We start from the raw sequence: 144179 nt of genomic DNA on the forward strand, positions 1-144179 counted from the left end.
CTCTGAGCCATAATGGCCACCAGAGATGTAGAGATAGATTAGCTGGCAGTTAAAGCCTCTGTTTCACTGCATCACTGGGCGTTGTAAAAGGAGGTGGAGGATTCATAAGTGAAGAGAGCTCTGCCTTGCCCATTACAACATAAAGAGCTGCATACTGACACAGGAGGGGAGAAAGATAGTGGAGATACAGCATGAATCCTTTTGATTGCTTTTAAAACGAAATGTGTTTTTGACGAACATTTGCAAACCACTTTACCAACGCACAAAAGGTGTTTTGTCTTGAATTTACAGAGCATTTTAAACACTAAATTATGAATCTCCTCCAAACTGGTTGTTGTCAATATCCATACTTTTTTATTATAAATCCAGGTGACCGTTTTTTCAAAGTTCATTTAAAGTTCAAGTAAAGAGAGATGCGTTAATGGTGTTTGGTGAATTTCCTCAATGTCTTTTTCTACCACAAAGACAAGAATAAAACTTGCTCCCTATAATTCTGGACATCTTTAGAAAAAGCCTGGAGACACGAGCTAATGATTTTGTGGGTTTACTTGCAAGAAAGACCTCAGTCACCTAATGCAATCTCTTTATACAGTCACAGATATTACATAACCTTACATCATTCACTTATTGACTTCTTTGTTCTAGGAATACAAAGGGCGTTGTCACAATCCTATTTTCTGTCACAATCTTAGTTGTCTGTCTTGTCATGTCCTGTTGGAGTCAAAGACTGACAAAGACATTAGAGTCCTGTTGGAGTCACGAGGGAGGCAAAGAGGAGGCAAATCCTACTTTGATTGAGCTAAGTATCTCTAGTATTTTTATTTTATTTAGTTTTCTAGCCCCTGATGCTATAATCATGTATATTTTCTCCATTCCTGTTTATGTGTCTTCCCACAATTATCACTGGCCCCGTGTATCTCCTAATCAATATAACCGGCCTGCTCTCGTCTATCCCACATGCTCCACTGAGATCCAACCTTTAGTTTCAGGTGGCCTGTGGAACTGCCAGTCAGCTGTTCCTAAGGCTGACTTCATTTCTGGCTACGCTTCCCTGCAGTCTCTGGATTTCCTTGCTCTCACGGAGACCTGGATTACTGCATCCAACACATCCACCCCAGCAGCTCTCTTCACAGCATATTCCTTCTCCCACACACCCAGACCCTCTGGCAGAGGAGGTGGGACTGGTCTCCTGCTCTCTCCCAACTGGAGCTTTTCCCTCTTCAAGTTACCTAACTTCACTCCTGTAGTTCCAGTAATCCAAAATTCGGCTCACAGATAGCAAATAAGCTTGACTCGGACAAAATACGTCTCAGGATAGTTTGTTTTTTACTTACACAAAAAAGTATCAAATACAAACACATATTCTCTCAGCTCAAAAAACTATGTTGCTCGGTGCTTCTTTCTCCTTCTCACACCCCAATCACCAGCAGCTGCCGTTGGCTATAACGTCTCGTAATCACGTACAGCTGCGGTCGTCTATGCCGTCAATTTCACACGGCTGGTTCAAATAAATGATATGCTAGCACTAATAACAAAGGTTTATAATATTCAAATATACATTTTAACATATGGCTCCTACATTTTCGGCCCCTAATTGGCTAGGCGGGGAGCATACCAATTACTAAAAACAAACTTAAATCGGACCATATCATCTAAACATAATTAAGCAACTTTACGAACTTATATTCTTTTACTGGAAGTCCGTTTTTGTTTTCAATATACTTCAGTACAGTAGCACTGTCTGTCCAGAAGATAGATTGCTCCAGCTTAACCTGAAGCTCTCTTCTTAGCATCTTGTCGACCTTGACAGCGACGACTGCTGCTGTCAACTCCATTCTCCGGATGGTGATGTGTTTCAGTGGAGCGACTCTGGACTTACCGATCGGCAAGGAAACCTTTATTTTGCCTTGGTTGTTTGCACGATGTAGGTAGCTGTTCCATATGCATCCATGCTGGCATCGGAAAAGTGGTGGAACTGTGCCATCTTCATGGGTTCAACCTCTGTCGGTTTGACACATCTCTGCACATAAAACTTTGACAGCTGCTCAAGGTCGGCCAACCACTTCATCCATTTCTGGGCCTGCCCACTGTCTATCTTCTCATCCCAACCTCTCTTTTCCCTGCAAAGGTCTCTCAGAAGGAGCTTCGCTGGCAGTACCAATGGGGCCAGGAACCCGAGGGGGTCGTAGATGGAGCTAACGATGGACAGGATTCCTCGTCTTGTAGCTGGTTTGTCCTGTGGTTGCACTTTGAACCTGAAGGTGTCTGATTCAGTGCACCACTGAGTACCAAGGGCTCTTTCCATAGGAAGCTGCTTATGGTTCAGGTCAAGATCTTTGACTTCCGTTGTTCTGTCTTCTTTAGGGATGGACGACAGGACAGCCCTACTGTTGCTGACCCACTTTGTCAGCCTGAAGCCTCCACTGGCGCACAGATGTCTGAGGTCCCTGGCCAAAAAAACAGCATGATCTTCTGAATCCACAGACTTTAAACAGTCATCCACATAAAAGTTTCTGAGAACCGTTTCCACCACCTCGGGTGTTATTTTGCCTCCTCCATATTGTGCTGTTCTTCTTAGTGCATATGATGCACAGCTGGGAGACGATGTAGCTCCGAACAGGTGCACTGTCATTCGGTAGTCTTCCATCGGTTTATTCAGATCACCATCCTGCCACCATAGGAAACGCAGAAGATCAGCATCTTGGTCAGGGACTTTGACCTGGTAGAACATCGCCTCAATGTCGGCCATCAAAGCAATAGGCTCTTCTCTGAACCTCAGAAGGACACCAACAAGGGAGTTTGTGAGGTCAGGTCCTTGTAGCAGCTGATCGTTAAGTGAGGTTCCTTGATATGTAGAGGTGCAGTCGAACACTACTCTTATCTTGTTTTTCTTTGGGTGGTAGAGACCGTGATGAGGTATGTACCACACACGTCTATCTTCTCGGCTTAACTGTTCTATGGGAATTTTGACAGCGTGGCCTTTTCCAATTATACCCGTCATGAATTCCTTGTAATCTTTGTACAGGTCCGGGTTTTTGCTGAGCTTTCTTTGGAGACTTGTGGCACGTTGCTCTGCCATGCAGCGGTTGTCTGGCATTTTAGCTGTCTCGTTTCGCAGTGGTAAACCAATGCAGTAGTGCCCATCCCTTAACTCTGCAGATTTTACCACTGACCGCATGAACTGATGATCCTCCTGGGACATCTCTTCTTTGTCTTCACAGCTGAGTTCTGAGAAGTCTGTGTTATATTGCTTGATCAACAGTTCCTCTATGGTAGCTATTGTTACGTTCCCTATTGGGCTAGGGGAACCAAAGGGAAATAACACGACCAGAGTGGAATTGGTATAATTATAAGTGGTTTATTTCTTATAGCAGCGGGAAACAAAATGGCAGGCAAACAGCCTGAAACAAACAAAAGAGCCAAAACACCAGTTTAAATAACAAACAATAGAGGCCACAAAGGCGCAAGTTTAAATGGGCAACCAAACTAAGGGAGGACTCTAAAAGGTGAGTCTAAAGACATACAGGGAAAATAAATACTAATATACTAAATAAAGAACGAAACAAAACCTCACTTTAAAAGTGGTACAACTAACCAAAGAATCTATACAAAACACAGCTAAACTAAAGGCAACCGTCACAGAATCCTAAGCTACTCTACACTCTAACTAAGCTACTCTAGACACTACTAATCACACAAGTTTTACCCCAGAACAAAGAGCAAGTAGCGAGAGGCATCTGTCCACATACAGAGCCTCCAGAATGATGATTGTCCCCAAGCTTTGTAGTCATCTCCAACAGGTGTGCGCCAGCTGTGCGCTGCGATTGGAGTGCGTCGGGCCCGGCGTGCTCCAATCGCAATCTTCAGGGGCGGACCAGGAGATGGCCGCCAATGCCGGGAGGGCAACCGCACAGCTCATTTACATAGAACACACACAGCTGAAAACACTCAGACGACCAGGAAGGCAGCAGCCGTAACACTATGGAGATGTGGTTGGCTATAATGTGGCTCACAACTCCATCCGCTGCCTTGCTGCCATCATCTGTCTTCTTCGGCCCATTCACTACTGAAGGATTATTTGAATTATTTGAAGTATTAAAGTAACGTGGTATGACAGGAAAGTTAAATCTGGTATATTCCTTTTAATGCCACCTTATTTATATTCATGTGTGTTAAATTAGAAAGGACAAAGTATCTTTTCCCTCCCCCAATATATTGAGGTGAAGTCCTTGTGTATGGAGAGAGAGGTGAGAAGGGGACACCATATTTGGGAATAGTGCCAGACGCTGGAATGTTCCCCTCGTAAAAGAAGGGGGTGCTTACACAGGCTTGAAGCAGATGTGTGTGTGTGTGTTTTCATTGCAGTAAATAGATCTGCTACATGATTACTGGTCAACTATACCTCTGTTCTTATTCTTTCATGTGTGGGTACTAAATGGCTACAAACATTGTGGAGAAATTAGCTTAAACATCTTTTATTACTCTATATGAAATGGAAGCAGTGTTTATGACAGGGACGAGAGAGGTGGGGGAGGGACACATTCCGAAGAGGTTCAGCAGGTCAATTGTCAGGGGAATCGACTTGTTTTCAATAGAGGTGTGTGGTTAGTTACTTTGTGTTAATAATAGCAGTATGTGTAAAGGAAGCTAGAAATATACAATGTGAAACCTTTTATTTGAAGTAAAGATGTGAACAATAGCTCAAACAAATGGAGGGGCTATAGGTAAGCCTGTGAGAAGTTTGACTATTTGAAAAGCATCTCTAATACTGCTTAAGAGCATAGGTAATGTGTTCCTCGTTGTTATTGATATGAAAGTAATTAACATGTATTACGTATATTTAGCCAACTATAACAACTATATCTTAAAACATACTTTTAACTTGTGTGTGGCAGTCAGGAGGCGGGAAGATGGACTCAGGGACCAAGGGCCATAAAGGAGATGTGTGTGTGCTGGCTACAAGCTGCTGTGTCGCACTGATTGGGTGCGACAGGCCATGTGTTGGTCTCTGCCAATAAGATGACCTCTGGGGGAAAGCACGTACACCTCCTCCTCCTGTGTTTTAGTATGAAAGCCTGTGTTTTCCTTTGGTTCGCGCTCTTGTTTTTCACCGGCCGTTCCTGAGACCTGTCTCACACGTGGTAGAACCTGAGCCCGGAGTACTCTGCAGAGTGCTTCATGATTTCTTTGTATTTGTATCGTTACTGTATATCATTAAAGCAGGATTATTGTTTAACTTGTATTCTGGTGTTTCTTAATCCCTCCCTTTTCCCGAATTCACCTAGCTTGTCAAACGACACGCGGAGACGAGGTTGGTTTGCAACATCCTCCAAATCTCCAACACTACCCATCCAAGGGCAGTCTTAACTGCATAGGGCCCGTCTCCGATGCTGTTTATCACCTGCCATGGCTCCAAACGCTTTAGGGGTATTGGTTCCTATAAGCATGGTGACTTCTCCTTTTATCTTTGGGATTTTCACCTCCTTCAGATATGAACACTTCTTTAGGTCTTCCTGCAGGGGGATGTTTCCTTTCTTGACCGGTATATCTTTACATGTAAAGAACTTAGGGAGTTCAATGTACTTCCTTTCTTCAAGTCCACACACTTCCAGGTCCGCCAAGATATAACTTTGGGCTGGCTTCTCCTGACCCATAGTTCGGAGTAGGATCGTAGTTTTCTTGCCTTGAACGTTCAGCTGTGTCTTCAGTGATTCAGTGCAGAAAGTCGCCGTACTTCCTGGGTCCATGAAGGCATACGTCTCCACAACCTTCTCACTTTTACTGGACTTGACTTTTACCGGTACTATAGCCAGTACACGTTCACCGGCCCCAGTGTATCCACATGTTTCCTGCGTCAGTGACACGAGACCATTTGAGATGTTCTCATCTGGCTTTCTAAATGTAGCACTGTCCTTCTCAACATGCAAAATTCCTGGGTGTCTTAGGGAACAGACTTGACAGGTCATCCTTTTATTGCTGTTTCTGCTAAGATGTCCTTGTGTAAGACATCCAAAACAGAGGCCTTTAGCTTTCAGAAACTCAATCCTGTCTTTCGGTTGTTGCTCTTTGATGATTCTGCAGGAATTGAGTGTGTGGTCTCTATGGCAGAACAAACAGGGTTTTTGAAAAGCATTGACAGGCTTTGCGGCTGAGGGGCTGTACTTTAAGTTTGAGGGCGGTGTTTTCTCTTCCATCATTGGAGCGACAGCTGTGGCAAAACTGCTTCCCCTTTGCCAGCCTGACTTCCAAGCTTTAGAGTCCGTGGCCGTAGCTTTGACTTTTCCCTCCGTAGTTGTCCTGGTATCATGCATGAGAGGGAGTCGTTAGCCATTTGTGATTGTCTGTATATATAGGTCACTAGGTCTGTAAACCTTGCTCTTCGTCCCTTTTTCTCTTGAACCTCGAAAGCAGCACTCTTCCATCTTTCTTTCACTTTGTATGGGAGCTTTGAGGCGACGACTCTCGTTAGTTGGGTGGGAAAATGGCATAGGTAATCAGAGCTTTTCCGTCTTCAGATCTGATCTGTGGCCACTTTAGAGCTTTATCCATATAGGCGGTAGCAATTTTAAGTTCATCACCATAATGTTTCTGGAGGAGAGCCCTGGCTTCTTTGTAGCCTCTCTGTGGCGCCATGTGCTCACGACTGCGGACAAGCTCTTGAGGTTCCCCTCCGGTGAACTGTTCCAAGTAGTACAATTTATCGCTGCTGCTCTCTGCCTTGCTGTCGATGACATGGTTGAAGGCTCTTATAAAAGGACTTGTAGGTGAGCGGGTCTCCCTTGAACACAGGCAAGTCTCGTTTAGGAAGATAAGACAGGTTATGCTGCCTTACTAGCATCTCAGTAATCTTACTTTGACGCTGCATCACATCGTAGCCGTCCCTCTCCTCCCCTCTACGGTGACCTTCTCTGGGGCCCGGTCCATGTGCTGCATCAGAAGCTCCATCCTGCTTGTCCATCCACATGCTTGACTCTGTTGGGCGTGGTTTGACAGTTCCTTTTAGTAGGTGTGCTGAGGCAAGTTTCTCACCATATTTAGCTGGCTGGATCCGGTGCCAGATGTCTCTGACTTGCCATGATGTTGGCTGCGTTTGAGGTAGCTGCTCATACTATCCTGCTGGTCTTCATACCCGTCAAGCACCTTTAACTTTGCCTCACATTCAGCTACAGCTGCCTCCAACTCTAATTGTTCTCTTTGAGCTTTGAGCTGCTGGAGCTGCTTTGATTGCTGCTGTATTAGAGAGGCTTCTTCTTCCTTAAGAGCCTGCTTCTTCTTTAAGGATGGTGCTCGAGCTAGCAGTACTACCTTTTCAGCCTCCGCCCTCCTGCGCGCAGAAGAAATGGTAGACGAAGCCACTGTATGGTTACTGGCTCTGGAGGCGCTGTCTTCAGGCCTGATATAATCTACTTCAGACGAGCAGGCTTCCTCTTCACGGTCCTCTTGTGTGCCTTCGCGTACTCCTTTAATCCATTTTTCAGTTATGCGTACAAACTGTTCAATGTTTGCTGACTTGGGATTAAACCAGTGTTGCTGGTCTACAGACGCCTCCTCTTCAGGTAAGAGAGTTACATACTCCTTGTTAATGTCATTAAGCTGTCCATATAATTTAGCAAAGTCATTCAGAATTTCTTCTTCCACTTTATCCACATTGCTATCATTTTCTTTAAGACGTTTCAGCTCATTAACCTTCTTGGTGAGCTGGCCCACTTTCGCTCTCCTTAATCCATTTAGCCTGTGGAGCCTCTCCTCTTTGTCCTTTTCCGTGGGCTTTGGCTCCCTGTTGTGGCTCCTTTCGGTTAGTTCTTCCATGGCTCTTTCAAATTAAACTTACTACAGTGCTTACACTCAACTAAAGGTGTCCAACAATAAACGCTTCGTTTTTATAGAAAATGTCTTTGTTGCACTGTCTTCCTTAAAGAACAACTTAGTTAAATGTATTTTACAAACGAAAAGAAAAAGGTAATCAGCTGGTAGTTGGAATCAGCTGATCCATTCAGACTGCCTCTTCTGTCGGAGAGTAGCGATCTCCCATCCGTCTTCAAACATTAACATAACAACAGGCCACTTCACCTTCTTTGTTCCTCGGATGTCCCACTTAATGTGCCGATCTCCGTGTGTGGAAGAGCAGTCTTTATCTTCACCTTTCATGCGACGCCGTCACTGGAATCCCTCCTTCATAGCTCGGCTCCTCCAGAGCGTAGTTTTTTTGACAAATGTAGTTCCAGTAATCCAAAATTCGGCTCACAGATAGCAAATAAGCTTGACTCGGATAAAATACGTCTCAGGATAGTTTGTTTTTTACTTTCGCAAAAAAGTTTCAAATACAAACACATATTCTCTCAGCTCAAAAAACGATGTTGCTCGGTGCTTCTTTCTCCTTCTCACACCCCAATCACCAGCAGCTGCCGTTGGCTATAACGTCTCGTAATCACGTACAGCTGCGGTCGTCTATGCCGTCAATTTCACACGGCTGGTTCAAATAAATGATATGCTAGCACTAATAACAAAGGTTTATAATTTTCAAATATACATTTTAACATATGGCTCTATACTGTACAACTCCTTCCACCTTTGAATTCCATGCCGTCACAGTAACCCATCCTATACAATTAACCATTGTTGTTCTCTACCGTCCACCAGGCGCCTTGGGGGACTTCTTGGATGAATTAGATAATCTCCTCTCACACATCCCTGAAACTGGCCCTCCCGCTGTACTTCTCGGAGACTTCAACCTCCAGACAGAGAAGATAGCTGAGCTGACATCTCTTTTAACCGCCTTTGCTTTCTCAATGTCTCCATCCCCACCAACTCATAACGCTGGCAATGTCCTTGATCTCATATTCTCAAGGAACTGCACTACTTCTAACCTCAGTGTAAAACCGCTTCACACATCCGATCACTTCTTCATTTCATTCTCTCTACCCCTTTCCAAACATAACAAACTAATCTCTTCTCATCCTGCACCTGTCCGCCGTAACCTCCGTTCCCTCTCCCCCTCTACCTTTGCCTCATTGGTGCTCTCAGCCCTCCCTTCCCCTGACTCGTTCCATCTCCTGCCTCCAAACTCTGCTGCAGAAACCCTCCTCTCTACTCTCTCATCCTCTCTGGACTCTCTCTGTCCTCTCACATCTCGGCAGGCTCGTCAGTCCCCTCCGGCTCCCTGGCTAAATGACACACTGCGTGCTAAAAGAACCATCCTTCGGGCAGCAGAGCGGAAACGGTGGAAATCCAAACACCATGACGACCTCCTAACCTATCAGGCTCTCCTCTCCTCTTTCTCTGCTTCCATCTCTCAGGCAAAAAGCACTTTCTTTCGAGATAAGATCCAATCTTCCTATTCCAATTTCAAAAAACTATTTTCCATCTTCTCCACCCTCTTGGACCCCCCCAAAGCCCCTTCCCCCTCCTCCCTTCTGTCAAGCGACTTTGTTAACCACTTTGAAAAAAAGGTTGATGATATTTGTTCTTTTTTTTCTGACTCACCTTTACTCACCGCTGGGTCACCAGACCCACCTTTCACTCACACACTGACCTCCTTCTCCCCTCTCTCTCCAAGTGAGGTTCTTACCCTCGTTACCTCTGCCCGTCCTACCACCTGTCCTCTGGACCCTATCCCTTCAAACCTCCTTCAGACTATCGCTCCTGATATTCTACCGTTTCTCACCCATTTAATCAACACTTCTCTAACTTCTGGTCGCTTTCCAAACAGTCTCAAGGAGGCAAGAGTAAACCCTCTCCTAAAGAAACCCACTCTCAACCCGTCTGATGTTATAAACTACAGGCCTGTCTCTCTCCTCCAGTTCCTGTTTAAAACACTTGAACGTGCTGTCTTTAAACAGCTCTCCTGTTATCTCCATCAGAACAACCTTCTGGATCCGCACCAGTCTGGTTTCAAGGCAGGTCACTCAACAGAAACTGCCCTCCTTGCTGTCTCTGAGGAACTGCACACGGCTAAAGCAGCCTCCCTCTCCTCTGTCATCATCCTTTTGGACCTGTCTGCTGCATTCGATCGGATCATCAGACCATCAGATCCTCCTTCGCACTCTCCAAGAACTTGGAGTTTCAGGCTCTGCACTTTCCCTCCTCACCTCATACCTCAAAGACCGCACCTACAGGGTAACTTGGAGAGGGTCCAAGTCCGACCCTTGTCAATTAACTACAGGGGTCCCTCAGGGCTCTGTTCTTGGTCCCCTCCTCTTCTCCTTGTACACAAACTCGCTCGGATCAGTCACCCAATTAATACTGTCCTTTCCCCGCTCAGAGACCCAGGTAGTCGCGCGCATCTCTGCTTGTCTAGCTCAGGGCTTCCCAAAATGTTCAGCCCGCGACCCCCAAATTAACAGTGCCAGAGACTGGCGACCCCCTGTCGACGGGGGGGGGGGGGTGCTAGTGAATTAATTTCAGTTTTCCGCAATCGCTGCACTCGCCTCGTTGCGGGGAAATTATACAGATGACTAGTCCGCCCCTGAAAATGTCTATGCAAACTTTATTATTAATAATATATATTTTTTTTTTATTAATTAAAAAAAAATAAAAAATTATTTTATACATTTTTTTTCATTTTTTTTTCATTTTTCTTTTGTAATTATCTCGCGACCCCCACTCGGGGGTCAGCTGGACCAGGAACCCCTGGTCTAGCTGACATCTCTCAGTGGATGTCTGCTCACCACCTCAAGCTCAACCTTGACAAGACTGAACTGCTTTTCCTTCCGGGAAAAGATTGTCCCACTCTTGACCTAACAATCAACATCGGCACCTCGATTGTTTCCCCGACTCAGACTGCAAGGAATCTAGGTGTGACCCTAGATAACAAACTATCCTTCACTGCAAATATAGCTGCTACAACCCGCTGCTGCAGATACACTCTTTACAACATCAGGAGAATACGTCCCCAGCTGACCCAGAAAGCGACACAGGTGCTGGTCCAGGCTTTCGTCATCTCACGCCTAGACTACTGCAACTCCCTCCTGGCTGGTCTACCTGCATGTGCCATCCGACCTCTGCAGCTCATCCAGAATGCAGCGGCTCGTTTGGTCTTCAACCTTCCTAAATTCTCCCACACCACGCCGCTCCTCCGCTCCCTTCACTGGCTTCCGGTAACTGCTAGAATCCACTTCAAGACAATGGTACTTGCGTACCATGCTGCGAATGGATCTGGCCCTTCCTACATCCAGGACATGGTTAAACCGTACACCCCAGCACGTGCACTCCGCTCTGCATCAGCCAAACAGCTCACTGCACCCGCACTGCGAGGGGGACCCAAGTTCCCATCAGCAAAAACACATGGGTTTGCTATCCTGGCTCCAAAATGGTGGAATGAGCTCCACATTGACATCAGGACAGCAGAAATCTTAAACATCTTCCGGCGCAGACTGAAAACTCATCTCTTTCGACTCCACTTCGAGCGATAGAACTATTAACAAAGCACTTATATACTAATAAAGAACTGGCTCATCTAAAGCCAGTTGAGTAGCACTTGAAATGTTTTAGCTCTATGAGACCTGATGTACTTATATGATTCTGTTTTCTTCAAGTTTGTACTTTGTTGGTCGAACGCACTTATTGTACGTCGCTTTGGATAAAAGCGTCAGCTAAATGCAATGTAATGTAATGTAATGATTTTATGTTGAAATTCTGTTCTCCCTGTCTTGTCTTCATTCCTGTGTTTTCCCTGGTGTGTCTGATTGTCTCATTGTGTTCACCTGTTGCCAATAGCCTCATCCCAATACCCCTCCTTGACTCCTCCTTTCCCTCACTCGCGTCCTTCCTTGCATCTTAGCTCCGCCTCCGTAAGATGCGAGCGAGAGACACGAGGAGGTGACGCGAGGACAGAGGAGTCCTCAGGTATTAATTGGGGTGTCCTCGTTCACTCAAACGTCACTCTTATACGACGTCTGTTAATGATGACATGCGAACAGCTGTATCCCCTCTCCTCGGGCTTAACTGAATAACCCCTTAGAACCGGCCCATTTCTGGTTAAATATTTATTTAAATGAATGAATCTTTCTCTTGTTAGTCAAGGAATTCAATGTATGATGGTTGGTCCTGCTTTTGTGTTCCGTTTTGGTGTAAAATGTAGCCTACATTTAAATACAAATATAATTATAGTAATGTGAAAGCCTTTTAGAGAGGAATTGCACATATTAATTCCCACGGAGCTGTGAGCACTTATAAATGTATGTGACGCTTTTCCACTCATCTTCCAGTTGTCGGTTTTCCTTGAAATTGGCCAGCTGTGAAGTAGGGGGCGGGGCTTTTATACGCGAGTGGTGAAAACACTTCCGCGTAGTCTTCTCGCGTGTATCCTCCCTTTCGTCTCCTCCCGCACCCCTCCTCCCTCACCCCTCCTCCCTCACCCCTCCTCGACTCCTCCGTGTGCATTTCAGCTATTGGGATGTCCTTCAAAATGGCGTGTCTTGATCGATTTCCGGGTCAAGTCCCGGAGGAGGGGAAGAGAGGAGTCGAGGAGGGGTATTGGGATGAGGCTCTTGTGTTTCTGCCTCCCCTGCCCAGCTGTGTCTTGTCCTGTAATTACCCTTCTTTGTATTTAGTCTTGTCTTCCCCTGTGCTCCTGGTCGGTTCATTAGAGGTTTCTCAATACTCAAATTTCCCCTCCTCGACTCCTCGGTCCTCCGGTAGTGACCCGGAAATGAATTTCAGCGCGCCATTTTGAAGGACATCTCATTTCTCTAAATGCACTTCGAGGACCGAGCATCGAGCATCGAGGAGGCTTTCTGGAGGAGCTATAACCGAGGATACACTGATGGTTCTTCCACGGCTCCTCCACGGATGCATTTCCGGGAACGGTGGCGGCGTGACGCACGGCCGGACTTATCTCAGCCAATGACAGCTCTGTATGCATCCCTTGGATATTATTTTAGTTCTGCTTTCATCGCAACGCGATGTTTACAGTGAGAACAGCTGTGAGGTCCGTGCAGAAAGCAGAGCAGTGTGTAAAATATATATCACTCAGTATAACAGGCCTACATTACTTTCTGTATTTGTATGTTCTAGTTTAGTAGATATCTACAAACAAAGAGTCGATATTTTTCTAAGACCATTTAGTGCTTCACATAATAAAATACACAACGGCTGTAGCCTGATTATGCTTTAGGAGCAGTAGGTGTGTGTGGTACAATGTGTAGGTGTGTGTGTGGTACAGTGTGTAGATGCAGCGGACAGGCGGGTCTCAGTTGGTTTGGTGTCCTATGCTTACTTTTAATACTTGTACACATTTTTGGCCCGTAATTTCAATTCCCCATTTCAGCGACCAGAGAGAGGCTCTCATACTTGTTTGATTCTGAAATTGTAGCCTATATATTTATATAAATATATGTGTGTGTGTATTATGTCCGCATCTGTAGCCTGTTATTGTCTCATCATACCGCACTGTCAATGAATTAAAATTAAATATATATAAGTCGTCATGAACACATCTGTCCATCAGAGTGCTGCTGTGCCTCCTGTCATCATTAATGGACGTCTCTTTAAAATGACCGCTAAGAGGAGAGGAGTTCTCATTTCTCTAACCGCCTGCTGATTCCACTCCTCTCTCCTCGGTTCCCCTCCTCAGTCCTCCGCTCGCATCTCCTGTGGGCGGCACCAAGTCTCGAGTCGAGGAGAGGAGTCAAGGAGAGGAAATTTGAGTATTGAGAAACCTCTAGTCTTTCCTGTCACCCTTCATGTTTGTCACGGTTAGTTTTGTCTGGATGCTACCTCGTGTTACCTACTCTTTGGATTACCTCGTGTTACCTAATCTTTGGATTCATGGTTTTGTTTAAGTATTTTTCATTGTGAACAGCTTTTTTTCTAAATAAAGCTCGCTTTTTGTTACATTTTGAAACCTGCTTCCCTTTTTAAACTGCATTTGGGTCCTACCTTTTCCCGAATCGTAACAGGCATAAATGTTGAAGTCCACCGATCCAGATACTCATGTCTAAACATCACAAATTGAAGACAAACATTCATATACTATATAAGCTGAAAGGTATAGAATCATCTAAAAACATAAAACTAATATATTTAAAAAAAATGATTTGATCTGTTGTTGATATAAAGTAATTATTTGGTGCAGCACTTTGATGATATGTGGGTTAAAACTTTGATTGATTAGGTTCTTAGTTGATCCATGATGTAGGCTACTGCAGCGTCCAAATAATAACAAGAAGCTCTTGTTTGACACTAAATGAGCTACAGCACAGTCTCAGTCCTTGTAAAATACATTAGTTTAATATTTGTGTGCTGCTCCTGGCTTAATGGGGCCTGATGATAGCGACGCTTCATCTCAAAGTGGACCTGCATTTTCAACCCAGTCTCACAAAAAACGTGTAATAACTACGTTGGTCCACAACGTAGGACGTAGTATTTCTACAAAAACGCCTCTGAAATGGTAAGATCCCTACGTTTTTTTTCACCATTCATTCCAATGGCTGGCGTCTATGTCACGTGATCTTCACATTTCTCCCTGCAGAAAAAAAAAACATGGCCGAACTTCGTTTTATTCTCGGTGTAAAATGCCTATTTTAAAGTTAGTTTGGCCATTAAAATGCGTTTTGATTTCATTTGATGCGAGAAATATGAGTTGTTTTTTCAGAATATGTGTGCAGTGGATGTACATGATCTTTAGTTTGCTAGTTTTTATGAAGATTACTTCAGGAAATGGTGTCTATACAACGTTTTCATTGTTACCAAGGTGGTTGCTAGGGACCCTGCTATCGATATTATTTCTGTTATGTTGTGTAAAATGGTGTTATCTTTATTGCTACCCCCTTCCCCGTCAATGTTGGTCCACAGCGCAAACGTATTAGTTTAACAAAATTCGCAATTGTGGCATAGTGTGGTGCCGAGAGATGGGAGTCGGAGGCGGGGTATCAAAGGTACAAGCTAGACTTTTATTTAGCAAAAACTGACCGGCGGAGACAGGAAGTCCGGCTCACTAAAATGCCCGTGCAGAACAATACCCTAACCCATAGATCCGTGTGTGAATAATGTTAATCACCACAATAGATACGTTATTTTCCCCTGTGCAATTATCAATTTACTCAACAATAACACATAATTATTCTTGTGTTTATTTATTTGTTTGATTAATAAACACAAGTTGGAGTCCGTCAGGACCAAGGGTCTGAGCAGCTCATTTGCTTTACAGAATATTACACCCGGAAGTAAGTATTCTCTCCGCTTCGCTTGGCAAACCCCGTGATAGTCCTCAGCTCTGTGATTGGAGAGTGTGCTCCGAGGGTTACGCCGAACGCCGAACAGCACTTTGAAATGGGATGGAACAACGGCAGACTGTCCAAAACTGGATTCGAACGGGTCCACCCCGTCCCCCCCTCCCCCACTCCTTCCCCAGAACTACACATGATGGCTATTGTGTTTCGCAACATGTTCTCTATCTATGGCACGTCTCTACTGGGAGTAGAGACGTTTTCATATTTCCCATAATAAGAAGTTGCCAGTATTAAACTGTGTACATCCCTGGAGGTTTAGGGGATAGGAAACACTCAAATTTAAAACATATAATTAATAAATGGGTGAAAATTGCTTGTGCCCATAATGGGCAGCATTAATATATACCCACATGCCAGCTAAGGTCAGAAGAGCTTTAGCTGGTCTTATGTCTGTGACCCCTCCTGTTGTTAATTGATAAGCCTGAAACATGCACTTGTCAAGGTTCAGAGGCACATTTTAATAATATGGCAGTAGTCATCGATCATCTTAAGATAAGATATACTTTGTTGATCCCAAGTTGGAAACATTTGCGTTACATCAGCATGTGTACAGTAACAGTTGTAAATATGCAGTGGTGTTTATTTGTAAATCATTTAGTATAATCACACAAATTCTGTGTTTCATATTTAATAATTCTGTGTTCTTTATTTATTGATTGTTCAATACCTGACAAGGCCGGAGATGAACAACTTGGGTCGCAGGTTGCTCAACAGTGCATCACAAGACATCTATCAATATGTGTGTATACCTCCACCATTAAACTGTCATATTCTGCACATTTCTTATACTATCTACATACATCTTATATAAGAGTATAATACATATGTATAATATCAGTTAAAATAAGTGCTTCAACATAGTTAACATTGCTGGAGGTATACACAATTTTTCATTAATTGCATAACTACACCGTTTGTTATATGTCAATAAGCCTTAGAAAATCTTGAAATCTTGAAAGGGATGTGCAAAATAGTCATTATATACAGACTTTAATTAACTATTAGTAGAGAATAACGAGTAATGAATATACTTTATAGGGATCCTATTAATATCTAATAATAAAAATAATGAAATTCAATAACATGCTTTAACCACCAGGTGTCCCTTTCTATCAGCTGTGCACGTTTATGGTGTAAATACAGCCTATCTACCAATTGGATCTAATATAAAAGTCAGCCGAATTAGTGTTGATCCTGCAAAGAGACGTATTGTGTGAAAATAAATGTAAGATGTTGTTTAATTGCTGATATATTTATGATCCACGTCACGTTTTCAGTGTTGGCGGCAGTTCCTCATGTTTGTCTAGAAGTCTTCTCATCAAGGCTCTATATAATATAGAGACACTACTACATACCTATATGAACCTGAAAACGAGCACAATAGGGCCTCTTTGACTACTGCATTTTTCACAGAAAGACTATGGTTCAGGATGGCATGTGGAAGCCATGATGGTAGTTGGTTAAAGTTACAATTTATCAAATTCAGAATAAACTGCAATAAAGCTACGTAAAGGCTTCACATTCAGCCTGGTGTTTTCTGCCACACCAAGTTCCAGTCGCTTGAGCCAAGGCCAAGAAAAACAACATCAGGATGTCTCTTTATTAGCAGTGAGACATTTAACCGTCTGCATGTCTCTGCAGGTACAGTGAGTAGGCAGGATCATTGAAAAGAGCGGTGACGCACTTTAACACCGCTCTGAGACCGTTGTGGTGAATCCCAGAGGACGTTTTAAAGTCACAGAGCAGCCACCAGGCCTGTTCATTAAAGTAGGACTTTTTACAAGACGGCTCCTGGTACTTATCAACTGTAAAACATCCCGCTGGGTACGCAGCTTTTATTGGAGGGGAGACTGTTGTATATCACCTCCCTTTAAACTCAGCCTCAGGGACGGGCCTCTGGAAAGCTTCTGTGTCGCTGTGATTTGTGTCCCTCTCCAGTTTATTGTCATTGATTTCCTTCATGCATCTGTGTTTTTGTTACACAACAGGTTGTTGCAGAGACAGGTCCATAAATATCCTCAGTGTTATTCACCACCATCTGAGCAAATAAAGCACTTGGTGTATGCAGGTGTGTTCATATTAAATGGTAAACATTTACTGCTGCTTTGTCACAATATTAGGCTGACGTTGTTTTTGTCTGTAATTTGTTTTGCAACTTTCTTCCTGCCCTGCAGAAATACCTGCATTTGCAAGATTCTCAAGTGTAGTCATGATGCCGAAAGGGTCTGGTCCCACTTGCCTTTTATCTTCAAAATATCCCTTAAAGACACAACCAGGAAGAGACTCATAATGACCAAAAGAGACATGATATAATTGCAAAGACACACAAAGACTACAAAAGACATAGAATGACTGCAAACAGATATAAAACAACTACAAAGACACACAAAAAGACCAGAAGACCCTCACAATAGATATATAAAAAAAGCATCTGCCACATACAGAGACACTCAAAATGACTGTGATGAATGGAAAAACAATAACAAGTAGAAAATGCATTTCCTGCAGAAAATGCGTACGAATGCTGTAAACTGTGAACATTTATGGCTGAATTTAGCTGAAAATGCAGAAAAGCTGAATATGTTATTAGCTGAATGGTAGCTTCTTTTAGCTACAAAAATGCAGAAAAAGCTGAATATTTTATTAGCTGAATGGTAGCTGCTTTTAGCTACAAAAATGCAGAAAAAGCTGAATATGTTATTAGCTGAATGGTAGCTGCTTTTAGCTACAAAAATGCAGTAAAAGCTGAATATGTTATTAGCTGAATGGTAGCTGCTTTTACCTACAAACATGTAGAAAAAGCTTAATATTTAAAAGGAAAGGTTTAAAAAAGGTATGAACAACATGTATAGCCTCATTGTCCTGAAATAGCTGAATAAGTTAATAGTTGAATAGTTCGTGCAGGTGAAAGTAGGCTGAAGGAGTTAAATATCAGATGTACGTAGTAGTATAAGTTCAAGTAGCATTACATCTATAGGGCTTTTCTTTTGAAGGGGTGTTTGTTTTTGGACATTGTGAGGTGTAGAAAAACTAAATGAGATGTCTGACATCAATCAATGGGAGGTTCACCCATAAAAACAATGGTTAGGTGGGCAAAGGCCTTTGGCCTGTGTGTGTGTGTGTGTGTGTGTGTGTGTGTGTGTGTGTGTGTGTGTGTGTGTGTGTGTGTGTGTGTGTGTGTGTGTGTGTGTGTGTGTGTGTGTGTGTGTGTGTGTGTGTGTGTGTGTGAGAGAGAGAGAGAGAGTGTGTGTATGTTCATATTTTGAAAAAGTTAAAAGTTTCCCATCATGTGCTGAAAAGGCTGAATAGTTTGATATTTGAATGGTTCCTGCAGCTGAAATTAGGCTGAAGGAGTTACATAAAGATATCAAATGTAAGTAGTAGTGATTGAGTGTTTACAAACACCTGTGTGTGTAAACCCAGAGATCAAAGGGTTCCATGGTGACTGCTCCGATTGGATGATGACTCACATGTGTGTGTGTGGCTCCAATCTGCCCAGCAACACCATGACAACCAACTGCAGCACTGAGTCCCATAAGAATGCATTGAGGAGTATATCTGACAATTTTGCCACCTGTTCAAAAAATATGGCTCCTATAAAAAAATGACCAGGTCTTGAGCATCAGGGAACCCCAATTAACTGAAATATGTTTTTTTGTGGGTTTTGTGTGGTAAATGTGAAGAGGAGAGCAGTTTGTCTAAAGTGCACTTCACTCTGTTCTGAAGAAAGATCCGGATGTTCTTAACATGGGAATCAATTGGGAGCTAGCTTGACTTTTTGTCTCTTCATGCCCTCAAGAGGCATTTTGTTTAATTTGTTTTCTAAATCTTTTTTTATTTTATAATTTAGGAGAGGTTTTCCTAAGTTTTTCATGAAAAAATATGTCTGAGGAGTGTAGGGTTTGGGAATTATGGCAAGTTTAAAACATTTTTGGGGGAGAATTTTAAGCACTGCTCCACTCTGTTTTGAGATCAAAGCACTCTAGACTTAACAAGCTGCTCCATCCACTCTAATGTTAAAATCTGAAAAAGGCCTCTCTACCAAGCTCCAAACTAAATTCAATATCTTAAAAAGTGTAAAAGATATCAAAATCTGAATAGGAATTGAATAGCTGACCGTCTTGTGATCATTTGAAAGTTGGAATGAAGTGTCTACCTGAAATTATGTGGAAGGAGAAGCATTTGGCGCAAAGTGTAGCAAAAGTGAATTTGAAGGCATCTCCCATTGACTTCAATGTTAAAAAAAGAGTTTAAAAAGCTGAATATTTCAAAAGGTGTGAAATATTTTGAAAAAGTTGAAAGTTTGCAATCAATTGCTGAAAAGGCTGAATAGTTTAATAGTTGAATGGTTTCTGTAGCTGAAAGTAAGCTGGAGTTACGGAGAGCTAAAGCATTGGCTGATTTGAAGGCTCTTCCCTTTGACTTCAATCTTAAAAAAAGAGTTTAAAAAGCTGAATATTTCAAAAGGTGTGAAATATTCTGAAAAAGTTGAAAGTTTCCAATCAATTGCTGAAAAGGCTGAATAGTTTAATAGTTGAATGGTTTCTGTAGCTGAAAGTAAGCTGAAGTTATGGAGAGCTAAAGTATTGGCTGATTTGAAGGCTCTTCCCATTGACTTCAATGTTAAAAAAAAAAGAGTTTAAAAAGCTGAATATTTTTGAAAAAGTTGAAGGTTTCCCATCGATTCCTGAACAGGCTGAATAGTTTAATATTTGAATGGTTTCTGTAGCTGAAAATAAGCTGAAGTTATGGAGAGCCAAAGTATTGGCTGAAATAAGAATAAAGATTTGAAGAACTATAGTGGAATGCTGTAAACAACATTCCCACTAATAAAGATTTGAAGAACTATAGTGGAATGCTGTAAACAGCATTCGCACTAAATACACAAAAACACAGATAGACGCAGAAAAACAAAAAGACAAAAAAGAGACTAAACATCTATAAAGTCTGTGTGTCTTGCTTATATGTAACCGGCTTTTACAGGGCTCTTGGGTCTACTATATAAGTGATTATTATTATACATTAGGCAAACATCTCAGACATTTCTAATGCAACTGATTCCCAAGAAGTTGACCAAATAGTTCAAACAAAAATCTGGACCTTTCATCACAATTACTGACTCCTAACTGGACTATTACTGGGAGGTTGCATCAGCGAGCGACGGCCCTTTGATGCTCTTAGTGTTTTATTATTTAAACACAGTCAAGCTAAAAAGGTCCCAAAGCACATGAAGTCGCGTCTGTAATGTCAGTTTGTTAATCAGAGCCTTCTGTCCAAATATCACACACTCCCCTCAAACCAAAGGCACTGATTGTGTGTGTGTGTGTGTGTTTGTGTGTGTGTGTGTGTGTGTGTGTGTGTGTGTGTGTGTGTGTGTGTGTGTGTGTGTGTGTGTGTGTGTGTGTGTGTGTGTGTGTGTGTGTGTGTGTGTGTGTGTGTGTGTGTGTGTGTGTGTGTGTGTGTGTGTGTATGTGTGTTCTTGTCCCTTCACCTTTGTTAGGACCAATTTGAGTGTCAGACAGGGGCGGACTGGCCATCGGGATGTTCGGGACGAATACCGATGGGCCGGTACTGAAGTGGGCCGGTCGGACGATGTGGGCCGGCCGGTAACCGGAAGGGCTCGACATTAAATGGCCCGCTGGCCCGGAAGCACTATTTAGACACCCCGGGCCAGCATAACGTTCTTTTCCCGCTCGGGCCACTAAAAATATTGCTTTAAAAAAATGGTCCTCCTGTGGTATTGGTATTTTGACTAGCAATTTAGTTAAATTGTTTCGTTTATCAACGCTACAACAAAGCGTTCTGTGAGTCGGTTGTCGTTGTTGGGTGAAAACCAAACAGCTGTTTGCTGCGGAGCGCAGCGCGAGCAGGCTCCCGTGAGCGCGCTCCTTCACTACAGACTATTGCGCCACTTAACCATTCGCCAAAATGTTTTTAATACCAGCGGTAACCGGCCAAGTGCCGGGCAAAAAACAATCATCAAATAAAAGAAAGTAACCGGAGGAGTTAAAGGAGAGTGACAGGGAGCATGAGAAGAAGAGGGAGAGAAAGTTTCGGCCAGCTTGATCGATGGAGTTGGCTTCTAGTGGTGCAGTGACGCTTCCTAAAACCCTTTAATAATCTATCGATTAGATTTAAGATTCGAACATTATAAAAGTAGGGTAGACATGTGGATATTATCCGGCTGAACAAAACGTGCATTTATCAAACAGGTTTGTTTTCCACAGACCTTATTTCCAGCTATTTTCCAAAACCCTGTGGAGAAATCCCATTGCTTTTTGTCGAGGGAACCAGCAGCTTACTTCCTGGTTTTAGGACGCATCACTGCACCTCTCAATATGATGCCAATATAAACAAGGTCTTCTGTCGGCTCTGTACATCAATGCCGACCTATGCTGACAAGTAAGTGAAGAGTAGACAATATAAAGGTATTGGCTTTAGGGAAATGTCCCAGCAGTTTAGGATAATGAAGGTTCTAATCTAATCAATTACATAGCCATTACATTTCTAACTCCTAATGACAGGAAGGCAGAAAGCGCTTTATACAAATAATAATACTCATAATAATAGCAGACATTTTTTGACCATGACCACAATATCATTATTTTAATAAACCAAATATGAACAATTGAGGAAAATGAGGAAGAACTGATGATTCAAGTAGTAATGTAGTTAGTGCATAAATTACTATTGCAACAAATGTGTTAATTTTCTTCATTATTAGTCGATTTTTTTTGGACGAATGCTCCGGGCCAGTGGTTACAATGGTGGGGCCAGTGGCATTTTACCCTTAATGTCTACCTCTGCGGTAAGTCACCCCCCCCCCCCCCCCCCCCCCCCCCCCCATTTACTTGCGGTATTTACTTGCGGTACCGCGGTGGGCCGGCTGTACCGAAGTGGGCCAGTCGAGAGTCCCGGGCTGATTTGTAGTCCCAGTCCGCCCCTGGTGTCAGACCTTGACATTTAAGACATTTTTTGAAAGATTTTACCTTTTTTTGTCGGGTCCTTATTAAACCAAGATAAGGGGAAAGATAATGCATGATAATCAGGGTGGGATCAGAAGGGAGAAAACGTACTTGTGTTGTTGTTGTTCCACCTTTGTTAGGACCAATTTGAGTATCAGATTTTGACAGTGTCAACATTTTCAGAAAGTGGCACCAATTGTACCCTGTCCAATAATCAGGGTCCCCACAAGTGGTACAACTTTGTGTCAGTAACTGATGTCATTTATAAACAAACCCAAATCAGATTTTCAACAACAATCAGCTGATTGTTGTTAAAAACCTAGTCACAGTTTGCATTTGAATTACAGGACCTTTGTTGTGTGATTTAAATTGGAAAATAGCTCGAAATAAGGTTCACACAAATTGAAGAGACGGATCACGTTTTGTTCAGCCGGATAATATTCACATGTCTACCCTACTTTTATAATTTTTGAATCATAAATCTATCGATCATAAATCTATCGACTATAAATCTATCGATCATAAATCTATCGATTAGATTTAAAATTCGAAAATTATAAAAGTACAGTAGACATGTGGATATTGTCCGGCTGAACAAAACGTGATCTGTCTCTTCAATTTGTGTCAACCACAGACCTTATTTCGAGCTATTTTCCAAAATCCTATGGAGAAATTGCATTGCTTTTTGTCGAAGGAACTGGAAGTGGTAAAATGCTAACTTACTTCCGGGTTTTAGGACGAGTCACTGTGGCACTCTATGTCTAAGATTTCTAATTTAAACTTGTAAATTGTTCCGTGTAAAAGGCCTTTAAGTGTATGTACCAAAACAAGTCAGCTTAATCAGTTCAGTTTTATTTTAAATATAACATTTTCTGTTTGTTTGTTTCCAAATGCTAGTCACAGTTTGCATTTATTGTACCAGCTGTTCCACTTCCTCCAAGCATAAACATGTGTTCTTCTTATACACATAATACAGTACTAGTACTCACATAAATACTTGCTAAAGCACCAAATGTGGACAAATCCGCCTCTGAAAATAGTCCCCAGCAAATGCAATACTACATTAAGCAGCTGTTTAAAGAAATGATTGATTACTGAACAATTAAACCATATATGTTTTTTTTTATAGTGGGAATGGATCTGAGAGACACAGTCAGATGTATTTTCCTTAAATTATTCAAATATCAGTGTTAGTATTAATGAAGTGAAGCTATTCAATCAAGTTGGAATTCAATCATATCCATCATACAAACATAAAGAACAACGTATGACATGTGGATGTATTTGTTTAAGTATTTGAACAGGAAGATGGAAAAAGAAGAAGGGAAAAGTTGTGCAGCTGAACATTTATCTGATCCACCCTGCATCACTCAGTAGAGTCTCCCGAGGCTCTGCATGAAATGTCAGTTAAATATCAGAGACATCAGTTCCCGCTGACCATAATACTCCCTCAGAGATCTCCAGCTATCATATGAGCAGTGATGAAGTGCAGCAAAGTGAGTGAGCAACAGCTGGGGTGCAGATATTGCAGTCATCTGTTCTCACTCCTTAAAAAAAACACTGCTCGGGAAAATGTCAAGACAGGCGTAAATGAAGTGAATATTTTTTTTAGGGTTCAACACACAGATTAGATAGAGGACAACATAAATTCAGCTTTTCTTTTGTAATACTATTTACAGTTTAGCTTCCACTCACACACTTACAGTAAGTTGCTGTTTTTCAAATGAAGTCGATAAATGAGTTTTTACTGACATCTCATGGTGAATTCTTATCAATACACTGACCTTCATGGTACAACCAAGTGTGTGTGAACGGGACAGTTGTTGATTTTATTGAAGTACATTTACTCAAGTATTGTACTTTTTGACATATTTGTGCCACTTATTTAAGTATTTTCATTTTATTCTACATATACTTTGTGTCGAATATTGTACTTTTTTAGCCATATCATATATTTATCTATAATTGAGTTACTAGCCCATTTTTAAATATAAATTGGCTCAACATTGGTAAACTAAATGTAAACTACATTACATGTTATTAAAACCTAATACTACCATTCGGCATACTGAGTGCTATTACCTGTGACTTTTATTGAAGAACAATTTTCATAATTATGTACTTCTAACTTCTATTTTTGCAGATAAGTATTACAGAAAATAGTATTTATGCTTTAAATCAAGTTAAACGTTCACTAAATATTTCAACTCCTTAACATTTCGACTTAATTCTAAACACTTCCATTTATTCTTAAGATTTTGACTTTATTCCCGACATTTCCACTTTATGAATATTGAAGTATCAATGTTTTTTTATTTGTTCTCAATATTATAATATTTATTCTCGACATATTGACTTTATTCTCAATATTTTGACTTTATTCTTAATATTTGTAACCTCATGTATTGATTTATTTACCCTTATGCTGGTCCTTATAGCTTTCTTTCTGACAGAATATCAGCCGCTTCCTTTAAGCCTATCACTAATTCATGTGAGTTAGATAAACACATGCTTTCCCCCCATGAGAAAATATAAAGTTATGACGTCCAGAACAGAAGCGGATTGTCTATAATCAAGATGGAATTCAAAGTGGACATTCACTTTAGAGCTACTTAAGGATGAATTACACGGATGCTCAAGGTTAAAGAGCGTTTATAGACTGCAGGCTTCAGCGTAATCTCTGTGCTTTGAAAACTATAACCAAATTAGATGAAGTCAATATGGTGCGGGCCTCTTCTTATCCTATTATGGTTGGGCCTTCTCCACTGGGTATTTGAATAACCACACCGGCTCCACTTCATGTTATGTAATAGCTGCTGTTAGAAGCAAAGTGCTGCGTGCTGACACCAGGAAGAGTTTAAGATATGAAATACAATCAGATCATTTATTTTAAATAAATAGTCTAGCAAAAAACTATAGCAGGTTGAAATACTGTCAGTCCAAAAAACTTGATCGGCATCAGTTGCGGAATGTTATTATTATTATAATATTTTTTTTGTTTGTATTATTACCTATTTTTTACTTCCTTTTTGATAGTTTTGTTGTACCTTATTTTACATATTTTTTATTGTAGACTAAATGTTTTTAATTGATACCAATTTTGCTTGACTATTGCATTCTTTTTTACTTTTGATTTAAATGTTGCTCTATGTTATTAAAACAAGGCCAATTATTTTCCTCGGAAAACCTACAAAAATAAACCTGCATTTATAATTATTTATTTATTACACCAGATATTTAAACCTTAAAGCAGGAGAAGAGAAAAAAAAGTATGTATTTTCAGACAGTTTTACAGCAGCTAATTCAGAAATAATAAGTAAACAAAGGTAAACAACGGTTTTTTATTATAGCACGAGGAAAACACAAAAGAATAGTGTTTTTATTATAAATCTTGCTCTTGTTTAATTTAAATTTATTTCCAAGGTTTGCTGTTTTCAACCCTCGACACATTATTGGTTATTTGATTAATGTTACATGTTACAGTTAATCAGTTACACCTGGGCTCCTTAACATATCTGTGGAAAGTCATTAAAAACACCTGTGTAGATGTGCATAGTATTTAAAAATGTCCAAAAAGATCAAGGAATTTGCTGATCCCCTGACTTTCCATCTGGTGCCTTGATCAGGTCAAAAAGTTCAATTTGTCCAGTTCACATTCGCCTAAAATGTACTAAAATGCATTTTACCTGCAGAACACCAGACTGTCATAAATAAGTAAAGACTGTCACTGTAAATACTTAAATATACAGTAATTTAGTGCTGCTCGATGATTAGCTTGGTTTTGTCAGTCTTGAAACAAAAGTTGTTCACTTTTATGTGATATCAAACAGAAAAGATGGACATCTTAAGAGGCTGAACTGCATTTTTCTGACATTTGTGCAAGAAAAAAGTCTTGAAAATGTAATCGTAAATGATGTAGCATATAAATAATTGCAATACAATATTGTTATATATAATGATATTGCAAACTATCCAATTTTGAATGTTTAGTACTTTTACTTTGGATAATTCAAGGGCTTTATTGCATTTCTACACTGGAACTACTACTTTCATTCAAGTAAAGGATCAGGAAAAAGCATATCAATAAATGATAAGTAGCTCCACCTTTACCAACTGCAACACTAAAGTGATGTAATTATAACCCAATATTGCTATTCTAAAATGGCCCATTTTGTAAAATAAATACTATTACTTTTGATACTTTAAGTACATCTTGATGTTAATACTTTTGAACTTTTTTTTTAATGAATTTAAATGTGTACACTGTGGAGCTGTACTTTATTTTCACTAAATTAAATTAAATATCTAGATCAGGGGTGTCCAAACTTTTTTCAATGAGGGCTACATACAGAAAAATATACAAAGGGCTGGGCCACTCACTAGAGGTGAGGTGTATTGCCTCATAAGGTCAGTTATAAGTTGAAAAATCAATTATTCTTGATACTTGAAAATGCTTGAAGAAAAAAACAGTCTACATAACTGCTCTCCATAGGGTTTCATTTATTTTGTTAGCAGCTCATTCCTTAAAACAGAAGCTTCAGATTGCTTATAATAAGAGGAAATACGAAGGGTATATTTCAAGGTTGTTATGTACATTTGTTATTGGGCTCTTTTCTCATCAACTAAGATTTGTTAGAAAATGTTTTCAATTTATTTGAAAATTGGGCATATTAACACATGAATACAGTGTAATATTATTGAACATATATTTTGAAGAAGTACAATATAAGACAAGCAGAAGTTTATTATGCTTAAGTCATTATACTTTTTGAATTTGCTGAGGGCCAATTCAAAATGGTCCGCGGGCCGCATTTGGTCCCCGGGCCGTAGTTTGGACACCCCTGATCTAGATACTTCTTTCACCATTAATATCTAGGACAACATGCATTTTGAAATATGCCTTAACACCAAACTATAAAGTTACATACAGGTATAACTTGATGAACTTAAAATCTAAGAGCCAATAAAGAGTATTTTAATAAGTCCAAAAAGTATTTTTACTGCAGTTGCTTCACCAGCTCCTCGTCAGTGACAGGGTCTGGAGGTTTTTGCAGATTCAACATTTTCTCCCTGCCGAGCTTCAGCTTCGGTTTAAAGCCCACGGAGAGCAGCTCCTTCTGGATCCTCTGCTCCCTCTGCCGGCTCAGCAGAGTGAGTATCTCCCGCCTCTGGTCGGCCATGGCGACATATCGCTGCCTCTCCTCCCGTCTCTGCCGGTGAGCAGACACGCTGGGCGGCTGTGGGGCCGGGGCGGAGGGCTTGGGACCGGCGCTGCTGCTGCGCTGCTGCCGGGACACCGGCAGCCTCTGGCGGATGTCTGCGGACACCAGCCGGGACTCCAGCGGCGGCAGGAGGGACAGCGAGCTCCACAGCTGCCGGGCATGGGACACATCCTCCGGAGAAGAGCCGTCAAACACGGTGAAGCATTTATCTAAGTCCTCCTGCTCAACCGATGTAGACATTTTAATTACAGAAAAGTGTTGAAAAGAAACTTGAATCAAGTGAAGTTACCTGTTGTTTGGTAGTCATTAGTCACCATGGAAACCAGACGTGGCATAAACCTTTCAAAATAAAAGTACGTTAGGCCCATAGTATGTTAGCTAACTTGATTTCCCCTTAAGACAACTGAGAGTTTACTCAAAAATATCAGTATTCGTAATATGATTGTCAACCCAGTAACGGTTAAACGTTACTGGGTTGACAATCATATTACAAATACTGAAAACGATATTCAACAACAAATGTGTAAGTATTATAAATAAGTAAGTATACTTACACATTTGTTCAGCAGGATGTTAACACCGTTTATTATTATATTTTTTAAAGCTACAGTTCAATAAGATAAACAAACTAGGCCTACATCTCGGCCCTTGACCTATGCCCTTGGCTCAACATTCACCACCCTGTCCACTCTGTCGGATCTGTTTTAGTAATATGACCGGCTTCACATATCCCTTTTGGTTTGTAAGTAGGCCTATAGGCCTACTTTTAACGATATTTGCGAATTAGCCAATATTAAATATGATATATATCATAGTGTAGCCTATGTTGTAGGCTATAGTCGTTTGTGTAAGTGTTAAATGATTATGTGGAAATCAACAATCAACTACAGCTGGCAAATGAATGTTTTGAAGCATGAGTTGAGTTAAACTGTAAACGTAAAAAATAAGAGTTAAATTATCGGAAACTTAAAGTTGTTTTAAGTAGACTGCTTGAGTGAATTTAGCAGCCAAGAATAATAACAGAAACAATTGCTCAATATCAGAAAAAACCCAAATTCTGTTTCGAACATTTATGCTTTTGTTTTGAAGGCAAACCTCTCCTGCTTCTGTGATTGGCTGACTGGACGTCTCTGCCAACTTTGGAAACGAGATGGGTCGCGCGCGCTGCTGCTCCACCCCCAGGTGTCGCGGGCCGGTTTAAATAGTGAGAAAGGAGGAAGGACATGATCATCATCATCATCTTCATCACAGTTCATTTACCTGACATGATATTCTCATTTCCCTGGAGTGGAGTCTGCATCCTGCACTGAGAACTGGAGAACTGCACAGTGAGTACAAATACTTAATTTATTATATATATTTTATATACTTTTTATACGACCATATTTAATACAGAAGACAAGGGCAGGCTAATACTCCCATGTAATGAATTCAGCTGAAATAACCTGCTGAATTCATTTGAATGTGCAAAAAAATAACTTGTTTGTATATAAAAGTTATGTCACTTTTAGACCAATATGGGACAAAATGTATTAATTATTAATAGAGTTGTTAATTAAGTAGATATGAACATTGATTAAAAAACCAGTAGCCTGCTACATTATCCTGCATTTCTTGTAGTGTTAAATGGTTAACACTTCTTGGTATTTGGATCATTATGGAGGATCATTGACCTTCACTTAAATCATTAAATGTCTCAGTAAAAATGTCCGAAATCTTCATTAGAGATTCCTGCTCACCTGCTCTGTTGTGAGTGCACGCCTGTGCCACCCTTGGGTGCACCTTGTGACATGTCACCATTTTGGTGTAAACGGTGAGCTTGGCTGGACACATGAGCCGCACCTTATAAGGTAGTATGCCTGCTAAGTCCCGTAGCATCCCTCTTTGGGCTACCAAAGCTACCAGGAGCAAAGGGGTTAGCCAAACATGGGCATTCCAGCATGGCAGCCGAGTTGTTTGATTATAGGTATTATCTTCTGTGTGCTGCTTTTCATGTTTTATTGCCTGCTCTTCCATCGGAGGTCAACGCAGCCTTGTGACCTGCATGCAGAGGCAGAGAAGAGGATAAGGGAGTAAGTAGCTCATTGTGAACCTGTAGGAAAATACACTGAGGCAGTTATCTGCAGTAATGTGTCATAAATGTAAATTAAATTAGAGTGAAAGTCGGATGCAAAAAGGCAGCAGTTTGAGAGACGAGGATGTGTTTTATGAGGCTGGTTTGTCCTCTGTGTGATGTGTTGTAAAACTATCCTCCTCTGTTGGATGATAATTGAGCTCTTTAAATCTTACGCTGCTTAAGTACTAATTCAAATTGTTTTGACGAGTTGTTGGGTTAGGTTGGGTTTCTTTGCTCACTGTATGCTTCCAGCTCTTTAATCACATTTGATTAACCAAGGAAGTTTTTGAGTGTTAAACCCTTGATATATATTAAAATAGATTTATTTTTACCAGGCTTTAACTTTGATTGTTTATTCTCAAAGCATAAATATAAAATGTTACAAAGAAATAGTTGAAACTAACGGTCAACGTTTTTCGCTGACTTTTTTTAGGTTCCGTTTTCTTCGGTCCGCAAGACTTTTCACAACACTTTGTTAGTCAATTAATATTTTATTACAGTACAAGTTCATTTTACAGCACATTTTTTAACAAAAGCAATTCAACGTGCTTCCAATAAATCATAAAAAAGGCCCAAAAATATTTTTTAAGAAATACTGTAAGCTTTAAGTAAGGCAAAAGAATAAAAATGGAAGTTGATAAGGTATTAATTCAAGAAAAATTATAAGAAATTGTTTTCTGGGAAATCCGATTATTTTATTTTTTGCTTGAATAAGAGATCAATACCACTTTCGTGTCTGTACAGTACTCTATGTATGAAGCTACCACCAGTAACCGATTAGCGTAGCATACATACAGCTGGTAAACCGGGGACTGCGGGGTCACCGGCACCTAGAATGGTTGTTTCACAAGAAATTATGTATTCAACTATTTATTTTCTAGCAGCAAAGATTTGCAGGATTCTGCTGCTCCCCATCTTCATATTGTGGTTCACGTTTTCAGCTATTTTGATTATGTGGTCTGTTATGTCAGCAGGCCAGAAGTCAAATCGAGGTTAGAGGTCAACCCGACTCCCATCGACCCACCAGAGGCCGACCCAGTCGTCAGTACCGACCCAGACCCCACAGCCTCTGAATCTGAGCCTGAGATCGACTCGACTCCTGACGCTGAAACCTCCAACATGGCTGACCCGGCCCCCGACGACAGCAAGTTCCTCTTCCTGGATAACGACTTCCGCAACAGTGGGGTGGCGCAGGCGGATTGGTCCGCCAAGAAGATGGTGTGGATCCCGTCGGAGAAGGAGGGCTTCGAGACCGCCAGCATGAAGGAGGATAAGGGGGACGAGGTAAAGGACGCCAGTATAAGATAATCCAACTGTAGTCGCATAACTGCATACCAAGTACTCTGATTCTTTATTGCTTAGGAAAAGTAGAAATAACACATTCTAAATATACTCCTTTACCAGCTTGGCAATATGGAGCCAATTTAAGGTACTTGGTAGAATATTACTTCATCATATCATATCAATAAAAAAAAGGGTTGGGTAAAAGTTAAAAATACGATATTTGCCAATACTTGGGAACTGTGTTAAAATCAATTAATTTGAGAAAATTGATTTACGATTTTTTTTACGATTGCCCCCGCCCTTAAGAGGTTAAAAGAGAGGATTTTAGGCTTTTCATTTTCATATATTATAGGTTACTTAATAGTTTGGGGTTTCTGGACATGAAATTGCAATTTTTGGGGAAATATAAAAAAAATGTATAGACTAAATGAGTGATCATTAATTTAAATAGTTATCGGCACATTAATCGATATTGGAAAAATAATCGGTAGTTGCATTAAGCAGAGATAAATTGCAGAACTTCAGAAAATGTTTAAATGTTCATATAACAATAACAAAAGTCAAGGTTTTAATGTTCATTGGCAACAATCTGACTTTTTTCCAAAAATACTTTTTGTTTGTGTTTATCTGTATTTATTATTTTCAATCTGTTGGTACAACATTTATTTAATTAAAAACATTAGCGGAATCTGTCGAACACTGAAGTTGCATCTTGTGACGTGATTTTTTTGTGTTAATCTTTTTAATTCTGTTTTTATGGAAAATGTTGGAAACAATAAGGTCTTAAACGACAACACAGAGGCAGGCAAAGCTTTGATTCCTGGGTGTGTTTTGGGCTGCAGGTGGTGGTGCAGCTCTCTAACGGTCAGAAGGTGACGGTGAACAAAGACGACATCCAGAAGATGAACCCGCCCAAGTTCAGCAAGACGGAGGACATGGCCGCCCTCACCTTCCTCAACGAGGCATCTGTCCTTCAGAACCTGCGAGAGAGATACTTCTCCAGCCTCATCTATGTGAGCCACACACACATACACACACACACACACACACACACACACACACACACACACACACACACACACACACACACACACACACACACACACACACACACACACACACACGCACACAAACACAAACACACACACACACACACACAAACACTTATAATTGTCAGAAAGTTATCAAGGTACCTAACATTAAAAAAACACGATTTTGCAGGATAAGATGAGCCAATAAATGCAAAATACATTTTTTGTTTAACTCAAAGTATAATCATAGTATAATCCAGGTAAAATATTTGTCCTAAAATGTATCATTAAATAAATCATATGTGCAAGAAGAAGGAAAAATGACATGAAGACACCAAGGATTACTTTCCATAAAAAAAAAAGCATAAACTCAGAGTTACAGGAAATCAAATAAAATTTCTTAAACAATAGTGCCGTATTGATGTCTTGAGGATGACTCCTCTCTGGATAAAAGTGAAACAATGAAAGTTACATACAAATCTAACTGATGTTATCTCTGTGGAAAAAGCTCTTTTATATCTACATGTAAAACCTAACTATGAGGACTAAAAAGGAGCTTCCTAATCCTGAGGTAACCGACTGCTTTTGTTCTCCTTATAAACCCACACAGACTCCACTTTTAGGTGAAAAAGTCCTTGTTCAGGGACTGGGTGCAGGCGATATAGACTCAGGATGTACTGAGAGGATCAAGGGCTTATGGTTTTTATTTTTTCAGTCTTACAGAGTCTAATAAGGTAGGTCGATGTAAAATAAAAAAAGCCACGCTGGTGCATCTAATACAGACAGCCATGAAGATAACTGCAGGTTAGGAACTGAAGTCCCTCCGCTCCATATATGAGCAGGCCAAACCTGAGCAGTTAAAAACAATATTATACTGTGAACTGTGCATTTTAGAGGTGATCCCATAATGTAAAGTAAATACATGATTGAGAACCACCTAAACCTGGATTCCAAATCAAATAGGATGCAGGGTTTTAATTCAAACTGCAAGCAGTCATTTTAATGTTGTTTTTTTTGCATGATATTAAAGTTTTGGAGGCCGTACAGTATGTCAGAAAAGCTTGTGTAAACTATTCATATGGGATTTTAGGGTTTAAAATATATGATTTATTTATGTTTCAGCGAATATATTTGGGTTTATTTTAGTTGGAATTAATAAATGTGTCTGAGATTTAATTTTGTTCTCAGTTAATCTGAAGCAAATGTTTTGATTTGTTGACAAATTAATTTCCTTTTCTGTAGAAAATGGTGAAACATTTACAAAACCCAAAAGATACTTACTTTATATCACGTCAATGGTGAAGTACCAGTATATCAACGGTATATGCTAACATATTTTTGCGTAAGGCACAATTAAACCAAAACAAACAAAAGGCACCAGAGGAAAAGAGAAAACAAGACATTTTTAGGAAAACCTGCTCGTGCCAAGTGAGGGGCTCAGCAATCTGAAACCTTTAAACAAGGAAGGAGAAGGCAGGAACAGTACCACACTACTGAAATAACTGTACCTTTCCCCCGGTCCTCTAATGTGTTGGTGGATTACCGAACAGTCCTATGAGGCACAGGTCCAGAGCGCCCTGGCCTTGACTGAAAAAAAGTCTACAAAGACACAAAGCAACTACAACAGAGTACAACATTATGTGTACCTTGCTTCTTCGTAGGACAGATGCTGCAGCCTTTTCCATGTATGTCTGCCCATGGAGAGGTTAAAAGTAAAGGAAACAAACAAGATAAAGCTGACATAATTGTATAGGAAAACACGTTCTGAGGATTTATTGATATGAAACATTAATACACAAAGCCTTTTTGATGTGTCTATTACACCATGTCCCTACTATGTTCTTGGAAAATCATGATATAAGGAGGACAGTGTTCCAGGACAATCTGTTCAGCAGAGTGTGTTTATCACTTTTCACAACCAGAGAGATGATCAGTGCTCTGACGTTGTGACTTCCTCTCTGTTCCCGCAGACATACTCTGGTCTGTTCTGCGTGGTGGTGAACCCCTACAAGATGCTGCCCATCTACTCTGAGAAGATCATCGAGATGTATAAGGGCAAGAAACGCCATGAGGTGCCGCCGCACATCTACTCCATCACAGACAACGCCTACAGGAACATGATGCAGGGTAACTCTGCGTGTGTGTCAGTGATCAATCACATATATATACTGTATATAAATACATACGGTATATATCATCAGCATTCCCGCCTTCAAAGCTCGTGTCTGAATGATAACCCTTTATTTGTGAAACTTAGCAAAACCTCTTTTGTGAATCGATACCACCATGTATGATATTGACATTCAAAGGGTACATTTACCAGATTACAAAACAATTAACACATATTTTGTCCTTTCTAATAGGAGAAAAAAAAGCCTAAATGTTTTCCCTAGCCACTTAAGCTTACCTTTAAGGGATGGTTTTCATTGGTTCAAGAGGCAGATCTGACCAGATTGAGTGTTTTAAGACATGCCGAAGTGCCTTTCTGTAAGGCACTAGACCGCCGCACTACTCCCTACGCACTGTATATATTATAACTAACAAAAACAAACTTTTCTATGTGAGGGAAAACTATTCTAAATTGCTGGAGTATCCCTTTAGAAGTTAAAGATGTTCTGCAATACTGCACTCATTTTGATTTCTAATTACTTTTATGCGAACCTCTTCATAATTGTTTTGAAACTTTGAATTACCTATTTTCACACGTTTAGAATTTGTAATGTTTAAAATACACTGATTCATAGCACAACATGCCTCGAAAACTATTAATGCAACCGTCGTAAGTTAGTTTTTTCCTAGAGTACCTCACCACACAGACACAATAGCCCACTGAAAGCTGCTTCATGAAAGTGAAATGGTGCAGGGAGCAGCCCTGCCTGGAGCCCCGGAGCGTGCCGCCTCATGGTCCACCGCTGACCTCAGACCAACTGCGTAGTTTCCACTCTGCCCCAGAATAGCCATACATGGAGCAGGCAGACCAGATTACAGCGATGGAGCCCCGCATCCACCTGCTATTTTTAGACCATATGAGTGATGGAGGCTAATCTCCCTCAGAACGAGATTTCCGAGCTGTTTGCTCTCGTGTCCGAATGAAGAAGCACCGCCTTCAGAGTTCATGTTTGGTGTGTTCAGCCCGGCTTCCACTAATGAGTTCAGCTCAGTCAACATTTCACATTACTTCCCCCTCTTACATCCCTCTCACCCTCTGTCTTTCTCTCCCCCCACAGACCGTGAGGATCAGTCTATTCTCTGCACGTGAGTCAAAACACACTAAACCATTTTCCATCACACTGCACCATGCATGTGAGCACACACAGTGTCTATCAATTCAAAGACCTATAGTCATTTCCTGGAATACATGTTCCTGTTTATGTTTTGGGATTCAGATTCTGTCCCCAAAAGGGAAGCAAGTCCCCATGTGACTTATTTTGTATGGATGTACGTTCAGGTTTATGTAAGGCTGCAACTAACGGTTAGCATACCAATTCATGTGACAGACTTTTTTTTCAATTATATTATCATTTATTTCTCAAAGTAATTCATCTAGATAATCGCCAAAAGAACGAGATGACTAATTCAACATTTTTTTAGACAGAATTAAAGGCAACAATTCCCAAAATCAATTGATGTAAAGCAAACATGCTAATACAGTCCAGTTCCAAAGTCCCACATATTAGTTTGCTATATTCATCAATGAAGGGAAAACTAGTAACTATCACCATGAAGTTTACCTGGTTGATTACCCATACAGTATAACAACAGCACTTTTTGTGTTACAAGTTTTGCTTATGCTTACCTAGTGAATTTAGGCAAAAAAACGATGCAGAAACAAAAACACAAAGTTAGAAATATAAACACCTGCATGTGTGTTTTGGAATGTTCCTTTCCATTTGTCAGAAAGAATTACATGGTGTGGAAGTAAAATAGCACACAAACTCAAGAATAGCCAGGGACCCACCCTAGTTCGTAAGTCTTTAAAATGTCAGCTAATATTATTAATAAAATGCTTTAAATTGTGAAAATTCTTCTTTTGTTACAGAAAAAAGATTTAAAAATCCCCCAAATAATCAGTTTACTATGATGGAAGACAATAACATGTTTAAGTCAATAAACTATTGATTGAGCATCTACTTGTTGCATCCCTAATCGAATGTTCAGGAACTTTATATTGTCACAAAATATCATCTTTAAAAATACCCTGCTTCATTTCACAGTATTTATTTGGCATTCGGTCTCCATTTTAAACTGTCATTTAATATATGATCTGCCCTCTAATATAGTCTATTTTTCTCCTTCCATCCTCATCTCATGTATCCCCCCACCCCCCCTGTCTGCCCCCTCTGTCTGCCCCCTCTGTCTGTCCCCCAGAGGTGAGTCTGGAGCGGGGAAGACAGAAAACACCAAGAAGGTGATCCAGTACCTGGCTGTGGTCGCATCCTCGCACAAAGGCAAGAAGGACGCCAATCCTGTGAGTGCTGATTCCTCCAGAAGAAAATGAATCTACTACTAAACAATGACTTAACACATCTAATAACAAATACAAGTTGAATATATCAGAATATCATTTATAAGAACAACAAAAGTAACTCTTTATAAAAAATGTGTCTTATAGTGTGAGATACATTATCTCCAAAATATTTTAATAAATATCTTAACTTTCTGCCAAGTGACGATCTTCCCCAGCCGCATTATGTTTGCCAAATGTTTGCCAAATGTTTGCCAAATGTTGCGAAAGGGCAGTGGCAGTCACACAACATGTTAATACCTAGAGGTAACTGCTAAGCGTTCTCAATCTGATTAATGTACAGTTCGAGGGGTATACTTTAATAGTGAATGCTAAATGATATTTCCGATGCATTTTATTTTTAATATGCAGCCTTTTAATGTTGTAATTTCTGTTAACTATTGTTAAATACTAAAAATGTTTTACCGGAAGTACTATAATTAGTTACTTTACTGGAAACACTTGAAAATGATGGTTTGCTTCATGAAGAATGCCTCAATTTAGAACAATTCTGGTTACTATTATAACTAAAAATGGATTCTTCTTACACATCCTCCATAGCTCTGATTAAAAGTCATAGCTTCTGTTCTCTCAGCTGCGTATGATCCTATCTGTGTTTTTTATCATCATTTATTAATTTAAGACCCTAAGCAGACACTTTTTGGAGAATGTAACTTTTTACATGAAGATAAATAAAGTTTCTGACCAGTTTTTTTTTTTTTTTGTTTGTTTCCTGCTTCAGCAGCCACAGCAGCAGCAGGCTGGATCTCTGGCCTACGTGAGTATAACAATTCACAATTTTACATGATAAATAGTTGAAATTCTGTTATTATCTTACTGTTGAATACACACAATAATCAAGAGATATATTATATATGCAGTATAGAAATATTTATATATTTTAATTCAAGTTAAAGAAGTAATGCAGGTACATCATTAGGACTGTACGCAGGACTTACCTGCATTGACAGTCTTAAGTATCAGCATCTAAATGCTCAAAAGATACCAAAAGTAAAAGTATTATTGCATTAAAATGATTTTGAATGAATGCATTTATCACTTTAATGTTACCAACCACAGCTTAAAATAACTATTTACTTCTGTGTTGTTTAATTATAATATTATATCATTATTTATAAGTGATTTTATAGTCTGTTTTAAGTTTGAAATGGAAAGTGAAGTACTTAAGTAAATGTACAAATGTGTTCTGTGCTGTAGGGGGAGCTGGAGAAGCAGCTGCTGCAGGCTAACCCCATCCTGGAGGCGTTCGGAAATGCAAAAACCATCAAGAACGATAACTCCTCACGATTTGTAAATTGTTAAATCCCTTATTTGAAAAAACACTCAAGAACAGCGTTAAAAAAGAAATATACTCAGTGATTTATGGCGCCATGAAACTCACATTTGTAGTCTCTGCAGATGGAAATGTTCAGTTTATGGCATGACCTTTTATGAGATGAATGATCTTATGCGTGGTCCTTAAAAAAAGGAATCCTAATATCATAACTGTCTTCTGTCCACAGGGAAAGTTCATCAAGCTCAACTTCGATGTGACCGGATATATTGTTGGGGCCAACATTGAAACCTGTATCCTTTAGTTTGTTATTATATGAATATACATTGGAAAGAAATAGATAAAAAGTGTTATTTTTGCCAGCCCTGGTTATTTTTTTTAACCAGATCAGACCTGCTAGAGAAGTCTCGCTGTATCCGGCAGGGAAACACAGAGAGAGCCTTTCACATCTTCTACTACCTGGTGGCCGGGGCCAAAGACAAGCTGAAGGGTGAGAGGGGTTTTCACTGTGACATTTAACAGTTCATTATTTACCTTTTTTTTTTATTATAATACAGCTTTTATTCAAAATCCATACTTTATTAATGAGGCAATTAGTCAGAGTAACTTAGAGTAAACAACAAAGAAATACACCAAGCAGCTAAAGTGGGAAATTCAAAAAAATAAAGATTAAAAAGCATATGTTTTATAAAAAATAAAACCCCTATTAAAGAAACAGATGTTGTTTTGTTTTTTAAATATTTGTTCCTCTCAATATCTTTTGAATTTCATGATAAATCATTTAAAATAAGAAGAATAAAAAATGTGCACTTTTGTAAAAAATAAATAAACAATAATCTCATTAATTAAAGAAGAAGATGTTTTTATGAAGACAAGAATAGTCAAAATAACTTTTGGAAATAATCAAATAAAAGTAATAACAAAAAAGGATAGTTTTACAAATTGTTTCATTTATACATTTAATACAATTCATTTACATTATTATTCAATTGCTTATGTATTTCATATTGAAGACGTTTGGGCTTCACTGGGGCCAGGAGTTCTTAAAACAATGGTACTTTATTTTTCAGTTAAGCATTTATTTGCATCATAAATACATTCATAATTATACATTTTAAGAATAATTATTTGTATTTATTATCCATTGATCCTACTGAATGCCACTTTAATTTCTCACACACGGATCCAAGAGTTCAGTTTTTAATAGATTAAAATGTAAATATTATAATGTGTGTGCAGAGGAGCTCCTGCTGGAGGACTTCAGCGCGTACCGCTTCCTGGTGGCTGGACACGTGGAGATCCCGGGTCAGGAGGACGACGAGATGTTTCTGGAGACTCTCGAGGCCATGGAGATCATGGGCTTCACCGAGGAGGAGAGGATAGGTACAGAGGGCTCTCCAAAACTCCAACAATACACAATTTCTCTCTATGAATAGATCTTACAACAAATATTTGGTTTGACTTAGAGGTGGAATAAGTACTCAGATCCTCCTTTAGTAAAAGCAGGAAGAAAATGGTGTTAATATTCCATTAAAAGTTAAGTCCCGAAATAAAAAAATACCCTTAAGTGAAGGTACAGAGGTATTATGAGCTAAAAGTACTCAGTATTCAAAATAGATTGATCACAGTTATATATTATTATAGAATACTATATTATACTGTTATTATCACTCACGCATGCTTGAATGTTGTTAATGTGGAGGCATTTGAGATACTATGTAAAGCACCAGGTAAATTAGTAGTACAGTACATATCCTAAAGCCTTTTATATGTAAAAAACTATTAATGATAAATAGATGTGTTATATCAAATACACTATTCCCTGAAATGTGGTGGAATAAAAGTATAAGTAGCCTAAACTAAATATACTCAAGTAAAGTACCATCATGTCAAAATAGAACTTAAGTACAGTACTTGAGTAAATGTATTTAGTTACATTTCTCCACTGGATTTACCAGCTATAAAATTGTAATCTCATTACTTGTATGAGGTGGAAACTGTTTTTGGACTTCTTTAACATTTCTGTAAATTCCTGCACCGTCTTGATGTCCTTCCTCCTGCAGGGATGATGAAAGTGGTGTCCACCGTGCTCCAGCTGGGCAACGTCAAGTTTGAGAAGGAGAGGAGCAGCGAGCAGGCCACCATGCCCGACGACACCGGTAACCTTTTTAAACACACCACCAGCACTGTTGGTAAATGTATGTTTCAAACGTCTCTGACTTTCTGTTACCCATCAACCCCAGCTGCACAGAAGCTGTGTCACCTGCAGGGCATCAACATCACCGACTTCACCCGCGCCATCCTCAACCCCCGCATCAAGGTGGGCCGCGAGGTGGTGCAGAAGGCGCAGACTAAGCAGCAGGTAATGGAAAAACTGACGCAATTAAAACTCAAATATGATTTCAAGGTACATTTGTAATATTTTATTTTTTATTTTATGAAAAGCTCATGTGGCAAAACTGGGAAAATATGGAAGCACTTACTCTCAAAAAATTAAAGACATGAATTAAATATTTCTTGAGTATTAAAGGGTCAATGTTGGAGCAACACAAATATACAAATAATTATTCAAAAATCTATATTTAAAAATTCTAAAGAAATGATAAACGGAAAGTATGATTTTTGTAATCCTGTTTTTTCTGATGTTGCATTGCGAAATCTAGACATAGTTGATACTTTAAAAAAAAGCCTCTTGGATAAATGTCACACATTTCCCGATAGTGGCAATTTCTGCATAAAAATAAGTCTTTACTTTTTTAAGTTCTGGGTGAAATTAAAACATGTCCACCTTCAGAATTCCCTTTTCTTCCTCCCCCTCCTCCTCCTCCTCCACCTCCTCCTACTCCTCTTCTTCCTCCCCCTCCTCCTCCTCCTCCTCAGGCTGACTTTGCGGTGGAGGCTCTGGCTAAGGCGATGTATGAGCGTCTGTTCCGTTGGATCCTGGCGAGAGTGAACAAGACTCTGAACAAGAGCAAGAGGCAGTCGTCCTCCTTCCTCGGCATCCTGGACATCGCTGGCTTTGAGATCTTTGAGGTGAACGCTTTATTAAAACTAGGGGTGGGAATCACCAGGCTCCCCACAATACGATACTATCGCGATACTTAAGCCATGATACAATAGTATTGCGATTCTACGATTTGCTAAGTATTGTGATGCGATATATTGCGATATATTGCGATATATTGCGATTGCGTCTTCCCTTCCTGGTTAAAAAATCCCAAATAAGCATTTCTGATTTCTTTCCTCGCTGACTCCATCTTTTTTTTGACTAACTTCCTGCGCCAATCTCAATGACTTTACCCATGGCCATGACCGCACAAGAAAAAGTTCAGCACCAGTGATTTGAAAAAGCAATTGTTACCAAAAACTTTAATTTGGATTTGCAAAATGAAACGTTTATATAATAAAATACCGATACTTCGCGTCCGTGTATCGATACAATATCGCCATTCACAGTATCGCAATATATGCTGTATCGCAGTGGCGAGCCGTGACTTTTATACCTAGGCCCTCTGACCACCCCCTTCCCTCGAAAAAAAAGAAAAGTTATCCTATCCATCCTCCTGTCCTTTTGGATGAAGCACATGATGGCGGGGTCATGCAGCTGGTCCTTTGCCGCTCCAGTTTATCATTGTAACTCAATCTTGAAAATGACTCGGTTAATAATTTCACAACAATGTCATCACTATCACTGACATGAGCCATCATGAACAAACTTATGCTAATCATAAATCTATCGATCATAAATCTATCGATTAGATTTATGATTCGAAAATTATAAAAGGTAAAACAAATGAAAAATATTTTTTAAAATGTTTTTAATGTTTTCAAATATTATACTTTAGAATATCTTAGGCCCTCAGAGACGGCTCGCCACTGCTGTATCGATTATTTGCCCCACCCCTAATGAAAACATACATTGACATAATTTTATTCATTGTTGGATTACTTACTATCACTGGTAGTATTCACACTGTTTCCTAACCACTGTAATGTTTCTGCGCCTCAGGACAACTCCTTCGAGCAGCTGTGCATCAACTACACCAACGAGCGGCTGCAGCAGCTCTTCAACCACACCATGTTCGTGCTGGAGCAGGAGGAGTACAAGAGGGAGGGCATCGAGTGGAGCTTCATCGACTTCGGACTGGACCTGCAGCCCTGCATCGAGCTCATCGAGAGGGCGGTCAGTCACCGGTCCTTACCTAAAACCCAACAGAAACAAAGATAAGATGTTTCCTAAGCTAAGCCTCTGTGTGTGTCTCTGTCCTGCAGAACAACCCCCCCGGTATCCTGGCCCTGCTGGACGAGGAGTGCTGGTTCCCCAAAGCCACCGACGTCTCCTTCGTGGAGAAGCTGCTGAACACACACACCGGCCACGTCAAGTTCTCCAAAGCCAAACAACACAAAGACAAACTGATATTCACTGTCATGCACTACGCCGGCAATGTGAGGGCCTTTCAGACAAAAAACCTGACAACGTTTTCCTTTTTGTCAAAAAATAGTATATTGCTATCCCTATAGAAGTTCCTTCTCTGCGCCACAAAGCTATATTATTTTTCCAAAAACTACTAAAACACACATCAATGAGCCACACTGCATTAAGTGTTTCTTTTTCTCCATAAAGTAATGTTTTCATGACATTTTGCATCAGGTATATTGGTTGTCTAGAAATATACAACCTTTCGATAGATTGTGACAAAACATGAATTTTTAAACCCTTATTTGGACTTTACTCTCAACAGTAATTGGTTTTGTAGCTGAGGGATTCCTCATGAAATATGTTGAACAATATAGATTAACCGCATCCTGATCACCATCAACGCTCTTCCATTATGTTTGAAGGTTGAATATAACGCAGCCAGCTGGCTGACTAAGAACATGGACCCCCTGAACGACAACGTGACGGCGCTGCTCAAAGTCTCCTCCAGCAACTTCATCCAGGACCTCTGGAAAGATGGTTGGTATCGAAATAAATAGTAATAACATGCAATGACACTCAAAGTCATCTTACATCACATAAGAGCTGTAATAAAACCTACAATAATCAACAAAGCACCCGTTTTTAACCCTCAAATAATCATTTCATTAGTAAATATAGCTCAGTTATGAGTTAGAAATCGGTATAAAATCAGTATGTATTTGTTGCCGTCAGTGGACCGTGTGGTGGGACTGGAGACGATGACCAAGATGTCGGAGAGCTCAGCTCCCACTAAATCTAAGAAGGGGATGTTTCGCACGGTGGGTCAGCTGTACAAGGAGTCTCTGGGGAAACTGATGACCACGCTGCACAACACGCAGCCCAACTTCGTCCGCTGCATCATCCCCAACCACGAGAAGAGGGTAGGAAGCTTCAAACCTTTATAAAGCTATGTTTTTATTAATCCAATTTTTTATATCTACAAGGAAGTTAAATGTTAAGCTTGAAAAAGTTGATCAGAGGTCCTCGGAGGACAAAAGTATCAGCATCAAAAGACTGACTTTTCACTTAGTCTTTTAAATAATTCAGTCCTATCATCCAATCATAGCTTACAAATGCATTTCCAGAATGTATTTGTGTGCCTGGAACCAGTAAGATAGCATGTTAATGAAAGAACTCATGAATCTTTTGAATAATAGTTGAAAACAAGAACATTTTGCAATTCCATTTGTATAAGAAAGTGGGATTGAAAAAAATAATAATTAGAAAGCACAATAGGTCCCTAGTGATGCATACGAGTTGAGGTGACATGCTACGTTACATCTCCCTATATACACCCCGAACAATGATTGTATTTGAGCTGAAGCTGCGGTGTGTTGACTGAGTGTGCTGCTGCTGCTGCTGCTGCTGCTGCTGCTGCTGCTGCAGGCGGGGAAGATGGACTCCAACCTGGTGCTGGAGCAGCTCCGCTGTAACGGCGTGCTGGAGGGCATCCGCATCTGCAGGCAGGGCTTCCCCAACCGCATCGTGTTCCAGGAGTTCAGACAGCGGTGAGCAGACCCCTCACTGTTAGTGTTCTTTGGAGGTTCCATAACTATATTATTTGTGTGCTAATGTTAATAGAAATGTGAATAATAGTATAAACAACACCCTTACTATAGCAGCCTACAGTAAGCATTACATTTGTAAAGATAGTATGCAGAGCAGACATCCTGATGGGAAAAGTGTTTGTCTATTCATTTAAACATGGTTTTGCACTTCCTCACTTAGACCACTGGAGGAAAACACAGATGTAGACATTTTCCAATTAAATAAATAAAATAACCAAAAGCATCAATTGGACAGGGTCCACAAAAAGTGTTTTTACTTTTTTTAATTAATAAATGTCACGGCAAAATGAAAACAAATGTGTTTCTCTGTTTGCAGATATGAGATTCTGGCTGCCAGCGCCATCCCAAAAGGCTTCATGGACGGGAAGCAGGCGTGCTGTCTGATGGTACGTTTTGTATTATTAATGCTTTTTTTTATGCATACATTCAGTGTTAAAATGAAAGTCAGAGGATGTCCACATTAACAGCTCCTGTGCAGGTCTTTTGAATATGGATTTAGCGGAATTAGGAGGTATAATAAGCAGTTATTCCCCTGTCCTCCCTCTCCTCTCCTCCTGCAGGTGAAGCACCTGGACCTGGACCCCAACCTGTTCCGCATCGGGCAGAGTAAGATGTTCTTCAGGACCGGAGTGCTGGCCCAGCTGGAGGAGGAGCGCGACCTCAAACTGACCGTCGTCATCATCGCTTTCCAGGCACAAGCACGAGGCTTCCTGGCCCGCAAGTAAGAGAAACATATTGAGACACTACACTTTCACATATGAGGAATTTATTTTAGAGTATTGGTGAAAACCTTAACATTAAAAATGATGTACAGTATATGTCAATACAAAGTTAATCGCTCTGCAGGTTTAACAATTAAAGTGCTGTGCAAAATTGTCAGAGGTATGTGCAAAGAATTTAGATTAAGGAACTAAGTACTTATTAAATATAAAATAAATCTGAGGTACTTGTACTTGAGTATTTCAATTTTGTGTCACTACTGCACTCCACTTTTCATTTACAGCTATCAGACAACTTGTGTTACTCTGCATATTCGGATGTGTAGCATCTAATATTGAAATAATAATGTGAAAATGCATGAAGTAATAACATCTTAAATTAACCTGATCAAAATTACTTAGTTATTTGGCCATTTTTGCTGAATTCTGAATACATCTTCAACCTTTTGCAGCTCATATCATATTATTCATTTGTGTGTTTTCAGAGCGTTCAATAAAAGGCAGCAGCAGCTGACAGCGATGAAGGTGATCCAGAGAAACTGCGCCTGTTACCTCAAACTGAAGAACTGGCAGTGGTGGAGGCTCTTCACCAAGGTTACACACCTTTATCAGAGCAACGTTTTGTCTTTAAGTGTTTCAGATATAAGATTAACAAAGAGGTATTCTCCATTATTCATTATCCCTGTTTTTATTTCAGAAAAATAATATATCAATATATAACAATACAAATAAATGATATTCCTGAAGTATCAATTGTAAAAAAAAAGTGCTGCATAATAAGTAATCGGCCTGCGTAAAGAGAACAATTACAAATTAATTTACAAATTAAACAAGAAATAAAAAAACAATTAAACAAACTGAAAATGCTTTACAATAAAAGTATGATTTCAGAAGAGACTGTAAGAAAACCATGAAGTGTATATTCAAAATGTAAATGTCTCTCTGTGTGTGTGTGTGTGTGTGTGTGTGTGTGTGTGTGTGTGTGTGTGTGTGTGTGTGTGTGTGTGTGTGTGTGTGTGTGTGTGTGTGTGTGTTCCAGGTGAAGCCCCTGCTGCAGGTCACCAGACAGGAAGAGGAGATGGGTCAGAAAGATGACGAGCTCAAGTCGGCGAAGGAGGTGGCGTTGAAGTCTGAGGCGGAGCTGAAAGACATCTCGCAGAAACACACCCAGGTGAGAGAAAATCGTTTAATCAATTTAGATTAGATTTGAACTTTAGAAGATCCTGAAGTGACTGAAGTGTGTGTTTGTAGCTGATGGAGGAGCGCACCCTGCTGGAGACGAAGCTCCAGGCGGAGACGGAGTTATACGCCGAGGCGGAGGAGATGAAGGTGCGGCTGGAGACCAAGAAGCAGGAGCTGGAGGAGGTGCTGCACGAGATGGAGGCCCGGCTGGAGGAGGAGGAGGACCGCAGCCACGCCCTGACGCAGGAGAGGAAGGAGACGGAGCAGCAGCTGCAGGTGGGGGCACAGCACTATTTTAATAATAATAATAACAACAATATTAATAACAACAACAATACAAATATTATATAAAAATAACATAGTATAATAATAATAATAATAATAATAATACGAATAATAATATAATAATAATATATTATTGGTATAAATTAATTATTATATTAATAATCATAGTCATAACAATTCTGATAAACTAAGACAGAGAGACATTGTTTAAAAAAAAAACTGTGAAATTACAAAATGTTATTGTCTAAATATACTATATATATTTTCTCATAGTAATTATCATATTCTTATTTTTACACGTGTTTATTAATCATAATAGTAATAATAATAATAATGCTTTTAATTTATAGAGCGCTTTTCTGGAAACTCAGACACTTTTCAGAGTAAAAATTCATTAAAAAACATAATTAAAACACACACTTAAAATTAAATTAAAATATAAAACACACCATTAATTACAGATTAAAAGCAGTTCTGTAAAGTTGAGTTTTTATTTGTGCTTTGAACATGGTGATATCGGTGAAGTTACAGATGTGTTTGGGGAGTGAGTTCCAGAGGGAGGGGGCAGCGACAGAGAAGGCTCTGTCCCCCCAGGTTCGATGCTTGGTCCTATGAGGAAATATGAATGTGAAGCTTTTAAAATATTCATTTTTGGCTCTTATCCTGCTATTTTGATGCTATGTATCGACCAATTCACTAGACCAAGCTTACACCTACTTGGCATTATCCAAACTGTAATGTCCCGCTGTTTTCTCTGCAGCTGATGGAGGCCCACATCGCGGAGCAGGAGGACTCCTGTCAGAAGCTGCAGCTGGAGAAAGTGTCTGTGGAGGGGAAAGTGAAGAAACTGGAGGAGGACGTTCTGGTGATGGAGGACCAGAACAACAAGCTGCAGAAGGTACAAACACTCTGGAAGGTTTGCTAGGTAGATAGCACAATGCAATCTTTACTGTTGTGTGTTTTCAGGAGAGAAAGCTTCTGGAGGAGAGGATGTCGGACATGAACTCCAACCTGACCGAGGAGGAGGAGAAGTCCAAGAATCTGACCAAACTCAAAACCAAGCATGAGTCCATGATCTCAGACCTGGAGGGTGAGGCAGCAAAGCACTCACAATACTCTATTCCTTAATGGCGCTTTATTTTGCAGTTAAATGGAAAAGTCCAAATGAGATTAAGGATCTTTTTTTAAGGGAGACAGCGGAATGGATAAAAGCACACAGTAACAGACACAAACACAGTAAAGGCACCAGCAATCATAAAAGTTTTACTTCTAAAGAAATATGTCTGCTTGCTTTTTTGATCCCAAGCCATTTGACTGTGTACATGTACTGAAAAGAAAGGGCCCATATTATGCCTTTGGGGGGTTTTCCTTTCCTGTAGTGTGTTATATGTATTTCTTTGTGCACGGAAATGGTCTGCAAAGGCTAAAATCCCATTTTGGAATTTTGTAGGTGAGATTTAGCCGACAAAAGATAACTTGCATTGTATTTTCGAGGCTGTACAATCCAATTTCTTCTCAGGTGCACCACTCTAGGGGACCAGTGATTTGAAACAAATAAGGGGACTCACAAGACTTGATGACCTTAAAAATCAGTTTTTGTATAATGAACCTTAATAAAAGGTCAGTGACACTGTTTTCCTCTCTGCTGCAGTGCGTATGAAGAAGGAGGAGAGGGGCCGTCAGGACGTGGAGAAGGCGAAGAGGAAGGTGGAGGCGGAGCTGGCCGACCTCCAGGAGCAGAACGCCGACCTGCAGAACCAACTGGCAGAGCTCCGAGCCCAGCTGGCTGCCAAGGAGGAGGAGCTGGAGGCCACGCAGGCCCGGTAAACTGGGGAGGTTCAGATAACAGTTCAACACGGTGTTACACAGAATGATCAGCAGTGGAACTAAACATGTAAAGATTATCCTGGGAGGGGCGCTAAAGGAAACATTCCGGAGTTATAACAGGTGTTGATACTGTATTCTGTTTATTTATATGTAAAGATAATGTAACAGTCTTTTCCCGACACAAAGATCTAAAGATTTCCTCCTGAATTCAGGCTTATATTGGTCTAAACCTGCTGGGTACTTTTTTATAGAAGTTGACGGCCAGAACCATTTTGACCTGGCAGGTTAAGAGAGTGATAAGTGAGACAACTAACGCAAAACAACTATATTCTATGACACTGCAGATCTCTAGTGCGTGGATTTGTGTGGTCTCTCATAGTGAGTGAGCATATGTTTAAACAAACTGTTTACAAGAAACAGAACAGAGCCCTTAGTGTGTCTTAGCAGCCAACTCACTGAGATGTTTCTACATAAAAGTCCTTAATGCTTAGTTTGATGTGAAGATATTAGAAACGTTATCAGAACCTTCCCTGTGTCCCCAGGCTGGAGGAGGAGTGTAATCAGCGCGGCGCGGCGGTGAAGCGAGTCCGGGAGCTGGAGGCTCTTCTCTCAGAGCTGCAGGAGGACCTGGAGGCGGAGAGGGGGGCCCGGGGGAAGGTGGAGGCGGCCCGGAGGGATCTGGGAGAGGAGCTGAACGCTCTCCGCACCGAGCTGGAGGACAGCCTGGACACCACCGCCGCACAGCAGGAGCTGCGGTGGGTACCAGTGGGGGGGGGGGGGGTCTACTGTGTGGTCAAAGTCTTCTATCACGGTATATGTGTCATTTCAAAGTTTGTAACCAGGTACACTTACAAAATGGCAACATCTGAAGGAGTTTACATTTATAATGGCCTAGGACTTTTAAGATAAAATAAATATTCTATATATTTGTTCAAACAGATCATAGCTTAATCCTTGCACTCTTTACGGTGATAACATTAAAGGTAATTCATTTAAAGCAAATATTAAATATTAAAATCTGTGTTAAACAATGTTAAAAACAGCTTCTTTCTAAGATTGTGCAGAAGAATAAAAAAGGGTTTCATCTGCATAAAAAGAGACCGCTGTGACCCCAGATGTGTAGTGTTGTGTGTGTATTTATTGTACGTCGTATGTGTGTATTTGTACCTGACAGGGCGAAGCGTGAGCAGGAAGTGGCCCTGCTGAAGAAAGCCACGGAGGACGAGGGCCGGGGCCACGAGGCTCAGGTCCAGGACCTCCGACAGAAACACAGCCAGGCTGTGGAGGAGCTCAACGAGCAGCTGGAGCAGGCCAAGAGGGTACTCTCACACACACACACACACACACACACACACACACACACACACACACACACACACACACACACACACACACACACACACACACACACACACACACACACACACACACACACACACACACACACACACACACACACACACACACACACACACACACACACTGATGCATACCTGGGACACAACATTTCCTCGCTCTGATATTAAAGGGGTCAGTTTACTCAAATTGCATTAATTACAAAATATGTTCTCACTTCTAGTTGAGAAATACTTAAAATGTGGCCCTATATTTCCACGTTAACTATATTTTAGAGTTCACCTGGTGTAGTTTCAACTGTTTTTATGGAGAATGCGTTTATAAAAGTAGCAATATAAACACACGTGATGACTGAAATAAAGAATGAACAAATGAAAGATAATGATATTTGATGAAGGTGGTTTGAATTACTTTCTCAGGCCTGCTTCCTTTTAATCAATAAAGATATATTTAGGGAGGAGCAGTGTGTCATGAACCCCCCCCCCCTCTCTGCCCCCAGGTGAGAGCGGGTCTGGAGAAGGCGAAGCAGGCTCTGGAGAAGGAGCAGGCGGACCTCAGCGCTGACCTGCGCTCCCTCGGCAGCTCCAAGCAGGACGTGGAGCACAAGAAGAAGAAGGCGGAGGCGCAGCTCAACGACCTGAACGGACGCTTCAGCGAGAGCGAGCGGCAGAGGACCGAGCTGGGGGAGCGGGTCTCCAAGATGACTGTGAGATAAATAAATAAACAATGCCGTATATCACAAACAATTAAAGAAAAATATCAATATTTCTTTATTGTTCTTGCTGTTTCCAAGAGATTTCTTTGAACAAACTTGTTTTTTTTACTGAGATAGACGGTTATATTATTAATTAGTTAAAAGGACATATTGCAAATCAATTTCTAAATTCTAAAATGATTTGAAAAGTTGGACAAAGTTTATGAAGTTTAGGTTGTTTTGTTCATTAGTTACATTGTAAAAGAACATTTAGTGTAGAGATTATAAGGTGATCATATTAAGCGTTTATTTTTCCTTTACTCCATTTCAAAAATATTTGTATATATATTATCATTTTTTGTTTAATTCATGTTTGTTTGAAGATCTGCTGATATAAGTGCATTTAAGTGTTAAGCAGGATGCTTTGATTTGACTTTGTTCTTTTGTGGGTTTTAGTGTGATCTTGTATTTTCTTTCTTTGGTAATTGCAACCAGGAGTTAGTCCTGGTTTTACCGCTGCGAGATTATTTATAATGTGGACAGTATATATAAAACCGTATATTAGAGACTTTATTTATCTTCTTATTTGATCTATCTTCTCGTTTGCTCGGCCTCCGTCAGATGGAGCTGGACGGTGTGACCGGTCTGCTGAACGATGCGGAGGGGAAGAACATCAAGCTGAGCAAAGACGTCTCCAGTCTGTCCTCCCAGCTGCAGGACGCACAGGTGGGGGGGTTTACATAAAGATTGCTCTAAATGTCATGAAGGTGCTCTTGAAGTGAAGCATTACAAGCTATTGTACAAGTGGGGAATTTCTTGTCTCTTAAATGGGAGTGGTCTTATTTATATGAAGTTGTCCCACAATAGATATTTTTCAGAAAGTACAGTCTGCGTTGTACAGTACGTGTTTTTTTTTTTTAAGGTAATTTTGGAGATATTTTGTCTGGACCAAAAAGGTTGCTGACACCTTTCTTTCCCCCTCCTTCTCCTGCAGGAGCTGCTGTCGGAGGAGACCCGTCAGAAGCTGAATGTGTCGGGGCGTCTGCGTCAGATGGAGGAGGACAGGAACAGCCTGATGGAGCAGCTGGAGGAGGAGATGGAGGGCAAGAGGGCCGTGGAGAGGCAGCTCTCCAGCCTCAGCATGCAGGTCAGTGACTGTCTAACTGTCGGTGAGGAGAGTACAGAGAAAATGCTGTTAGAAGTCAAAGCCATGCATTGAAAATATATCATAACTAAAAGTAATTAAGTATATTAAATCAGTAAAATGTAGTTCAAGTATTACATTTAAAATAACACCCAAACTAATTATTCAAAATCAACTTTATAGATGCCAATACATTTTCTTACAATCTCTCAAAAACCCGTTTGTATTACCTTTAAGCTTCTTCTTTTTCTGTACTTGGCTACATTGAAGGTTACAACTGAAGACATGTAAATGTTCAAGTTTTCTCTCACCCTTCTCCTCATGTCAGCTGTCAGACTACAAGAAGAAGCTGGAGGAGGCTTCGGGGGCGGTGGAGATGCTGGAGGAGGGGAAGAAGCGTCTGCAGCGCGACCTGGAGGCGGCCAGCAGCGAGTACGAGGAGAAGGCGGCGGCCTACGATAAGCTGGACAAGAGTCGCAGCCGCATGCAGCAGGAGCTGGAGGACGTGCTGATGGACCTGGACGGACAGCGGCAGGCCGTCTCCAACCTGGAGAAGAGGCAGAAGAAGTTCGACCAGGTGTTTAAAAAATAAATATAACTTTATTGTTTTTCATAGCTGAGGCAAGGCTACTTATATGGCCCATTTCAACAGCAAGGTCATTCAATGTGCTTTACAAAAACATTTAAAACATAATAAATAAAACACATTGTATATTATTGCCATTAAAGCCAGCACAAATTTAAAAAGCAATCTGAAATACAATAAGACGGCATAAAAAAAACGGAATAAGAGTTACTGTGCTGTGAAAGATAAATAAAGTTGTTTGATCTAATATGTCATAGGGATATAGAAACGTTATAATTATTATTTACACAATTATTAATTAAGACAGAATCCTCAATATAATCTCTATCAATAAGAAATGAATATTACACTTTAATCCCTTTTAGTCATTATTTAACTTTGTGTCTGTGTGTGCAGCGTTGATTAAGAGGCGCTGGATTATTTTACACAATATAATCATGATTATTGTGTATATGGGTATAATGTGACGACCCTAATTTAAACGTATTGTTTTCACACAAGTGCTTTGGGTTTTGTATCCCATAATTCACACTAAAAGAAGTACAAAGTGCTCCAATAAGTCTTAATAAAAACTCCTCTCAAAGGTTTTCCCACTTATCCTTAAAAAGTCTAAAAATATATATTATTCAAAAATAATGAATTTAGTGGTATTGAAGTGTCTTAAATAATATTCAAGACATTTTATAATTATAAAAGATGAGTACTAGTATTTTCTGAATAGTTATTTCTTCTGACTTTACATTAAATATTTAATTTTTTTAATGCAAACTAAATGTTATGATTTTTGTAAGTATTAATAAAGAACCAGAAGCCTTTCGCATTAAGCAAAAAGTGAAAAAAAAAGATCCCAAATGTATTTTCAAATTGAACTTTGCTTAAGCTGTAGATTCCACGTGTCTCTTTCCTCCTCGTGCCCCTCAGATGTTGGCAGAGGAGCGCGCCGTGTCTTGTAAATTTGCTGAGGAGCGTGATCGGGCGGAGGCGGAGGTGAGGGAGAAGGAGACGCGGTTGTTATCTCTGGCCCGGGCGCTGGAGGACAGCCAGGACACTCTGGAGGAGGCGGAGAAAACCACCAAGGGTCTGAAGGCCGAGATGGAGGACCTCATCAGCTCCAAGGACGACGTGGGAAAGAGCGTAAGAGAAACATCATAAATAAATGGATTACTCACGCGTTATTTAAAAAAGGAAGTGAAAAATAAATAACATTTTATTAATTACTCCTTTTCAACATTATTTTGTTCTGTGGGTTTTGTGTCCCATCACTTCCTTACTCGTATTTATAAACGTATAAAATGCCCCAAAAAATATGTTGTGAAAAGGGAGCTCAATCCTTTTACCAAAAAATATATTTTCATTGGTAATAAATTATTTTAAATACATTTTTCAGAAGTCTCAAACATTTTATAAATAATTGATAAAATCCAAAAATAAATATATATATAATAACATATTGCATTAACGTATGAATTAAATGTAGAGTTATTAAGACTATGTTGGAAAGAGCTTAAGAGTGAACATCAGGACATGAATACACTTCTTTTTGTTTCTGATGTTGACTTCTCTCCGTCCTGCCTCAGGTCCACGACCTGGAGAAGGCGAAGCGCGGCCTGGAGGCCATGGCGGACGAGATGAGGATGCAGATGGACGAGCTGGAGGACGAGCTGCAGGTCGCCGAGGACGCCAAGCTGCGTCTTGAGGTCAACATCCAGGCTCTGAGGGCGCAGCATGAGAGGGAGCTGCACGGCCGCGATGAGCTGGGCGAGGAGAAGAGGAAGCAGCTCGTCAAACAGGTGGAGTACAAAGGAGCCGCTGTGAGATGTGAGCATGCTGCAGGACGGGAAGATGTTACACTTCCTGCAGGTCTTTGTTTTTTCTAGCTGCGCTGATCCTGGTGGAACCTTAGGCTGCTAAATTGTTTTTTAAAATGTTTTACCTACTATTGCACCTTATTTTTATTAGATTGTTTATGTTCGCACCCCCAGATACCAGCGCAAATGCCTTGTATGTCTAAACGTACCTGGCAATAAACTTGATTCTAATTCTCATTCTAATGCTAGTATTCATTTCAACACAGGACTTTGTAACTTTGTCCCTCTGTTGCTGCATCAGGTGCGAGAGCTGGAGTCGGAGCTGGAGGAGGAGAGGAAGCAGCGCGGCCAGGCCTCAGGCAGCAAGAAGAAGCTGGAGGGGGAGCTGAAGGACATGGAGGACCAGATGGAGGCCTCCAGCAGGGCTCGCGACGAGGCCGTAAAGCAGCTCCGCAAGATCCAGGTCAGCACACTCTTTTCATTTTTCAATATCTTCCTATTGATAAGCAACAATCAAACTGCATCCTGTAATTCCTTATTTTGATTGAGTTACTAAGCTTTACGTTAAGAGTAATTTAAAACTTGACATCCTCTGCTCTCCTCTCAGGGCCAGGTGAAGGATCTCCAGAGGGACCTGGAGGACTCTTGTTTGGCCCAGAAGGAGGTGCTGTCTTCAGCCAGAGAGTCTGAGCGTAGAACCAAGGCCATGGAGGCCGACATCGCCCACCTGCACGAGGTGAGGCCTTTTAACCCTGCTGCTTCAAAACAAACTACATTTTATAAGAGGCAGGACCATTGTTTGGTCTCCCCCAGGAAAATATCAATAAAAACATCACATCAAAAAGGAAAATGACTTTGAAATTGCATCCACGTACATGTTGTACAGCATACCCTCTCACATTAAAGGTGGGGTAGGTAATTCACTTCAGGAACACTTTTTGTTATATTCCATGGAATGCTCTTAACATCCTGATAGCAATGCATATATTAAATGCTTTGACAATAAATACATAAAAAAATGTCATCTGTGGAAGCCATAGTACTGTAAAAAGCACAACCAATCATTTTCACCGGCCAGGCTAAAATAACTGGATGGCCTACCTGCCTGTCAGCCTTCCATCTGTGCACAAACTTATCTCGTGCCCTCATTGGTCATGTGCACGTTCGTGTGTGTTGGAGGAGGGGCTCTGTAAGGAAGTCTGAAGGAAGAGGCAGATTTTGTTCGGCTACGTACTTTCAAATTCTAGCGCACTCGAGCTGGTTTCTCCATTCTTACCTAGCTACCTTTAAGTGTACAGTTACCATCTTGTTTTGCCCACATTGATTGCATTTTAAATAAACCACCTTTTTTTCTTTGCTAAGTTTTAGCATCGTGCTGAGGAGAGCAACTCTTATATTAAAAAATAATTACATAAATAATAATATCCTAAACGCTCCTACGAACTCAAAATCAGGTTGGATGGGATGTGTTGTGATTTTGATCATTTACCAGGCATTTACCCATCAATATGATTTTGATATCATATTTTGATCATAAGGTCACTATTCTTAAAAGTGTGTCTTGCCTGTCTGTCTGTCTGTCTGTCTGTCTGTCTGTCTGTCTGTCTTTCTTTCTGTCTGTCTGTCTGTCTGTCTGTCTGTCTGTCTGTCTGTCTGTCTGTCTGTCTTTCTGTCTGTCTGTCTGTCTGGCTGTCTGTCTGTCTGTCTGTCTGTCTGTCTTTCTGTCTTTCTGTCTTTCTGTCTGTCTGTCTTTCTGTCTGTCTGTCTGTCTGTCTGTCTGTCCAGATGTTGGCAGCTGCGGAGAGAGCTCGTAAACAGGCGGAGATAGAAAGAGACGAGCTGGCAGATGAGCTCACCAGTAACTCCTCAGGAAAGTGAGTGTCTTGTTTGATGAACACATGTTTATATTTTATTTGATGATGTTCATGTGTAAAATGCATTGTTTTGGAGTTTGTGTCAAATAAGAAGGACCATACAACTAAAAACCTCATTCAGTTCTAAAGCTTTACAATTCATCTTTTTATTGGTGAGGTAAAAAGAGAAGATAATAGTTTAAAATACGGTAAGTTACATTGAAGATATTATCAGACAAATTAGCTCTAAAACTGTGTGAATTTCATCTTATTTTGTATTTACTTCCCAACATTCCATTCTTGTTTGTGCTCATCTCTCGATACTCCGCCCCTTTTTCTTCAGATCAATGCTGTCTGATGAAAATCGCCGCATGGATGCAAAGATCAGCCAAATGGAGGAGGAGCTGGAGGAAGAGCAGGCCAACGTGGAGAGCCTCAATGACCGGCTGAGAAAGAGCCAGCAGCTGGTGAGGGTGTGGGAGAGAGTGGAGTGGGTTTAGTCGTCCTGCTCATCAAATAGGCATTTTAAAGTTGCCAAAGATAATTCTACGTCCTCATATACTCCTTTAACTCTGCGGAATTCCACAGGGTTCAATCCTGGGCGCCATATTTTTTTACCTTTTCATGTTACATTAAGGCAAACTGCTTAGTGGGTTAGGGTGGCAGAAAAAAATCAGGGTTTATGATACTTACACGTTTTGTTCAGCAAAATGATGTCCACATACTAACAGTTATATATTTTTTTGAGGCACAAATGCAATCACCAGTAATAAAAAGCTAACGCTAGGCTATAATGTAACTAAAGCACGGTCATATGACTTCATCTCCCCACGACAAAGCTAAAGTTTACTGATGTCATAGTGATGACATTTTCCAGTGTCATAAGCAGCTGCCATTTTGAAGACAAAAGAAGCTACAGTACGGTAAGAGCTGACTATGTACTGACACATTTATTAAAGAACTGCTCAAAAGCTGACTTGTTTCTGGGTTTAGGGAATCTTTCCTGCGCATCTTTATAGGAGCTGCTATTTATTTAGGACTTTATTTGCATATGTGTCTTGTGTTTATAAATATGTGTATTGTAAAGTGCTATATCAATTAAATCCTACTTACCCATTACCTGCTGGGATATATAAAATACATTAATGCATCAATAATTCAATATTTTTAAATAAAAGATTCTGAAAGTAATTTTACTTTTACTACTTAAGTATATGTTGATGTGAATGCTTTTCTACTTTTACTTAAGTAACATTTCAAATGCAGAAGTTTGACTTCTGTATTTTTACAACTTAATCTTACTGCTAAAACATCTGAGTACTTCTTCAACCACTGGTTTAAGGCGTTTCCTCCCCAAGTGAATTCCTTTTCCTCTTGTCCCTCGGTGTGCAGGTGGATCAGCTGGGTGCGGAGCTGGCAGTGGAGCGCTCCACCTCTCAGAGCAAGGAGGCGTCCCGGCAGCAGCTGGAGAGGCAGACCCGGGAGCTGAAGGCCAAGCTGCAGGAGGTGGAGGGCCAGGGCCGCTCCAAACTCAAGTCCTCCATCACCGCCCTGGAGTTCAAACTGAGAGAGGCGGAGGAGCAGCTGGAGATCGAGAGCAGGTACTGGTGCATGGTGGGAAACGGAGTTTGTCAAGTTCATTTCCAACTAACAATCATGCAGCGAAACCAAGTTACATAAAAGATCATTATTGTACAGGCACATTATTACATTGTTATACAGGTTTTTGTTATCTTATTCTATCTTATAAATGTTTGGTGATATTTTGTATTTATTTTGTGCAGAGAGCGTCAGTCCAACGCCAAGAATCTGCGTCAGAAGGAGAAGAAACTGAAGGATTTAACCATCCAGATGGAGGACGAGAGGAAGCAGGCGCAGCAGTACAAAGACCAGGTAAATAAAGTTAGTGTAGAAGTATGTAAAGCTGCATGTAACTGTATTTACTGATGCTACTTGTTGCTGCTGCTTTGTGCAGGCGGAGAAGGGCAACGTGAGAGTGAAGCAGCTGAAGCACCAGCTAGAGGAGGCAGAGGAGGAGGCTCAGCGCGTGGCCGCCGCTCGCAGGAAGCTGCAGAGGGAGCTGGAGGAGGCCAGCGAGGCCAACGACACGATGAACAGAGACATGGCCTCACTCAGGAGCAAACTGAGGTACCGCAGGGACACGAGGAGCTGTTACATAAATGCTATTTCATACATCACAATGATTTGTATTTAAAAAACTATTAACATCTAAATAAATATTACTTTAATAAATCACAACAAAATACAAATTAAAATTCACAAGAAAATAAATAATATTTAAAAAAGATCAGATAACGTTTATTTTGTGATTTTAATTGACTAAATACATTTATTTTTTAGAAAAATAACTATTTTAAAGAAACATAACTAAATAAATACTTCCCGACAAAATAAATAGTAAAAAATATTAAAACAAAATTAGCCAAATCCGAGAAATCCAAAAAAAAGAAATCACTAATCACAAATACAACAAAATGTATTCTATTGAAAAAGTCCTAGAAATAGTTGTTTATATATATTTGTATATTTTTTGTTGAAAGATTTCTTAAATATTGAATAATATTGCACGTTTTTGCTATTATTAAATGTCGTCCTCCTCCTTTGGTCCTGCCTCACTTCCCTCAGACACTACTGATCTGCAAACTGCCTCAAAGCTTCCTGCAGATATTCTTCTCTGCTTCAACGGGACTTCTCTTTCTCATTTCCTCATCGCTCTCTTTTCACTTTTACGGGGCTTTAACCTTTATTTTGTTCAAACTCGCTTTGCAATAAGGCGCCTTCCTCTTTCCTCAATCTCCTCCTGACCTCCTCTTCCTCCTCTTCCTCTTCCTCCTGGTGTGGCGGGTGTTCCCAGGCGTGGCAGCGGGGGGGAGGCGGTGTTCAGCAGCCCGAGCCCCCGCAGCAGCAGTGGAGGAGGCATGAGGAGCCTGGGGCTGGGGGGGGGCCTCAGCCGGAGGAGCATCAAGGAGAACTCGCTGGATCTGCAGGAGGAGGAGCCTCCGTCCCGCTCCCCGTCCCCCCCACTGGACCCCCGCGAGGAGTCCTACTCCCCCGACGAGTAGAGGCCCAGGAATATTTCCACACTTTTAATTTAAATTATTTATAAAGTTGCCTTATATTATAACGTGGAAGAGATATTTGAATATCACAATGGATTTATGTTGACATTCTAGAGGGACTTACACAAACAAGTTGGCAAAAAGTATAATAATAATAATACATATTCACAACAATATATATTTTTTCTATGGCAGAACCTGTGCCAGAAATATTTCACACATTTAATTTAAATTATTTAAATAGTTTCCTTTACTATAACTTGAAGGAGTTTTAGATATTTTATGACACAATGGAAACAAATTCATTTCAAAGTAAAACAACAAATAATTTGGAGTTAGGAAAAACATGATTTATGAATGAAAAGTAACTATTTGAACACGGTTGAAAGGACACATCCAGGTCTGGTTTAGTTCAACATTTTTAAATGCGCACAAAATGATCTTCCAAATTTTTTATGTGAATTTAATATTGAAAATGTCTTTATATTAAATGTAGTTTAAATATTTAAATGTCTATTATATTTATTTATAATGATGCCACAGATCTAAGTAACCTTTCCACACAAAACTAATATATTACTCTCTTATCTAGAATACTTTTCTAAACATTACAATTATTCTTATATCTATTTCACAATAAACACAAACACATTTTTTTCCGTTTCTCAATTTGCTGTATTTGTCATCCAGTTAACCAGAAAACATTTGTTTGTAAAACACAAAGAAAACATATTGAACAAGGAAAGTCAATATATTTTAAATTGAGGGGGAATCGAGAAAGGGTTCAATAATATTTTTTAAGAATGCAGCAAAAAAATATAGTTTCTCAATCTAATAGCTAAATAAAAATAAGCATTTAGAAAAAACTTCAGATCACTTTGTTTCTCTAAACAACCTTCTGGGCTCCTCCCGAAAAAAATTAACGGGTTTATTTTTTGGAAAAAGAGGCTTTTGCTCTGGTTTCTGGAGTATTTTAGAGATGATCTGTTCATTTGGAAACTGTAAAGCCATACATGTAACCCAAATGTTGTATAAGCAACTGTAAGATTAGGCGGAGTGATTTAAACCTCACAATATAATATGAAATATAATAATAAATGTGCATTGTACAATGAGTGCTTTGACGCAGCTCGACTTTCTGAAGTGCTATTAAACTGCTAAATAAAATCCTCACCGATGTTTCGCCTCTCTTTTTTGGCTTTCTAGAAGGAACAAAATAGTGATTTCTTCATATATTTTATTAACATTTCAAGTTGAATTGCTTTCTCAGAAACATAAGCAGCACTTAAGGTTAACAGAGATCATGGTATCATGGTAACAATCATCAGAATGAGGCCACGGGAAAAAACAAGAACAAAAACATTTACAATAACCATTGGAATTAAAAACCCCAAACAAGTTATTTTACTATAAACAAACAATACAATTATGAATCATTCTATAATATGTTATCCTCATGAATTGTTTGTTTCTAGTCAAATAAATGTATGAATGACCACATATAACTGAAGGTTATCACAAAGTGTTCAGTCTGCCCTGAGCACCTAACATCTTTATTAGTGACTCTACAGTCAAAAGTACAGTATATTTAACACTACAATTCAAACCTATTACATACTTTTCCTTTTTAACATAAAACACGAGTAGCCTTCACTGAAGTCTTCATATCTCCTGGCTAACAGGAGACGTTTCCTATTTCACTCCTGAGACCCAGAAGTAGCTCTGCAGAGGCTCAGCCCTGTTGCATCAGAGTTCATTCACACACAGTATCAAAGAATGGGACAGAGTAAACAACATACAGTAACATTATACAATTATATCTTAAAAAGAAATCCTTGCAGTATAATCCAATTCTCATTATCTAGCTGTACAACTTGTTGCTAAAACCGTATAATTCAACCATATCATCGAACCATAACCCTGACACTAACCCTGTCAGTTTGTGAAGTAGGGAGCTAGATCAAAGACACTTGGATTATACTGCACACGTTATGGAAGAGTTTGATGTTATGAAACGCGTCCATTCACTAAAGGTGACTGGAGGTGAGATATTAATATGCAAGGGATCTTTTTGTGGGTGAAATATTCATTCATTCATTCCGGCGCTTATTCTATGTGCACAATTATTTAGTTTATTTGGGATGCCCTTTATTCTATCTCAGCTTATGTTCAGGTTTTAGCTCCGAGTGTGCGCTGGGCGTCTGCGTCATGAAGGTACATGTAAGTATCTCGATCGCAGATAAAAGATATGGAAAGACTCTGGTGAGAGCCAAAACAGATATTAGCAAGTCAACAGGAGTTTCTTTATTCAGAGTCGAAGTTCATATCTTGAACAGTTAACATTGAGCTGAATGAGGAATACAACCAGATCTAGTTCAATGAAGATCTGCATAGAGCTATACAAAATCCTCTCACATTAATTCATTATGTATACAATAAATGAAATAAGGCAGCTTTAAGATGCAGAACCGTTGATGGCCACTAGATGTTGGCAAGATCATAATTTTTTCCCCACAAAACATTATAATTTTAAAAGTAATTTCAAGTGTAACTCACAAAAAAAAAGAGAATTACTGAGATCCAGTTATGTTAGAGTCGACCTGGTTTTAGATGTAGTACTCAAAAGTAAATCAAGTACGACATCCGACGGATTTTCTTTGACATTCAAAGCTTTTATTGATGTTTTCAGATAAGCTCAAAATGTCAAATCAAGCTTTTGATGTCATCTCCCTAAAGATAAAAACCCTTCATTTGAGTAAAGGGATTAAATAGCGTGAGCTTTTGTTTGCGTGCAGCCAGCAGGACAGCAGTATTTTGATGATGTTGAAAAAAATGCTGTTTTCGAAAGGCTTAACGCAAGCAAATATGTATCGAAGCAGAATATCATTTTTAAACTATTCGCCCAAAAGAGATCCATATATGTTGCTAAATGTAAACGACTATTACATTCATGAATTGACAAATGTAAATGTGGCCTTTATCTCTGTGGCTGTCTTTGTAACTGGATATTTCTCTCATATGTAACATTGTGGGAAACCCTGTTATAGTTAGAGTGATACAGTTTAAGAATAAAGGCTTTTTCCTCCCTAAGTTCAAACATGGACGCATCTTCGTCTCAGCGTAACCCTGCATCCGTTTGGGACTTTTCCTTTACCCTCAAATCTGCTTTGAGTTCAGTCTTGACACACAAATACAAAAACACAGTGATGGGGTGACATGCAGCACAAGTCCATTCAAATGGTTCATGCTAAGTGCGAGTGCTGAAGAAGCGCTGCTGACAAACAGAGTCAATGATAACTTGAGCCAGTGACAGTATCCAAAGTATCCAGAGAAACAATTACATCAGCTGCTCCCAGTGTCTGTACGACGTGCAACACAGTACCGTTAAATCCAGGATGGACGGGGGGGGCTGAGGGTGGAAGGAGAGACGTTTCACAGCAGCAGCTTGGGTCCCGCTCCGAAGTCTAACCTCTTCACCAGCCTATAAACACACAACAAGCACTTTACAATGGATCGGTATACAAAGAAACCCTCACAACCTCAAACCATGAGAGGAAGTAGACTGCTGTCGGCTGGTGGTAGAGAGTAACTCATTGTGTTTACTCAGGCACAGAGCTCAAGTAAACCGATAGGTACTGGAATGAATAAACCCATTTCAAGCTGCTTTTTATTCCAATACATTTAGAGGGAATATGTTGTAAATGTATGTCAGAAAGTTTTCAGATTAAAAGGTCACCATGACAACACTTTATTTCATTAAACATTGTCAAGAAATGACTACCCAACAGTATATGAACTGAAATGTCATTAATACCGCAACAAATGATCGGAAAATATAATATTAGTGTAATATAGCGCTGACCAGGGGCCATTCCTCATCCTAGGATTTGGACTTTATGTAAATATGTTTGATAACAATTAAAAATACTTATGTCACTTAAGTAGACATGTATATGCAGTACTTTTATTTGCACGTACATCTTCCACAAGTGGTACTTTCTAAAAAACACTGAGTGGGATGTAACAAAAGGGGAAAAAGCAAGTACAGCTCTGGAAAATATTAAGATGCCACTCCAAAGGTTTCTTAAATCTCAATCTCTACATGTTTGACAGCAATTCCACTGTTGAATTTGTATTTATATTTATTGCTCATTAACACCATTACGTTTCTTGCACTATTTTATTTCTGTATTTATTTTTATGCCTTATAGATTTAAGATTTACATATGACAAAAAAACTTTAAATCTGTGAACCTCACCCCTTGTTGTAGAGGCCGTTGGCAGGATGGCTCTCTGAGGAGCTGTTCTGGCTGGGCGGGGCCCCCGGACCCCCATCGGGGCCCCTGCGACACGACGCCAGTTTGGACTCCAGGTTCTACAAGAGGCGAAGAAAACAGGTTCAAGTTATTTTACGTTTGTGATCCTGGAGTTTAGAATCAATGTGTTACGGTGAGGTATTTAAAATAAATCTCATCTGCAGCAAGATGAGACTGGAGGAGAAATGTAAACAAGGCGAAGAATCCCATGTTTATTATAAAAAAACTACAGTTAAAAGGATCAAATGTCGCTACTTTACAAATAGCTAAGAGGCTTCACTCATGTTGATATTCAAATTCTAAACATTTAATTGCGACACTGATTCTTTTGTTTTGGATGTCTATTTAATATTTGCCTCACTTTGCAATCATAGTATCATTTATTATAATTAGTTTATTTAGTGATATAGGAGTTACAAGACAAGTGCATACACGTACAGTGTCACATATACACAGAAGACAATAAGGAGCATCTACAAGTATACAAGACAAATAATAAAATATACGTGGAGACAACAAAATAAAACTAAAACAGTGTGTGTGTGTGTGTGTGTGTGTGTGTGTGTGTGTGTGTGTGTGTGTGTGTGTGTGTGTGTGTGTGTGTGTGTGTGTGTGTTTGGGGGACCAGACAAGAAGAGTAATAAATGACATAATTAAAATGAAATGAGTAACAATATAATAGTCATATATCCTAGGAGGGGGGGGGCATATAAATAGTAGCATGACCTTAAAGAAGTAGAAAGGGGTAGTGGGTGAAATCGGATTGAGGATTATTAATTAAATGTATCAATGAATGGGTTCCAGATTGCATCAATATCATTGTTTGGTTTTTTTATGCCGGCAGATAATTTGTCCATTAGAATGAATTCCATAATTAGGCTTTTCCAAATTGTGATATTGCTTTTGTCGTGATTTCCAATTCATGAGGATAGTTTTGTTTGCAATGATTAGGGCTATGGACAGAATTCCACTTGATGTAATATTGATGTTCACATTGGAAATCTCTTCAAGGAAGAAGGGGGTGCGGCAGTCCAGCAAGAGAGAGGTTGTCAGTGATGTTGTGCCAGAATTGCTTAACTGGTATGCATTCCCACGAGGCATGCATGTCTGTGGTGTTAAGTGAGCAATGAGGCCAGATGTGAGAATCTGGAAAACCCATTTGAAAAACATCCTTTCCCTCGTGTAGTGCACTCTGTGAATAATCTTATATTGTATGAGGTGCATGTTGGTGTTGGTTGATATGGAGAAGATATTTCTGCAGATTTGAGGCCAGAAGTCGGCATTGGGGGTGATCTGCAGATCTTTTTCCCATTTATTTGAAGGGATGGACATTGTTAAGTCTGCAGAATAAATGAATTTATATATTTTTGAAAGCAGTTTTTTCTTGATTTGGAACATTTCTGAGGGGGGGTAAGAGTTCAAAGTGTTTCTGTTAACTTTGGTTTGAATGGATGATTTGAGTAGTAAATATTCTAAATATTGATGTTCCCTGATGCCGTACTTCTGGACCAAATCAGAAAATGGAATTAACTTGTGTTCATGAAATATATGTTTGAGGTGTGTGAAGATGCCTTTGGCGATCCATGATTTGAAATGTAAAGGTTTTCTGTTTATTAGAAAGTCAGGATTGTGTTCGGTGGGTGAAATTGTGTTCGTTAATTTGTTACATTTCCACCAGGCTGTCAGAGTTGTGGCTATTGCAGGGTTTTTGAAGCATGGATGACGTATGATGGAGCGGCTTATGAACGGTAAGTCTGTAATATGAATATCTTTGCATAATGTTTGTTCAATCTCTAACCAGGAGGTGTTGGAATTATTAGGATTAGTCCATTTGCAAATGTATGTAGTTGCTGGGCAATGAAGTAATACATAACGTTTGGTGCTTCTAAGCCACCTTGACTCTTGCGTTTTTGAATAGTAGATAGTTTGATTCTAGGTGTTTTGTTTTTCGTGCTAAAATGTTGAGATGGCAGTCTATAGATTTGAACATAGTGGGTGGGGGTTTAATAGGGATGATTAGGCGCTTTCACACCAATTACTTTGCCGTACTTAGTTCATCAGAACTCTTTAGTTCTGATTAACTAAGTACAGATCTCATTCACACCCAGAGGCCGCGTTAACCGAATATTTTGACGGACAAATCTGAAAGTAGTCCGTCATTTTGACAGATTAGAACAAACTTGGAACAGTGCCAAAGTTTCGCCGCAGCGAGGCTCCGGAGTTATGCCGTGTTATGCATGGCCTCCAAAAAGGAAATTATACCGTTTCCAAACCTAACTGTGCCGTACAAATCATTGAAATGTCTGTGAGTTTTGGCTTTACGCTGTGCACGCTCCCGCGAGGTGCAGCAGCCATGCATAACACGGCGCATGGGAACTGTCTCTCTCCCCCCCCCGTTGACAGTTCACAAGCATGCTTCCCCCCCCTCCCCCCCTCGTCAGAGTTGTGTAAAGGCCGACGGGTAATTCTGGATTTTGACGTAAGTTTTACGATCCTGTCCGTCAAAATGACGGGCAGCGAAAAAGTCTAGCGCAAATAAATCCCTGAGAGAGGATTAGGCAAATGAAGCCGCTGACGTCTCCTCTTCTTCTTCTGCTGCTGCTTTGGGTTTACTGGCAGGCCGCAAACCACTTCACGGCGTATACTGCCACCTGAAGTCCCCGGCCGGAAGTCACCGGAAATGGGAACCCTTTTCTCATGAAAGCACCTGCTCTCTAGAAGGGACTAAAAAGGGGGTGAAAAGGTTCTCATTAACTCAATTCTAGTTCCGGATTATTTGTGTGAACGCACATTTTCGGAACTATATCGGAACTATACTGGGAAAAGTACTCCGGTGTGAAAGTGCCTATTGAGAATAGGTAATTTATCATTGGGAGTATGGTCATTTTGACTGCTGCAATTCTGCCTATAAGGGATATTGGGAGATTCATCCAACGTTGAAGGTTGTCTTCTATTGTTTTGAGAAGTGGGGTGGAGTTCAGATTTAGTAACTGTCAGCCTGGGGGAAATGTTGATTCCTAAATAAGTGAAATGACCAGTACGCCAAAAAGAAGACGGTGTTTGGGCTGCCATCACACAGCTATTAGATGAGAGTGGAAGAAGGGTTGATTTAGACCAGTTAATAGTATAATCGGATCATTCAGAAAAGTTGTTTATGAGGCGAATGGTTTCAGGCAGTGAGGTAGAGGGATTTTGTAAATATAGTATAATGTCATCTGCATAAAGGCTAATCTTGTGGTGTATATTATTTGTTTGTATTCCTGAGATGTTAATGTGTTGACGGATAGCTGCAGCAATTGGTTCAATGAATATAGCAAATAGTGATGGAGAGAGTGGACATCCTTGCCTAGTACCCCTGTGTAAAGTGAAACATTGTGATATCAGTCCATTGGTGGTGATTGTGGCCATCGGGGAAGTGTATAAGATCTTGACCCATTGAATAAAAGACTCACCGAATCCGAATTGTTTTAGTGCTGCAAAATTAACAAAAACCAAGTTTAACTGTTCTTTTTCTCATAAACACTTTCTCACAGAATGCCAATTTTACATTGCGAAGAAGTGATGATTATTTCCCAGAGAGAGTTGATATTTCTAAGCTAAAAGTTAAATATGGCAATAGAGATTTAAAGCTTCATCGAAAAACCTCAATAAAAAAAGAGAAAATGGCATTTAACTACCGACACGTGGAAGGAAATGTTCTAATCTATTCAAGAAGAACAATTATTGGTTTGTGCTTGTTTGTATTTTGGGTACCCTGCAGCGTCACATGCCGAGAAGTCAGCAGCTAATACATTCTGGGTCAAAAGTCACAAGAGCGTCTCTTACCCCGACTTTCCTCAGGAGCTCGCCGACGATGCTCAGAGCCGAGATCCTCGCAGAAGAGGGGAGAGGAGTCGCTGAGAGGCTTTCACCTGCAGGAGCAAATCAGATTAATATAAAGAAATACAAGTTGTCTGTATTATAAAACAGGGTGAATCCTCACAGTGGAGGAGTTGGGAATGATATGATTCGTTGCTGGATAACTTACTTCAACTATTAAGTGACTGTTTTAATATTATAAATAGACAAAGTTCCCAGAAGTATGTTTTTTAGAGAGCAATATAATCTAAACTTGCTATGCACATAACACGCGACCATTAAAAGGTCCCCTAGTATACTCTTTTTCATCAATATATTAAAGGTCTCGGATATATCAAAAACATGTCTCTGAAGTGTTTGGCTCCAAATACCAAACAGATCGTGCATTGTAGTATCCCACAATCCCCTGTGTTTCAGCCCTGTTTCAAAAGTACTGATTCTGCGTCTGAAGCTCTAAATGCTAACGAGCTGCTGCTAGACACGCCCCTCAATGAAGTGATTGGTTTAAAAATATACAATGGTGCTCTAGGAGGAGATTCAGGTGATAAGGTGGGGGGGGTCACCTTGTTTGGTTGGTGACAATTGCACAACCCAAAAAAACATTGTGACATCACAAAGTGGCCAAAATCTGATCAGCTCATTTTCAGACAGGTTTTTATATAAATGGATCAGGACAAAAAGAGAGAGAATCTTTGTTCCTGAAACTTTCAGAGTCTCTTTACACAGAGGGGACACATGTTTATGTATGAAAGACGTGAAGAAGTGGATTTCGCATAATAGGTGACCTTTAAGTTTCAATGTGTAAGTAAGTGAGGAATATCAATCTTTATCCTGAATATTGTCGTTATGAAAATGGTTAATTGTTATAATATTGGAGTTAAAGACAAAACAAATCGGAGAGTATATACATTTCTGTAATATCAATGCACACATTTTGCTTCCACTTAAGTTAAGTTTTCTTGATAAAGGCCTGATACTTTATTGTATTTCCATCTTTAATACAAAAAGAAAAGCCTTAATCTTTGACTTAGGTTCAAATGTATTGAGTGTAAAACTAAACCTTTGTAATTGAAACTCTACTTTAGTTAATATATTCCTATTTACATTTAGTTTATACAATATGTCTGACTTGAATTGACATATTCTCCTTTTGTCTTGTGCTGTTCAAGCTGTCAAAGCCCTTTGAGCTACATCCTGTGAATTATCTATATATTATTATAGCCTGTTCTAAGTTGACTAAGCGGCAAACTCCAGGATAAAATACAAATCCCTTTCTTCTGCCCCTCTTATCTGAAACCTGGGGGCAGGAAACATCTAGTGAGTAAATACTTTTAAAGAGCCAACAAAAACAGGACTTTGAAAAGTGAACAGGCGTCCCCAATGGAAATTAAACCCTTTGATACTGATGTGTTGATAATTAGAACACATGACCAGACCTCTGCTGACGGAGGGCGGGGAGGTGCTGAAGCTCTCCACTGAGGCTGGAGGTCTGGACGGAGTGGTGGCCGAGGGGGGGGGCTGGGTGGAGGACGTGGTTTTGTCCTCGGCTCGTTTGTCCGGGGGGGTGAGGGGCGGGGTGGGCAGACCCGCCGTGGTGGAGTTGAAAGAGGAAGCGTCTTTGATTGCACTGCTGAGGGACGGCCTCCTGTCCTGCTTCTGCTGCACCGCAAGCTCTTGCCTCAGGTCTGGGACACAAATCAAATAACAAATAACAGTTACAGAAGTGAAACAGAGACTTGTGATTTTATTATAACCAGAAAATCTAATTAAATAATCAGTCTTCCCCTACCCTCGCTGGAAAACACCATACCTTATTGCATTTCAATCTTAATTTGAAGCAGTAAAAACAACCACTGTATTTACTTCTTTAAATAATAATTGAGTAATTGTTCTTATATAAGTACATATGTTGCAATATTTTTATTTATTATGACTGGTTTACCAAAAAGATTAAAACGAAAATCTGCTATAAAACTCAGAAATCGATGAGATTTCTATTTGACAGAGTGAAAATGTTCTCTTTTTAAGCCAAATCACACACCTTTGTAAAACTAATCTCCACTCTGTACCTCTGGCCTCGTCCTTCAGCCTCTGGAAGGACTCCAGGAGGTTTTCCTTCTCGTCCAGCTCGCTCTCCAGGAAGGCGTTCCTCTCGATGACATGATTCATCCTCTGCTCAAAGTCCTCAAGCGACATGATGGTTGCCCTGAAACATACAGCATGAGAAGTTAGTGGTAAAATATCAGGTCAAATATTAGGGGGTCTAGAAAGGCAGCCAAAAGCATTGATTTGGTAGGCTACGTTGGATCTGTCCTGGGTAACTTTGGTTTGGAAAGCTTTTTAGTAATGCTGTCAAAATTATCGCGTTAACGGCGGTAATTAATTTTTTGAATTAATTGCGTTAAAATATTTAACGCATTTAACGCATGCGCAGAATGGCCCGCCCAATACATCCCACCAGTGGCAGCACTGGGGTAGGCTACAGCCATACCAAGAAATAGCTTAGCCCCACCTTGAAAAATGATGTTAAAGTAAGCAAAATAAAATCCGCCAACTCGCGTGTTGATAGAAATCAACACGTAATGAAATAAGACCCCACGGTTTGATGATTGATAGGTGTGCGGGCTGTCTTTCATTTTGACACACAGAACAATGTTATAATAAACATATACTGTATGTTAAACGGATATATCCTATGGGCTCAGAACAGTCTCATAATACACACAGAAGGATTCACACTTGTATTTAATGATCCGCAAAAGGATTCAAACTTGTATTTCCGGATCCACACTTGTGTTTTTCAATGCACACACAAATGTGTTCCGTTTCATATACATCTAAATACAATTCAAACACAGAAAAAAGTTTTAAATGTGTATTTTTGATCCACACATTTGTTTTCCGTTTAAAACCTCTGAACCTGCAAACACAAACCGCTTTCTGTGCATGGATCGCTGTGCATTCATGTGTGGGTTTTTTGAGACTCCCCTGACGGTCAGCCGATTTGTACTTGTAATTTTTAATGTGTAGCCAATCAGATGTCTCCTCAGTTCTAAGCCAATCACATGAGGGCGCCCCCACGAGGGTAGATGTATTGCGTTCATGACGTAGCGCTTCATGTACGCATTTTGAGCAGTCCGGAGCTGACAGGTCTCCGGACTGCGCCTGCAGGCGCTAATCTCAGGACAGCTCCCCTCTCAGTACATTGCCACTTTCCGAACAGGAAATGCACGCAAATACAAGCCTTTATATTACTAAGGTACAGCGCCACTTTCCGAACCATTGATGTTTCCTGTATAATAACAATAATAATAATAATAATAATAATAATAATAGCCTAATTCATTTATTTTATATAGGCGCCTTTCAAGGCTCTCAAGGTCGCCATACAAACACATACAAAACAAGATAAACAATACAAAAGGCCGCATATTTATCAAAAGGCCGCATATTCCCCGCATTTTTCCACACAAAGTTGAGAAACAAAAAAGTTAACTCGTTTTGACGTGACGTCATCAGCTTGCGCATCACAGAATGTAAACAACACTGTATAGAGTGAACGTGTGGAGCTCACACGATAGAGAAAACACCAAGATGAAAAAATCTAATCCATCTCATTTGCCGACGAACATTTCTACTAGAGACCGGGCAAAAAGTGGGGGGAAACTATTCTGCACCCCGTGCAACTGTGTGTTGGAGCATAAGAGAAAATCGACGGTGACGACCCACTTTGATTCATTCAAACAATCGAAAATGCTTTCTGCTGCTGCGGACAAGAAAGCCAAACAACTCACGTTCACCGAGGCATCAACCTCCAAAACCCTTTCGAGGGCTACAAGAAACGAAGTGAGTAGCCTACAAGATTGAAGCTGGTCAGATAACGAACGAGTAAATGAAAACAGAATGAGGCGGAGAAGTGTGGGTGTGTGTGTGTGAGATTAAAATAGCCCAATTGCTTTTACAATAAATAAACATTGAATGTGTTTAATTGAATAGTAAAGGGGTTTAACGTTAGTGGCAGGTTGTGTGTGAGAGAGGATAAATAAGACCGCCCAATATTTTAAAAAAAATCTATTATTTTTTCCCGCATATTTAGCATATTTCGCAACTTTCCGCAATTTCACCGCATAAAATCACATAAAAACCCTGCATGTTTAATCGCATAATCAAGGATTTTAGCCCGCATAATCAAGGATTTTTGCACGCATTTTTCTGGAGGGTCTAATAAACGTGAGTGAAGTATAACCGGACGCGAGGGAGAGATCAGATCAGCTGCTGAGTCTGACGGAGACACGCAGCTCTGCATGATCACCTGAAGCTCCGCCCTCTGTTTAGCAAGCTGACCGGACTGCGCAAAATGCGTATATGAAGTGTCATGAACGCAAGAAATCCTACCCTCGTGGGGGCGCGCTCATGTGATTGGCTTAGACTGGAGGAGACATCTGATTGGCTATCGATGAGAGAAATTACAAGTACGAATCGGGTGACCGTCAGGGGAGTCTCAAAAAACCCACACACGAATGCACAGCGATCCGTGCACAGAAAGCGGTTTGTGTTTGCAGGTTCAGGGGCTTTAAACGGAAAACAAATATGTGTGGATCAAAAATACATATGTAAAACTTTTTTATGTGTTTGGATTTTATTTACATGTATATGAAACGGAACACATTTGTGTGTGCATTGAAAAACACAAGTGTGGATCCGGAAATACAAGTGTGAATCCTTTTGCGGATCATGAAATACAAGTGTGAATCCTTCTGTGTGTATGTGTGTATTATGAGACTGTTCTGAGCCCATAATATCCGCCTTCTTTTATTTATCTTTCCATTCCCACAACAATATACATAAAGAAATAGCATATTTTGGACATAGTTCGAATGGTGATTAATCATGATTAATTAATTTTTAAGCTGTGATTAATCTGATTAAAAATTGTAATCGTTTGACAGCCCTACTTTTTAGTCAAGCCCTTTCAAAGTATCTGAATTAAAATGACCAGACATCTCAATCATTCATATCCAAATGGCTGCTATATATAAAATTGAAAAAAGGTTCAAATATTTGATATCCACATTAATCAATGCGTCTTGCCACTTTGTCCGACAAAATACACATATGGCAATGGGTTTCTTGTTTCATTGCAAGCAGAACATTCATAATTAAGACTTACATTTCAAATCCCGAACCTTTAAAAAATAACAGTTCTTTTTGTGTGGTCAAACAATTGTGCATAAGTTGTGCGCTGACCTCTTGGTTCTCTCCAGGTCATCGTTGGCCTGCTCCAGCTCTCTGATGTATTTGTGGAGCTGGTCTCTGACGGCGGTGGTCTCAGCCAGATCCCCCTCCAGGGTGGAGATCTGCCTGTAGGTCTCCGAGTGCTGCGTCTCGTACTTCTCCTGCAGACCGTATCAGGAGGAGAGAGAATGTTAAAGGACTACAGACTCAAAAGGCCTCAAAGCATCACTCCTTATTTTTGAAACAATACAAATATTTTTCCACAGGAGTTTGTCGTATATCTATTGTATTTTTTTTGAATATTTTTTTTCTTGTACACATTGATTATGTTTTTGTTTGAATATTTGCTCTAATTTTTTTACCTTCTAATATATTTTACTCTGATGTAAAGCACTAATTCTGATTAATAGTATGATTGTTTAAATGTTTTGAAAATGTGATGCTATGTAGCTTAAAGGTGGGGTAAGCAATTTTGGAGAAACCAGCTCGAGTGCGCTCGAATTTGAAAATACACAACCGGAGAAAATCTGCCACTTCCTTACAGAGCCCCTCCTCCAACACACACAAACGGCACATGACCAATGAGGGCACGAGATAAGTTTGTGCACAGATGGAAGGCTGACAGGCAGGTAGGCCATCCAGTTACTTTAGCTGGGCGGCTGAAATGATTGGTCGTGCTTTTTACAGTACTACGGCTTCCACAGATGACATTTTTGTATGGATTTTTTGTCAAAGCACTTAAGATATTCATTGCTACCGAGATGTTAAGAGCATTCCATGGAATATAACAAAAAGTGTTTCTGAAGTGAATTACCTACCCCACCTTTAACCAAAAACAACTTTGATGTTTGAAAACATGTCAGTGTGATTAAAAGTATAATGTAAAAGGCAACATCTACACGCCTAAGAACATACTTTGGTGGACAGACATCATGTGTTTTATAGAATATCAAACATTGACAGCAGAAATCAAAACATAATGAACATTGTCTCGTGGCTTATGTGGTTCTGGATATTTATACACATTAGTTTTTTTAATATAAAATATATGTTAGTACTGGGCTCCCAGGAGGCAGTGTGTGAGAACAGGTCAAGCTTCAGCATGCTTTCGCTAAATTCCATGAAGTCTCTGCATACTGCACATACATGCAGTCTCAGACAAACCCCTTCAACTGCTCTGAGAGCGATCCTCTCCTTCCCGTCTCAGCACAGTGTCAGATTTAGTATTTACTGGGTATAGGTAAGTATGAGTTAAAAGTTCACATTATTAGAACTTACACTTGAAAATAAATAAATCTGTCAATTTGTTTAACGTTTTAACACTTTTTGGACTTTAATAATTATATAGGATATGATATAGTTATATAATAAATAACGTTGTCATTTCTTCTTACCTAGGATTTGGCCTAAGATAGGTTGAGTGCTGACATTTTAGTGCAACTCTTTTCGTCACGTAGGTTGTTTTGTTCTATTCTAAAGTTGTGTAAAATAAGATTTATTCATTTATATATATTTTTTTATACTAATTTTCATTGTTTACAAAGCATAGTGTTCTTTTAAAATTAATAAATACTACACAAACACTTAAACTCTTATAGTGTAATCGGTTATATCATCCAACGTATTTGATATTTGTTTATATTTCAAATGTGCTGTATATTTTATTATGTCTATACTTTACTCCATTTTTTTATATTTTAAGGCCTAAACACACTCCTGTAACACAAGAGTTTTCCAATTTGGAATCAATAAAGTATCTTTCAATCTATCTATCTATCTATCTAACCACGAGTGACGTTGCTGAAAACGACCATTTTATCTGCAGAAGTAGCTCCACCTCAGAACATATCTTTTTGCTTATGTATAAATGGTGCTCCACCCTCTGAAGCCTTTAACCTTTCAATAGGCTTGTTTGAGACGAGCAAGACAGACGCAGACCTCCGCAATTGTGATCAACGTCTTGCTGGTGCGTTGCATGATGGTTAGTCATTTTGTCCGACTTGCTCTGGAGGCTCGCCTACATGAGACGTTGAAATCTCGCGGGACAAAGACGCCCGCAGCCTTGAGAGCGAGGCGCGGCGAGGCGGCGCAGTTCCTCTCCACGGAGTCGAGCGCTCATTGGTGGTTTTTACCCCGTACTCCTGATGAAACTCTCCAATTGGCTCGGCAAAAGTTTGTTGTTGTTTTGAGTCAGTTTTACGTCGCCACTTCCATTCACATTTTTCATCATTGTTCCACAATGTTTATCATCATGAAATTAATATCTATATATATGTTATACTATATTTGCACTGCTTACCGTTTTCATACTTTATATATCTTAGCATATTCATACTGCTCACAGGCTGCTGTGTATACAGTGGGGCAAAAAAGTATTTAGTCAGCCACCAATTGTGCAAGTTTTCCCACTTAAAAAGGTGAGAGAGGCCTGTAATATTCATCCTAGGTATACCTCAACTATGAGAGAGAAAATGAGAAAAAAAAAAAATCCAGAAAATCACATTGTCTGATTTTTAAAGAATTTATTTGCAAATTATGGTGGAAAATAAGTATTTGGTCAATAACAAAAGTTCATCTCAATACTTTGTTCTATAGCCTTTGTTGGCAATGACAGAGGTCAAACGTTTTCTGTAAGTCTTCACAAGGTTTTCACAATCTTTTGCTGGTATTTTGGCCCATTCCTCCATGCAGATCTCCTCCAGAGCAGTGATGTTTTGGGGCTGTCGCTGGGCAACACGGACTTTCAACTCCCTCCAAAGATTTTCTATGGGGTTGAGATCTGGAGACTGGCTAGGCCACTCCAGGACCTTCAAATGCTTCTTACGAAGCCACTCCTTCGTTGCCCGGGCGGTGTGTTTGGGATCATTGTCATGCTGAAAGACCCAGCCACGTTTCATCTTCAATGCCCTTGCTGATTGAAGGAGGTTGTCACTCAAAATCTCAAGATACATGGCCCCATTCATTCTTTCCTTTACACGGATCAGTCCCTTGGTCCCTTTGCAGAAAAACAGCCCCAAAGCATGATGTTTCCACCCCCATGTTTCACAGTAGCTATGGTGTTCTTTGGATGCAACTCAGCATTCTTTCTCCTCCAAACACATCTAGTTGAGTTTTTACCAAAAAGTTCTATTTTGGTTTCATCTGACCATATGACATTCTCCCAATCCTCTTCTGGATCATCTAAATGCTCTCTAGCAAACTTCAGACGGGCCTGGACATGTACTGGCTTAAGCAGGGGGACACGTCTGGCACTGCAGGATTTGAGTCCCTGGCGGTGTAGTGTGTTACTGATGGTAGCCTTTGTTACTTTGGTCCCAGCTCTCTGCAGGTCATTGACTAGGTCCCCCCCGTGTGGTTCTGGGATTTTTGCTCACCGTTCTTGTGATCATTTTGATTCCACGGGGTGAGATCTTGCGTGGAGCCCCAGATCGAGGGAGATTATCAGTGGTCTTGTATGTCTTCCATTTTCTAATAATAGCTCCCACAGTTGATTTCTTCACACCAAGCTGCTTACCTATTGCAGATTCAGTCTTCCCAGCCTGGTGCAGGTCTACAATTTTGTTTCTGGTGTCCTTTGACAGCTCTTTGGTCTTGGCCATAGTGGAGTTTGGAGTGTGACTGTTTCAGGTTGTGGACAGGTGTCTTTTATACTGATAACGAGTTCAAACAGGTGCCATTAATAAAGTTAACAAGTGGAGGACAGAGGAGGCTCTTAAAGAAGAAGTTACAGGTCTGTGAAAGCCAGAAATCGTGTTTGTTTGTAGGTGACCAAATACTTATTTTCCACCATAATTTGCAAATAAATTCTTTAAAAATCAGACAATGTGATTTTCTGGATTTTTTTTTCTCAGTTTGTCTCTCATAGTTGAGGTATACCTAGGATGAAAATTACAGGCCTCTTTGATCTTTTTAAGTGGGAGAACTTGCACAATTGGTGGCTGACTAAATACTTTTTTGCCCCACTGTATCGAGTGTATTCATACCCCTCACTGTTTATTTATCATTCTATCTTTTATTCTGTAGATTGTGTACATTACTTTTCACTTTACTGCTTGTTGCACTCCTGGTTAGAAGCTAAACTGCATTTCGTTGTCTCAGTACCTGTAATCTGTGCAATAACAATAAAGTTGAATCTAATCTTGAGCAGGAACAAATGTATTTACTTAGTACATATCTGACATAAACGATTAAACACATGTGCATTCTTTAGAAGATAGAAACTTGCTCTGTCATAGGCCTACTGGGTCAGGCTACAAGGAAGTGGAGAGGAAAATATCACAAACAGAATACTACAGGATTGCTGGGAATATACAAAGTTCCAGGGGCGTGGGTTTGGCTGGACAAGTAAGGAGAGAACGAGGGCACATGGAGTGGAGACCATCACGTTTGCCAAAGCAAGCCCATTTAGCAGTGTTCCCCCCAGAAGCTAACATAGATTTGAGTATCCTAGAAAGGAAAAAAGAATGTCAAATAAAGGAAGTGGGAATTAAAACGAGTACGTACCCGAATGAAAAGTATTACAATTACCTCAAAATGTATACAGATGGATCTAAGAAGCAAGAATGCGTGGGGATAGGCGTGTATATCTCAGAATTCAAAATATCAATCTCAAAACGAGTGTCACATAACTTTTCAGTTTATACAGCAGAAATACTAGCAGCAATTATTGGGCTACAATCAGGGGCGGACTGGCCCTTGGGAATACCGGGAGTTTTCCCGGTGGGCCGGTACCGAAGTGGGCCGGTCGGACAATTCACTAGCAGAGAGGCAGGAAGGGAGTGGAGCCTAATGGGGATACTGGGAACAGAAGGTGGGGGGGGGGGGGGGGGGGAGCTAAGAGATACTAGGAAGCCGACACCGCGCTGTCCGACTTCAGGTGAGCTTTTTGAGACCTGCAATCGGCTATTTTCGTCTACTTTCGAGGCGAGCCGCAGCTCATCTCAAACAAGCCTAATGTGTGTGTGCACACGGCACTGCAGTATGATGCCCTTTTATGGTCGTTATCAGGCGTTAACCTGCTAATTAGGATCAGCTGGCACATGCTTTTAATAAGGACAATTCATCAGGAGAACAGGTGGGAACACTTCTGCCATAGACTTTTCTCAAGAACAAATGTAAGACTTAAGTTAGAAGTACATTGTTTAATGAGGTCCATAGTTTTCCTCAAGAATTCAAAGCAACACAAGCCGAGTGTTTGATATGCCAATACTCATTGTGTGAGTGAAGTATCCCTTGGGGAAAGTTCCAGTGATAAATTCTTATCAAACTATTTCAACTTTATTTTAGCTTTCTGACTGTGATCTTCAAAGCCTAATGTTATTTTACAAATGAGGCTTGTTTTGGCTGTTGGACATTGGTTATAGTGACAGAGAGACAATAATAGGACACAAATCAAGGCGGCTCTTTATATTAAATGTTTCAGAACAGCAGTTGAAACTGCCTCTGACCAACATAATTATAATAAGTCTACATTTTCCCGATGAAATGTTGATACAAAACGCCTAGCTACACAAATGGGGAGTGCACAACCACATGCTGGATGGCTGGAGACAGTGCAGCCTCCACACATGTTGCAATGACCTCACTGTCAGCCTGCACCACTTGCTCCGGGGACCCTGAACAGACTGACTGAAATGTAGAGCAATCACTCTCTGTCTCGTGTTTTTCTAAAGAGCCACTATCCCTGCACATGCCTCTTTTAATGATAGCAGAAGGATATACTAAAATGTTTTAAAAGGAGAGAACTGCTTCATAACTGGGGTAGATCTTATGAGAAGCACTGCCATCCCCTCCAGACACAGACCGTGTAGAGTCATCAGCTGCCTCGTTCTGCTCTGAATAAATCCTCTGTGAAATATGTGTGCGTGCGTTCAGACAAGAGCACCAGTCAAGTCCAGAGAGCAGAGGCAACAGGAGCCATGAAACCTACCCTTTTATCAGCTGATAGATATGGAAATCCCCAGTCAAATGCGCTTAACAGTTTGTTGAACGTTATTTAAATACCTTCCTGACTGGTATTACATATTCTGAGAGGGTTAGGTAAACTCTCTACCACTTCCACTATGTCTTTATTTGTAAGTTTGTATGCAGGATGTTGAACAGTATCTAATAACTGATGATTTCCTCTTTACCTTGTAGTTTTCCAGCTCCATGCGGAGGCGGTCGTTGGCGGAGAGCAGCTCACGGTTTCGATCCTCACACTGTTTGAGCTCCGCCTCCAGCTCACCCTCGTAGTCCCGACTCATCTGCTGGAACTCCTGCAGTTCCTCCTGGGCTTCCTCCGCACTGCACAAACATACGCAGAATGTAAGCCATATATTTGAGCTATCATTCATGTTAGTAATCCCTAATAATCACATTCATGTTTGAAGTAAACCAGTTAGACCAAGACTTGGTGAAGAGGAAGGTTTCCAACATCATTATGAACCCGGCCTGTTTGGACAAACAACAAAACCGGACAAGTTTCCCACCAAACCACAGGAAGTTTGGGCATTATCAATTAAATCGTAAAGTCTTAAAATCACAGAAATGTGTTTAATAGGAAAACACCTGGAGAATCATGACTGTTTTTCTTGCAGGATTGCCCGGTGACTCACTTTTCTACAAACTTAACTGGAGAGCAGAAAAAAAGTTGATTATTTTTCCTGAATTTACTACGGAGCCCCAGAAGTTGTGAGAAGAAAAAAAAGAGAAAAAAGGCCATTTTGAAGGACTCTGAGGCATAAAAACATTATGAAATACAACAGCATGCAACAAAAACTAACCAAGAACTGCATTTTTTATATAATTACGGAGCACTTTCACATCTTTGTGCAGGAGGCAGGAGTGGTGGTGTCTGAAGTCAGTTTAAAAATAACAAACACAGAGGGATACACACCTCTGTTGGTGGGTGGCAGCCTGCTCCTTCCAGTAACCCAGCTCTTCCTCCAGGGACCCAAACTCTGGAGGCTCCGGATCCCCCATCTCCAGCCCGGCCCAGGGGAAGAGGTGAATCTCCACTCAGCACACCAACACTGGCCTGTGGGTCAATTTAAAACAAGCCATTTAGACAAGGTAAGGTCGGTTGAAAGTCCGTTTAGAAATCTGTCGATTTAAAGTTAACGTGACACTGTTGAATGAGAAATGATTTTAAAACAGGACATCAGGCTATTCACCAGGATATCCACATCAATTCGGCTAAGTGATTTAACCATCAATGCACAACGTTGCAGATTAAATCTTAGCATATACATTTCGGTAGTCACCCGTCACCGATGATGTTGACGATGTTTTTAGTAGCAGAGATAACAGAGCAGCTAATAAGTTTCATCCAATAATACATCTTATTTCTCTTCATGCCGAATTAAAGAAAAGTTAATATCGATTGAGAATACATATTTTCATACCTCAAAGTTGATCAAATGTATCTCAAGCTACTCCTGAAGTATTTTAGATACCAGATTTATACGGAGTCTGGTCAGAGCAAGCTCCACTAAAAACAGGAACCTAAAGCCTGAAGATACCCTGAAGATAACGGGTAATCCATACCCTCATTATCACGAGTAATAAAACACCTGCTTCTATAAACATTGCATAAAGTAAGCTAAAACTATTAACAACAGAGTGTTAAACCAGGCAGCATAATGATGTTATGATGTGCTTGGCTTTTAAAGATGAATACATTAGCAAGTCCAGCTAACGGAGTTTGGCGTTAACCATTTAAATCCCAGCTGAGGCAAACATAACAAAGCTATGACTTACGCTTAACAGATCGCTTCTTTCGACGCAATGTTGACCAATGTCCTCTAATTCCTCTTTATATGATGGTATGACTACTGACCAAAGTTTGTCGCTAAATGAAAATAGCAAAACCGCTGAAGAAAACTATAAAAACGACTTTCTCGTAGTTGGAAACCGCAAAGTTGCTACTGTCTTGGGAAGACGTCGAACAATACAAGTTACCATTGATATTGTCCGGACCGCTAAACCAATCACAAGTTAGATAACAGCTCGTTGCCTATTGCTATTCGTCATTAGGCTATCAATCAAAAAATAAAAGGCGGGATCAGATCATTGTCCAATCAGAGAAGGGGTGTCAGTTGGGTGACGGCAGAATCTTCACGGTCTGGTCTAGACGTTTGTGATGGATTACCAGGGCCAGTGGTGCCTTCAAGTACTGTCGGAAACATGATCAATGTATTTTTATATAACGTTATAAAAGACTGCATTTTGTTGGTTGGTTGTTCTATGTCAAGAGATGGGAGAAGTATTCCAAGGACAGAGGGTGTCGTATTCATATTGTGTACAAACTGTAAAGTCCACTGAGACAAATGTAACATTTGTGATATTGGGCTATAAACATAGCCTACACTTTGATTGAGTCACATCTTTGTAGTAGGCCTACTTGAGTATTTCCATTTTCTAATGGTTTACTTCTACACCACTACATTGGAAAGAATACAAGTTTACATTAATCCAGTGGATGAAAGAGCACTTGGAAATAGCACCTAAGTAGAAGCAGCTACACTTCAAAGTACTCCTAAAGTTAACTGAGGAAAAGCAAAGTAGTAGCATAAAATATACTTGAATTACCGAAATTCAATACAATCAAGACATTATGATGAATGGCCCATTCCCATATTATTTGGGTAAGTGTTCACTCACTTACTCACTAGCTGGTAGTGAAATAACACATTTTAATGAGTGCATACTGCTGGGTAGCTGGGTAGCTTGGTATTGATTTATTATATTGTTGTGCATATACTTGTATATGTTTTCTGAATCTGCAAAATGAAGCTGTCAGATAGTAGAGTTAAAAGCATAGTTGTATTTAAATGCATGTTCCCTCCTCTTTCCACACGGTGTCAGTATTTACCATAGACTCCATGCTGCTTTCTGCTGTCAAATCATCTGATGTGGTCAAATAAATGGCTATTAGAGACAAATCTCCCAGATACTCAGGCATTGAGAATATGGAGGCTATTTAAATACCATCATCTATTAAAAATAACGTTTCTGTGTTTTACATTTCCAAACTTGGACCCAGAGAAGTCTGAATGAGGAGGAAATATGAGAAGTGTAAAAGCCATAGAAATATGGCATTTCTATTTTTCAAGCTTTTCAACCAAATATCCAAGTAGGATCCAAATGTTATCATCACTAAATGATTTTGACATAAGGAAAGTGTGCATGTTATCTAGGTTCTGTATATGATTATTTCTTCAACAAATTATTATTATTTTTCTGATGTGTACCATTACAGCAGTGACAAATGAAAGGCGTACATTCAAATCATGCGTAAGGTAAAATTACTTAAATATATAATATATTGTTTATTATGTTCAGAGTACACATGTCAATCGTTTGTTTGAATAAAATAAACATGTCATTAAGGACTTCACAATATTTAAATTAAATCTATAATCTTTAGTGGCATTATGCACAACACATGGCTGACTGTAATCTTATGCATGTCCATCTGCAGACTATACATATGTTTACACTTCAGGGTATTGTGTGATGTTTTTCCATATTCTGGAATAATCACGAATCATGCAATTATTTCTTTCTATGCATAATGCCGTTTGTTTCATTAGCCTACTTTTTCTTTACATAACTCCCATGAAATATTACATTGAACATATGCTGAGATTGTTTTTCTCTGGTATTAATGATATTAATAATAATTCCATACTGCAATGACACACGTTCCTCCTCTCTGATGAATTGTGTAAATATGCAAGCTGTATGCATATGAAATGGAAACCAGCACGGTCCAAAAAAGTGATAAAACATTTGAAATATTTGAATGACTGTAAATTATAAAATATTCTTAAAACATTTAAATGGCTTTTCACGATGGACATTGTTTGTATCCCTTGTATATGTTCAGTATTTCTGCTATAGCTTCAGGAAACCATTGTTGTTGCTCTTCTTTTCTTTGTTATTTCCGTATTGTGTGTGCAACAAACATGGAGGACTAAAGCTGCATTATAATAATAAAAAGGTAAACGTGGAAATAAATGAATAAAAAAATAAGACATTTGTAAAATATAAATGAAATGTATTTATTTCCTTGGAATTGTATTGTCATATTGTCCTGCCCAATTATTGTATGTGTTATGATTCCTTTATAATTAAGCGTATTTCTTTCAAACTTATTTATTTTATTATACTTATTTTGTTTAGAATGGAATTTATTTAATTATCCTGTAAATAACTTATTTCTTTATAATCTAATTTGTATTAAGTCATGGGTTAACGTTGCTATAAAAGCAATATATGTGTTATCGCTCAAAGTGTTTCAGACTCAACAGCTGTTCATTTGAGCTGTTCACAGGTGCAGAAAGATGTAATTCACCAAAGAAATTCCCTTTTTGATATGGGATCGCTTCCAGGTGAGGCATGCTGCAGTAATTAAATCCTCGTTGCCATGCAGAATAATCTGCATTAAAAAAGAAAGAAGCCGTCAGAATGTCTTTGTTCTCTTTGCCATTGATGTATATTTGCTCCCTGTGTTTAGTTGCTCGCTGTATTTCACGAGACCATTATGTTTCTGCATAAATTACTGCCTGCAGCTGTAGAGCAGCAGGACAGAGACAGTGGGCTCAATTATTTCTGACAGAGAGACTAATAACAGTATTCTTCTACTCTTAAAGTATAAATCCAATATCACTTAAAATTCACTGGCTCTGATGGATTAGCTGTTTGTTCACTGAGGCTCAGACTGTATCATCCTGCAGAGCGTTGAAGTAGAAAATCAAACAAATATACTCCTGACTTTCTGAACTTCACTTGAGGAAATGTCAATGCCTTGTCTTGAAGGCCTGTTTGCAGCCATGTGTGGGGAGATATTGGAAGAATGCGTAGTTCATCGTCAGCTGGAAAAATGTTTCATGCCTGCTTGAAATAAAAGCCAGAGGTGCTGCATTTTCTAATGACATATTTTCCAACAATGCTAAATCTATGTTGTGAGAAGCGTGGAATTGACACAGATTAACTCTGCAATGCACTAAGAGATATAAAAATGTTGGGGGGTGTCATTTCCGTTTTTACTACCCTACTGTATACCCAAAACCAAACATATAAGATTTGAAGGAATACTATGCAGCAATAATCGTGGCAGATCTAATTGCAGATATGTGTGCAGAGTTGGAGCAGTATTTCAATCAGTGTGTGAGTAATCCGATTTGTAAATGTGGAAACTAATCGTGAAATCCAAACTGATATTTGTGATTGATATTTGTGATATTTGTGACTGCAAATATGTATAGAGAAGATGCGTGTGTGTAATCTGGTTTCCCAATTTGACAGGAGATAGCTTGGCCAATAGGAGAGCGTGGGGCATCTTTGGAGATCATTATTGAAGCATGTTGAACCTCATCATTACATGATGGTTAATTTTTTAGTATCTTCAAATCTGTTCTCCATTAAATCATCATTAAAATGGACCCATTGTGCTCATTTCAGGTTTCAAAATGAAATGTATTGCCTCTTCTGTGACATGTCTCCATGATTTAATGTTCAACAAGCTATTTATTGTTCTCATACTGCCTGTGCTGCAGCACCTCTTTTCACCCTCTGTCTGAAAGCAGAGCCCAGTGTGCTCTGATTGGTTAGCTGGGATTTCATCCTTTTTGCAGACCATTTACACTAAAAACACAAAATGACACACTACAGAAAAGGAAAACTCCACAAAGCACAACAGGGCTTTTTGAAGTTATATATTGTCCTTGATTCAGGAAGTACTTCTTTACATATAGTCTGTTATACCGTAGTTTCTGTTCTTTTGAAAGTACTACACATTTGTTGTGTTTGTAAAGAATAATTACGACTTTAGTGTTATATTTGTCTCGCAGGTTTATAAATGAGAACATGAACCTCTGTAGTAGATTCAACATACTGTACCTCTGCTTTTTTTTTGTGTTTTTAAGGTGAATAAAACACCAACAATTCTATAAAAAAAAAGGTTCATGTAATGATTTGACTGTAGATGCATTGCGTTTCATCAGAACACAGTGTCCTCCTATCACAAACTAATTATTAATATAAATGTACAAATCCATGTCAACTGTGTTTGTCAGTGTTAATATTTCTAAAGATCTGACTCATGTTACAGATGAGTTTAAGAGCTGACTCACCATCTGCGGCACAAAGAAACTCCTCCACTAATCACATTGTGTTTGAATATAAACGAGTGACCCTCATCTGCACCTGACCTTGCTTTGTGTTTGTGTGCCTCCACTTTACATATCATTTATCAGGTGCCTGAAACTTTGCAACAACCTCAAAGATCAGAGGTTTGTTATTCTTGATGAGAAGAGTTCAATCAGCAGAGAGAAATGGATGTGCCAACTTCAAAAAGTGATTTCATCCAAAAAGAGATTTATTTTGTATTTGACATTCAAAGAATTCAAAGCAGTTCCCGAATCTCATAGTTTTATCAAAATAAGGGTTTGGTATTCATCATCAGAAGTGTTTTTGGAAGTTCATAACTGAGTGAGGGGAACAGAGCTTCATTTGTTTCACTTTATTTTGGGAAACAGCGACTTTCATCATAACAGAGACACGTATGTAATGATATTGATAGCCTGTAAAATGAAGCAGCACAACAGTCTCATACTGCCTGTGCTGCAGCACCGCTTTTCACCCTCTGTCTGAAACCAGAGCCCAGTCTGCTCTGATTGGCCCAATGGAGGCGTTTCAGAGTGTGTGGGAGAGAAACTCCTCTGATGTGAACTTTAAGATTTTTGCCTTTGCATACCATTAAAATGCACACAACCCTATACAACACACTACACTACAGGGAAGGGAAAACCTCAAAAAAGTATAAAAGGCCCCTATAACTAAGCCATATAATAAGCCCTTTAATGCATGATTATACAGTTCTTCCCTTACCCAATAATTCTCTCCACTGGTCTCATACTGAACCTCTCCTAATGCTCACGGCTTAAAGTGTTTTTTCCTATAAGCCCTTATGTCCCCACCACTTTTTAAAGTAATGCCCTTGGACAGTGTGTTGAGTTGTGCAATCTTAGAGAAATGTCTCACGTGGAGTTAGTCAATGTTTTTTGTAATGGTACATTTTCACGTTGTCAATGATAACCTCAGTGGCCCAGGTTCAACACTTGCCTGGTCCCTTTGCTGCAAGTCATCGTCTCTTCTCTCTTGCATGCCTTTTTCTGTCTCATTTCTAATATGTCCCTATAAAGCAGATGTGCCAGAAAAAGAATTCTTTGAAACAAACAATGTCAACTTTATGACAGCTAACATGGAGCTTTGGAATCCATGCTGATGTGTGTGTTTCTCTCTTTGTCTCTTTACTGTCTTAGCGTGGAGTTCTGTGCGTCTGTAGACTACTGAGGGAGTTCATATTCAGAGCAGTGAGCTGTCGGATCAGGAGGAGCTGACATCCCTTCATGCACACGTGACTAAACCTCACACACATTCTGTGGCCTTAAAGAGGAAAAACACACAAGCCCGCTCATGCACACACATTCATTAATTACACAATCCGCAACATGAAGTCTAGTGAATTATACTCATCTGTGACAAGAAGAACATATTATATATCCGCCATCTGCTTCACAGTCTCATACTGAAACATGCTCTGCTGCCTGGCAGCGCAGTTAGCGGTTGATTTCAGCTTTTGCAGGCGCTGTTAGAATCAGGTATTTTCTTTTCACTTTGAAGTAGGCCTATGCAGGTTACGCAGCCGCGAAAGCCAAACGATCTTTGAATGAGTTTGCCCCTTATTATTCAAATGTTAAGTATATATCTGAACCTATTTTTACTGTGCTGGCACAGTGATACATTAAGCAAAATACCAACATCCTCATACAGAGTTACAGTAACACAACTTAAAGAGGCCCCATTATACAATTTTTGGGTTTTTGCATCCCTGTATAGTGTGCATATAGGTTTGTATGCATGTTAATTGTCTTCAAAGGCTAAATTCCCGCCCGTGGAGCCCATGACTGAAAATCAACACAATGTGGTGCCAGAATCTCTTTGATGCAATGTATTTCATGCAGATTGACTTAAATCAAGAGATCTATTTCCTCTCTAGAAGCTGATGCTGCTCTAATTTACAGCCAGGCGATAGATAACCAGCTGTCCGCGGTCCGTGTGATTTACACAGCTGCAAAGAGACAAGTTGAATCATTATCATCATCATTCACCTCTTGAAATGGAAGAACAAGCTAGGATATTTATGCTATTGTACTTGGAGAATGGTAGTAATAAAACACTTTAATTACAGTAAGAAGCTGGTTTTGGTCACGACAAACAGAGAGCCTTGATGGATAACAAAACAAATGTTCCCTCTATAAAGCTGCTGTCAGGGGAGTTATCAGAAGAAGAAGAAATATACGAAGCAAACGAGAGCAGTGTCAGAGTGCCATTTATTCTGCCTGCGTGCACGTGTGTCGTGCCTGCCACACGTGTATGGGCTCAGAACAGTCTCATAATACACACATGCACAGGATTCACACTTGTATTTCATGATCCGCAAAATGATTCACACTTGTATTTCCGGATCCACACTTGTGTTTTTCAATGCACACACAAATGTGTTCCGTTCCATAAACATGTAAATAAAATCCAAATAGCCTACAGAAAAAAAGTTTTAAATGTGTATTTTTGATCCATGGTTGTTTTCCGTTTAAAACCTCTGAACCTGCAAACACAAACCGCTTTCTGTGCACGGATCGCTGTGCATTCGTGTGTGGGTTTTTTGAGACTCCCCTGACGGTCAGCCGATTCGTACTTGTAATTTTTTCTATGTGTAGCCAATCATATGTCTCCTCCAGTCTAAGCCATTCACATGAGCGCGCCCCCACGAGGGTAGATTTCTTGCGTTCATGACCTAGCGCTTCATGTACGCATTTTGCGCAGTCCGGAGCTGACAGGTCCATGGAGCCTGCCTGCAGGCGCTAATCTCAGGACAGCTCCACTCTCAGTACATTGCCACTTTCCGAACAGGAAATGCACGCAAATACAAGCCTTTATATTATTAAGGTACAGCGCCACTCAACCATTGATGAATGCTTGTGTGTACACAAAAACGGAAGGCAAAACCGTTTTAAATGTGTGTTTCCTGTATAATAATAATAATAATAATAATAATAATAATAATAATAATAATAGCCTAATTCATTTATTTTATATAGGCGCTTTTCAAGGCTCTCAAGGTCGCCATACAAACACATACAAAACAAGATAATACATAACACCAGCATAAGAGACATAAACAAGACAATACAGTATATAACGCAACTGTATGGCGAATACCGCTGCTTTATTTATGTCTGTTTGAAGTTGTTGTGAGTGTGGAGGGAGCAGCTACAGGTTAGCTTAGCCTAATCGATCAGTGCACTACGAAACCAGTGCCTGACAGTGAACTGTCAACGGGGGGGAGCCACGCCGGTCATTATTAACAGGAGAGCTGGATCCGATCGATATGGACATAAACACGAGTGAAGTATAACCGGACGCGAGACAGAGATCAGGGGCCTGTACTACGAAGCTGGTTCAACCTAACCTACAGTGGCGGCTGGTGGAAAATATCTTTGGTGGGGCTGTTGATATAGTGAGTAAACATTTTTTTTTTGGGAGAATTGACCTCTTAAATTGGGACTTCTGGTGATGTAATGGTCCCATACAATCGTGGTTCTAGGGCCAGGAACAACCAGGCTGAGTCGGGCTGAGTATGCTAAACTAACTGCGGTCAAGCGAGCCTCCACTCGGGAAAACCTAGTCGAGCCAGCCCTCACGTGATATTGCGGTGCGCGAATATCCTATGCATTACGGGAGAGTAAAAAAAAATCATCCCTCTGTGTTTAGATGAGAATAAAACAAAAACTGTCCAGTATCAAAGACTCATTTCACTTCAGGGTGATAGCAGGACACCCCATGTCGTCACTCAGAAAAAATTAGGACATTCTGATGTACAGTTTCAAAATAAAAGACCTTTGAAGTCTCATATGAGCTATCATCCCTGTCCCCACATTGGTTGTTATTTTACCAGTAGTTTAGGATCTAGACCACCTAGGATCTTGATTCTGGTGGCTAATCCTACATTTTCAAGGATGGGGAATGCATTGGTACTATTTACAACATGCTAGAATGTAGCTAACTATATGTATCTGGTATTCAGGGAACACAATACACAGTAAACCATTAACATATTTATTATGGTGAAGTCATACATGTTACATAATATATATGAAATATTACAGGTTTTCAACTAAATGCAGACTTAGTTCTGAAAACACAGTCCACCACAGTGGCAAAGGGCAGTGTACTGAATTGCTACCTTGACACATTCAGGAGGAGTTCACGACAGGCCTGGGTCGATTGGGCTGCTGTGATTGCCAGTAGGCTACTACCACATCCGTGTCAACTGTGCGTATTGACACCTTGCTATACCCTTCCTTCACAGCATCTCCTAGGTGCAGTAGGATGCGGGTATCAGCCTCCTCATGTGTGCATGTTGCAAGTACTGATTATTTGTTTGCCAGTGTTGAGGGCTGTCACACTAGTTGCCAGGAAGAAGAACAGTTCTGCCTTCTTGTCTTCAATGCGCAGAAACTCTGGCCAGTTTCCAGGAATGACACTGGATGGCTCAACGCGTCTATGAACTCCCTTCCCTCTCTTGCTGCGTATTTCAGCCTTCAGACTTTCGGGGAAATATTCAACCCACACGACTAGGCCTGTCGCGATAATCGATAAATTGACTTATCGTACGATAAGTAAAAATGGACTCGATAACTTTTCTGAGCTCGATAAATTGCCGTTTACATAAAGATGTGACCAGCATTTTAGCCTGGAGCGCTGTGGCTGCCAGGGGTGCTGTGAGGGGCGGGGCTGACACACAGCCAGGTCAGGACACTCCGTGTGCACGTGCAGCAGCGTAGCAGCCAAATTAATAATATAGCGACAAGCGGGAGACAACGTGTGACTTACTCGCGGGGAATTTAAAGTGAAATGGAATTGGTTACAAAACTTAACTACACATCTCGATTCTCCGGTGTGGCAGTATTTTGGATTCAAACCAAATCAACGAGGCGAACCTACGGACTTGAATGAGCCGGGCGGTGTGTCGCATTGGTTTAAAAAAGGTAGCGACAAAAGCAGGCAATACCACACATTTTAAACTACACCTAAAACACAACCACCCCATTCCGTTTTCCCAGCTGGGAGCAAACACGGCAGCTGGAGATGGAGAGCCCCCGCCCGACAATGCAAACATGTTGGTGTTCCTTGCTCGAAAACTTAGAAAAACAGATTTGGATATGGCCTGTTGAGGCATCTGTTGTTTTAAGGAGTTTTTTTTTGCTTGTGAGATAATGTGTGCTCATATTTATTTATTTATTTATATATATATATATATATGAGAGAGAGAGAGAGCTCTGTTTTCCAGCCTGACTATTTAATTTATTGTTTTGGTTCTGTGATTTAATTAATTTATTATAATTTAATTAATTTGTTTTATTTATTATATAATTTATATATTTAAATATTATTTCACATTTCATTTGCAATGTTGAATGTTCAATAAAAAGTTATGTTTGAAAGGATGTACTTGAATTAATATGATATATTATCATTATGTCTAAAATGGTCTTAAAACGGTGCCGACAATATTATCGTTTATCGCAATAATTTCCAGAAAAATGTATCGTCCAACAAAATTAATTATCGTGACAGGCCTACACACGACATCAATTCTGCTGACATGCTCCAGATGAGACAGGATGTATGGTGAGAACGCTTTCTGCGCATAATAAAAAAACGTCTTAGCAGCACCAGGTCGTAGCATGTTCAAAAGAGTAGCCCCATCAAGGATGAGGCATTAACTGTGTGGTGGGATGCATTCTCTTGTAAATAAATCAGGTCCTCCAAACAGCCCACCAAGTCTGGCTTGGTACCAGTTCTGAGTTTGCCCATTTGTGGCAATGATGATGGACATGCCTGGTTTTCAAGTTTATTATATTTCACGTAATTAATCCCCAAAAACTCATCCGACTTCCATCACGTATCTCAGATACAATGTACAGCCTAGAGAACAGAGAACAGTCATTCTTCAGAGATGAGAGCTGTTGTTGGGACCTGGACTTATCTTGGACTGGAGGCTGGCTGAATAGAGGGAGGTTTTTCCTTTTAATGGGATCTTTGATGGGCTTTTTCTGTTCGACCAGGCGCTCACTGACATACAGTGGAGGAAATAAGTATTTGATCCCTTGCAGATGTTGTAAGTTTGCCCACTTACAAATAAATGAACAGTCTATAATTGTAATGGTAGGTTTAATTTATCAGTGAGAGTAAGAATATCAAAAAGAAAATCCAGAAATGTACATTATAAAAAAGATACAATTTGATATGCATTAAACTGTGGGAAATAAGTATTTGATCCCTTTGCAAAACATGTGTTAGTACTTGGTGGAGAAACCCTTGTTGGACAGCACAGAGGTCAGACACTTCTTGTAGTTGGTCTCCAGGTTTGTGCACATCTCAGGAAGGATTTTGGTCCACTCCTCTCTGAAGATCCTCTCCAAATCCTTAAAGAGCCTGTGACACGAACCCAACAACTGTTGTGCAATGACATAGTGGGCTACTAGTAATCTCGAACCGTCAGTTTAAAAAAGAAAAAGCGATACCGTTCCGATAAATATCAATAATTTCGAACATCGCGGGAAAATTCCTTCGACTCATTTTGAGGTTTTGGGGGAAGCCGGAAGTGACGTAAATGCGGGAACGCTTCACTGTGCGGCGAGAGAGCCAAACACGGACAAAGTGTGTTGTCATGCGTAGAAATGGTGAATTACTGAGTTTAGGCACGTTAATAACGTTTTAATGAAGTTGACTACAGTATATTCATATTTGTCAGTGCTTTCATGTCAATTCGGCGAACATAAACATAAATGATCGTGGTGAAGATGATGATTAAATTAGGATTAAAAATCGGTAGTGAGAGCTGCTGAATTTCCTCCCGTCGGATGTGATATAAAAACAAATCGATTATTTTTGTAAACTCAAGTGGATGAAACTACATTTATTAGTGCTTTCATGTCAATTCGGTGAACATATGACACATTAAATGATCGTGAGGATGATGATTTAAAAATCTTTTGTTTGAGCCGGTCTGCATTTCCTGAGGAGAAAACAAACCTTAGCTTTTTGTAGTTTCAGTCAATGGTGTAGTGGGCGTTGGACGCGGGGGTACGCCGTAACCCCACTTATTTGAAGCATGATTTCTTTTTTTAATAGTCTAATACATCTAAAATCATTGCCAGTGTTATCAGTTGCAAGTGTGTGTTTGTTGTAATAATGACGAAAACATAATAGGCAGATTTCACAGTAATTATAATAAAAACGTAGCTCAAGCATTTATGCAACTTGATTTGAAGCGTGTGTGTGTGAGGGGCAGAACTGTGTGTGTAGGGTGACCAGGTGTCCCGCACTGTGCGGGACTGCACACACAGCATTTTTATTATTTGTCCCGCGTCCCACACATTGAGACTATGTCCCGCATTTGAGTGATAGTCGCGCAGAAAGGCCGGATCGGTTCGCTGACAGCCGGCACCGCCCTTTATTATTATATTGTCTAAACGGCATCATGTAAATTGCGCTGATAGGCGACACAGAGGTCCCCAAGCCCCCCCCCCCCCCCCCCCCCGTTGACAGTTCACGAGCGCGTCCATAGTGTCTCCCGTCCACCCACCACCCCGTCCACCCAGTAAAAACATCCCCACTACACCACTGGTTGTAGTAGTACACCAACATGGATTAAACGTGTGTTTTTTTTTACCACAATGTTGGGGAAATTAATGGATAAAATGCACGGATTATTATTATTATTATTATTATTATTATTCCCACTCCGATCGGGACACTAGGTCCACCGTTTCCCCGCAGCGAGGCTCCCCCCGTTGACAGTTTCCGTGGGCTGGGCTGGGTGCAGTGGCGGACTGGCCATCGGGACGAATCCCGATGGGCCGGTACCGAAGTGGGCCTGTCGGATAAGTCACTAGCACATCCCCCACTCCCCCCGTTGACAATTTACTAGTGGTACCAAAGTGGGCCGGTCGAGAGTCCCGGGCTGATTTTTTATACCAGTCCACCACTGGCTACATGACCGTATGATCGCCCATATTGACGCACCTAATTCCTAAACTTCTAACAGATACAAAATAAACCGATCCTTCAGCCTCATATGAGCTCTCAGACACGTTCAAAATTAAACTGTCATCGCTGTCTGAGCTTGCTGCTGTGTGCGCCATCGTGCGTTTACATGCAGATGCTGGGATCCTGAACGGTGCAGCTGGAGCGCTGTGCCCGCATTGACGTCACCCATAATTTGGCGGGACTTGAAGAATCCCCGAGAAGATCCAGGAAATGGTCAACATTGAAGGGCAGATTAATGGTTATCAAAGTACAAATATCCAAAATCAGTTCAGTAACGGTTTTCAAGGGGACAATATTTACTCAAATTGATGGGTTTGGATGATGGGGGAAAATCGTGTCACAGGCTCTTTAAGGTGTTGAGGCTGATTCTTGGCATCTCAAAACTTCAGCTCCCTCCACAGATTTTCTAGGGGATTAAGGTCTGGAGACTGGCTAGGCCCATCCATCACCTAAATGTGCTTCTTCGTTAGCAGCTCCTGTGTTGCCTTGGCTGTATGTTCAGGTGTATTGTCCTGCTGGAAGACCCATCCATGACGCTTTTCAGTGTCCTGGCTGAGGGAAGGAGGCTATTGGCCAAGATGTTACAGTACATGGCCCCGTCCATCCTCTCTTCGATGCAGGGAAGTCGTCCTGCCCCCTTAGCAGAGAAACACCCCAAGATTATAATGTTTCCACCTCCATTTTGGTGTCATCTGACCACATCACCTTCTACCAAGCCTTCTCTTAATCATTCAGATATTCATTGTCAAATTTCAGAAGGGCCTTTCATGTTCTTCTTGAGCATGGGACCTTGCGGGCGCTGCAGGGTTTGATCCATTATGGTGTAGTGTGTTTCCAATAGTTTTCTTGGGTCTGTGGTCCCAGCTGCCTTGAGATCATTAACAAGTTCCTCCCTTGTAGCTCTTGGCTGATACCTCACCTTTCTCATGATCATCAATACCCAAAGGGGCGAGATCTTGTGTGGATTCCAAGACCGAGGGTGATTGATTGTTGATTGATGTCTATTTTTTTCCCTTCCATTTCCGAATAATCGCACCAACAGTTGTCACCTTCTCCCCAAGCTGCTTGCTGATGGTTTTGTAGCCAACCCCAGCCAAGTGCAGGTCTACAATCTTGTCCCTGAGGTCCTTAGACAGCTCTTTAGTCTTGCCCATGGTGGAGAGGTTGGAAATCTGATTGATTGATTCTGTGGACTGGTGTCTTTTATACAGGTAACAAGTTGATATGAGGGGTAATTTTCTAAAGGAAATGGACTTATGTAACCGGTCTGTGGGAGCCAGAATCCTTGTTTTTTGCAAGGGGATCAAATACTTATATCCCACAGTTAAATGCAAATAATTGTTTATCTTTTATATAATTTCATTTTCTGGTTTTTCTTTTTGATATTCTTACTCTCACTGTTAAAATAAACCTACCATTAAAATTATAGACTGTTCATTTCTTTGTAAGTGGGTGAATTTACAAAATCGGCAAGGGATAAAATACTTATTTCCTCCACTGTAGGTGTCATACCCGTCCTGTCCGAGTTTCTCGATCTGGTTCAGAGTGTCAATGACTGCTGCATCTGCAAGGTCTCTAGTATCCAGTACAAGAAGATATTCACTGCTTATTTCCCAGAATGGATTGCCCATGTCTTATGTAGCACCAATTAGTGCTTTAACATGTTGTGCAAATGCCATTTGTGGATGTTTGGTCTGCTCATGGTGCTGGGTGTCAGTCTCCTTTCTCTTCTCAGTGGAGGCCTTAAACTCCCCAACCACACATGCCATCTCGGGGCCAGACACCATGCAGAGCTGCAGGGTTCTCTGTCAGGTCTACAGCACCACCATCACCTTTCACAGAGGCATTGTTCTGCTTGTGGGCCTTGTCGATGACAATAGCAGAGAAGCTGCGTGTCTTCTTCTTCACAGCAAAGTTTCCTTTCAGAAACTGTTGATGGACATCAGGATGGTTATCTCTTAGCACAATCATGTCACGTAAGTGGACTGGTATCCATCCGGCATATTGGGTGTGTCCCAGTGAAAGGACCCTTCAGGTCACCCTTGAAAAAGAGATCAATGATCTCAATGGGATTCACCTGCATAAATAAAGGTTTGAAATGAAATGAAATGAACCAAGGCACAATCTTGGTCAAGGCATTTATGTAGAGTAGGAAGTCGGCCTCTCTTATTGATCGCACATAGATCATCAACTCTATTTCCAGCTGCAGGATGATAGACCAGAAGTGGAACTGGGAACATGACACTGCTCTTGTCCACCCACTACCCCTCCAGGAGGTCGCCAAGTACCTTGAGTGCTGCCATCTCAATGTGAAACCCAACAAACATCACAATAAAATGATCTTCACTGTAAGTTGCTGGCCAGCTCCACTGGGTTTGTTTTGCCACAGCGTATAGAGGTTGATCCAGAGTGATCTGACCAGGATTCAGAATCTCTAATGCCTGACTTACCTCATCGATGGAATGACGAATCATGGCCACATATTTGGCCTGGTCGTAGAAGAGGGGAAGTAGAGAAGTGAGCATCGATTCACCACCCCCGGGTGACTGGGGGTGGAAGAGGAAGGCCACAGGTGGATGGGAAGTTTACTGGACCACATTACCAGGCCTGTTGTGAACTCCTCCACTGTGGATGCAAAAAGGGTTGCAGTGGACAATGCAAATGTGTCAAGGCAGCAATTCAGTGCAGTGCCCTTTGCCACTGTGGTGGACTGTGTTTTCAGAACTAAGTCTGCATTTAGTTGAAAACCTGTAATATTTCATATATATTATGTAACATGTATGACTTCACCATAATAAATTTGTTAATGGTTTACTGTGTATTTTGTTCCCTGAATACCAGATACATATAGTTAGCTACATTCTAGCATGTTGTAAATAGCACCAATGCATTCCCCATCCTTGAAAATGTAGGATTAGCCACCAGAATCAAGATCCTAGGTGGTCTAGATCCTAAACTACTGGTAAAATAACAACCAATGGCGGCCATTTTGAAAATGGCCGCCATTGGCGCCATTGGACAAATTTGCGAGGGCCCTATAGCCAAAAATCTTCCTTAGGGCATGCTCTAACAGTGTGCCAAATGTCATGCTTTTATCATCAAAAGCACAATTCCTTCAGATATTTCACATATCTGCTGGACTAATATGAAGAAGTTAAACTTTAAACATCCATGACTTAAACACTTTATCCAGGATAAAAGCCACATAGCTGCACCTGCAGGGTGAATACAGCTGGTATAAGAAAAAGTGTTTGAATGCGTACATTAACAGGTTTAGGATATGCCCCGTCTAAGACACAATCTGACTTTAATTACATTTGACTCGGGTGTTTCGTAATGTGTTGCTTAAAATAATACTTCTGCATACAGTATGTGACACTGTAAGTGTTGCACGGCCAGATACGGCTCAAGAAGCTGACTCAGATAAGGAAATACTGTATATGATACATTATGATGTGATATGCCGCAGACTGTACTGTTACTTTGATCCGGTTATTTATGTTGTGGCAGATATTTAATTAAGCTTTCTTAACGCTAATGTTATAATAGTCAGATTGCGCTGAAGATGGGAGGTGATATTCTATTCAATTTCACGTTCACACAGTCTGTGATTTTTGCCGGCCGTCTTTCCTGCAACGGCAGTTTAAACTGTATTTCCTTTCTCCTGTAATGTGACTTGATCGCTTTAAACTCTGCATCCCACTCCGCACACGGAGATCTGATCGAGCAGGCAGTACTTTCACTGAGTTGATCTCTTAGCCTGCAACCTAACCTGGTCCCGACCAGGTTAGCCGCTAAGCATAAGTTGCCATGGAGATCGAGCCTGCTAAAAAGAGAACCAGCTTCGTAGGACCGGAAAGCCGGAGTTTTCCCTGAATTTAGCCGGCTAAGCGAAAATCCTGCTTCGCAGTATACCCCCCTGATCAGCTGCTGAGTCTGACGGAGACACGCAGCTCTGCATGATCACCTGAAGCTCCGCCCTCTGTTTAGCGAGCTGACCGGACTGCGCAAAATGCGTATATGAAGTGTCATGAACGCAATAAATCCTACCCTCGTGGGGGCGCGCTCATGTGATTGGCTTAGACTGGAGGAGACATCTGATTGGCTATAGATGAGAGAAATTACAAGTACGAATCGGCTGACCGTCAGGGCAGTCTCAAAAAACCCACACACGAATGCACAGCGATCCATGCACAGAAAGCGGTTTGTGTTTGCAGGTTCAGGGGATTTAAACGGAAAACAAATATGTGTGAATCAAAAATACATATGTAAAACTTTTTTCTGTGTTTGGATTTTATTTACATGTATATGAAACGGAACACATTTGTGTGTGCATTGAAAAACACAAGTGTGGATCCAGAAATACAAGTGTGAATCATTTTGCGGATCATGAAATACAAGTGTGAATCCTTCTGTGTGCATGTGTGTATTATGAGACTGTTCTGAGCCCATACACGTGGAGCTCTCATTTGTTGGAGTGCTGAGGTCTCATGTGGGGGTTGATGCTTTTCCTCTGCTGTCAAACAAACACGGCAGATGTTCACTATGGCAGATCCAAAACACCCTTCACCTGACTTAGTTTCTGCCCTCTGCAACAACAGCAGGGGGCACGAGCTGCAGGAGGATTTGCATAGAGTGGATGATTTGACCCAGGAGAAACTGAGGAAAGACCAGTTTGGAGAGTTCTCATCAGCTTTGTTGTATAATCCCTCTGGATTTTCTGGCATTACTAACACTGCATGGGAGTTAATGGTTGTTTTAGAGAATGGTGCTGCAGGGAGGTTTTTAAAGTCCAAACCGGAAGCTAGCACTACCCTGATTACCTTGACAAAAATCCAATGTTTTTTTTTTTATTTGGATTGAAAAATAATTGGAAAGAAGCTTTATATCAAACATGATTTACAGGTCTTTGTTCAGTCAAATAGTCTGTACAAATGAAAAACACTTTTATGTTTTATGAAGCATGAATGCAGTCGTCAGAAGTAAAAATCTAACATTTGGCTTTTTAACAAACTACGCCACGGTTGCAAGACTTTAACCTCATCAACACTTAACTTCCTCAGCCTAATCCCCTAATGCGATGAAATGATTAATCTGCAGGTTGAAATGACCCAGAAAACCTCTGTAGTTACATTTTCCCCTTTGTTATTGGCAGCCTGTTTAAAGATGCCTACAACGGTGACCCTGGCCCCCATTGTGCAAGAAATTAGTGCATGATTCGGCAAAAAGCCTTCCCTTCATCTTCACGTCACCCCAAGCAAACGGGCGCACGCAGTTGTGTGGTTACTCTGAGGTACTGATGGCTCTTACTGATGGTCTCCAGTCAATGCAATGCATGTCTCTTTTGCCACAACCTCCACTGTCTTTGCCTTTTCACAGCCATTCGATTCATGCACAACATCTGCACTGGTATCATGGGAGGAACTGGCGCTCGACTTTGGTAAATGGATTAAATCCGCATTAGTTAAGGTTTCCGGATTAATAACGAACATTTCATATTCAGAGCATTTCATATTTAGAATCAGAAACAGATAACACATTGTCTATTAAATATACAAAGAATTGAAATTAGTCTATGGCACTGGAAAAGTAAACAACACTTACCATACACAACATACAATTAACATTGACAGTCCTAATCGAAACATATCATAAAACACAACATTTTGTGAAGGTCGTTTTTCTTTTTTTTATGTTGTGATTTGACCTTCAGGGCCACCGTAGATTGTCCAAAAGGATGCTGGACAAGATAATCAGCATTGTGAGCTTGTTTGCGAGGGTATACATGTTTAAACAATCGTTTATATGTAAAAGCTTTAACTTCCAAACAGCAGTTTTAATATTGAGGATGAATTACTGCTGCAGCTCGAGGCCGCCATGTTGTTCCTCATTCTGTGCATTTAACATAATTACATAACACCAGCAATCTTTCCACCAATCTCACGCTGTGCCTCGGCCTCATAGAGATTGTCATCAGGCTGGGAAATTGAGTCTGGTTATCTGCAGAGAAGATTTAACAGACGGGGCAGTAACTGGCTCCGCTGCGTCTGACTCCTGGCACGATTAAAAACACTGGCACTGTGGTGCATTCTGGGAAATTGCATCATAACCTTGATTTAAGGAGTCCCAGCTGTTCAGTTTTTTGTCTGGTAGTAAACAAGAGTGAAGATAAACGTGAGGCACAAATCATTCTTAATGCTCCACTTTTTATTTTGTGCTAAATGTGTTTGTGTTGTGTGTTTGCAGGCATAGTGACATCCTCCCACTGTTTTCTCTCAACCCTGGGATCTCATTGTTCCTGCCCTACAAGAATTTGATGAAACCATGCTGTCAAACATGTCGGGATGATAAAGAACCAACAGCCGACTAATTATGAGCTCTTAGACTTCCTACTGGAATAACTATCTGGCCTTCCCCGTCACCATCCAAAAGCAGAAGGGCAGACTGTGATTGCAAACCTTTAATATGAGAAGGTCATACTTGTTATGTGACCAACAGGAGAAACCAAGCAGGCAAGTATCCAGTCAAAAACAAACATGAATTTTCACTGTTGGACTTTTGTCTGTGGTTTTTAAACAATAGTAGCAATACTACTGGTTTACACATGACAAATGCTACGGATATATTTAGGATTAAGTTGAAAAAATGTGTTTACTTTAAAAAAAACACTAAATACTCTAAATTCAAAAGAGTTATCCCGGTTAAAATGGTTAAAAGTAACTGTTTTAGCTTCTAATGCATCATACAATTAAAACATTCAGCAGGTGTAAGACCTTTTGAAGTGGATGCAATCTAAGCAGCATCACAATGCAAGGATTCTACGTTGGTGCTTATAGCCCTCTAGCCATACCAGTTCACCATATGGTATTGTCCTGGTAAGAATAACCTTATAGCTGACTATCTTTCTCGTTTGCCTGACCTGTGCAAGCCGGAGGGGGAGGAGGTGTGAAATGTGAGGAAGCGCACACACTCCCTCACTAACATTTTGGCTTAACTATTTGTTTCTTCAGAGTTGTCTTTATCTCAGTTAAAGTTATAAAAACAGTTTACATAGACAAATTTTAAAAATGCATCTAAATGAATATGTCAGTCTTTAAAACACACAATCACAAAGTAATCACCATTTGTTCAGACCTGGAAGCCATCTTGTGCCAGTGCTCAAAGGGGGAGCACGCCTCCAAAGTACTCTTTATATGTGCCTATGAGTAGGCGGAGTCTTGGACGTGATTGGTCAGGAAACTTGTTATTGTATGAGTGTCAATTAGGTTAAAAATTATCTGTTTTAAGCAGACCTTGTTGTTTTTGAAGGTACCATATTTATGTTGATGCAATTATGAATTTACTTAAGCCTTTATCCATCCATCCATCCAACTTCTCCCGCTTATCCGTGGTCGGGTCACGGGGGTAGCAGTTCCAGCAGAGAGCCCCAAACTTTCCTTTCCCTGGCCACATCAACCAGCTCTGACTGTGGGATCCCAAGGCGCTCCCAGGCCAGCGAAGAGATATAATCCCTCCACCTGGCCCTTGGTCTACCCCTTGGTCTCTTCCCAGCTGGACGTGCCTGGAACACCTCCCTAGGGAGGCGCCCACCTGGCATCCTAACTAGGTGCCCGAACCACCTCAACCGGCTCCTTTCTACGCGAAGGAGGAGCGGTTCAACTCCGAGTCCCTCCCGGATGACCGAACTTCTCACCTTATCTCTTTCGGTCATGACCTATCCTTCATGACCATGAGGGTAGGAACGAAAATGGCCCGGTAGACAGAGAGCTTTGCCTTCTGGCTCAGCTCCCTTTTCGTCACAACGGTGCGGTAAAAAGACTGCAGTACCGCTCCCGCTGCTCCGATTCTCCGACCCATCTCACGCTCCATTGTTCCCTCACTCGAGAACAAGACCCCGAGATACTTGAACTCCTTCACTTGGGGTAAGGACTCATTCCCTACTTGGAGTGGACAGTCCATCGGTTTCCTGCTGAGAACCATGGCCTCAGATTTGGAGGTGCTGATCCTCATCCCAGCCGCTTCACACTCGGTTGCGAACCGATCCAGTGAGTGCTGAAGGTCGCAGACCGATGAAGCCATCAGAACCACATCATCTGCAAAAAGCAGTGGTGCAGTCCTTAGTCCACCGAACTGCAGACCCCCTCCCCCACGACTATGCCTCGAAATCCAATCCATGTATATTACAAACAACATTGGTGACAAAGCGCAGCCCTGGCGGAGGCCAACCCTCACCGGAAATGGGTCTGACTTACTGCCGAGGACCCGGACACAGCTCTCGCTCTGGGAGTACAGAGATTGGATGGCCCTGAGTAGAGACCCCCTCACCCCATACTCCCGCAGCACCTCCCACAGTAACTCCTTAGGAACTCGGTCATACGCCTTCTTCAAGTCTACAAAACACATGTAGACTGGATAAGCGTATTCCCAGGCCCCCTCCAGGATCCTTGCGAGAGTAAAAAGCTGATCCGTCGTTCCACGACCAGGACGGAATCCGCATTGTTCCTCCTCAATCTGAGGTTCGACAATCGGCCTGACCCTCCTTTCGAGTACCTTAGAGTAAACTTTCCCGGGGAGGCTGAGTAGTGTGATGCCTCTGTAATTGGCACACACCCTCTGATCCCCCTTTTTGAAAAGGGGAACCACCACCCCGGTCTGCCACTCCTTCGGTACTGTTTCCGACTTCCACGCAACGTTGATGAGACGTGTCAACCATGACAGTCCCTCAACACCCAGAGCTTTCAGCATTTCTTGGCGGATCTCATCCACCCCCGGGGCTTTGCCACTGTGGAGTTGTTTGACGACCTCAGTGACCTCCCCCCGGGAGATTGGTGTTGATCCCCCGTCATACTCCAGCTCTGCCTCTAACATAGAGGGCTTAAGGGGGCACTTAAGCCTTTAGGGTTTTATTAAATGTAGATAACAGTGTTTAATTTTGTATTTAACCCTTAACTCCGCTTTCAGAACCATGACCTGATTGGCCAGGTTGGATTGGGAAGGCGGGCAGTCTCCTATAAATGTGGTTGGGAAGAGAGGGGAGGGGGCATTTTGTGTTTGCTCCTTGCTGGTGAACGCAGCACCAGGCATGAAGTTTTGTGTTCCTGTAAAATAATATGGAAGGCTAAGAAATACACCGCCTGTTTATTTTTTAAAGAAAACCCTCTCTCCACGTATTGTTTGTTCACCTGCACCTCACATTGTAACACGCATACATTCTCCTAAACTTACAAAGTAAGGACACCTCTGTCCTTTGAGACAAACACAAACACCAGTCTCACCTCTTCCTGTCTTCCTGTATTTGTTCTTCTGGGGTTTGCCTCTTCAGCCTGATTTAGGATGATGTCAGCTAGTTAATTATTAAAGGAGGACACAACTCTGCTCCAAACATTCACCATGTGAGCGGTAATTGAAAATGCTCCAAGACAGACACAAGAGACTTTAATGCTGAACATGAATTAATTAACCTTGGATTTATTCAGCTGTGATTTCATTGTGGAAAAAAAGGAAATCAATGTATCTCCCCTGCTCACTGCTGCCTGTTTCTGTTTCTCTCCTGAGACTTTATTCCTTTGCCTGCAGAATAACAATCAGCTTTGGTGACGGAGCTGATGACTCAGGACACCTTGAATTAAAAAAATATTATCTGACATCATGTTTCTGTCACCGTAAGGTGTGAACGCTTGATTAATGTTCAAATCACTGCAGATCCATGTTCTTTGGAGTTATCATGTTTAACTCTGACTAAACCCAATAACACAGAAGATGACCTAGAGGAAATTCATTTCTGTGTTCAAATAATTATATATCAATATTTTTTCCACTTTCACTGACTTAAATCTTAAAAATGTAACCCTTTAAATTCCCGTTTGTTTAGATGATTCCCCTGTATTTAATGGGAGGAAATACAAAGTCAGTACTAAATAGGAGTAAGCTTGGGAAAAATTGAAATATTGATTTTGACGCATATATATTTTTTCATTGTCAGCTTAAAAAAACAAAACACAAGATGATTCCTTAAAGGTGGGGTATGTCATTTATTTCAGAAACACTTTTTGTTATATTCCATGGAATGATCTTAACATCCCGATAGCAATGAATATCTTAAGTGCTTTGACAACAAATCCATTAATAAATGTGATCTGTGGAAGCCGTAGTACTGTAAAAAGCACGACCAATCATTTTAGCCGGCCCGGCTAAAATAACTGGATGGCCTACCTGCCTGTCAGCCTTCCATCTGTGCACAAACTTATCTAGTGCCCTCATTGGTCATGTGCGCGTTCGTCTGTGTTGAAGGAGGGGCTCTGTAAGGAAGTGGCAGATTTTTTCCGGTTGTGAATTTTCAAATTCTAGCGCACTCGAGCTGGTTTCTCCAAAATTACCTACCCTACCTTTAACAGGGTTATCAACTTTGGGTACGTGGCTGGAGTGAGATTTTGATATCATGGGTTTAATTACACATATGCACACTAAATGACTGCTATTGTGTCAGTAGCGGGACCTTAGCATATATATAGGATATATATACAATATACACAAATACACAATATTGGACACAGACTATAAAGGGCACAAAGTTTCATTCACTAATGAAAGTCAAACGCATGTTTGTTTCCACTGTTTTATTGTGTGCATAGGCCTGTCGCGATAAGCAATTCATTGACTTATCATACGATAAATAAAAATGAACTCGATACATTGCCATTTACATGAGGATGTGACTAGCAGTTTGAAAGGATGTACTTGAATTATTATTATATATTATTCTCATTATGTCAGTGGTCTAAAATGGTCATACAACGGTGCCGACAATATTATCGTTTATCGCAGTAATTTCCGGGAAAATGTTTCCAATGTGGTGATTGACATTATTCACCCAAGGATCTATGGGTTGGGGTATGGTTCCGCACGGACATTTTAGTGAACCGGACTTCCTGTTTCCGCCGGTCTTCGCTTCTTGGGCCCTTTTTTAATTTCTCTAACTTCCCTCCTCGACTCCTATCCTCGAGACTTAGTCCCGCCCACAGGAGAAGCGAGCGGAGGAGCCGAGGAGGGGAGCCGAGGAGAGAGGAGGGGAAGCAGCAGGCGGTTAGAGAAATGAGAACTCCTCTCCTCTGAGTGGTCATTTTAAAGAGACGTCCATTAATGATGACAGGAGGCACAGCAGCCCTCTGTCTGATGGACAGATGTGTTCATGACGACTTATATTTACTTTTAATTCATTCACAGTGCGGTATAATGAGACAATAACAGGCTACAGATGCGGACACACACACACACACTTACGGTACGTCTACACTACAGGCATCAAAAAATGCTTTCAACGCTTCGCCCATTCACTTGAATGGGGTGACGTAGAAGGTTTTTAATCTTCGCCGAACTGCATTGTGGGGAGCATGGCATGGCTTTGCAAGCATCACGAGCATCTATCGGCATCAAAAGTTGAACAATGTTCAACTTTTGAGGCTCGATGCTTGGCATCAGCCAATCAAATTCCGTTTATGCAAATCCCGCCAGTGCAAGCTCAGCCAATCAAACCGCGTGCAAGCTGGGAGAGCCAGACCGCAGTTCATTTCCTCATATTCCAAACGAGATATTACGGTAGCAAATCACCCGGTTCTTTACGACCGGAACTATTTACCGGGATACAAACCGGAGGAACCAGGCATGGAGGGAGGTGGCAGAGACAGTGGGTGAAACTGATAGTTTTTTCGCCTGTTTGGAGAGTTTATATCCAGTTTACTTCGTTTTAACATTGCTATTGCTTTGTATGTCGGGGGCAGGAGATTCATGTGATTGGTTGCTCGCAAAAAATCGCCAAGCTTCAGACACGCCCAGCTTCAAGATTTTTTCATGCCTGTAGTGTAGACGGGCCGTAACACACACACACATGGGCGTAATTTCCACTGGGGACAGGGGGGACATGTCCCCCCCACTTTTCAAAATCCAGTTTGTGTTCCCCCCACTTTTCAAATGTGTGTTTTTTTTTTTACGCAAGAAAAAGTGGTCATGGAGGAGCGTCTGTGTGTGTGTGGCAGGAGCGCATTTTGTGTGAGAGAGAGAGACAGAGAGAGACAGAGAGAGTTACGAGGTTGTTCTTAGCATCTGGTGCTAGCTCGGAGCTAACGGAGATTAGAAGCTGTTTCAACAATAAGTAGAGGGAGAGTCCTCTCCTGTCGGACTGAGAGGCTGAGGTAACATCAGCTCAGGGAGGTAAAGAATCACTGAGTGATTATATTGTAAACTTTAGTCTAAGTTATCTCAGTGGGTCTCAAACGGTTTGGTCTAAACAAATATGTCCATGTATTTAATATAGTTGTTCAAAATAAGTAAAACAATTATTCCAATGTCAGTAAAGAATTAAAAACACAGTTTGAAAGGGGAGTGATTAGTAAAATATGCATAAATAAAAAGAAAGAATGCAGACTAGGTAAGATAAAGATAGGAGAGAGGAGTATATCAATGATGTGTTATTGGTTGTGAGAATATTTTAATGGTTTTTGGAATATTGAAATATATACAGGTCTGTTTCATATGAGTGTTGAGAGCTGTATCCATAAATCTCTTAATGTGTGCACCAGATTGATGCATTTAACTTCAATTTAATGAAAAAAATCTTACTGGGGGTGCATGCCCCTGGACCCCTCTATAAGATGTGAGGTCATCACAAATAAAACAGGTTCATGGATAGATAAGTCTGCACACTCATTATATACGCTACACATTTTTCTTGGATTAGTTAACACCATAGTCCCTAATATATATGTGTAGAAAGGCAGGAAATGGAATTAAATCGAGAACAATGTTTCATTGCGGAGGACACCCTGTTTTGTGTCCCCCCCACTTCTCAAACCAAAGTTACACCCTTGCACACACATATATATATATGTATATATTTATATACATATATATACAATTTCAGAATCAAACAGAGCACTCTCATAATAACGTAACACTATCAGAGACTGGATATATCCCCCCCCATAGCCGTGGGAACATGTTTCAAATGGGGGGTGCTGTGGGGATGACACCAGGGCCGGTTTTGACCAATTTGCTGCACTAGGCAAGATTTTAGCTGGCAATGAAAAACCTCTACAAAAGACTAATACACTACAAAAAGAGAAACGAATTGATATGGTGGACAGCTTATATAAAAAGGCTTCAAATGTATTTAGTATTGCATGAACATGTTGAATTGGGGGGTGGACTTCAGATCCTCTAAGGGGGTCCGGGGGTGTCCCCCCGGGAAGATTTTTTTAACATTTTAAAGTAAAATACTTCAATCTGGTGCACTTTGAGCGCCCAATTACTAGAGACTGATCTAGGGGATACAACTCTAAACACCCATGTGAAAAAGATCGGTTTGTATGTGAACATAACCAATAACCTACCATAGCCAATAACAAATAAATGTAGGCTAACTTGTTTTATTTTTGTGGTTCATTTATATCTTATTTTACCAGTTAACATTTATTTATGCATATTTTTAAATCTCTCCAGTTTTAAACAATATTTTTGGTTTACTGTCCTATAGTATACATTGGAATGATTTCAAACCTGTTTTTATTTATCCTAATAATTATAAAGGTGTCCCTTTGAAGTATTTGCTTACATAAATTGTGATCAAAACGTTTGAGACCCACTGAGATAACTTAGACTAAAGTGAACTATCTAAACCCTCAGAGTCCTTTACCTCACTGAGCCTCTCAGTCTGACAGGACAGAACTCTCTCTCCACGTTATTGTAGAAACAGCTTCTTATATCCGTTAGCGCAGCAGAAGCTAACAACAATCCCCGCCGGTACATCTTGTGGAAGTGCAGATCCTCTGTCCTCCACCAGGGGGTGCTGCAGCACCCTCAGCACCCCTACTTCCCACGGCCCTGTCCCCCCCCCCCCCCCCCCCCTCTCTGGTCGCTACAATGGGGAATTTAAATTACGGGCCAAAAGTTTTATTTACAAGTATTAAAAGTAAGCATAGGACACCAAACCAACTGAGACCCGTCTGTCCGCCGCATCTACGCACTGTACAACACACACACCTACACTGTACCACACACACCTACACACTGTACCAGACACACCTACACACTGTACCAAGCACACACCTACAGCTCCTAAAGCATATAATCAGGCTACAGCCGTTGTGTATTTTATTATGTGAAGCACTAAATGGTTTTAGAAAAATATCGACTCTTTGTTTGTAGATATCTACTAAACTACAGTAGTCATTCTCTACTGTAGAATATAAAATATATATCACTCAGTATGAGTGTAACAGGCCTACTCTCTTTATAAATAAAGAGAGTAGGCCTGTTATACTGAGTGATATATATTTTACACACTGCTCTGCTTTCTGCACGGACCTCACAGCTGTTCTCACTGTAAACATCGCGTCGCGATGAAAGCAGTTAATAAAATAATATCCAGGGGATGCATGCAGAGCTGTCATAGGCTGAGGTAAGTCCGGCCGTGCGTCACGACTCTTTGAAACATCTCTTTTCCCGGAAATGCATCTACAAAGGAGCCGTGGAGGACCGTGGAGGACCCATCAGTGTATCCTCGGTTATAGCTCCTCCAGAGAGCCTCCTCGATCCTCGGTCCTCGAAGTGCATTTAGAGAAATGAGATGTCCTTCAACATGGCGCGCTGAAATTCATTTCCGGGTCACTACCGGAGGACCGAGGAGTTGAGGAGGGGGATTTGATGAAATGAGAAAGGGCCCCGGAATGAAGTTGTTTACATGTGTTTTCAGATGCTAAATAAAAGTCTAGCTTGTACCTTCGATGCCCCGCCTCCGATTTATATCGGCACCACACCAACAAAATTAATTATCGTGAGAGGCCTATTAACAGGGCCGTGGGAAGTAGGGGTGCTGAGGGTGCTGCAGCACCCCCTGGTGGAGGAAAGGGGATCTGCACTTCTACAAGATATAATACAAATATAATTTAAAAAAAACGAATTTCCAGCCTTGATGTAACAACATTCATAATTAAGTAAAGATAACACCCTTTTCACCGCGGTTACATTTTCCATTTGCCCTGTACGATGGGCGCTGTAGTGATGAAAGTGGGGGATGTTGGCTTATCAGGCGCCCGCAGCTCACAGCCAAAGTGAGAGAGATAGAGAGAGGGGGTGCACCGGTACGGGCGGGGATTGTTGTTAGCTTCTGTTGTGCTAACGGATATAAGAAACTGTTTCTACAATAATGTGGAGGGAGAGTTCTGTCCTGTCAGACTGAGAGGCTCAGTGAGGTAAAGGACTCTGAGGGTTTAGATAGTTCACTTTAGTCTAAATTATCTCAGTGAATCTCAAACGTGTTGATCACAATTTATGTAAACAAATCTTTCCAAGGCACACCTTTATAATTATTAGGATAAATAAAAGCAGGTTTGAAATCATTCCAATGTATACTATAGGACAGTAAACCAAAAATATCGTTTAAAACTGGAGAGATTTAAAAATATGCATAAATAAATAGATGTTAACTGGTCAAATAAGATATGAATGACCAACAAAAATAAAATAAGTTACATTTATTTGTTATTAGCTATGGTAGGTAATTGGTTATGTTCACATACTTATTTGATTAATAAAATGCAAACCAATCTTTCTCATATGGGTGTTTAGAGTTGTACCCCCTAGATCAGTCTCTAGTAATTGGTCGCTCAAAGTGCACCAGATTGAAGTATTTTACTTTAAAATGTTAAAAAACATCTTCCCGGGGGGGCACCCCTGGACCCCCCTAGAGTATGTGAAGTCCACCCCCCAATTAAAACATGTTATAATACTAAATACATTGGAAGCCTAGCTGTCCACCATGTCAACATGTTTCTCTTTTTGTAGTGTATTGGTCTTTTGTAGAGGTTTTTCATTGCCAGCTAAAATCTTGCCTATAGGGCAGCACATTGGTCAGAACCAGCCCTGGTGTCATCCCCACAGCACCCCCCATTTGAAACATGTTCCCACGGCTATGGGCCTATACATGAAACACACACACACAAACAAATATACAGACTTACTCCAAACTGCCAAATATATTAATTAACACACTCTCACTCTCATATACTCTTTGACTCTATTTTGGCCTAGTAGAACAATAAGCACCAGACTTTTACTTTTTTATCATTTCTACTGGATCTTAGATCTGCGCATGCACAATACGGGTTAGGGGGTTGACCAACCGGCTCCCACTCATGCTCCCACTGCTCTACAGTCTGTTAACGTTGTTAAGAGTGGTGGGGGCGGGGAGGGAGCGGATCGACAGCTTGAGCAGCTGTCAACTCAACATTGTAAATAACCAACCAAAAACGATCGCCGGTTCATCTTGTTTTTGGAAGTGAGAATAGTTTGGGCAGTGTGAGAGCGTGAGATTGAGAGTGAAAGCGTGTGTCGCACGCAGATGCGTGAGAGTTGACAACCCTGCCTTTAATGTAACAAAATGTTTGCCATATATGCCTAAACAATTCCAAAATGAATAGCATTTTCAAAATGTGAAAGCCAAATATACATCACTATTCAGGCTCAAGGTTTAATTTAATTATTTTCTATTCTATTTAAATAAGAATCTCGTTCTCATGTTTTTAAATGTTTTATTTGACTCTTTTGAAGATATTTAACTGCTCAATTGTTAATGTTCTTATTTTTTGCAGATGTTTTTTTGGCCCTTTGTAACACATTTGGTATTCCTTATGGTGCATGAAGAATGAGCTTTGACAGCAGTAGTGTGAATGAATAATAAAATATAGCAGATGGACCAAAAGAGACAGAAAAAAGATGACACAGGGACACACAATGTCTACAAAGAGACAAGAAAGTGCTGGAGGAAGACAAAAGATCATCACAAAGATCTACTACAGAGACACAAGATCCACAAAGATGCCTACAACTATAAAGAGACAACAATTAAGGGGCGAAAGCACCAGTGTCCAAATCACGCACCAAATATTGTCATTCTATTATTTATTTTTGAATAACTTGAAAAAAAGAACTTATATAAGAATTATATTATTTGCATTTGGTACTTTAACTTGTAATGTGTTTTTCTGATTATAATCGATACATCTAAATATAATGTTAGCCAGTGAAAGCACAAGTGTCCGCCCGTGTAAACGTTTTTGGGCCAGTCCAGAATTTCAAAGTAAAATACATGTTAAAATTGATGCTACATGTATCTGTTGCTAAGTGACTTAATTTAAACTTTTTATCATAAACATTAGCATTTCAGTAATTGTTATTGCAGCAGCATATATATAAGATTGTGGTGATATTACTTTTACTCGAATAAAAGGGCTCAATATTGCTTCAAATCGACCTATAAATCGCCGGTTGTGGTCGACAGTATTAATTCCTACATCACTTGGACGCAGGATCGTAGCAGAGAAGCGCACCGCCGCTCTGAGCTCCAATTGGGCGGAAGCAGCTATGGGCGGGGCCTGTCTGCAGGAGCGCAGAGACAATAGAGAGAGAGAGAGAAAGCGGCTGCAGGGGAACTGACTGACAGCGGCGGAGCAGACAACCACAGACTACTGCTTTATTCCAAATACTGTGAAGAAGAAAAACAACACAAATAATTCAAGGATCTGTTTCCAATTTATTTTTAGTTATAATAAGGTGTTGTCTGGATGGATTAACACATTGCATGCAGCACCGTTTGAGAGGTATGATCAGATCCTCATTTCCTGACCGGTTTGAAGCACTTAACTGCAAATGAAATGCTCGTTTGTGTCTTTAAATGTGTTTTTTAAATTCATTCACAGCTAATATTCTGCTTTGTGTCACTGCATGTCTTTGCAATGCTCTGTTGAAAAGCATAACACTGCAAAAGTGTTGGGTTTACAAGCCGGCTTTGTCATTTACCCTCTTTTAAACGGCTTTATTTAAATTATAAATCATGTTTTATATTCTGTATAATGCGAAAAGTTGGACACCATGTGACCAAACACAGCCTGAGCAGAACAATGGAGCTGCTGTGAAGCTTTTGTGTCCCAGCACCACATATGTACACCGCTATATGTGGGATTTATTGTTTACATGCTACATTTCCACACATGATTTCTTCCAAGGCGAGCAAGCTTACTGTGCACGCTCCTGCTCTGCCTGCACTACACGTTGTGTTCATTAGGATGCTTGCTTTGTGTCTGCAGAGCTGGTTCACTCCATGTCTTTGTGCTGCTTTTGATTATGACTCCCAGACAGTAAACACTGAGACTGAGTCTTGTGAAGGGGGATACACTGTGGATGCCTACATCCTTGATGTATTACCCTATTTAGTACTTTATTTGTATTGATGGGAACTCTCTTTATTTTGGGGTCATGGCTTCTAAAAGCTTGACATGGCTGCAGAAATCCACCGTGGATTGATTAGTCGATTAATCGATTGACGTAATCTACAACCTTTCTGATAATCCAGTATCCTTTACAGTTTTTTCAAGCAAATGAAGGTACCCCGAAATCTCCGGTTTCAATCTAATATCATGTATGTAGCCATTTTATTATTATTATACAACTAAATGATTGAAAACGTTTAATCAACTAGCTAGCTACAGCTAATCAACGGTTTTAACAAAGATGCTTGCCAGCTAGAATTGAAGAGCTACTTTTGTCTACTTCGTTCTAAATTATAGACCCGTGGTTTTAACACATTTTAAGTGAATTTGACTTGTATCGTAAAGTTTTAGACATTTTTGTCATAATAGAAAAATACATTTGAAGACAATGCATTGGGCTCTCGGAAGACTGCTTTTAAACTTGTGTTGGACATTTTTTTTAGCTTTAATACATTCATTATATTTAATTAAAAAAATAATATATGATTCATTCAATTAATCATGTGCTGCAGTATTTACCTGAAGGGTCATGAATGTTCGTTTCACCTTGATATTATATATATTTTCTATAGCCATGAGACAGGGGGAAGCTAACGTTAGCTTTCAAGGGGCAAATATAGCCTACCCCTGACGACGTACTGGTCTCTTGGGAGAATCAATCAATCAATCTGGAAATAATCTTTAGTTGATTACTGACACTGAGAGGTTTTTTCTGGTATTCTTACTGCAATAATCTATATTAAGTCTGATCAGTATTGATAGAAAATATTGCCTGTAGTTTTTCTGAAAACCAGCCTCGTTGGCAGAGAAGAAATGCTTGGTTCGTACTTCTAAAATTAGATCGTTAGCTCCTTTTTCCTTGTCTTAATTCACTGATATCTTCAGGTTTTTTAGAACTAGACATTTGAAGATGTTACCTCTGGGAAGTAGTGTTGGGTATATGCTCAATCAATTATTCTGAAAATGAATTATCCTAACAGCCCTAAACCAGGCAGACACACACAAACCTATATCAGCAAATAGGCTTTGGCTTATTGTCCCAAAGGGATATTTGTTTCACAGCTTGTACACAGCAGCAACGTATATAAAAAGTACACTCAATTATCCCAGATAATGGCAGCGTCAGTGTGGCAGATGGTTCATGGCTGCTGGTTCAGAAGGAATACAACTCATCTTGAAGCAAGCACTTCTCCCTGTTCGTGCCCTGCTTCTCCATCCATGTGGATATAATGTGAAGTTATCATCGAGCACTCCATCAGTGTCATTTATTATTGTGAGTGCTAACGCTCTGAGATTCATTGAGTAATCTAGCAATTATTTTCTACATTAATCATTTGGTCTTTAAAATGTCCATCCCAGTTTTTCAAAAGGTTATTAAATGTCTTGTTTTGTCAGTGCAAAACCCACTCACTTTAAAGAGGACATATGATCCTCATTTCAGCTTCTTATGTGTATTTCTGTCTCTACTGGGACATGTCTCCATGCTTTAATTTGCTGCAGCACCTCTTTTCACCCTCTGTCGGAAACCAGAGCCCAGTCTGCTCGGATTGGTTAACTGGCCGGCTCTGTAGAGATTAGTCAACTGTTTGGAGATGCCCCGCCTCTTAGCCTATCCCGTACAACGATACCTATCACGTACAACGATAGCTAGCCAATAGAAGTGCTAGTGTTACATAGTGATGTCACTATGTTACGGAAGTAAAAGAAGGAGTCCAAGTGTTTCAGTGTGGGAGATAAAGAGAGATGATTTTCAAATTAGTTGGTGATTCAATGTTCTGTGGATCGATTGGTCGACTAATCGTTGCAGCTCTAGACAGTTTTTCTTCGCACACTGATGCATGTTTGCACACAGCAGACAGGCGATCATGCATTAACAGTGCAGAGGGAGAAAGTGAGAGCAGAAGAAAAAGAGGCAGAGATTAAAGCAGACAAAGGGGGCAGCGTTACCAACTGTAGCATGGGGTTCACAGCAGCAGAAATGGTTTGGCATTAAAGGAGAGTGCCCAGTGATGCGCCGCCGAGCATGCACACACAAAGCCCCAGTGTATGCGCATGTTGGAGCCCGAGCCGGCTTTGATCTGCTCCACAGCTCCATGAGAGGCCTGCAGCTCGGCCCCCTTTGGAAGAGGGAGTGAGGGCCAGAGCTGTGGCTGTGACGGCTTTAGTTCTTCAAACATTTGCGCAGGAAAGAGCTGCTCGTGGTGCAGAAATAATCTCCTCGGTTGTGTTATCTCAGCGGCCAGATTTAGAGAATAGTATTTCACACATGTTGGTTCACTGGCACTGACTTGAATAGGTAAGAATGACAAAAGGCCCACAGAGACTGGTACAGGGGGGGAAGACAAGCAGGTCTGACTGAGCAGTCGAGGCATCGTTGAAAAGCTGACTGTCAGTAGGAATGTCAAAATACCAGAAAAGTCGTTTTTGAAACCAATATTCATTCGGTACGGGCCCTTCGGTTCGTACCGAATGAATATAACGTTAAACGTAAAAAAATTAGAACGTGAACAACTTTTTGGAAGTAATCTCAGGTGCTGCTTCGCAGCATTCAGAGTAATTTCCTCACATTTGGTTCAACGCGTCATAGAGTAACCAAGTCATTTCATTGGACGAGAGGCATACTATGAGAGCTGGTCACAGGGATGCGTTCAAATGTAGTGAGTAATTTGAGGAACTGTCGAAATGGCGAACGCAGATAAAGTTGAGCTTGAAAATCCTCCAGCATCATTGAAGTCTCCGGTTTGGGAAGATTTTGGTTTCGCAGTTACGTACAAAGATGACGGACAAAGACAGGTGGACCGAACCAAAGCTGTTTGTCGGCATTGTTCAACTAAAATTGGTTACGCGGCTGGCAATACATCAAACTTGCACACTCATTTGAAAAGGCATCACCCGAACGTGAATATCACCGGTACCAAAAGAAAAAAGACTGAAGTGCAAACCCAACTCCTACTAGCATTTAAGCCTCTACCACTCGCAAAAAGTTCAGACCGAGCCAAAGCTATTACAAACGCCAAATGTCCTTATGTTGCCATGTTAGCAAAGCGCTACCTGGCTGTATCTGCTACCTCTGTCCCTAGCGAGAGGGTGTTCTCCACATCAGGAGACTATAGGCGCGTTCACACCGCAGTACTTTTCCCACTTTAGTTAATCAGAACTCTTTAATTCTCATGAACTAAGTACAGATCTCGTTCACACCGGAATAAGTCCCTGGGGGTGGATTAGAAAAATGAATTCGCTGATGTCACTTCTTCTTCTTCTTCTTCTTCTTCTGCTTTGGGTTTACTGGCAGGCCGCAAAAAACTTCACTGCCGCCCAAAATCCCCGGCCGGAAGTCCCCAGAGTTGGGGACTGGCTTCAGTAGAAGCTGCTGGGACTCCCAGCAGCTTCTACTGAAGTCTTCCAAGTAAATCGCCAGAACGCCGACACCTCCTCATCTCCACCGCTCCCATGTTTTATTTTGTGTTGCCATAAGTTAGTCACCCTGCGTTTCTGCGCTGGGCTAATGCTAATGCTAATAATGCAATGCGAGGATAATAAAATGGCGGCTTCACAAAACTTTTTGGGAGTTTTACGGGGCGTGGTTTGCAATCTGCCCAGCGAATCAGACATAGGAACCTTTTTCTCCCACGAAAATACCTGCTCTCTAGCAGGGATGGAAAAGGGGGTAAGAATTTACTAAAAACAAATTTTTGTTCCGGCTCTTTTGGTGCGAACGCGACATTTCGGAACTATATCGGAACTAAAGTGGGAAAAGTACTGCGGTGAAAACGCGCCTCTTGATAGTGCCAGCAGATCTGCCCTTTCGGCAAGCAATGTGGACAAGTTAATTTTTCTTTAAAAAAACATGAAAATACAATGAGAAGCAAGTCATAATGTCAAACTGGCTGCTTAGGTACTAGTACAGTACAGTTCAAATACAGATTATTTCAATTCATCGAAATGCTGCACCTTAATGTTTATTTTATTATATTTTGTATTTATTTGAGTGAATACATTATTCACAGTTTAATAATAATTTAAAAAACCCAAGAAATATTTTATGTTTTGTGATAATTTTTTACGTACCGAACCAAAATGTTTGGGAACCGTTAAACCCCTACTAAGTTAGCAACACTTAGTTAGCAACAGCTGTTATTAAAGACAGCTTTAAATAATCAGGAGTGAGGTTTTTGCTGACATATTTTATGTTGCAGAACAACACTTTAAAAGCTCTTAAGCCTCTGCTAACCAGACTGTTTTTCAAGCATCTAACCAAAAACTCATAGACCTCGAGCTGATCAAACCGAATATGCCAAAGTGTTCCACCTTCCTGCACTGCTCTTTTCAATATCACGATAAAAAACAAAACAAAATCCATTAATCCCACCAACATATTACATTTGAATACTGTTTATTGTTAGGAAGTTAAGAAGAATGTACTTCTTTATAAATCATAAATGATTGGGTCCCTTTTGAAATAATTGATGTGTTCTTGCAGAGCAGACATTCTCCCTCGTATGGTTACTTTTAAGCTAATGTACTTTGTGAATTTATTGAGGCATCTGTTGGCTTCAACCTAATTTACGACTATAAGACGGTATCTGTTTATACCACAGATCTATTTTTCCTTCCTTTCTTATTCATCACCTCCACTAAAGGTATCGGCCGGTAGAAATATTGTCTTTGTTTCCTCCTCTTTAGGATTAACTCGGGGGTGAGTTCTGCCTCAGAGAAGCAGAGATAACTCATATCTATTTAGAAGTTACGAGATGTGAAACTGCAAGTAGTTATTTTAATCATCTGTTATTCTGCTGACTTTTATTTTCAATCAGTCGTCTTATTAATTGTGCTTGGAAAGTAAGGAATCTAGTAGTAAAGCTTTCTCTCTTTAGTTCATAATAAAAGATTCCTCTGTGTTTATAAGTGTGTTTCAGTGTAAGCACAGTATAAAGCTCCTCTGGCCCAGCAGATCTGCAGGTAATTACACAACCGGCCAGACCTGACCAACTCACCGTTCATTACATTCAAAAGGACGGCTTTCTGTTGGCAATGCTGTCCATGCTATGTTGGTGTTTTCAGCTAGAGAGGAATTATTTGGCCAATCATAATTGGGTTCAGCTGTGGATGATTGATGTTATTAACAAAAACTGATTATGGATTGGAAAACAATTATTGAGTCTAACCTCTAAAATAGTTCAGTATGGTGAAATTCTTACAAAACTATGGATTCTGATTGTTGGAAATGATTAGAACTTCTATCACGGATGGTTGGCTTCCGTCCCATTTGTTTTTCAGTTTTCAATATTTTATTATTCAGTTGTTTGTGTGTGAGTTGCCAGGACATCTTAAAAATGTTGGCATACATTTGACCAACTGTAAAACCTTGTGACTATTTGTTTGTGGACATGTAGGTGTTTATTTAAAACTTTTAAATGTTACGGTCTTACAACTATAGATGATGCTAGCAACTCTGTGAAGTTGTACTTGAGCTAAATGCTAACATGATAATGCTAAGCAGGTGTTTTGTTAACACATTTTTTCTCTCAGATTAGTTACATTTGTAAATGTAATACACCAAAGTTTGGGTCAAAGTAGGGCTGCTCGATTATGGCAAAAATCATAATCTCGATTATTTGAGTCAATAATTCGTATCACAATTATTAAAAACGATTATCCATTTACTTTGAAAAGATCATTTATTGAAAAAAAAATGTTGAACAGTATGTTTTTAACAGTTGATTACCCTGAACTTTAATTATAATTAATAAAGTCGTTATATTTCAATTTTGTTGTTTTCATAATCGTTGCAATTAATTGAGCAGCCCTAGGTCAAAGTGAAACTTTGGGATTAGATAATACGTTTAAGGAACAGTTGTCGTGTCGAAATATTTCACTCTAAATCACAGATTTTGACCCTATGGTGGCAGAAGAGGAAAAGACAGAGGACCCCCAAAGTCACAAGGATTCATCCTCTCAGGATCAGGAATATAAGTCCAAAATGTAATATCCATCTTTCAAATGTTTGTTGAGATATTTTATTTCTGAAATACAAATGAACAGGTGTTCCTCTTTCTGAAACTCTTGGTGTTTAGCAGGCCTTTTTGAGCACATAATATGACTGAAGATGGTAGCATTTGTTCCTGAAGTATGTGTTAGATGGCTGACATATTGATTAAGCGTTACAAATGATTAATTAGGTGCTGATGTTTTACAAGTCGATGTTGGCCTGGACACAAATGAGGTGGCAGAGGCAGTTTTTCTGCAGTGCTTAATGTGTTTCTGATAGCAGTATATAGTGAGACAATGACTCAGCACTTTTATCAGGTTTAACGTACAATTACATCTTGTAATAACTTGTAGAAATGAATGATCAGGTCTGCAGATGTCTTGGTGAAAGAATAACTGTAAAGTAGCAATGTGATCTTGGTTGTTTGTTGCTGTCTCAAATCCTGCAGTCTCATGCAAGTTGTAATTGATTTACTGACAGCTTTGCATTGCAGCAGTTGGAATCGCTTGAAATAAAAGCTTGCATAAGTGTATTTGTGTCAAGGCAAAACAATAACATACTGACATTTTTAGTAATGTTAATTTTCACACATACATGTTTTGCCTATGTAATCTATAGGCTTTTACTCTCTCATTATTTACAGTTGGCTTACTCAGAAAGGACATTTCTTTGGATGTGAGTTTTACAACATGGTTTTTGTCTAAGATTTCTGTATAGGAATGGATGGAGGATGTCAGTGTTACTGGAATGTGTTCATTCTGTTGGTGGGGTATCGAGACACAAATGAATGCCATGGTGTCTAGAAATGCTTTGTTTGCCAGTCCAACACCTAAATACATTTAGTTTGTCATGAAATAAATTGGCCAAAACAGCATATGTTGCCATCATTGCCAATATTGTATGATTAGTTAACAATTGTTATTGCAACTGGATTTAATTTCCCGCCTTTTATAAGTTTACATTTTGGCAATTTGCACCATTTCAAGTATGCTGAATTAGCTGGCAGCTTCTGTTTACATATGCACATAGATAGGCAGTGTAACACAGAAATCTCTTATTTCTTAGGAGATTTATGGATGCTTTTCTGTTTCTTTTTAGAAAAAAACCAGTGTGAGATCATTTGTTGCATTCATACATCAAGGTTTTGTTCCAAAAAAACAAGAAATTATTTCAATGCAGAATTGGCAGAAAATGCTGTTTTCAGGCTTCAACTACTTTTCTTCATTGTAAAGTGTATATATTTGGGTTTTGGACTGACAAAAACCTTTGGTATACTTGGATGGATATGGTTTGATATACAATATGAACTGATTAATAGTTATTCTACAGGAATACCCAAACTAGGCATGACGATAGGCAGGTAGATGAATAAAAGCTCTTGTTCACCTCTGTGCCATCCTGCAGCCTGCCCCTCCATCAGGCTGAGAGACACACCTCCTATCCAGTTTGGTGCAATAGGCAGGTAACATGAGCCTGGAGGTACAGAAGGAGATGAAAAAACAGCAATGACGCACATCCGACTTTCAGCTTTGATTACAGACGAGCAAGAGAGACAGGCAGGAGGGCTCATAACCCTCATTCGTCCAGGAGGAAGGCGGGGCTTGGTGCTCCTGGAGGCCCTCCGGGGACCCACCATGGCACCGTTACCCAGAGAGAGAGTCAGGGCTGCCAGAATACAGAAGATGCTTTTCATTAGTGCTGGTTCTGAGTTCTTTCATCTGCAGCTCTTTGATATGACGGCCGGGTGAGAGCACATTATGAGCTATGCTTAATGCCCAGGAGGTTCTGTGGTACATACATTGAGCGTGAACGTGTGCACACTGCATGCGTCTGTGTCAAGGTTATCGTGGTTAGAAGAGCTGAGAATTAAACAAGGCAGCAAGTGAACATATTTGATGATGCAGCACTCAGAAGGTATAAAGAATAATAGAACAAATGTACAGTAAAAAGTGGTTGAAATGATTATTTTATTAATGCGATTGAATTCAGCTTTTATTGTCATTGTGCTGAGACAGCAACATGCTGTTAGCATCTTATTAGTAGAATTCACAGTATTATAGGGAATACATGTAATGTAGAATTAAGATCAATACAATATGAATGTATGCAGGAGTTATAGTATATAGCGTAGGTATAAATAGGGTTTTGTAGTAACATTTAATGTAACAACATTAATAACTTACAAAAAGTCAAAGTAACAATGGTATTACATTATTACATGACATGTTACTTGTTAGACACTTTTATCCAAAGCGACTTACATACTCAATACTGTGGACAATCCCCACAGGAGCAATTTGGGGTGAAGTGTCTTGCCCAGGGACACAACGACATGCTGACTGCAGTGGGGTTTGAACCTGTGACCATCTGATCCCAACACCAACGCACAACCCACTGGTATAAAACACAAAATGATATTCCCCTATCACATTTACAAATGATACCCTGCTGATCATAGTAAAACAAACGTTAATCAAACCTGATAGAAAGAAAGTGAAACTATTAAAACCATATTGTTGTTTTCTTTCCAATCGATTATCACCCAATCATTGGTGATTATTTTAATATTCCTGTTTTCAAATATCCAGCATTTACAATCTGGTGTTTTTGATGCCTGGATATAAAATGGGCATACGAATACAATAACAACTTTTATCTTCCATTGGAATATTTCCGTCTCCTTGCCGTGAGCACATAGTGAGCTGCTTATTTTTTAAAACATCGCTGTGTTTAAAAACTGTGTGCACATGCCTGTTTGTGTGGAAACCCTCTGTTTCCATTGCACTTATTCTCAGTTTAGTTTTTAAAATATATTCCACCTTTCCAACAACTTAATCCAAGCATAGATGCTTGTTTTGAGATTATTATTATTTCCCCAATATTTCCAGTCTTTTGTTTTTGATGCGTAAATCTAAAGCAGGTTTAAAATAAAGACATTTTCCACCATCACCACCATTTTCACAGCTATTGCAAAGTGCCTTTTTTTACAGGTTGTACTGTTTGTATAACTTGAATGCGGGGGACAAAACATTTGTTTGAAATCAAGTTCAAACCATCTGCTCCTTTCTTTTCAGTGAGAATTGGGGAACCATGTGTGATACAAGCTTTAAAGCATCTCCCCGTGCACCTGTTATGTCTGAAAAGCAGGTTTTGTAAAAGCGACTCTTTTTGCATGCAGACACAAAACCCATTTCCTGTATTGTGCTGATAATGCGGCTACTCTGTCACTGTTACTGTGTTGCAGATAAACTGGACAGAGAAGAGCTTGAATTTTAATTAAATTCGAATCACAGAGGCAGGAAATAAAAAGGCTGTTTGCGGGTAGTTCTTCAGTCTGCAGCCTCGCTGTCTCGTTTAATGTGTGTTTGTTTTATTGACCTTGTCAGACGGATGCTGAGTGGCCCGGTGATGGACAGCCGGTTGGCTCCTCTGGGTTCAGCTGACTCCTCATTTTGTGTCTGCTGGTTGCACTTTCATGCTCAGCACATAGTGTTGGTGTCTGGAGCCACTTTCCCTCTGTCACTGCGAGATGATCCTTTCTATTTAACTGGCTTTGATCAGAGGTGGAAGAGATACTCAGACACATAACTTACACTGAACAAAAATATAAATGCAACACCATTTCTCTGAAATATTGTTCACAAATCTGAAAAAATGTGTGATAGTGAGCACTTCTCCTTTGCCGAGATAATCCATCCCACCTCACAGGTGTGGCATATCAAGATGCTGATTAGACAGCATGATTATTGCACAGGTGTGCCTTAGGCTGGCCACAATAAAAGGCCACTCTGAAACGTGCAGTTTTGCTTTATTGGGGGGGTCTGGGGGGGTCTGAAAACCAGTCAGTTTAACCCTAACCCTAACATGTCCCCCATTGAGCATGTTTGGGATGCTCTGGATCGGCGTATACGACAGCGTGTTCCAGTTCCTGCCAATATCCAGCAACTTCGCACAGCCATTGAAGAGGAGTGGACCAACATTCCACAGGCCACAATCAACAACCTGATCAACTCTATGCGAAGGAGATGGGTGACATGGTTAGGGTTTAACCCTAGGGTTTTTCTGAATCCATAAAAGCATTTCAATTAATATTGGGACTCATAACGTTACTTTGTTGAGAATGTGGCCATGTAATAAGTGGGATAATGTGCAGCGACTTGGTCATTATGGGTTAATAGGTGTTCTTTTCCCCATAATGACCTGCACATTATCCCACTTATTACATTGCCACATTCTCAACAAAGTAACGTTATGAGTCCCAATATTAATTGAAATGCTTTTATGGATTTAGAAAATGATTTTATTGATTTAAAACATATTTGTATGTATTGATTTAAATTGACATGCATCCGCTAAGAAAAATAGTCCATTGTTACCGTTTGAACTAACGTAGCAACGGCAGGAACTGCTTCGATAGCGTTTTTGAGGAGCTTTTTGATTACAGATTTGAAAACATCGCTCCTTGCTTTAAAAGTAGCACAATTCATTATGTCAAACCTTGGAAAGTATCTAGATATCCCTGCCCTAATGCCAAAGTATCTGGCAACTGAATATGTGTCGCCGTTTGATGTCTATGTCTGGACCGTTGCGTAAAAATTAGGATTTCTGCCCGTTACTTCTCCGCTGTTTTCTTGTCGCTCTTGTCTTGTCAATTGCTTTTCGGCCAAACTGTATACAGTTAAATCGAACGGACTTGTTTGTGCAGATGTGAGCGTCCTTAACAACGGTCAATAAGTGCTTGACAGCGGTCTGTCTTTTCGGTATTAACAACGTGTCACCCGTTCTGAATTGACCAATCAGAATCGAGTATTCAACTAAGCCATGTAATAATTTATTTTATTACATGGCTTAGTTGAATACTCGATTCTGATTCTGATTCTGATTTCTAACTGACAAGACAAGAGCGACAAGAAAACATCGGAGAAGTAACGGGCAGAAATCCTCCTTTTTACGCAGCGGTCCAGACATAGACATCAGACGGCGACACATATTCAGTTGCCAGTTACTTTGGCATTAGGGCAGGGATATCTAGATACTTTCCAAGGTTTGACATAATGAATTGTGCTACTTTTAAAGCAAGGAGCGATGTTTTCAAATCTGTAATCAAAAACGCTATCGAAGCAGTTCCTGCCGTTGCTACGTTAGTTCAAACAGTAACAACGGACTATTTTTCTTAGCGGATGCATGTCAATTTAAATCAATACAACTATTTTTTAAATCAATAAAATCATTTTCTAAATCCATAAAAGCATTTCAATTAATAGTGGGAGTCATAACGTTACTTTGTTGAGAATGTGGCCATGTAATAAGCGGGATAATGTGCAGCGACTTGGTTATTATGGGGAAAAGAACACCTTCATGCCGATCTAAATCCCTCCGCTTCGCGTCGGGCTCCTAATCAGCCTGTCGGTGTTCTTTTAAGCAATCATGCACGAGAGGCCGTTCTTGAACGTCATTATTACCAATAATGACGTTCAAGAACGGCCTCAAGTGTATGATTGCGATTCTATTACACAAACTATCATTGTAATCAACAATATCGTAAAATAATTTCATAATGTGGGCTAATTTGCTCCCAAACCTACGCTTTCTGTTTGAGTTAATCTCCGTCAGAAAGTAGTTCCTAGAAAGTAGTTCCCATGGTAACGATTGACAGCCCAGGTAGTTGACGCCAATGTACTCTTTTCGTTGCGACTTTTTTCCAACGCACTCAACTCGTCAGTTGAAACAGCCGCAAATCTTTCGTTGGCTTTGTGGTCTGTGTCCATGTCCAACCATTCATCAATACTGAGGCCCCCCAACAAATCAAAATTAACTTTAAAATCTGACATTTTGTAGCTACCGATTTCCAACGAGAGACAATGTATAACAGTGTAACGGCTGTGTGTCGCTAAACGTCGCTATGGAAACCACACGATGTAGGCTCATGGAAGTAGTTTCGGTAGGCTAGTGGCATGTGTAGGCCACTGGATACTTTGTGATTAGGCATGTTCTATTTGATCGTTGTTTGATCGTGGAATCAAACACGCCTATTGACCAATCAGAGAGCTTGCTCAAACCTATGTGTTATAGAATTCCCCATAATGACCGCGTCGCAGCACATTATCCCTTAAGTAAACTATGGCAATTGTTCTGAATAGTTATATCACTGGATTATAGTTAATGATCCATTAATGTGTACATCATTTCACATTTTGCAGCTGATAAAGTTGGAGCAAACTTTGCCTTTTTTTTACATCATGGTATCTTTTATCCATAGCAGTATACATAGCCGTGGGAACATGTTTCAAATGGGGGTTGCTGTGGGGATGACACCAGGGCTGGTTCTGACCAATGTGCTGCCCTATAGGCAAGATTTTAGCTGGCAATGAAAAACCTCTACAAAAGACCAATACACTACAAAAAGAGAAACATGTTGACATGGTGGACAGCTAGGCTTCAAATGTATTTAGTATTATAACATGTTTTAATTGGGGGGTGGACTTCACATACTCTAGGGGGGTCCAGGGGTGCCCCCCCGGGAAGATGTTTTTTAACATTTTAAAGTAAAATACTTCAATCTGGTGCACTTTGAGCGACCAATTACTAGAGACTGATCTAGGGTGTACAACTCTAAACACCCATATGAGAAAGATTGGTTTGCATTTTATTAATCAAATAAGTATGTGAACATAACCTATTACCTACCATAGCTAATAACAAATAAATGTAACTTATTTTATTTTTGTTGGTCATTCATATCTTATTTGACCAGTTAACATCTATTTATTTATGCATATTTTTAAATCTCTCCAGTTTTAAACGATATTTTTGGTTTACTGTCCTATAGTATACATTGGAATGATTTCAAACCTGCTTTTATTTATCCTAATAATTATAAAGGTGTGCCTTGGAAAGATTTGTTTACATAAATTGTGATCAACACGTTTGAGATTCACTGAGATAATTTAGACTAAAGTGAACTATCTCAACCCTCAGAGTCCTTTACCTCACTGAGCCTCTCAGTCTGACAGGACAGAACTCTCCCTCCACATTATTGTAAAAACTGTTTCTTATATCCGTTAGCACAACAGAAGCTAACAACAATCCCCGCCCGTACCGGTGCACCCCCTCTCTCTATCTCTCTCACTTTGGCTGTGAGCTGCGGGCGCCTGATAAGCCAACATCCCCCACTTTCATCACTACAGCGCCCATCGTACAGGGCAAATGGAAAATGTAACCGCGGTGAAAAGGGTGTTATCTTTACTTAATTATGAATGTTGTTACATCAAGACTGGAAATTCGTTTTTTTAAAATTATATTTGTATTATATCTTGTAGAAGTGCAGATCCCCTGTCCTCCACCAGGGGGTGCTGCAGCACCCTCAGCACCCCTACTTCCCACGGCCCTGGCAGTATATACAAAGTCATTATGAGATTCTTATAGTTTGTTATGATCATTTTAAAGGGGTCCTATATGCTTTTCTAGGTCTTCTCTTTCCTGTAGTCGGGTGTATATAGAGTGTTGTGCATGTAAATGGTCTGCAGGAACACAGGGGATTTGAATACCCCCGCCTGAAACGACTTCTTTGTTTACGTCCGCAACATAGTGACATCACTATGTCACACTTGCGCTTCTATTGGCTAGCGCTCCAACGCATTGAATGTAATAGGCTAAGGGGCGAGACATCTATAAGCGGTTGACCAATCACAACAGAATTGACCAGCTAACTAATCAGAGCAGACTGGGCTCTGGTTTCAGACAGAGGGTGAAAAGAGGTGCTGCAGCACAGGCAGTATGAGAAAAGTAAAGAGCTTTTTGAACATTAAAGCATGGAAACATGTCACAGTAGAGACACAGAATACAATCATGTCACCTGAACTTGAACATAATTGCGCCCTTTTAACCTGCAAAGGAGAAACTAATGTTAAATACATTTGAGGAATAAAATACAATATGTGGTTCCAAGTTGTATTAAAGTAGATAGATGGACACAGATGGACCTGATGCACAGGAAGTGGCTAGCACCCGTCTACTCGACACGTTCTCATCCTCATTATGAGAGCGGCTTCATTGTGCTGTGCCATCAGGCCTCAGAGTGTCTGCAGTCCCTCAGAGAGGTTGGCCCGCTGCAGGGGGTCACACTGGAGGAGGAGAGTGTCGCTTGGCTTCTTGTTTTAGAAGCTGATTTTCTGAGGTTGGAATTGGTGATGGGGAAACACGTCGGGTCAGAATTAGATGTTCATTATTGCAGGAGGATCATTTATCAGCTGCTCCGCTCCACAAATAGCAAAACCTTCCTCTTCTGTGATCCAATCTGACACATTTCATTTCTCTGACTGCAGTGGTGTAGAACATATTGACTTGTCTGCTGTACCTACGATGTTGAGATATTTACGTAATTCAATTTTGTTTCTACTGAAGCAAAACAAGCTATTTATTTGCCTTTATACTTTTTATTGTATTACTTATACAAGTTTCAAGGCTTTATTGTGATTTGTACATTAGTTACAGTGTATATATGGCAATGAACAACTTAGGTCACAGGCTCCTCCAACAGTGCAACATGAACATACTGTATGTAGGACATAGAACAAATAAAACAGATGAAATAGTGCAAGAAGAGAGTATATAGTAAACTCCACTACTGTACATTTATTGAAAAAATGAATAGTTTAGAAACAGATTTACAAACTCAATACAAAATAAAACCAACTAATAAACTATTATATATTATTATTTATAAATGTATCCAGCAGTACTTACTTAGAAATAAACTGCACCTATCATTTATGTTCTGTATTAAAACAATAACATCATCTGTATTATTCTAAAAAAAACAATAATATTTTTCCTTTTGTATAAAATTATGTTTCCATGCTAATACTTTGTAACTGGTAAACTTTTTACATTGAAATGCGATATTCATTGTATTTTATTTTTCACACTGTCGATCAAGATGCTGCTTAGCATCTTAGAATTCACAGTTCTATAGGGAATATATGTCATCTCGAATAAAGATACAACGTGATCTTATGCAGAAGTTATATAGTGTAGGTGAAAATAGGGTTTTCTAGTAATATTGAATGTTATAACGTTAATAACATTGAAATGCGATATTCATATTGTACTTTTCACGCTGTCAATTGAACTTCTTCTACAGCGTATAATGGAACACTAACCACACATCCTTGTTCACGCTCCATGTGATCTTTATAAAAGAACTTTCTCATGAACACAAAGCGTCCAGCTCCCATACGTTCACATAAAAGTCAATACGTGGCGGTGCTGTGTTTACAGAGGTGGAGACGGGTGGGCTCTGGTCTCGTAGTGAACCTCCTCTCTTCCTTCCTGCAGGAACATCCGTCTCCAGCCCGGACCCTCACCCCGGACCCTCATCCCGGCCCGCCCTCCACAACAATGAACTCCTCGCCACACGGCTCCCGCGCCTCCATCGACATCCTGGAGGAACTCCAGCTGATTGCTGCTCAGAACCTGGAGAAACTGGACATGAACAAATACTATGAGGTGGTCTGTGAGCTGGGGAAGGGCACGTACGGGAAGGTGGACCTGGTCGTACACAAAATCAGAGGTAACTGTGTGTGTGTTGGCGCTGAAGCTGATTCCAAATACTTCTTTTGATGTTCCTTTGAAAGGAAGTGTTTTGAAGCTAGGCTTGGAAGGTGCATCACACCTTGGATTTCTCCACATGATTAATTAAAGGAATACTCACCCAAAAATATATCGTTTGTGTATCAATTACTCACCCCGTGTTACTTTGATCTTTTTCTCACATGCCTCCATGGCAAACAAAGAAGGAAACAATTGACAAAAGGGTTGTTCAGTGGAAGTAAATCGGGAAACAACAATATCAAAACTTCAGTTCTCCCATTCTTACATACTCACATACTTACTTAGTTACTTACTAACATAATGACTTAGTTACTTACTTATTCACTAACTTACATACTTACTTACTTACTTTCTGACTTCCTTAATTACTTATTCACTTACATACTTACTTAGTTAGTTTCTTACTTACTTTCTTACATATTAACTTACATACTTACTTATTTACTTATTTACTCATTCACTTATACTTACTAGTCAAATACAAAAAACATAGCATACACATAAGTAACATCCTACATATACATATTTATATACTTACCAATACTTACTTACTTACCTACTTACTTAAAGCCATATTTACTTCAATACCTACTTACTTGGTACCTGGTATTGAAGCATCAGCAAACAAAGAATACCATTTTTTACCGTTTTATCTTCCACAATCACTTATAAAAGCCCTTTCATGTTGTTTAAGTGTTTACTTTAGAAAAATACATTTGACGTAATTGTCCACATATGTAATGCAGTATTTTTGGCATATATCTGAACTCAGATTGCTTAAATGTACTAATGGAAAATCTGTTCAACCTTTCCGCATTAAAATCCCATGATGTCCGACTTTCTTTTTATGGAGCACAAAGCACATTTTGAAAGCAGCGGTAGTGTGTCACCGAGATGAGTTCTGACCTTTCCAGCCTGTGAAGTGTGGAGTTGAAACAACGTGCACCTGTGGTTTTACCTTCTGCTTTATTACTGAGATCTTCTCCATCAGAGAGCAGGTCTAATTGTCTGATGGTGCTTGGTTTAAATGTCAGGTTCACTATGGGGATAAATGGCCTGAAGGCAATATCGTTTCTGACCTTTTGAATCATAACTGTGTTAAAGTTTTAGTGTAGAGGGAAACTGAAATGTGAATCAGTCACAGTTAGAAATGGGGTTGTCCTTTAATATTCAGTTTCCTCCGCCAAATAAAATCCAATATTTAATTTGTCAGCATTTTATTTCAAACATATTTTGAATATTTTCTTTTCATTTTGATATATTCAACCCTTACCTCATGCTACAGCTGCAGTAACACGACTTTATATCCGTTTTTTATACCTTCCTCTAATTGAGCCTTGTTCTCTAAAAGTATTTGTTCAATATTTGTACCGAGGGGAGTCAGTGTGGAAACATAGTGTTCCTTTAAAGTTACTTCACAGTAAACAGGTCTCTCACAGTTAAAATACTACATTAAGAGTCCTTCATTGAATATGTTACCGACTTATTAGAAGTATGTACTAGAAGTGTTATTCAATGTAACATGTTAAATAAGTAACCAAATGTGGACAGAAAGATAAAAGCATACTGTTTTTATTTTGAAGAGTTGTTTTTTTGACAGTTAAGGGGCCGTGGGGTAGATTTGAAATGCAGATTATTTGTAGGTCCTGCCCTGAAACCCTCACAGTTTAGAGTCAGCTGAGTTCCTCTGAACATGTTCGTCCTCGTGCAAATGAGCCAGCAGGCTGACTTTCAGAAAACAACTCATTTTCCATGAAAACATGAAACGTCTGTAACACAAGCTGCTGCTTAGAGAATACAACATTATCTATTTGTTGTTTCAAATATTCTGTACTGTAAAAAATACTATTGCCATGCGTCTTTTAGATATAGATAAATATGATGGCAAAGACACAATAACTCTCTACAAATAATAAAAAATGAAAAAATACAACTATAATTATATAATAATGTATTACAATTAATAAGCGTTAAAAATAACGTTATACTGTTGGTAACCATAACAAGAATATTAATATAACTTGTACGGCAATTATTATTTGACGCATTCTGCAGGATTAGAGACTTAAAATAGATGATATTCTTACAGATGTTTTTATTTGATGCACAGCTCACAAAATGCACATTTTCTCGAGGTAAGTTGTGAATCACTTCTTGTGTATAGTCTGGTCAACATTACAAAGCGTTATGAACAGACTCTGGACCTTTCCCAAAGGCTCTCTGTTGACTTGCACAGAGCGCTCTGCAGGGCTGAGCCGGTGCTATTGGAGACCCCTCCCCTCCCCTCTCCTCTCCTCTTCTCTGACTGATGGTGCAGAGAGGCAGACGTGGCAGCGTTCCACCTTTTTATATTTTTTAGATTAGCTCTGTTCATTTCTCTCTTGTTGCAATAAAGTGTCTGCCAAGGTGAGCCTCTGAACCTCACAAGACTACATTTGTTTTAGTGCATCACTTTTACATGATAGTGGTGTCAATTGATTGAATTGCATTAATCATAACGATGATTAAAGACACCCTTTTTTTTTATTTGACACAAAAGTCCATTTTTCCTATACATGATCAAAGTTCAAGGACACTTAGATCTCAAGAATTACATTTAATTTGCAGATTTTACACAACTGTTATATATATAAAATGATGGAGTGATGTCATACTGAACGTAATAATGTATTTAATGGTTCAACATAATTAAATACAGTCTCTTACATTTATACTGTTTAATATTTACAACACGACGTAAAATAGGGCATTGACACAAATTAAAGAGGGAAATAATTCAGTACATTTATTGCACAAGATGCAAAATATAACAAAATAATAAAGTAAATCGCTGACAGGGAACAACTTACTGCACAGTTAATAGTTTTACTTGAAATACCTACAAATAAATGTTGCTGATTCATACATAACTAAATGCAGGACTTTTATTTGTGTTAAAAATCTAGAAACCTTACTTTGTTAAAGTGTAAGCAGGTCACTCTATGCGGGAACATAGAGTCTGGAGGATTTGAAAAATGGCAGGATTGAACTCAGTGACGTGGGAGATTTTAATTATTTATCACATTTTGATCATTTTAATTAAGTTTCATACTTGTAATTAGGCAGATGTGAAATAATTACCCTAGACACATCTCATATGTATGAGAAACGAGGGAACGAGGATGGAGATTTATGGAGTTATGTAACATTCCTCTGTCCTCCTTTTTTGTTTCTCAGGCACTAAAATGGCCCTGAAGTTTCTGAAGAGGAAGACGACAAAGCTGAAGAGTTTCCTGAGAGAGTACAGCATCTCCCTGTACCTGTCGCCCTGCCCCTTCATCATCAACATGTACGGCATCGCCTTCGAGACCGACGAGTACTACATCTTCGCTCAGGAGTACGCGCTGGCAGGAGATCTGTTCGACATCATCCCTCCACAGGTGAGAGAAAGATTATCATGTATATGTTGTGTTCAGGGACACTTGCACTTTCCATCATGAATAAATTTAAAAAAAAGACGCTACTTATAACTAAAATCTTGTTGAAACATGTTTTTTTTATGACCTTTAACAATAGTATTTATGACATACAGAACTCAATTCTGACTTTGTATACTAACCAAAGATTAGTTTTATAACAATTTGATGGACATTTCTGTATACTTTTATATGACATGCTGACTTTTTTTTAATGGTTTTTTGGGCAACCAGTCCCTTTATTCAAGTGACAGCTATGGTCCCGGGCGGGATTCGAACCCCGGTCCTCCGCTTGTCAACTCTACCAATTGAGCTATACGATGGCGTAAATAACATTCTACTTCTTTTTTTTTTACTAACTATTTTATTACTTTTTCTACATTTTTGAAACAATATTCTATGGCTTTTTTTTTTTTAAAATGTACTTCTTCGAAATACTGGCTTTTTTTCTATACTGTGTTTGTTTTTTCTGATAAATTGAAAAATCTTTGGGATTTTTTTTATTCGAAAGACTATACTTTTTTTTTCTAAATATCATACTTTGACATTCTTTTAATATTTTCGACTCACTACTACACTGACATTTTTAAAACCTTTTATCACATTATACTATGACTTTTTTCCTATACTGTGTTTGTTTTTACTGATCATTTCGTTATACTATATAATATGACAATTTCTTCAGTTTTTTCAAAATTCTATACCATGATAATAAAAAAAAAAATGGACATACAATACTCATACTGATACCATGAGTTTTCTTCTGATATTTTGGACCAACCATACTGTTACGATTATTGTGTTATGTCACGTTTTGTATGTCTTGTTTTGGGTGTTTTGCTGTTCGTCATGTTTTCCTCTTGTATATTGTCTGGTCCTTCTTCCTGTGTTTTTCCTCCCTGTCGTTAGTTTCCCTGGTGTGTCTAATTGTCTGATTGTGTTCACCTGTCGCCCTTGTATTTCTCCTCCCCTGCCCGGCTGTTTCTCGTCTTGTGATTACCCCTCCCTGTATTTAGTCTTGTCTCTTCCTGTGTTCAGTGTGGGTTCGTCTTTTGTTTGTGAATGAGTTCACCGGTGAGTGTTCTGTTTTTTGTCCAAGTTATTTTCTTTTTATCCTTGAAATAAAGGTTAATCAGAGTTATCTGCATTTGGGTCCTGCTTCTTTCACTCAACCGTAACAGTACGAACCCACCAAATATGGGCCTAGCAGATCCTTTTGAGCAGGAGTTGTTGGATTTTACCTTTTCTTTGGCTACCTGCTCTGATCGATGGATGGGAGCTCCCGGGGTTCAGCAGTGAGAGGCTGCTCTGGCAGAGGCGCGCCAGATAACTATGGAGAAACCAGGCTTGGTGAGATTCTTACCTGGCTGGATTTTGGAGTTCCTCTCAGTTTGTTATCCCCTGCATGCTAGCCTCAGGCATGCTAGCTCTCTGCCTCCCAATTCCCTTTATGACACCACATGCATGGGTGTGGTCCGTTTGGAGTCAACCCTTGCTTATGCCCCAGCTCCTGCTCCTGTCCAGGAGCCGTTCTCTGGAACTTGTCTGATTTTTGGAGGTCCACGAAGCCTCCAAACGGCTCCTAAAAGAAGGAGTCGCAAGGCGAGGCTAGCAGCCCGAGCCCCAAGAGCCATGGTTCCGGCCCAAGTTCTGGCCCCAGCAGCCATGGTCCCGCCCCCGGCAGCCATAGTTCCAGACCCAGTTCTGGCCCCGGCAGCCATGGTCCCAGCCCCAGTTCTGGCCCCGGCAGCCATGGTCCCAGCCCCAGTTCTGGCCCCAGCAGCCATGGTCCCGCCCCCGGCAGCCATAGTTCCAGACCCAGTTCTGGCCCCGACAGCCATGGTCCCAGCCCCAGTTCTGGCCCCGGCAGCTGTGGTCCCAGCCCCCGCTCTGGCCCCAGCTGCCATAGTCCCATCTCAGGTCTCTTCTCGAGTCCTAACTCAAGTCCCTTCTCTAGTCCCTTCTCTAGTCCCTTCCCTAGTCCCTCCTCAGGTCACTTCTCTAGTCCCTTCTCCAGTCCCAGCTTTAGTCACTTCTCAAGTACCAACTCTAGTCCCATCTCAAGTCCCTTCTCTAGTCCCTACTCAATTCCATTCTCAAGTCCTTTCTCAAGTCCCTCCTCCAGTCCCTCCTTTAGTCCCTTCTCTAGTCCCTTCTCAAGTCCCAACTCTATTCCCATCTCAAGTTCCCTCTCCAGTTTCTTCTCTAGTCCCATCTCAAGTTCCCTCTCGAGTCCCCTCTCCAGTTTCTTCTCAAGTCCCCTCTCAAGTTCCCTCTCCAGTTTCTTCTCCAGTCCCCTCTCTATTTCCCTCTCCAGTCCCCTCTCGAGTTCCCACTCAAGTTCCTACTCAAGTCCCTACTGAAGTGCCGTTGGAGGTTCTGCTGGGGGTCCTGCCAATCCTGTGTCCTGTCCCGTTGGGGGTCCCGTCGACTACTCTCCTGCCGGGGATCCTGCCAACCCATGTCCTGTCCCGTTGGGGGTCCCGCCGACTACTCTCCTGCCGGGGGTCCTGCCAACCCTATGTCCTGTCCTGTTGGGGGGTCCCGCCGCCTACTCTCCAGCCGGGGGTCCTGCCAACCCTATGTCCTGTCCCGTTGGGGGTCCCGCCGCCTACTCTCCTGCCGGGGGGTCCTGCCAACCCTATGTACTGTCCCGTTGGGGGTCCCGCCGACTACTCTCCTGCCGGGGATCCTGCCAACTCATGTCCTGTCCCGTTGGGGGTCCCGCCGACTACTCTCTTGCCGGGGGTCCTGCCAACCCTATGTCCTGTCCCGTTGGGTGTCCCGCTGACTACTCTTCTGCCAGGGGTCCTGCCAATCCTATGTCCTGTTCCGTTGGAGGTTCCGCTGGGGGTCCTGCCAGCTCTATGTCCAGTCCCGATGGAGGTCCCGCCGACTACTTTCCTGCCGGGGGTCCTGCCAATCCTATGTCCTGTCCCGTTGGGGGTCCAGCCGGCTACTCTCCTGCCGGGGGTCCTGCCAATCCCATGTCCTGTTCCGTTGGAGGTCCCGCCGACTACTCTTCTGCCGGGGGTCTTGCCGACCCTGTGTCCTGTGCCGTTGGAGGTCCCGCCGACTACTCTCCTGCCGGGGGTCCTGCCGGCCCTATGTCCTGTCCCGTTGGGGGTCCCGCCGACTTCTTTTCTGCCGGGGGTCCTGTGCCGTTGTAGGTTCCGCTGGGGGTCCTGCCAGCTCCATGTCCAGTCCTGTTGGCGGTCCCGCCGACTACACTCCTGCCGGGGGTCCTGCCAATCCTACGTCCTGTCCCTCTGGGGGTCCCGCCGACAACTCTTCTGCCGGGGGTCCTGCCAACTCCTGGTCCTCTTCCGTTGGGGAACCTGCCGAAGCCTGTTCCACCGGCTCCGGTTCCTGTTCGGCCGACACCGGGTCCTGCCCGGCCTCCGGAGCTGTCTGGTCTTCGCCCTCGAGCCCGGCCCCTTGAGAGCCGCGGTCTTCGCCCTCGAGCCCGGACCCCCGAGAGTGCCGCGGTCCTCACCCTCGGGCCCGGCCCCCTGACTCTTCCTGCCGCTGCCTTCGCCCTCATGCTCGGCCCCCTGAGTTCGCCCGCTGTGGCCTTCGCCCCACCATGGACTCTGCCTTGCCCCCGGGCCGTCCGCCCGTGACCCCCACCTTGGACTCTGCCTTGCCCCCGGGCCGTCCGCCCGAGTCCCCCACCTTGGACTCTGCCTTGCCCCCGGGCCGTCCGCCCGAGTCTCCCTTCTCGGCTTCTGCCTTCCCCCCGGGCCGTCCGCCCGAGACCCCTTCCGGGTCCTCCGCTGTGCTCCTGGGCTGTCAGCCCAAAATCCCGTCCTCCTGACCCCCTCCACCCACCCTGGTGGCCTAGTGATGCGTCCCTCCTCCGAACCCCCTCCACACTGCTTGAGGTTTTGGACTTTTGTGGGTTTTTTTTTTTAAGGGACGTCTGGAATCCGTCCCTTGAGGGGGGGGGGGGGGTTCTGTTACGATTATTGTGTTATGTCACGTTTTGTCTGTCTTGTTTTGCTGTTCTCCCTGTCATGTTTTCCTCTTGTATATTGTCTGGTCCTTCTTCCTGTGTTTTCCCCCTGTCGTTAGTTTCCCTGGTGTGTCTAATTGTCTGATTGTGTTCACCTGTCGCCCTTGTATTTCTCCTCCCCTGCCCGGCTGTTTCTCGTCTTGTGATTACCCCTCCCTGTATTTAGTCTTGTCTCTTCCTGTGTTCAGTGTGGGTTCGTCTTTTGTTTGTGAATGAGTTCACCGGTGAGTGTTCTGTTTTTTGTCCAAGTTATTTTCTTTTTATCCTTGAAATAAAGGTTAATCAGAGTTATCTGCATTTGGGTCCTGCTTCTTTCACTCAACCGTAACACATACTATGACATTTGATTTGATGTTTTTAACATAATATACTTTGACGCTTTTTTATATTTTCGACACTATAATATGACTTACGGGATATTTTCAACATACTATACTCATTTTCAACATAATATACTCAGAATTTTTACTATATAATGTAGTTGTATAATTTTGAATATTTCCGACATACTATACCGTTAGTTTTCAAAATTCGACCTTCTATACTATGTCATTTTTTCTGGATATTTTCAACATACAACACTAGGACTTTTTTTAATATTCTGACGCACTATACCAGGGGTGTCAAACTCTAATACACAGTGGGCCAACATTTTTAAATGGGTACTAGTCGAGGGCCGGACTGGTTCAATGTTTATTAAAACTTATTGAAATGAACTTATTGCACATATTAAACCTGGAACTAACAAAGCTTAAATTATTGCCTATAAAAACAACATTATTCATTTCTTATGGCTCGATCTACGTAGTCATTTGTTATGATTACATTTTTCCACAGGCCAACAACAGCTTCAAAAAACCTATTTCCCTCAAAGAACAAACCAAACATGCCCTGTTGTCTCAAGAAAGAAAGTGCAGAAGGAAACATCCATTAAACTCAGTGTGCTGCTCTGTGATGCTAGTTCAAGCCAGATACTTGGCATCTCATCTTTGGTGCAAGTTCATCAATGCTCAGGCTCTGAGCTGAGGAAACCCTCAGGATTGAGTGAAGGTGTGCGTGCAATATACCGGCCAGATCTAATAGTTAGAGATTATCCTGCGGGCCGAAATTAAATCCACCAAGGGCCTGATTTGGCCCCCGGGCCTTGAGTTTGACACCCCTGCACTATACTGTGATGTTTCTTCTGATATATTCGACTAACCATACTATGACTTCTTTTATATTTTTGACATACTATTCTTTGATATTATTTTTATACTTTTGAACTAAACTATGATGATTTCTATATATTTTCGGACCACCTATATAATTAAGTTGTTTCTGATATTTTTGAGATACTACTGTATACTATGACATTACTTAAATACCAGTGGTTCCTAACCTGGGGGGGCGCTATTGCAGGGGGGCGCGTGAAACCTGGGAAGAAGTTGTAAACAAACATTGTTTACTCGTAAAATCAATAAAATTTAGAGATTTTTAACATGACCGGCAGTTAAAAAAAAAGTTGACGAGCCCATAACAAGCCTTTCAGTTTTAATGCCCAAATCAACAACGTTTTCATATTTTTTGACATACTGTACTTTGATTTTTTATGATATTTTCGATCATACCTTACTTTTACTTAATTGTTTTACATAGTAAGCTGTAACTGGTTTTTTCATAATTCTCGACCTACTATACTCTGACCTATTTTATATTTCTTGACAGAATGTACAATGAATGTTTTGACATTTATTGATGTACCATACTTTGATGTTTTTTCTTATATTTTTTGACATACTATAACATGACTTGTTTCAAGATACTATCTTATTAAAGTGTTTAATATTTGAATGGGTTTCATTTCTTTGACCTCGTTCTTCCTCTCCTCTGTTCAGGTGGGTCTTCCTGAGTGTGTGGCGAAGCGCTGCGTCCACCAGGTGGCGATCGCCCTGGATTACCTGCATTGTAAGAAACTCGTGCACAGAGACATCAAACCCGAGAACATCCTCATTTTCGACAAAGAGTGTCGCAAAGTCAAGCTCTCAGACTTCGGCATGACGCGGCGCGCCGGCTCCCCGGTGAAGCGCGTCAGCGGCACCATCCCATACACGGCACCCGAGCTCTGTGACACCTCGCGGCACGAGGGCTTCTGCGTGGACAACAGCACGGACGTGTGGGCGTTTGGCGTGCTGCTCTTCTGCATGTTGACGGGGAACTTCCCCTGGGAGAAGGCCATGCCAAACGACACCTTCTACGAGGAGTTTGTGCGCTGGCAGCGGCGCCGGACAGGCACGGTGCCGTCGCAGTGGCGCCGCTTCACCGATTATTCTCTCCGAATGTTCCGAAGGCTCCTTTCCATTGAGCAGGAGCGCCGCTGCTCCGTCAAAGAAGTCTTCAGCTACTTCAACCAGAGCTGGATGCTGGACACGGAGAACGGGAACGGCTTGGCGAGCAGCGCGGCACCCCCTCTGGACATCAGCTCGTCGTCGTCTGAGGAGAACGTGTTGGTGGACCGGCTGAAGCAGCAGAGCCTGTCCCCCGCCTGCATGGCAGCGAAGGGGAGCCTCATGATGGACACACACTTCTCCTCTGTGTCCACGAACAGCTCGCCCTCCTCCACTGGCAGCTACGATCGCGTCAACAGAGAGAACAACGAGAGAGGGCGCCACCTGGTGGCCACGCCCATCGAGATCTGCGTCTAGAGGCGCTGGACACTGCATTTAATGTGAGGAGGGGGATTTCTCTGAGGTAGAGGAGCAAAGGGCGGATCAAAAAGTTGACGCCTCCCTGCTGATTTACTAATTTCTGATGAAGACTCGCTCTGAGGAAATGAGCAGAGAGCCTCCTGTATGTGCTCTATACTTGGGATACTGAAATGGACGACCTGTTGAAAAAATAATGCTGAAGGACAAAAACAAAGACATTCACAATCCTCGAGCAATATGAAAATGATCCAGTCCAAAAAATAATTCTCGATCGGCTTTCAGTAAAAACATTTCTTTATGGTACTTTTGTGTGTTTATAGATAAGTGTTATTTCTTAGTACGTGTTTTTTTTATTTGGAGTTCAATTATTTATTTAAAGCAGATGCATATATTTATGATTTGTAAGAGGTTAGAAGCCTTTTGTTTTACTCTGGCTTTCCCTGAGAAAAAAATGTAATTACTGTAGTATGGTTTTTTGAAATATTCGTCATCATGTTGTTGTGATCTCTCTCCATAATGTCCTCTCCCATGTTTGCCTGTGATCCCTCTTGTACAGCAGCAATCCATAAATGGTACATTGTTTTCTTTGGGTAAAAAATACATAATAATCAGCTATTTGGTAGAATGACACACTGGAAAAAAGTAAGAATGTGATTCTTCAATTTGCATGGTTAAAGAAGACAATTGTATCTTTCATTGAGGAAGTAGCTTAATTATCTAACAAGTGATTCAAGTGGACTTTCTTCTTCTCCGAAAATAAATAAATAAAAGAAAAAATCATTGACATTAAAATTGCTGATTGAATACAAATAAATACATACAATTCTGTAAGGATTTGGGGATGTTACCTGCCCAATAAATATGTATTATGTTGTTTTTATTGCTGTTTACTTTAAAAGTAAAACCCTGAATGTGTCAAACATTTGGGAATTAACATTTTTAATTTCTGTTTTCCATAAGTATTGCATGTTCATGCCTGTGGTGACATTAGTTTAAATAAACACCCCCAAAATTAAATTGGAGCCAGTTTGTCTTTTTATTCCTTTTTTTATAAAGGTTTAGCATTTCTAGAAGATTTGCTTCCACTCTGATACTTAGTATGATGTTTATTCATAACGTCCCTAAAATCAAGGTAACATATTTAAAACAGTCATAGTGTAGTATTTCATCAAGAAATATTATATGTGTCATGTTATTAAAAAGTCAAAAGAAAATCACAGCAGATTTCATAATTAAATGATCGTCAGTCATAATGTCATATTTGATAGATTTCTCATAAAAAATGCATATTATCGTATACCATAAGGTGTCATTCAAAAAAGTAATAATAGAGTAAGTCGTACAAATATCACCAACAAATGAAAGCTTTAGCGCAAGTTCAATAAGGAAGACCTAACAATGAGTCACTTACACGTCACTCTTTTGCTCTCTCCCTCCTCATTAAACATGTGGGCGTCACCCCTTAGCAGCCAATTGCTGCACACCTAAAATTCCTTAAATGCCTGCTCTTCCTTCCTGTCAGCTGTCATTTCAGGTGACTACACACAATGGTAGTACTACATACTCCTTCTCGTGAGAAAACTGTAAAGCAATATAGCTCAAGATGCCCAACTCGGATAATTCGGATCATGAACCTTCTCCGGAAGTCTTCGGTCCCGGTTCGGCTCCCTTCAGCGGATTATCATCAGAGGCAGACTTCCTCATCGCCCGGCTCCTGCAGCAGGGCATTCCCACAGCCCCAGGCCTCACTCTCTCTCAGCTCCGAGAGCTCTCGGACCAGGTCTCCGGCATAGCTCCCCAGTCCGGGGCAGCAGCTCCAGTCAGTTCCCCGGAGAGATCAGGGCGAGGACGCGGGCGCAGCCGCGGAGGAAAAAGGGGCAGGAAGTCGAGCCCGCCAGGATCCCGGCCGCCTCCAAAATCCACCCCTTCACAGGCCCGCCAGGCCGGGAGCATCTCTAACACGCCCCTCATGGAGAGTAGCGTGGCCGGCTCCCTGCAATCCCTGGCGAGCTCCATGAGAGCTATCGATGCTCGCCTCCAGGCCCTGGAAGACTCCGTCACAGGAGCTTCAACTTCCGCTGCACTCAGAGCAGCGCTCTCTGCCTCAGTCCCGCCGGGGTTGCCGGGTCAGGGCGTACCACGCATTCCAGCAGTAGCTCCCCCCTACTCTCTGGCTTCGGCCCTCCCATCCCCCCCTTCAGGTAGGCCTTTCATTTCCCAAGCCGCCAACATCTCCTCACGGCTTAGGTCGAAAATTCTTGAAGGGAAGGACGTCAATCTGCTCAGCCTTATTCTGCCCTCCCCGGAGTGCGATAAAGCCATCGCCACAGGAGGAAATATTACCGCCGTCTTTAAGGCCGCAGACCCCAGGCTTATCAGAGACATCAGCGTAGGGCAATTCATGGTCGCTTTCAGCATCTTCCGTGATGTTCTCTGCTCCGTCTACCCTGAGAGAAGAGTAGAATTAGATGCGTACATGGCCATTATTGGCGACATTAACATTAGATACGGGAAATCCGTCTTCTATCAGCACCACAAAAGCTTTTCAAGCAAAGCAGCGCTCCACCTAGCACATAGCAATATCCGCCTGGACTGGTCAGTGATGGACATTGAGCTGCTCGTGATGGCCACCGGCGGCCAATCTGCTATCTCATGCAACAGCTGATGAGCGCAGGGCCACATCGCTCCCCTCTGCGCCCAGAGCCTCCCACATGCAGTATGCTGGGAACGATAGACCAAGCCGTCAGTTTCTGCAGGGATGCACACCCGAAGTCCGTTTGCCCCAGGCGCAGCCACAGCCTCACAGTAGCTCTGCGCCAGAAACCTTGTGGTGGAAAAACATTCTGAAATATCACCCCTCCACTCCCATTAACATCCCTCAGCTAGCAGCTGCGCTTTCTACTCACCCAGATTCCGCGTTCGTCGACTATCTCCTGTCAGGGCTCTCCCAAGGCTTCAGGGTAGGGGTCCTCCCATCTCCCACAGTGACTTTCGTAGCAAAAAACTTACAGTCAGCCGCTAAAGTACCCAACATAGTTTCCCAGCTCATCGACAAAGAACTTCTCAAAGGATACATAATCTGTCCTTTTAGCTCCTCCCCCTTCTCAGTGTTCCGTTCAAATCCCATCGGAATAGCCACACGCAAATACACTGGAAAAAAGAGGCTGATTTTCGATCTGTCCGCTCCCCGCTCCGGCCCATTCTGCAGCGTCAATAGTATCATCCCTCGAGATCAGTTCTCCCTTCACTATGCCTCAGTGGTTAATGCAATAAAAATGATTAAGTTCACAGGGCACGGAGCTTGGCTCTCCAAAGCGGACATTACCGATGCCTTCAAAATCATCCCCATTCATCCGTCTCAGTGGAATTTGTTCGGTATTAAGTGGGAGTCCAAACTCTATTTTGCCGTTCGCCTGACCTTCGGGTGCAGAAGCAGCCCCTGCATTTTCAATTCCTTCTCGGAAGCGCTCTGCTGGATCCTGCTGAACATCGTCAGAATCCCCTCCGTCCTTCACCTACTGGACGACCTTATAGATCCGCCACAGGACAGCTCAGGGATCTCATTGGCCAAGCTTAAACATTGCTTTCAGGAGTTGGGCATCCCTCTCTCCAAGGAGAAAACGTTTGGTCCCGACACACGCTTAGAGTTCTTAGGCATCATCCTCGACTCCATAGACATGAAGGCGTCTCTCCCCTCCGACAAATTGCAGCGCATCCGGGACATCACCAAGTCATACTGCGAGCACAAAAAACAGTTGCTCTCCCTTCTCAGACACCTCAACTTCGCCATGCGCGTCATCCCCCAGGGGCGCTCGTTCATCTCCCGCCTCCTGGACGCAGCATCGGCGGTCGACAACCTCCATGACTGCGTCTTCCTAGACGAAGGCTGCCGCTCAGACCTACGTTTCTGGTCCCTCCTGCTCGCCCACTGGAACGGAGTCACTTTCTTCTATCACAACCTTGTGTGTTCATCCGATTCAATGAGGCTTTTCACTGATGCCTCCCCATCCGTGGGCTTTGGGGGTTTCTTCAAAGGAGAGTGGTTCGCAGGGTCATGGCCCCCGTCATTCCCAAATCATGCTTCATCCTCCGCTCTGCACGAGATCTTTCCGATCGCCGTTGCATGCCACGTATGGGGTCACCTGTGGTACCGTAAACGCATCTCGGTGCTGTGCGACAACCAATCAGTGGTTGGAATTATTAACAAGGCGCGCTCCCAGTGCAGTGACATTATGCCATTCATGAGAAGCATCACGCGGTCCTCCATAATCTACAACTTCTTAATCACAGCTCGCCACATTCCCGGTCACCTCAATGTTGTTGCTGACTTCCTCTCTCGCTTTCATTTCCAGACGTTCCGGAATCTCTGCCCGGAAGCCAGCTCGCAACCAGTAGGAATCCCTCCACTTCATCTCCTCTCTCTGCACTAAACGAGAGTCCCCTAGCTCGGCACCTCGAGTCTGCTAGATTCTTCATGAGAAAGGGCTTAGCCGCTTCCACCCTCAAATCCTATGATTTCGCATGGAGAACGTTTGCCTTTTTCTGCTGCTCAGTAGGTGTCTCACCAAAACCTGTCCTCATCTCCACCGTGTGCGCCTTCATGTGCTACTGCACCACTGTCCGAAACCTCAAACCCCAGTATATCCGGAGCCTCCTAGCAGGCATTCAATTTAATATTCGCTGCTCCGATCCTAGCTTTGCCCGCCTATTTTCAAACCCAACAGTTAAACTTATTCTAAAAGGGTTGTATAAGACGTTCACACTCAGGAAAGGATTATTCTCCCCCAATATCGACGTGCTGCTCGATGCCGTATTTCTATTAGCCTTCTACGCGTTCCTCCGACCTGGCGAATTCACCACAGCTTCCCTCACGTTCGACCCCAGTCGAGATGTCTGCCTCTCCGACCTAGTTTTCAACGCCAGCCACTTTAGTCTCAGCCTAAAACGCTCCAAATGCGGAGGAGCCTGCTCCGTTATTGCAGCTCGCATCGATTCCCCGTTCTACCCTTTTAATTCTATGATCAAATTCCTGCACTGCAGACCCTCCACCAACCCGTCTTCACCACTTTTTCTTACTAAAGGAAATGCTCCCCTAACGCAGCGCCTGTTCAAAATCTACCTCAAGCAAGTTCTCATTCAATCCGGCCTATCTCCTATATCATACTCGGGACATTCCTTCAGGATAGGTGCAGCCACCTCTGCTGCTAATCAAGGTCTCTCTAACTCATCCCTACAACAACTAGGACGGTGGTCCTCCCCCGACTTCACAACCTACATTCGCCCGGACATCAGCGCCGTACTGGCTTCCCAAAGATCTCTCAGACCCTAACTACGGTATTTATGCATATAACTGGTGGTGGTTCATATCACGTTTACGCGTATACATGTTTCATTCTGCTATCTGATTTCAAACTGCATTCTGTCCTAGTCCATGGGCCCCGCCCACAGGGAATAATGTCTCGTCTCACGTAGCATCTACATGTCACTGGCTATATTCTCCTGCACGCAGGTATCTAATCCAGGCCCGTGCTCAAATGGGCTGTGTAAAAATGTATAACCTGCACGTCAGGTCGTAAGAAGGAGAGAGGAAGAAAAGAGAGAAAGAAAGAAGAGAGTAAAAATAAGGGACCGTGTGTCCCCGTAGACTTCGGTCTTGTGGACTGCGGGTCCCCATAGACTTCGGTCTTGTACACTGCGGGTCCCCGTAGACTTCGGTCTCGTGGCTGTGGGCCACCGTAAACTTCGGTTTCCTTCATAAACAAGATCCCTGCTTCGGCAGGACGTTCGACCTTCGTGGCGGCGTAGTCAAGCCCTGCTAGCCCGGCAGGCGACCCTCAGGTCGTTTTCAGATAAGACCGGCACTGATTTCGGCAGTCAGAGTCTCAGCATGACCCTTAAGCTCCGGCAGCGATTCCGGCCCCCTGCCGCATACATATTTTAATCTATTATTTCCTCCCCAGATCACCACAGTCACCCTACAAGGTAAGAACTCAGTTCATCTCAGTATTCTATACTTCACTGGTTTTGGGGATTTTCATCGGAGCAGTTCTTTCCCTCCCGAAAGATTATCCTGCAAACCGGGGCCTAATCGCCAAAACACCATTCCATTCTCCTGTTGTATTATCATGGCAATCATTTCATTTATATGTCGTGTAACAATAAACATGTATTCCATACATCACGTCTCTCCGGTTTGAAATGAAAGCTTTAGCGCAAGTTCAATAAGGAAGACCTAACAATGAGTCACTTACACGTCACTCTATTGCTCTCTCCCCCCTCATTAAACATGTGGGCGTCATCCCTCAGCAGCCAATTGCTGCACACGTTAAATTCCTTAAATGCCTGCTCTTCCCTCCTGTCAGCTGTCATTTCAGGTGACTACACGCAACCCTCCTCCACCCCTCTCGCCTCCTGTCTCCTCCAGGACAAAGCTAAACCTTCCTCCTCCAGACCGGTCCCACCTACTTATCACCACCACCAGTGTCTAGACCCCGGGGATTTTCATCGGAGCGGTTCTTTCCCTCCCGAATGATTATCCTGCAAACTGGGGCCTTATCGCCAAAACACCATTCAATTCTCCTGTTGTATTATCATGGCAATCATTTCATTTATATGACGTGTAACAATAAACATGTATTCCATACATCACGTCTCTCCGGTTTGAAGTATAGTAGGTTTTGTCATTTCAAAAATATTATCTAAAAGAATGCACGTCAACAGTCATTGTACAGTTCGCATTAAAAAAATCAATAGAAATCCTTTCAATAGTATTTTATAAACACCTGATTAGTAAAGTATGGCATAGAAACATCCTAACGAAGTGAGTTTATAAAATGCTAAAAATAATAAAGTATGTAAATAATGATCTAAAAGTGTAGCATCATTTGTCATATTTATTTAAAAAAGAGAGATAGCGGGTCCTAATATTAAAAGAAAATGTCACATTGTATTGTTTCATCAAAGCATCATAAGAAAATCAGTGCATTGTATTTTATAAAAAAATTAATTAAAGAGTAAATATAGAAAAGGCATGATAATATATTTAAGAATGTATAAAATATTATTGCATATCGTAAAAAGTCACAAAGTCGTATAGTGTGTTTATAAAAATGTGAATACAGTAGGTACTTATTATTATTATAACTGTTATTATTTGATACACTTATTCTTAACATCATTATTATTTTGTATTGTTCTTGGTTTTCTGGTTAAATGATGTATGTTAAACCACTATACATTAAATATATAGTGTGTCATTATAAAAGTCAGTTGGAGGGAACTTTACTACATTCAGCAGATAAATCCTGATTTCACATTGGTGCTTAACAGTCTTAATAATCCAATGATCTATTATTTAATAGTAAAAGAGTCATGGGGACATTTCTCCTGCTAGGATTACTTTCAGGTTGAATCATTTTCCTGACTATAGTCGATGCCAGGAGATCCTCTCTCATCAAAATGGGCATTAGAGCTTTAGCATTTTCACATCAAACTAAATGAAAGCTGAAACTCAGATCATTTTGCTCATTAGATCAAGCTCCTGTTTGACAGTCACGGAAATATTCTGTAAAACCACTGAGACGTGTTTCTGGCTAACGAGCCGCTCTGCCTCCAAAGAGCTCGCCCACATGAACCTGGGAATACATCTCATTTCATGTTACAGTTAAACAAATACACAAACTGAATATCAACAGTTAATCTGAAGCTAAACACACTTCTGCAGCAGATATTTCACAGGCTTTTATAAACTGATGCCAAAGAGACAGATTAAAGGAATCTTTCCAATTTCAGGTGTGCTCGGGTATAAAGGGAGCAAACGGGGAGAAACAGCTAAAGTGTGGCTGAGCGTCACTCCATGTTTACTGTGCAGAGAATACAAGTCAGCTCTTTGTCTGTGAGTAATGTTCAGATATTTTAAACTAGTAAAAAGTCCTTTAAAATGTTATTTAAGTAAAAATACAACTGTATTAGCATTAAAATGTTACCCTGTCACTCAATAATCAGTCAGTGGTAAACTTGGGTTCTACTGCAATCATGTTTTCATCACTTTAATGATGCTGTTGGGAAATGTGGAGCTCACTTCAATTACTTTGTATATAGAGTTTGATGTAAAATAACTATATTTCGTATTCTACAAAGTAGAAACAAATGTAGTGCAGTAAAAGTAAAACATGTCCCTCTAATAAGTACAGAGCGGTTTGAATCAATAATCCATAATATCAATGTTTTGTTTAAGATGAAATACTTCCACCTTTAGCAGCTGCAACATTAACATATTGTACATATACATGCTTCAATAATTATAATTAAATAAGATAT

At 40.9% G+C, this 144179-nt stretch overlaps 5 protein-coding genes across 13 annotated transcripts in view; 2 read left to right on the plus strand and 3 right to left on the minus strand.

Annotated features, from left to right (window-relative positions):
* Positions 1 to 25522: 25522 nt before the first annotated feature.
* On the minus strand, positions 25523 to 28626 carry hoatz (HOATZ cilia and flagella associated protein). The gene is made up of 3 exons (XM_079644185.1): positions 28513 to 28626; positions 27707 to 27756; positions 25523 to 27636 (listed from the first exon to the last, which is right to left on the minus strand). Exons 2-3 carry the CDS (start codon positions 27722 to 27724, stop codon positions 27193 to 27195), a joined length of 462 nt encoding a protein of 153 aa, XP_079500311.1. The 5' UTR covers positions 27725 to 27756; positions 28513 to 28626; the 3' UTR covers positions 25523 to 27192.
* On the plus strand, positions 28624 to 59386 carry LOC307015503 (uncharacterized protein). 4 transcript variants are annotated; one of them, XM_079644154.1, is made up of 43 exons: positions 28624 to 28745; positions 30508 to 30817; positions 31660 to 31830; positions 33819 to 33975; positions 35076 to 35103; positions 36217 to 36316; positions 37095 to 37130; positions 37571 to 37663; positions 37876 to 37939; positions 38038 to 38136; positions 38886 to 39029; positions 39710 to 39805; positions 39890 to 40008; positions 40527 to 40679; positions 41656 to 41829; positions 41919 to 42092; positions 42489 to 42603; positions 42799 to 42986; positions 43492 to 43613; positions 43990 to 44059; positions 44234 to 44394; positions 44878 to 44986; positions 45432 to 45563; positions 45644 to 45850; positions 46620 to 46757; positions 46826 to 46949; positions 47511 to 47682; positions 48229 to 48441; positions 48861 to 49005; positions 49542 to 49748; positions 50358 to 50462; positions 50731 to 50883; positions 51209 to 51457; positions 52388 to 52600; positions 53044 to 53256; positions 53576 to 53737; positions 53882 to 54010; positions 55060 to 55148; positions 55471 to 55594; positions 56520 to 56728; positions 56912 to 57020; positions 57103 to 57275; positions 58003 to 59386. In XM_079644154.1, exons 2-43 carry the CDS (start codon positions 30653 to 30655, stop codon positions 58208 to 58210), a joined length of 6012 nt encoding a protein of 2003 aa, XP_079500280.1. In that variant the 5' UTR covers positions 28624 to 28745; positions 30508 to 30652; the 3' UTR covers positions 58211 to 59386. The 4 variants fall into 4 exon arrangements, with proteins under 4 accessions (XP_079500280.1, XP_079500282.1, XP_079500281.1 ...); XM_079644156.1 differs by having other exon boundaries at positions 57774 to 58145; XM_079644155.1 differs by having other exon boundaries at positions 28628 to 28745; positions 30505 to 30817.
* Positions 59387 to 59430: 44 nt separating this feature from the next.
* Positions 59431 to 79586, minus strand: LOC307015513 (nuclear distribution protein nudE homolog 1-A-like). Its single transcript, XM_079644176.1, has 9 exons — positions 79357 to 79586; positions 78494 to 78634; positions 77748 to 77901; positions 71629 to 71777; positions 68451 to 68587; positions 67818 to 68066; positions 66349 to 66434; positions 62467 to 62582; positions 59431 to 61688 (listed from the first exon to the last, which is right to left on the minus strand). The coding sequence occupies exons 2-9, from the start codon at positions 78577 to 78579 to the stop codon at positions 61640 to 61642; spliced, it is 1026 nt and encodes a 341-aa protein (XP_079500302.1). The 5' UTR covers positions 78580 to 78634; positions 79357 to 79586; the 3' UTR covers positions 59431 to 61639.
* A 29655-nt stretch (positions 79587 to 109241) lies between these two features.
* Positions 109242 to 136739, plus strand: LOC307015511 (serine/threonine-protein kinase SBK1-like). Of its 3 annotated transcripts, none has more exons than XM_079644168.1 (4): positions 109242 to 109433; positions 125428 to 125662; positions 128920 to 129122; positions 135051 to 136739. In XM_079644168.1, exons 2-4 carry the CDS (start codon positions 125491 to 125493, stop codon positions 135855 to 135857), a joined length of 1182 nt encoding a protein of 393 aa, XP_079500294.1. In that variant the 5' UTR covers positions 109242 to 109433; positions 125428 to 125490; the 3' UTR covers positions 135858 to 136739. The 3 variants fall into 3 exon arrangements, with proteins under 3 accessions (XP_079500294.1, XP_079500293.1, XP_079500292.1); XM_079644167.1 differs by lacking the exon at positions 109242 to 109433 and adding an exon at positions 119767 to 120128; XM_079644166.1 differs by lacking the exon at positions 109242 to 109433 and having other exon boundaries at positions 124544 to 125662; positions 135051 to 135865.
* A 133-nt stretch (positions 136740 to 136872) lies between these two features.
* The window catches only part of LOC307015508 (uncharacterized protein), a 19992-nt gene continuing 12685 nt past the window's right edge, over positions 136873 to 144179 (minus strand). For 2 of the 4 annotated variants that reach the window (XR_013801558.1, XR_013801560.1), the window contains one exon: positions 136873 to 138302. The gene's annotated coding sequence lies outside the window, so the exon portion shown is untranslated. Of the gene's footprint in view, positions 138308 to 144179 lie in introns of all 4 variants that reach the window. The other 2 variants (XR_013801559.1, XR_013801561.1) reach the window with 1 other exon arrangement.

Source organism: Notothenia rossii (assembly GCF_949606895.1).
Source record: "Notothenia rossii genome assembly, chromosome: 8".
Lineage (NCBI taxonomy): Eukaryota > Metazoa > Chordata > Actinopteri > Perciformes > Nototheniidae > Notothenia > Notothenia rossii.

Excerpts from the sequence above, each read along its gene's own strand:
- LOC307015503 (XM_079644154.1), top strand. The coding sequence starts at position 30,653 with ATGGCTGACCCGGCCCCCGACGACAGCAAGTTCCTCTTCCTGGATAAC. Across the intron at positions 37,131-37,570 it reads AGGCTGGATCTCTGGCCTAC|GGGGAGCTGGAGAAGCAGCT; the intron begins GTGAGTATAACA and ends TCTGTGCTGTAG. Across the intron at positions 52,601-53,043 it reads AGGACGACGTGGGAAAGAGC|GTCCACGACCTGGAGAAGGC; the intron begins GTAAGAGAAACA and ends GTCCTGCCTCAG.
- LOC307015513 (XM_079644176.1), bottom strand. The coding sequence starts at position 78,579 with ATGGGGGATCCGGAGCCTCCAGAGTTTGGGTCCCTGGAGGAAGAGCTG. Across the intron at positions 77,902-78,493 it reads GCTGCCACCCACCAACAGAG|TGCGGAGGAAGCCCAGGAGG; the intron begins GTGTGTATCCCT and ends ATGTTTGTGCAG. Across the intron at positions 68,588-71,628 it reads GACCTGGAGAGAACCAAGAG|GGCAACCATCATGTCGCTTG; the intron begins GTCAGCGCACAA and ends TGTATGTTTCAG.
- LOC307015511 (XM_079644166.1), top strand. The coding sequence starts at position 125,302 with ATGAACACAAAGCGTCCAGCTCCCATACGTTCACATAAAAGTCAATAC. Across the intron at positions 125,663-128,919 it reads GGTCGTACACAAAATCAGAG|GCACTAAAATGGCCCTGAAG; the intron begins GTAACTGTGTGT and ends TTTGTTTCTCAG. Across the intron at positions 129,123-135,050 it reads TCGACATCATCCCTCCACAG|GTGGGTCTTCCTGAGTGTGT; the intron begins GTGAGAGAAAGA and ends TCCTCTGTTCAG.